The sequence below is a fragment of the Astyanax mexicanus genome, chromosome 2, assembly GCF_023375975.1.
Source record: "Astyanax mexicanus isolate ESR-SI-001 chromosome 2, AstMex3_surface, whole genome shotgun sequence".
NCBI lineage: Eukaryota > Metazoa > Chordata > Actinopteri > Characiformes > Acestrorhamphidae > Astyanax > Astyanax mexicanus.
In genome coordinates this window covers 22,381,407-22,503,302 of record NC_064409.1, presented here as the reverse complement: position 1 = coordinate 22,503,302, position 121,896 = coordinate 22,381,407, and the positions used below count along the sequence as shown (strand labels likewise).

The 121,896-nt window shown below is 38.3% G+C and overlaps 2 protein-coding genes across 26 annotated transcripts in view; both read right to left on the bottom strand.

The window, feature by feature from the left end:
• Positions 1 to 1,961: 1,961 nt before the first annotated feature.
• Positions 1,962 to 84,184, bottom strand: usp6nl (USP6 N-terminal like). Of its 3 annotated transcripts, XM_049473839.1 has the most exons (16): positions 84,039 to 84,166; positions 77,603 to 77,691; positions 77,368 to 77,453; positions 40,678 to 40,751; positions 35,978 to 36,060; positions 32,806 to 32,845; positions 31,424 to 31,504; positions 30,094 to 30,201; positions 23,897 to 24,006; positions 20,237 to 20,285; positions 18,517 to 18,637; positions 18,066 to 18,160; positions 15,888 to 15,953; positions 15,367 to 15,466; positions 14,596 to 14,748; positions 1,962 to 8,568 (listed from the first exon to the last, which is right to left on the bottom strand). In XM_049473839.1, the coding sequence occupies exons 3-16, from the start codon at positions 77,369 to 77,371 to the stop codon at positions 7,001 to 7,003; spliced, it is 2,652 nt and encodes an 883-aa protein (XP_049329796.1). In that variant the 5' UTR covers positions 77,372 to 77,453; positions 77,603 to 77,691; positions 84,039 to 84,166; the 3' UTR covers positions 1,962 to 7,000. The 3 variants fall into 3 exon arrangements, with proteins under 3 accessions (XP_049329796.1, XP_049329795.1, XP_049329794.1); XM_049473838.1 differs by lacking the exon at positions 77,603 to 77,691 and having other exon boundaries at positions 84,039 to 84,184; XM_049473837.1 differs by lacking the exons at positions 77,368 to 77,453; positions 77,603 to 77,691; positions 84,039 to 84,166 and adding an exon at positions 55,550 to 56,183.
• A 13,426-nt stretch (positions 84,185 to 97,610) lies between these two features.
• celf2 (cugbp, Elav-like family member 2) overlaps positions 97,611 to 121,896 on the bottom strand; it is a 198,404-nt gene continuing 174,118 nt past the window's right edge. For 3 of the 23 annotated variants that reach the window (XM_049473836.1, XM_007234989.4, XM_049473824.1), the window contains 5 exons: positions 115,939 to 116,073; positions 113,685 to 113,813; positions 108,350 to 108,547; positions 106,623 to 106,766; positions 97,611 to 105,608 (listed from right to left, as the gene is read on the bottom strand). In XM_049473836.1, the coding sequence (XP_049329793.1) occupies positions 105,481 to 105,608; positions 106,623 to 106,766; positions 108,350 to 108,547; positions 113,685 to 113,813; positions 115,939 to 116,073 (734 nt within the window). In that variant the 3' untranslated portion in view covers positions 97,611 to 105,480. The remainder of the gene's footprint in view (positions 105,609 to 106,622; positions 106,767 to 108,349; positions 108,548 to 113,684; positions 113,814 to 115,938; positions 116,074 to 121,896) is intronic. The other 20 variants (XM_022671581.2, XM_049473818.1, XM_049473819.1 and 17 more) reach the window with 12 other exon arrangements.

The following is a 121,896-nucleotide window of genomic DNA, read 5'->3' as shown; positions in this document are numbered from 1 at the left end:
AGGGGGTTTGGACGACTGAGGGAGGGGGTTGGACGACTGGTCCTTCTCCCAAACTTTTGTTATTACATAACATCATATATAAAATTGATATTGTGTTCAATGTAAATAAAAATAAAGATTTTATGTCAAGTCATTTTTAAGTATTTTTATTGGTCTGTTTATCATCAAATACAGACAGATATGATGTCTAGCCTGCTTAGAGAACATGGAAAGATATGACTAATAATAATAACCCTAATCTGGTTTAGTTCACTGGTCTGTCACTGGTTTGTTTGTAGTGGTAAATCTATAGTGGTAAATTTATATTTTTATATAAATTAATTCAAATAAATAAAATAAACTATATGTGTGTGTCTGATAGGGTTAAGATAGGGTTGTATATTAAATATAGGTGTAATATTTTAATAGAGACTCACAGAAGAAAAAGACGAAGAGTCATCAGACGACTGGTCTGGAACAACATGCTCCGCCTGCACAACAAATACTTCCTGTAATTAATGCAGATCCATCTCTGGTTTTAATTCGGAGTATTATCGATCGGGAATTTGGTATAAAATGTGAGATCAAATTCTTTTTTTTTTTTTTATAGCCTTTAAGTGTAAAATAAGCATTTAGTTTAGCAGAGGAAAAAAAGCCTTCCTGTGCGGTGCTGCAAATGGATGTAGTTACCTCTTTTCTTTTGAAGTCTTATCAGCTGCTATTTGTTACTTGGTAAGAACTCGAAGGACCAGAGAAATAGGCTCTGCTTTATTTCACAGTTCTTTTACTTATTTATTAACAGAAAGTGTTATTTGTTTTACAGTTGTACCTCGTACTGGGCAGCATGGTGGCGCAGTGGTTAGCTACCTCACAGCAAGATGGGCTGGCGTGTGGAGTTTGCATGGTCTTCCCGTGTCTGCATGGGTTTCCTTCGGGTGCTCCGGTCTCTATTCACAGTCCATAGGTGTGACTGAATGTTTTTATCCTAATACTTTGTAATACCTAAACCGTGAGGTATGTCAGTTTAAGCAGACTGTGTTGGTTATCACCATGTTATCTGGAGTTTGTACCTTACACTTACGTAGACAGTTTACTGACATTACTGTTTTTAAAGTTGACTTGTAAATATTATGTTTTTTATAAGTTTATGTGGGAAAAAGTCTGAACTAAGAAATAACAACACTACTAGTGTTGTACTCATTCTTGTTATTCAGCCTTTATGTTTGGTTTAGGTTAAAATTGTTCTTGCTTTAATTTAAAGTTTTAAATTGCATCAACATTTTTGTCATAATGTGCATTCTGGGTAATTTTATTTTACGTATGAATAAATTACAGAAAACAAATAGACTTAATACTGTAGATCACTGTTCTTGAAGCTCAGTAATGACATTTAAAAATATTATTTATATATTTTTTATAAATGTTTTTAATTTTTATAATTGTTTACATTAAGAAACATAATTAATTTATAATTGTGTAAAATTCTTGAGCTGTGTACACCTCATTATAAGTAATTATTAAAATGCTTGAGTTAATAAGTTAATTATAGAGATGCACCAATGTGCAAATTCTTGGTTGAATTTAATATTACACATGCATGTACCTGTTGATACCGATATAGACATTTAGAAAATGACAGAGACAACACAACATGGTATTACTTTTGTAACAAATTCAACAAACTCTATCCGAGCAATAAAATGAAAGACTTCTCTTAAGAATTTTTTTTTTAGCATACATTAAATACATCAGTAAATATTGGTTAGAAATATCGGCCAAATCTAAGCAATTCTGATATCATTCCGATATCATTGTGTATCAATATAAATTGTAGGATGATTATGATGCATTTAAGGAGTTTATAATCTTGACTGTACAGCATTATTAACAAGTTGTGATGGCTCATAAATACAGGCTCCATAGAAAGAGTAACAGAAAAAAACTGACACAGACACACAAAAACAACACAATAAATAATAATATTCATTCATCACCACCCAGGGTTTCATTTTTATTAGAGAAAGTCATTTTTGATCGTCAAGTTGCATTTAGTAGTGTAACCAAAATTTAAAGAACAAAAAATTACCCTCCTGTCAGAATAACCACAACTGAAACTCTGTATCAAAATGCTCTAATCCTTATCAATATATACACATACAGGTACAGGTACAGGCCTCACCACGCAGCAGATAACATACGCAGGGTGATAATAAACACAGAGTGTGTGTGTGTGTACTTCTGAGAGTGCACATCAGGAGTGCACTGGAAATTAGAGAGATTACAGAGTTTCTGTAACACTTCATATTAATGTCATATAATGTCTATAAGACGCAATGAGCACATTCATCACACAATATACTAATAATTGAATGCATTGTGTGCAGAACACTATTCAATATTATAAACACTTCTATTCATAATGCTTTTGCTTCATAAGCTGAATTTAGTTTAGTTTATTATAATGTACACAATCATAATCATTTAGATTAGTCATAATCTATAATGCATCATAAACCTGACTGTGCAGGGCTTTTTTTAAATACATATTTATAGACAATGTTAATTATGCTTAATGCATGCATTACAATATAATGTGCTATGGATGTGCTTATAGGGCATTATAGATATGACATTCATAAGTGGACAGAGAGTGTAACTCTATAGTCTTGTGTTTTAATGTAAGTGGAGCTCTAGGTTTAAGTACATTTGTGTGGAGTATTAATCAAGAAATGTCATTTTCATAGATGTGAAATGTGATATAATATGTTATATAACATAAGAAAAATAAAATAAAATATTATATTAGTAGTCTTATGTTATGAATTACAGTTCTGTAATACTGTACATGGGAGTGCACAATGGATATGATCAGTTAACCAACAAACAAAACCAATTCATACAAACAGAAAACAGACACTGAGGAACAGTGGATGGAGAAACAGCACCAGCATGGGCCTCGTTCCAATCCAACACAAATTACACCCTATTTAAACTCTGCTGCATCTCAGCCAAGCCTGCTTCTAATTAACAGGCTTGAGTCCATCTACTAGTATATGTAGCGTAGTGCATTAAAAGAATTATACAGGCGTTCTAAAGGAGCAGCGGTTGGTCAGCAGGTCCAGACTGTAGGAATACAGTCTATTAATAACTCACCACTTGGAATGTCGAGCTGGAATGAATATGTATGTTTCAGTTTTGATCCACAGCACAAAATGTAAGTATGAGTAAAAAATAAATAACTATGCTAAAAACGCTTGTGTTTAAGGCTGGTCCATGAATCTACAGTTATATAAATACTGCATATACAGTACTGTTCAAAAAGTTTAGACATCTCAAACAAAGCCTAGCATTAATTAATATAATTGTAATTGTAATCATCTGGTATACATCTGGGTTTATGCAATCACTTTAATTACATTAATACAACTAAATGAAATACCTTTAAAGTAAATCAGGTGCAGCTGATTGCATTAAATAGTCTGTATGACGACTGGGGGAAATCTGTAACCAAACCAATATTTTCTAGCTAATTTATTTGTTTACATTAAACATCAATAGAACATATTATTATTTTTTTTAAATAAAAAATGCTATGTACAGTGCTTTTACAAGCACAAACCTAAACTCTGTGGCCAGCTTAATAGCTGCTCAGGTGTCTAAGACATTTGCACAGTACTATACAATAGCACTCAACATTTTGAATACCCCCTTCTAATTTAAGTTAGTTTTTTCTTCATTTTTATTATTTTCTACATTTTAGATTAAGTTTAAAGACATTAAAACTATAAAGAAATGCATATCGGATAATGCAGTAGAAAAAAAAAACGTGCTAAATAAGCCAAAATATTTTTATACTTTAGATTCTTATTTCGCTGATCCTTCTCTGGCATTATTGTTTTAGTTGGCTTCATGAGCTAGAACCTAGAACTGTCCTAAAGGAGTTCTAGAGGTGCTGAGCTCTTGTCAGCTGCCTCACTCTGTGCTCAAACTCATCCCAAACCGCCTGGGTTCGGGTTTTATTTCAGGTGGTTTTTTTTTTGTCTACTACCTAACTGCATCCGTGTTCCTTCAAAGTTTTAAATTATTTACTATTAATCTACAATGTAGTAAATAATACAAATAAAAAAACAACAACTATTAATTAGAGCATGTCCAAACTTTTGACTGGTACTGTATACTGTATATACACACACAATATTTGTACATCAACTTCAACTATGCGTGGCCACAACACTAATTGTGAAAACAATGTAATAGTGCCCTTTGACAGTTAATGTGCCCTAATACTGCATAATGTGCAGGTGACTCCAGCGTAGTGAATGATGTTTGAAGCATCTTTAACAGTAGTGTTATGACTCTTATAAACAGCTTCTTTATGAAATCAGCTTTCATTACATAAAAAACAAGGTGTAGCCTCCTGAGCAGACTAACCAATCAGAAGGCCTGGACAAGCTTCTGGAGAGGTGTTTGGACTGAAGTAAAAGGAGAATGCCACCGATTGGTCAGAATACCTTGCATAATTTAATGGTTAAGATAAAAACAAAGTTGTTTCTTCCTCTTGCTCTGAGAGTTTTTTTTTTCATATTGTCGCCTTTGGCTTCTTTATGATAAAAAGTGCTGAATACATTAATTAAATTAAATTAAATTTAATTTAATTAAAAAAATGCATCACATTCATGGTGGAGGGATACATGCATGTCCTGTAAGGTAAAATAGTCTTCAATTGTTACCTTTTTTTTTTTCGTAATCATCCCCATTACATCTAAAACTGGAAAACATGGTGTTGGTAGGTTCACTTGTAATTTTAGATATTTTGATAGATAGCAAATAAAATAGGGATTCATCATATGTTCAAATGTTTGTGGACACCCCTTCTAATAAATGCATTCATCTACTTTAAGTTGCATTAAGTTGCAAATGCACATACATTGATGCATTTTCAGAAATCACACACGTGGCTTAATGCCATAAAATTCTCACAGCATTGCTCCAGATTGTGATATAAAGTTTCCTTGAACAGTAGTGACAATTACTCCTACATACATAGGCTAAACTCTTTTAATACCCTTGATTTCAGAACAAACAATGAATAATGAGCAGGTGTCCCAATACTTTTGTCCATATAGTGTGTGTATAATTTGTGATGTAGTCCTAGTGTCTTCTGGATTCATTTAAGACCAGTGGAAAGACAACTAAGTGCTAAACTAATTTTAAATGGCTTTGTTTATGTCTATACCACTAAATTACGCTTAAATAAAATTGGTGGAATTCCCCTTTTACATCAAGAATTAATCCTGCAACCTGCTCCCAGAGCAGCGATGAACAGAACAAGTAAACAAACTCACCTGCTGAACAGATTTCTTACTCTTTACTGCATTTGCCCTGGAATTTCCTTTCTATTGAAGGGAAAACAAATATATATATATATATAATTTGGTGGTGCAGTCTTACTGAAATGCTTTCGACAGGGATGTTTCCCCACTGTCATCATTCTTGATCATAGTTTGACATACCTTTTGACAATCCTTACTGAAAAATATGATATTCACAAGCATATTGAATAAACTGAACTCTAAATTTTGTATACATTATATACAGATATAGTGTATCTGGCGTATAGAAAACTAAATTATATTAAAAAAAAAAAGATGTAAAATTAATCAGACACTTCTCCCCACCCCCCACAGTCATGCTGTTGATAAGGACGTTTAAATAAAACAAACAAAAAAAAACTCTATACATTTTCTCAAACAATAGTTGTTACGATTTTAAGGATTTAAAAATTAATCAAAAACCAAAATATTAGGTCTGAGAAGGTAAACTAGGACAAGTTGGTGGGATATTGAGGGCAGGTGGTCTGCAAAAACAAACAAACAAACAAACAAAAAAACACAACAAACAAACAAACGCAAACCAAACAAAGCAGGATTTTTCAGTTAGCCAGATAACCTGAGCCCAAAGTCAAGATCTGACAAACCTTCTGACGGATTTTTTTTACTTCTGGCTCAACTTATCAAAAAAAAAAACACCTAGACACTCTGTTCTAGATAAGGAACCCTTTAACAGAACCTTCAGATACACACTGTACTGTATTACAAGCCTCACCTGCTGTCCGTCTCTCTCTCACATTCTATATATCTCTCTCTGTAGATCTCAAACACTCTTGCTGTGTCCCAATTCTATACTAAACACAAATTATACACAAAGTGTACACTATACAGAAAGCCTATGTTCACAAATATTAGATATTTAACATTCAGATTTGTTCTTTTTCTCATAATATTTGGTGTTTTATTAACAACTGCTATTCCACAATGGGACGATTAGAAATAAAAAGGACGAAGCTACCCACAATTCTAATATTGGATGCAATTTACAAATGGGTTTCACTATAACAGAATGTCCTGCGGTCAGATTTAAATAAATAATAATAATAATAATAATAATAATAACAATAATAATAATAAAAAAAACACAAAAAGGCCAGTTTGTAGGGGATTACACGTCAGCGTAATAAATAAATCTACAATAAGTAAACCTACTGTTTGATAACAGTAAGAAACAAAACATTGCTTTTTTTATGTGCTTCAGCTTGGCATTATATTTAGGTCTGTTTTGGCCGTTACTCTGTTTCTTGTGTAATCTGACATCAAACTTTTCAAGGAGAAAAAATATGTGGTAGATTCAATGTAGTTCATAGGATCAAAGTTTGCATAACAAATCCATATCATCCCTTGTTTTAATTAACATTATAGCAACAGTACATAATAGTGTAAATAACACAATTTTATAGGATCTCCTAAACCTCCTTATATTCTAAATCTGGGTTAACAGTTTTCTGCCCTTATTCCCACTTGATTTTCCTTGTGAAACACATTTCAGTGTGAAATTTTCATATATATTTTTAATTTAATTAGATTAAGCAATGTATAGGTCTGGTATAGGTATAGATCTGGCTTCCTGACTGCCTCGTTGTTAGTGTAGAATTGGGACACAGCACCTGCGTCTGTCTTACTGTCTCTCAGAGCAGCATGGTTTCCTGTAGGGCAAAGGCTTCCTGAGCCTGTCTGTAGTGAGATCCTCCAAACAGAGTGGGCCGCGGGACACCCACAGGCGGGAAGGTGAACTCTTGGACCGGGTGGACGGGAGACATCTGGGCTTTCTGGAAGCTGGGCGAGCGGGGTAACCCACCTGGAGAATGCAGAGGCCCCACCATCACTCCCTCCGCCATCTCTCCATACCAGCCTTCACCTCGCCGCTGCCTTTCGAATCGCTGCTCGGCTGGCGTGAAAGCAGGGGACCCTAAAAGCCGCGTTGGCTGTCTCGGGTGGTGTCCGATTTCGCTGGTGCTGTCCATCCTTGCTCCGGTGTTTTCCATTCGGAGTCTCATATTATCCATTCGGGGTCCAATGTTGTCCATACGGCCTCCAACATTTTCTATTCTGGCTCCAAAATTGTCCATACGAGGTCCAATATTGTCAATGCGGGGTCCAACATGGTCCATTCGGCCTCCAAAATTGTCCATCCTGGCTCCAACGTTGTCCATTCGAGCTCCAAAGTCAGCAGGAGCCACGTGGAGTGGGGTAACATCTCTAGCTTGATGTCGGTAGGTAGCATAGCTGTTGTTCATCGGCCCTTTTTCTGGCGAGCGATTTATTTTCTCAGGCGAAATTCGGGACGTGGTACTGTATGCCCTTTCGCCGTACGTCATCCCGTACCCTCTGTCCTCTGGGGGGCGCACTTTGGATGTATAAGGGGAGTAGACAGGGGTCATGCCAGGAGTGTAGTGTATTGGTGGGCGGATGTCGGAGGTGGGTGGGATTGGAGTGTGTTTTGGGACTCGGAACGACGGGGCGGAGATTCCCATTCCACCACTAGGGGGCCTTGTTGGGCTTCCCTGTTTAGAGCCATACGGACGAGAAGGTGGCCGGTCTGGTTCCACCTCTGGAACATCAGTGAAATCTCCGTTGGGTCCTGGGACGTTGTCGTATTGAGAGGCGTTGGAGGCACGGTTGGAGCCAGGGGTGAAACCTCTAGACCTGGGTTGTCGCTGCTGTTGCTGCTGCTGCTGTTGTTCGTCAGGGACCTTGATGGTGGGTGACGGAGGAACGACAGTGGTCAGGCTCTGCTGGCTCTCTCTCAAGGCAGCAGCTTTGGCCTGCTCCAGCTTGCTCTCCGAAGGTTTGACCCAGCGGGGTGTGATGACGTCTTTGCGCCCGCTTGAGCCGGCGTTTGAGTTGTGATTGGCTCCAGCATGGTTGGGCCCGTGTTTCTCAGGTGTTAGGCCTGTTCCCAGGGTTGCCGGCATCACCGAAGCTCCTTTCCGCCCCTCTCGTTTATCGCCTTTCCCCGTTCGGCTTATTTTGTCCGCAGAGTCTCTGTCTTTCCCAGCGCGGCTGGCCGGCCGACTGTCTCTGTGGGGATCTGGTGAGCCATTCGCAGTTTCGCCCGTTTCTATGCCTAAAACAGACGGCCCGTCTGCCACCGTCTGCCTGGCTGGCATCTGCCCGTTAGCAACGTGATTGGCAGCTTCTGCCGGATCCAGGGGTAGCTGACCCAATGGCTTCTTCGGAAACTCATCATCTTTACCTGTAAAGGAAAGAGCAGGGCAACCAATAAGAGTACAGAACAGAAATGATGCATATTCTGATTGAGTTATTCATGCTCAGTCCATAAATGCTTTCTTTTGTAGCTTTTTTGGAACTAAAGTTTGGTCAAACTTTATAGAATAGATTATAGTTCCTGTTTCTTGGGTTAGATTGTAAAACGGTACTCATACTTTCAATACAGTCCATTTTTCTTTCTTTAATCAAGTCAAATTGTGTTTCAGAACCCATGATTTCACTACAGGATGATACTTGGGCTTTTTAAATTGAGTTAGATCATAAAGTACCCATACTTTACATCGTACAGTTTCTACTCTTTTAACTAGATTGTCCTACAATACCCATACTTTCCATACAGTGCAGTTACTGCCATTTTAATTGAGTTAGAGTTTGACGAAGTACCCGTATTTTCACAATAGTACAGTTTCTTTTCTTTTATTGACTTTTGGTTGTAACATACGACTCATCAGTCACTGTATTACAGTTTGTGATCTATTTTTGGCCTATTTTTATAGGCTATGATTTTATATATGCATGTCTATATTTTTAAAACTCAGTTTAGAATTGTATAGTCTAGAGTCTTATATTTCTTACTTTGCTCTCTTATTACACTACCCCCATTGTCTTGTGTAACTGCTACTGGCTGCTAAATCTATCTATTTGTCTGTCTGTCTGTCTGTCTGTCTGTCAGTACCTGTAATTTTAGTATGGTACAGTTTCTACTCTTGTATAGTACAATTTTAGATATTTAGATATTTGTCCAACTTAACAATAGTTACTATGAAAGAAGGCAGCAAGTAGAGCATGGACACGTCAGTCATGTGCACAGAAACATCATAAAACACCAAGGAGAGAACAAAATATCCACGTGTAAGCGATCATGCTGCTGGATATCCTTCAGAGAGATGAAATTAAAACACATACTCTTCACACTCAATGTGGATAACAAATAAAAGTCAAACCACGGCCGGTGCCAAACAAAACATAAGGTGGAATATTCAATAAACACAGCACTAGCAGGTCACGCCCACTTAAACACAGAACGCAGTGTTAATAACGTGCTCCTGCAGCACCGGTGGGACGTGGGACAGATACGGGGTACAGTGTTGCACAGTGGAGGGACAGGACATCAAAAGGAGGATGGTGAGTGTTTGCACACAAAAACACATATATTAGGACAGTTGTGTTAACACACACGTGACATATACAGACACAAATACACAAAACACAATTACGATACATGATAAGCAACTTTAATTTATTAATTTTTTTTTTTAAATCTGCACAGCTGTCTGATACCAAACTGCACGCATGTACACTATTACTTCTGCACTCCCTAGATTTTATAACATCTATCTCTTTTTTTTTTATATTTTGTATATATATATATATTTTTTTTTTCATTTATGTATTACTATATACTTCACAACCCTGTATATTTATATTTTGATCTGCTTTTCTATCCATCTTGCCTTTGATCTTGTTTACAGTTGCCAAATAATTTCACTGCTGTGTGACAAATAAACATTAATTAAACCTAAATTTTTCATTTCACAAAAAGAAATCCCTTTTATATGGACATTAAAAGAATAGTTTTGTAAATAATGGATAATAGATTGTAGGAATGCTAAAAGACATTAAACAAAGAGTTTTTTTTTTTACTTGTGAACTTTCTTCAATTTTTCTTAACTCCACCGTGGATACCTAATAAATATAATAAAATATCATTAAAAATAAATCAGCAGACATGAACAACTGTTTGAATGTTATCAGTTATGTTAGAGTGTGCTTTACATTTCTTTTCTTGCAGCTGTTTTTGGGAAGTTGGCTGGCTCTAATTGATGCACTTTGTCATTTTGTCACACAACCCTCATTTTAGATTTAACAGTATCTCACTGTGTTGAGGGATGAGTACACCCCACACATTCATCGTAAAACACTTTGATATAACATATAAAAACAGTGCACATTTGCTGTGCCCTCAAAATAACTCAATACACAGCTATTACCAAACCTCCAGTGTTGGTTGATGCTGCAGTTGGTCAGCAGGTCTAGGTTCAGCAGCAGTATGTGCTGAAAGAATGAGGTCAGCTGACTACCTAAATATACTGAATATAGACCAGGTTATTCCATCAATGGATTTTTTTTTCCCTGATGGTACGAGCATATTCCAAGATAACAATGCCAGGATTCATGGTGCTGGAATTGTGAAAGAGTGATTCAGGGAGCATGAGAACATATATATTTTTTTGGCAGTGCATGTCTCCACACCTAAACCCTATTGATCATCTGTGGACCATCTTGTGTTTTTTTGCACATAGACTATAAGCTTAATTTAATTAATTTTTTTTAATTAGTTTCCATTCTTAAATCATGTTAAATTATATTAGATTAGACGAAAGTCATTCTGACATCTTTCTTGTAGCCTAGTTTAGCGATGTTTAGGCCTGTGATCACCAGTATATTTTCTAGATATACAGAACAGCATGATCATTATTTTCTATATTTATAGAATGTTTTATGTATTCAACCAAGCTCTTCATTTAAACCACTGATTCTAATGTTCAAGTATAAAAATATATAATTTAATCATTTCAGGATTTCTGCTAAAATCTGAGTGTTTTATTTTTGTGACTATGAATAGATTTTATTTTTAGAACCGCAAAGACTAAGCGAGTCCCTACAGAGCAGCAGACCATTATACTGTCAGACCAAGAATATAGAGCAACACACACACACACACACACACACACACACACACACACACACTAATTATCTGCCTGTCCTCACCTAGTTGTGCTGATATAATTATAATTGCTATGAGAATTTCTGATTTATAATTAGCACACTGAGCCCACCCACCATTACTCCGCCCCCTGCCGGCAAACGTTCTCCCAACACACAGATAACGTTCAGGAAACATGTCCAGGATGTTTATCAGGTAGACACAGAAATGTCAAAAATGGAACAGAACACAATATATTGCACACCACAGGCCAGGCGCAGTGACACACAGCACACACCATCAATAACGGCAACACCTGCATGTGTGTGAGTGTGAGTGTGTGTGTCAGAAAGTGTGTATAAAATGACCAGGGTACCTAAAGTTTTTCATGGCTCATGGCAAATATATTACTATTAATTTGTAAATATATACATTTAAAAATACACCAATTAAGCATAACATTACAATCACCACGTCATGTTTCTGCACCCATTATCCATTTTTATTTCAGCTCCACAGATCATTTAAAATTTTTTGTAGTTCTATAATTACAGACTGTAGTCCTGTATCTGTTTTCTTTGCAAACTTTATTATCCTCCTCCTTCTTTCACCCTCTTCTTCAATAATCAATGCACAGTGACACTGATTAACATGGCAGTGGTGTATGAGGTGCTGATGGTAAGAGTGGACCAGACACAGCTGTGCTGCTGGAGTTTTTAAACACGGTGTCTATATGTTCAAGCTCTACACACACTAACACCTCATACACCACCACCATGATAATCAGTGCTAATCAGTGCTAACCATCAGTGCTAATCACTGCAGTGCTAAGAATAATGACCCACCACCCAAATATTATATATACTAATAATAGCTGCTCTATGGTAGTCTTTTATGTGGGGTCCTGATTATTGAAGAACAGTGTGAAAGAAGAATGAGAAGAGTAATAAAGTATACAGAGAAACAGATACAGGACTACAGTCTGTAATTATTAAAGTACAAAGTGCCAATATGATCAATGTAACTGAACATATGATAATGGATGTAGAAAAAAACAAGGTCGTTATAATGTTATGCTTGATAAGTGCATAGTTGAAAAATCTTCTTATAGATTTCAGAGATTTATTGATTAAAGAAATAAATTGTTATAAGTGCAGTCCTTATGTCTGTGCGTGTGTGCACATGTGTGTGTGTTTCAGGGTGATGGGGAGGGTGTGTGGGGCAGACGAACAGATGATGGACAGATAGATAGACGTGTGGTAGTCAGTTGTTGTTGCCCACCGGTTGTGTTTGAAGGAGGGGGGGTGGTCCCCTTTAAGTCCTCCACTAGAGGAGGCTGGAGCCCAGATCAGCCGAGAGGGAGAGAACGCACAGTCAGCACAATATTACACACAACACAGCAGCAGCGTCAGCACTCTCAGAACGGTGTGTGTGTGTGTGTGTGTGTGTTTGTGGTGTTTTCGGTGGGTGTGTGCAGACCTATGAGAATGTCTGAAACCCTTTAAAGCTTGAACCATCAAATAACTTCTGACTAATTATGAATAAAAACAAAAAAATAAACACGTTAAATAAACTACTGTATTTTGGATGGAATTTAGAATTTTTAATTGTACTTGAGACATATTATATTTATTAAAATGGAAATAAAACTGCCTAACCACAAAAAAAATCACCAGCTGGATTTAACTAAGCAAAATGGTAAGACCCATTGGATAATTACTGCATGGGTGACTATGTTTAAGCTGGCAACAAGGTATTCATAACCCTAACTGATGCAGTGAGTAGCTTCTCATTTGTAAAACATCCATGTGGGAAGACTCATCCCTGTCGTCGTTAAATTGATATTAATCTGTTTCAAAAGGGTCAGATAATAAGCATGCATCAAGCAGAGAAAACAAAAACTGATAAAACTGAGTTAAGAACTATCCATCGCATTATTAAAAAGTGAATGGACAGTTGGGAAAAAAAAGGCTTTGTGATACGAGATCAATATTTGGTGAAATATAATCTTATGAATAATAAATAAAAAAACAGTAGAACTCAGCGCTATGTTTAATAGTGAAAGTATGAGCCTTTCTACACGCACATTGTGAAGGGAACTTAAGGGAGCGATGTCACAGTGAATGCGTATCAAAATTATAGCTAAAGCCAGTCAAATCAAATATTAGTGCGTGTGACCTTTTTTTAGACAGGTAGTGTGTATCTTTATATCACTCTAAAATTGCAAAAGTCTTAAAATCTCAATTATGTATTAAAAATATGATACATTCAGCTTTAAGGTAATAAAATAGAGTTTATAATGCACATAAAGTGTGTATTGTTCCTTTAAGTATGTGTGTGTACAGCAGGGGGTCTTCAGCTCCAGGTCTGTTGAGCTTATAAACATTATAATTAAAGGCTCTTACTGTAAAGTGTGCAACACATTAGTATTTATTAATGAGCTCTATGCAAGAATATTAACATAAAATACTGCTTAGGAGAACCTACAGTAGCATCTGAGATTTAACAGTGTGGAGTAATGAGGGTCACTGTACAATATATGGAGAAACCTACTGGGAGACTTGCTCATTTACTGTTTCTTCTGAAATTGAATGTATTATTGAGGTCAGGATGTTGGATCACCACCACATCTTATCTCCAACTCCCCAACTCATCCCATCCTAAAAAGTATTGGATGGAGCTCCATCATTCCAGAAAACACAGTTCCACTGCTTCACAGCACAATACTAGGGATTTATACCCATCTATAGCACCTACACCTGGCAACAGGCATGTGCCAATATGCTCAGAGAATCTTTTTCTTTTGCCACTAGTGCACAGTGTGTGTGTGTGTGTGTGCACGTTACATAAGCTGTGTTACATTCATTACAAGTGTAGTCCAAGATAAAACCCATGTTTTGCAGATAACAATTGCACACACACAGCTTGCTTAGTTTCTGTAGAGAAGTTCTGCCAACAGAATAGAAATAGGACCATACATGAACCTATTGGTGCCATGCCTAATGCCAGGTGTGGGTTACAGAGGCATAAAGCCCCCAGTATTTATCTGTAGAAATGTGGAATTATGGCGCTCCATCCAGTGAGGATGGACCCGGGGTGTTGATCATCCAACATCCTGACAGCTACTCGCAACAAAAGCAGGATAAACTATTTTTTCAATAGCATTAATTTCAGAAAAAAACTCTAAATACAATGAATGAGAAGGTGTCCCAATACTTTTGTCCATATAAAGTATCTATATACGAACACAATATAAGTATTTATGTATATGTTCTGTATATGTACCTGCTGGAGGAAGCTCGAGTTTGGAGCGTCTGAGTTCAGTCATGTTGTTCTGGAGCTGCTCGACTACAAAATCATCTTCAAAGAAGAATTCCTTCGACAGAGTCACCTGCAGGAACTCCACCAGATCCTCCATAGACAGCTTCAACAGCGTTTCTAACATGCACACAAACACACACACACACACACACACATATATAATATTATACTTTAATTCATATGGTTCTATCACAGAACATCATTTAATATTCTCTTAATATTAATATCTTTAATTTTTTTTACATTAAAACCAGCAAAGCTAAATACTGATAAGATCCCCTTAAACAAAAGTGCCACCAAACAGCTCTGACCCATCAAGCCATACAGTCCACAAGACCACTGAAGGTGTTCTGTAATATCTTTACCAAGAATAACATTACAGCACATCCTTTAAGTCCTTTCATTTATGAGGTGGGCGAGGCCTCCATCAGCATCAAAGAATTTTGGGTACCCTTGACCCTGTGTTCAGTGTTTACTTAATGCCTAATATACAATATTCTACCTTGACAGAAGCCTTCGGCACCAGATAATTCATACTACTGTATTCACATCACCTGTTAGTGGTTTTAATGTTATGCATGGCCACTGCATCATAAAGGTCATAGTTAGTGTAAATATGAATATGAACAAATTCTGTCTCATGTATTAGTTGTATCAAATTCTGCATTAAGTAATCAGTAATTAACAAAGATTAATTCTCTACATCTATATGTGTTATATGTATAGTGCCATTACTTTTGTGCAGTTTGAGGATGGTGTAGGACATGGCAGGCAGAACTCGCTCCCCCTCCAGGATGTAAATGTCCCATATCCTAAGGGTTAATGTGAATGGGGTCTGCCAAAAAGAACACACAAACATATGAATGCACGTGCACACACACAAACACACACACAATAACTCATACTGAATGTTCAAGTTGGACGGGATGATGTTAATACCACATAACGCAGTTTTAAGAATTTTTAACAGGTGTTTACAAATGATAACAGTATTTCCTCATTATGGAATGTCTGACTTGCCAAATTTCTGCCCTAGTGTCTAGTTAATACAGGCCAAAATATATCCTTTTTCATGTGCCTTTAGGATGGCCACAGGATTGAGGTGCTTTCAGAATTTAAGTGACTCTCTGAAATGGGTAGGGATGAACACAGGTCCACCAAAACTACAAAAGGATCACACTTACTCCACAATTACAAATCTATACTGGATTAAAATAACTTTGTATTACAGTATAGTGTATGTGGGGGTTTCTTACACGGTCCAGAAAGCACTGAAAGAACCACTTCATGGTGTACAGGCTGGTGAAAACCTCCTGACTGTCCTGCAGGGGGCAGCAAACACACAATACAAAATATCAGGCTGCATATAGAACATGCAAAACAGATTCATACTGGATTAAATTTACTCCACACGATCAATGGTCAAATTGTAAAAAAATATATATAAACTAATATTTGTCTGTCTGACAGATTAAAACAGTGATTCATACTGGATTAAATCTACTCTTTAATAATTCCAGAGTGATCTAAATTTCATTATCATTCCACAGTTATTATTTAATACAATGAAAACACTTAATATATTTTTCTGTGAAACCACACTGGATAAAAATCTCCTAGTGAATGATTTAAATAATAGAATGTATCCAGGTAAAACTAATCCAGCTCAGTTAGAGTTTATACACTCCTCTGCTCTAGCAAACTTTATAATTACATCAGCTGCAGGATTTAAATCCACTAAAATAAAACACATGTGAGTTAATAACAGAGGCCCCCTGCGCTGTGCTTTAATCCACCCACATGAAAGGCAAACACACACACACACACACCCTGTGAGAGTGCTGATCCCAAATTTATTTATTAATGTGCCCTTTTATCAAATAATCTGAGGATTAATTAAGCATCAATGGAGAGGAGAGGAAACACTGAAAACAGTCAGAACAGAAAAAAGAAATGGCAGCTAGAGCAAAGCGACTGGTAGCATATTAGGGAACATACTGTACAATTACTGTATACTGCATCATATTGGGTTGTGAACAGTGTGTCATGCATACTCTAACAAGAATCCACAAACTGTAAGTACAACAGTAGAAACGAGAGGTTGCAGTCACAGAGGATAACCTATCCGAAGTTTGGAAGAAAAGGATAAAAAAAAAAGGGAAAAAGTTCAAAAGAAAGAAATAAAGTTCAGATTGAAGAAATGGCTGTATGGAATGAATAAAACTTGTTCTTTTAGAGAATCAGAACAAGGAAGGAAGAAAGGAACTTTAGTTTCTTCTACCTTTCAGTAAGTAGAAGAGTATAAAAGTAAAAAGGGAAGACGTTTGTGAGGAAAGAAGTTCAGAAGGAATAAAGAATGTCTGAAAAGAAAACAGCAGGGGGTTCTTTAACCATAGACTGTATACTAGTGCATCTAAAAAAAAAAAATAGAATATAAAAAAAAAATACTTTATTTCAGTAACTTGGTTTAATATGTGAAACTCATATATAATATAGATGTATTACACACACAGAGTGATCTATTTTAAGCGTTTATTTCTTTAATTTTTGATCATTTATGGCTCACAACCAAAGAACACTCAAAAATCTGTGTCTCAGAAAATTTGAATATTATATAAGACCAATCAGTACTTTTGGCAGTGTGGGCAGTGTGCCAAGTCCTGCTGGAAAATGAAATCTACATCTCCATAAAAGTTTTTCAGCAGAGGGAAGCATGAAGTGCTGTATGATCAAGGTCAATGATGAGTGGATGAGTGAGTGAATATTTTTGGTAATGTACTGAATTGGTATATACAGTATAATCTGTACAGTCACGGGGGGGTTGGGGACTATATGGGAACTATATATTTTTTTTATAAGGGTATTGATTACGCTATGGAAATAATGTCACTGATTTATTAAAAGTAATAAAAACTTAGTTATAGCTATAATAGCTATAGCAATAATGAATAATTGATATATGAGCAAATAAAAATACAATAAATCACAGTGAAACGTTTTAATTATCTGATATCTATACACCATTTAGATTATTTAGATTCTTGATGCTCTATTTTCTATGTTCTGTAAACAATATATTTCAATATTATTTCACTAAAATACTGTAAAACAGATTTACGTCTTAAAAAAACAGCAGTGATATATCCCTCCAGGGTTTACAACAGAAAAACCCAGTCTCAGAGGACCCACAGTACAATAAAATATCCAGTGGCTGCTTATGAACAGTCCTACTTTCAGCTTCTCTCTGATTATGAATAATTCATGTATTATATAGTTTAATATTAACACAACTGCAGACACCAGATATAACACTGAGCATTAACACAGGGAAAAGCATACTCTATCGGCTAGACTTAACATCATGGAGACTTCTCGATGACTTTGAGTGTGTGTGTGTGTGTGTGTGTGTGTGTGTGTGTGTGTTCGTTTCTTACTAGATGCTGCTTCAGCTTGGGCATCATCTTCTTCAGGATGCGGTCGTGGTGCTCCTGGAAGCGTAAGAGCTTTGGAAAACCATCCACAAAAAATCCTAAAAAAACAAACACTAGTTCAGATTCTGATATCTGTCTAGCTTTGTACTGTTGTATGACCAGTGCTGGTGATATAAATTCTACTCAATATTACTTACAGACTGAACAGTATGAACTAAGCTGCATTAATTGTGTTACATCATGGATAAGACAGCAATAATGCAATTGACTTCAATAGATCATTTATAATGACTAATTCATGCGTAATATAACAAATATTAATATCCTAATATTTATTATGCATTCCTTAAAATAGTTACCCACAGTTGCTTATAAAAGAGTTACAAACAATGTAGACTAAAAAAAAAACATGGGAAAGACACTACTTTTCAGCCAATCAGACTGCATGCTTTACCGTGCATGGCGTGCCTGTGTCCAGACAGTAGTTTGACCAGAGCCCAAAACGCATCCTCTTCATTCATATAGATCAGGAGGAGAGCTGTGATCTGACTCATTCCCTGACAGTATCCCACTTCCTACACACACAGACACACGAATAAAACAGATTTTTATAAGACATTTTGGAGCATTTTTGTTTGTCTACTCTTCATTTGCAAGGTACACATTGCGACGAAAAGAACAAAGAACAAAGTAAAAAAAAATAAATCTTTGATTAAAAAAAAAAATAATCTGATTTTATTTTGGATTGATCGATTTTTTCCCCTACTAAAAATCTAATTAAAGATGATAAAGAAATCGTTTAAAACTAGTTTTCATTTATTTAGTTTTTACTTAAATGTCCCCTTTGTGGTTAAAGTGCAACCAGAAACAAGCAAAAACAAATTTATTGTAAACAGTGAGAACATCTAGTAACTTTTAGAAAGCTAAACATAGTTTAGATACTGACTCAATGCACCCTCAAACTTATTAAATAAATAAATAAATAAAAGCAAACCCACCCTCAAAAAACAAATAGAAAGAAATAAAATTGTGCCCTTTTTGATAAAACTTAAAAAATAGAAAACAAGTCCAATTTAATATGATATTAAGTAAAGACTTTTCCCCGTTGGGCTTCAATTGCAAAACAAAGCTTTTAAATAAGTGCCAGTGTTCTATAAAATGAATATGAAAAAAATCATAAACTGTAGTGCATACAGAACCTGGTACACGGTTGGAAGATGTAACAGTTGCTTGTTTTACTGTGGATGGTGAACTAGTGCTGCTGCTGCGTTCATTCCTTTGGGAGCAGCACTTCTCCCACTCCGCTTCTGTTTAAAGTATAGAGATAAATTTGCCGCGATGCTTCGTTTAGAAGCAATCGGTTTAAACGCACCTTACAGCAAGGATCTACGTCCGACGTTGCAAAACCGAAACACAAGCTCAGCCGTCATGTTGTGTGTGTGTGTGTGGGGGGGGGGTGCGCGCGGGAGGGAGGGAGAGAGAGGCGGGGGAGCGCGCGGGAGAGAGGGGCGGGGCTAAGCTCAGTCTGAAGTACGGGGGCCCACAGGGGAGGGTCGGTGGTGAAAATTAAAACTCAGAGAAAATCGATTTTTATAAAAGCACATCGTCCTTAACTGTAAATTCGGATTAATTGATAAAATCGATTAATCGCCCAGCTCTACTCCAAGCAACTCCATAACAACCACCAAAGATATACCACCATAGCAACAGCTTTCAACAGTATAACTCTAAAGCAACTGAAATGGAATCACCTGGGATGCTATAACAACTACTGGAACTACCTAGAAACTGCCTATACTGTGCAACACGTATTCTGTGAAATCATCCTTTGAGTTTTTCAACAACTGTGGAATTTCCATCAGGAACCATTAGCTTTAATTAAGAAGCCCTAAGGAATCCTATTTAAAAATAGCGCATCATTAACTTTTAATGTACAAATAATTCTTGGCTTGATATTATATTTCCATGAAACAAATACATCGAATTTTTAACTAGAAAAAACATGCTTTTTACCAATCTGAAGACAAACTGATTGTTTGAATAGTCACAGCAGAATGTTCACAAAATGGCAAGTGAAGTAAGAACACTTTCTGCTTGAAAGCTTTGCTAAATTACAATCAATCCTTTTCCATTGTTTCTTCAATCAGACTTCAGCAGGTAAAGCATTTACTCACCCTGTTATACATGGAGTACGCCGTGAGGACGTGGAACAGGTCCTGCTGCCTGAAAACACACACACACACACACACACACACACACACCTCATTGATCATCTGTATACAGCCTTAATTTGAACAAATCACCGCTGTCATTAAAAAGCTTCTATTCATCTGTATACATTATTAATAGCTGTTCTTTCTACTCTATGAACTTTAATGATAAATGGTCTGAAATGCATTCAGCTACATTAAGTTGCACCAATTGCTGACACACACACAGCTTGTGCCTGTAGTCCCTGTGCAATATAGCACCAAAAGAATAGGACTCTCTGAGGGAACAGATAAACATTTCCATTTCCATTTATGGTATTTAGCAGACGCCCTTATCCAGAGCGACTTACAACAGTGCTTCGATGTTTCTTCAAATATTCAAAGCTAGTTTGTAGACTAGGATCAAGAGATACGCAGAGCTTGATCATGTTTAGAACCCTAGGAACCTTTTTTTTTTTTTTTTTTGGATTAGTTTAGGAACTCTTTGAAAAGATGCGTCTTCAGTCGACGTTTGAAGACCGCAAGTGCTGTTCTGACAACCAATGAAAGTTCATTCCACCACCTTGGTGCCAGCACAGAGAAGAGTCGGGATGTCTGTTTTCTGTGTGTTTTGAGGGATGGAGGTTCGGGCCGAGCCGTACTGGAAGCTCTAAGAGAGATCTGGCTTTGACCATTGCCATCAAGTATGAAGGAGCTGGTCCGTTTTTTGCCTTGTAGGCCAGAGTTAGGGTTTTGAATCGGATGCGGGCGGCAACAGGGAGCCAGTGGAGGGAACGCATTGAAGACTGATTGAAGATTGAATACGAGTCGTGCTGTCGCATACTGAATTTATTGTAGTGGTTTGGTGGCTCGCAGTGGAAGCCCAGCTAGCAGAGAGTTGCAGTAGTCAAGTCTTGAGATGACAAGAGACTGCATGAACCTAATATATTGGTACCATGTCTAATAACAGATGTTGGCTCTAGGGGTTTTAAGGTCCTAGCACTAAGCTATGGATAAGTGGAACTGTGTATAAGTTGGAGAGTTGGGGATGAGTTGAGCGGTGTGATCATTCAACCTCCAGACCTCATTAATGCTGCATTTGTCACCAAATGCAATCAAATCCACACAGCAATGCTCCAAAATCCTTTCCTGGACAGTTACTCCAAGATTTTTCCTATATATATACGTATATAAAATATAATATGACATATTTTGTCACTGTTGTGTACGTATCACACACTGGAACTGTCAGGCTACAGTAGCCTATAGTGTTCAGCCCGTTGTGCTCATCTTTAAAGCAGTGAAATGATGAAAGCATCCTGTAATGAACATCAGTCAGTAACAGATGTTACAATTCTCATAACCCTGGACGTTGTTTTATAGTTTGCTGTAGTCACACATACCAGATGCTTATTTCAGAAGATCTTTTATACAGTTATTGAAATGTTTTCCATTATCGATAAATATTGATATGTAATTCTTGTCCAGTATTTAAATAATCTACATATACAGAATATGCATTGTAGATAAACCTGTATAGATACTCTGATCTCTGTGATGTGCTGATTAGGGTTGGGCGATGTCTCCTTAATTGGCAGATGACAATATTTACAGTGAAACATCGCGATGGACGATGATATCATTGGCGGGGGAGGGGGGTGGGAGGGTGGGGTTTTGTGCGTGCGGTTGGGGGGGTTTGAGCAATAAAATACAAAAAATATTTAAAAAAAAATAAATAAAATAAAACAAAAACTTATTTAAAACACAATCAAAGGCAATCTTAGCCTCGCGCTGAATTCAGGGAGAGAGAGTGAAAGAAAGAAAGAGAGAGAGAGAGCGCAGCACGGCACTTTTTGCCTGATTTCTTTTGATTATCAATAATAAATATCAATAAATATGTGAATTTAATACCTTTTAATACCATATATTTTACTTCACTTGATAGGATCTTATTTATTAAAACGTTTTTTTTTTTTTTTTACTCGCAATGCCGCGCGCGCTTTCCTTATTACTGGCGCTAAACTGTTTGATCCAGCTGTTATACTATATTATATTATGTTATATTAAAACCATTTTAACATTTTTTGTTTCTATGTTTTAAAATTTGTTAGTTTATATTTTTGTCAACATTTTGAGTTTATTTTCGTTTGTTATTTTTCTAATCATAATAGAAATTACATATTTTTTTTCTTTTGTACATTTTTTAAGGGACGAGAAACAAAAGTATGTGCATGTTTCTGGAAAAACAAAAAGGTGGGCGTGTCATCGCGATGGTTACCATCCATCACGATGTTGGGTCATAAATGGCGATGTATGATGATATCGTCCATCGGCACAACCCTAGTGCTGATCTCTAGATCCAGAGAGGACACATGAAATTGTGTTCTTTTAGTCTGTGGGTGAAAATCTTGTTCTCCTGCTTCAGTGCTGTAATGTTCCTCATTCTAATCCCGGGTCAGGTCTGCTCGCTCTGTGCTCCACCTGAAGGACACTGAGATCTCTGTGCTCTGTCTGAGTGATTCATTTGACATTTAGTAAAAGCAGAAGTGGAAAAGTCTGTCTGTGCTCTGAAAGAGTGTGTGTGTGTGGGTAGGGTTGGCATAAGTAGAAAGCAAGGTTGAGAGATGGTGTAGTGTAGGGAGGCAGGGCTAGGTGCAGATTTGGCCTTATTTGGGTTTTTAATGTAGAGAGATGAATGGAAAATGCATTGTAAATAAAAAATAATTATGAAAATTGCATACATTTTGTAAAAATCTGCTGTGGTTCCTATTTTAGTTTTACATATTTGTAATAACCATGTAATTAAACCTTAACAATCAATCTTAGGGACTGTCATAGAAACTGATACCTCGGTACCAAGTTGTCAGAGAAGCAAGACATTGGATTTTCAGTAAAATAATTAATGTGTTTTTTGTCCTGGTGCTAAAATTGATATTAAAAAAGTGTTTGAACGGACTTCCAAACAACCAAAAAAAGTTATCTTGGATTCTGAACTCTGGTGAAACTAGAGCGCAAGATTACAATTCTATTCCATCTCAGGTACGACATGTGATGCGAATGATGATAAAGTCTTCTTGAGTTCTTGAATCCTAGTGAGGTTCTTCAGAGTTTCTGAGCAGGACATAAAATTTTGGGGCATTCTAGTAAAAAAAATCCTACTTGAAACTAGTTAAAACGAAATGCAGCATTGATACAATTTGGCGGAAAGTATCGCACATGGACACATGCCCATTCATTGTTTTTTGGAGGGTATTTAAAAAAAATTTAACCTGCTTTTGTTGGAGTAACTGTCTCTACTGTCCAGGGAAGACTTTCCTCTAGATTTTGGAGCATTGCTGTGATGATTTAGTGGCGTTCAGTGATGAGAACCTGATCTACTCAGCTCATCAAACAAGTACTGATCCATCATTGCAGAGAGAACAGTTCCACTGCTCCACAGCTCAGTACTGAGGGCTTTATATCCCTGTAGCCCACATCTGGAATTAGGCATGGCGCCAATAGATTTATCTTTAAGTGTTCCAGCGTCCTATTCTATTGGCTGTACATCTCCTACAGAGAATACAGAGGATGTGTGTAAGTGTGAAGTAGCTTAATACATTGATTAGTAGGGGTGTCCACAAACATTTGGAGCTATAAGCCACCTACTTTACGTCATAGCGGTGCATGAACATGATGTGGTCTCTGTAGGTCCGGTTCACATCCAGATCAATCTGACGGATATCAGGAGACAGTAACCTCGCTCTCGCCTTCAGCTTCTGCAGAGGGACAGAGGGATGGAGAGAGAGTGAGTGAGAAAGTGAGTGAGAGAGAGAGAGAGAGAGCTTTCAATAATAATTAACTTTAGCAGGAATAAATCAACACAGCAGCCCATAAATCTTTCAGCCAAGCATCTGATTTACTACAGCAACACACACAGACAAGTACTTGTACTATGCTAACACTAACCGGAACACACACACACACATACAACAGAACCCCTCTACAGGGATTCAAAGATTCTGCTCTATGTTGACATGATTGCATCACAACTTTTTTTTCCTTATTTTTCAGCCACTTCTTGCTGTGAATCAAACATATTGTACCTCATACCACAAATATGCTCTACTGGACTTCAGATCAGATCAGATTCAGTGACTGACAATCTCGCTTCACTAAAGAACCCCAAACTTGTTGTCATGTTTATTAAACCATGCTTTGTGACATGGTGCATCATCGTGCTGGATGGAAGAAGCCATTGGTATACTGTGATCATGAAGGGATGCACAGGGTCAGCAATAATACTTAAGAATAGTAATATTTTTATGATTTCCAGCAATGACTGATATAGTATTAATATGTCCAAAATGTGACAAGACCTCCTTCCCCACAACAACGCAACTAGGGGTGTGCCATATTGTATTGTACACGATAATATCGTTAAAATTTCGTGAAAGATTGTGAAAAGATATTATACCCTAAAATATTGTGCCATATCACCCAACCCATTTCCCATTATATGTACTAGAGACAGTTTATATCTGTCCAGTAGAATTTATTTTACTTAAATCCTGTATATATGGAGATATCTGGAGTGCATCATTAGTATCATGACATTTTTGACCATTGACTTCTGTTACAAATCTAATAAAATTCTTGTATTTTTTTCATATTTTAGTTAGGGGTGTGCAATATCATATCGTATGTAATAATAAAATTTAATTTTTATTTTGTTGCAGTAGTGTATTCTTAAAAAAAAAGTGTTTTGTTATATCGCCAAGAGTATTCATTATCGCGAAAATACCATGAAATATTGTGATGATATTTTTAGGGCCATATCACCCACCTCTAAACGCAACTAACAATCTTTGGTAAGTAGAACAATTTCTGAAAGCTACAGTTAATGTTTGTAGAACTGTCAATTTTTCTTGATGTTTTGAGAACTTTTTTAAATTTAATGTCACATGCAAAGTCACTTCCAGTCCCCTTTAAAAGTTTCGGAACAGCAAGGTCAATCCAAGTATTTCTACTCTAGACTGGAAAAAAATGGGTTTAATATTAAAAGACGAATATGAATACATTTCAGCTTATATTTCCACATATTTACATCTGGATCTGATACACATTACAGAAGATAGCACCTCCTGTCTGAACCAAGGGTACTAGGGTACATCTCAAAGTTGTAACCACAAAGTTAAAACTAAGTGGTTATCTGAAGTACAACAAATTTGAAGTACTGTAGTCTTTCTGTTAGCTCCAACCAGTCTGACCATTTTCTGTTGATCATATTTAACATCCTTGGAGAGTTTATGATGAATATGAGTCATGTCTAAAGTACATGAATACAGCGCCTCCTATTGGTGTACTGTATATGTAGCTGTAAAGAACAGGCTATATATTCATACTGAGTGATATATTCACGTGTGGTTATGTCTCCAACACACACACAGACACAGAAAAGCACACATTTGTACTGCGCAATGAATGGCTGGAAGGCAGGATGGTGAAGTGAAATGTTGGCAGCGATTCATAACCGACTGCACTGTGCAGCTTTTAGAGGAGCTGATTGCAGAGCCGAGAGTCAGAGTTCTCCCTGTGGCTGCGCTAAACCACATAACTACTGCTCGCTAAACCACAGGAGGACAGAGTGAGGAGAGCTATTCCTGAACACCATATTTATGCACTGTGTGTTTTACTGTGTGTATATATGTTGTACATACATGATCTATTTATTTATATACTGTATATATCACTGCTGTCAAGCAAAACCCTGACAGTTCTTCTTTACATCGAGTCAAATATTCATGATGAATGGACCAAATGAGAATGCCCACATGTGTATAGGCTGTGGAGTGTTATGTTGAGAGTGAGTTAGGTTGGAGGTTAAATACTAGTCAGCGTGCTCATTTTGGTGGTGAGTTGGAGTGAGGTCTGATAGTGAGGTCTGGATTGAGGTCTGATAGTGGGTGCAGGTGAAATATGGTAGTTGGAGTGAGGTCTGATAGTGGAAGCAGGTGAATTATGGGAGTTGGAGTGAGGTCTGATAGTGGGTGCAGGTGAATTATGGGAGTTGGAGTGAGGTCTGATAGTGGGTGCAGGTGAATTATGGAAGTTGGAGTACAGAGGTCTGATAGTGGGTGCAGGTGAATTATGGGAGTTGGAGTACAGAGGTCTGATAGTGGGTGCAGGTGAATTATGGGAGTTGGAGTGAGGTCTGATGGTGGGTACAGGTGAATTATGGGAGTTGGAGTGAGGTCTGATGGTGGGTACAGGTGAATTATGGGAGTTGGAGTGAGGTCTGATGGTGGGTACAGGTGAATTATGGGAGTTGGAGTGAGGTCTGATGGTGGGTACAGGTGAATTATGGGAGTTGGAGTGAGGTCTGATGGTGGGTACAGGTGAATTATGGGAGTTGGAGTGAGGTCTGATGGTGGGTACAGGTGAATTATGGGAGTTGGAGTGAGGTCTGATGGTGGGTACAGGTGAATTATGGGAGTTGGAGTGAGGTCTGATGGTGGGTACAGGTGAATTATGGGAGTTGGAGTGAGGTCTGATGGTGGGTGCAGGTGAATTATGGGAGTTGGAGTGAGGTCTGATAGTGGGTGCAGGTGAATTATGGGAGTTGGAGTGAGGTCTAATAGTGGGTGCAGGTGAATTATGGGAGTTGGAGTGAGGTCTGATAGTGGGTGCAGGTGAATTATGGGAGTTGGAGTGAGGTCTGATAGTGGGAGCAGGTGAATTATGGGAGTTGGAGTGAGGTCTGATAGTGGGAGCAGGTGAATTATGGGAGTTGGAGTGAGGTCTGATAGTGGGTGCAGGTGAATTATGGGAGTTGGAGTGAGGTCTGATAGTGGGTGCAGGTGAATTATGGGAGTTGGAGTGAGGTCTGATAGTGGGTGCAGGTGAATTATGGGAGTTGGAGTGAGGTCTGATAGTGGGAGCAGGTGAATTAGGGGAGTTGGAGTGAGGTCTGATAGTGGGAGCAGGTGAATTATGGGAGTTGGAGTGAGGTCTGATAGTGGGTGCAGGTGAATTATGGGAGTTGTAGTGAGGTATGCTAGTGGGTGCAGGTGAATTATGGAAGTTGTAGTGAGGTCTGATAGTGGGTGCAGGTGAATTATGGAAGTTGGAGTACAGAGGTCTGATAGTGGGTGCAGGTGAATTATGGGAGTTGGAGTGAGGTCTGATAGTGGGAGCAGGTGAATTATGGGAGTTGGAGTGAAGTCTGATAGTGGGTGCAGGTGAATTATGGTAGTTGGAGTGAGGTCTGATAGTGGAAGCAGGTGAATTATGGGAGTTGGAGTGAGGTCTGATAGTGGGTGCAGGTGAATTATGGGAGTTGGAGTGAGGTCTGATAGTGGGTGAAGGTGAATTATGGGAGTTGGAGTGAGGTCTGATGGTGGGTACAGGTGAATTATGGGAGTTGGAGTGAGGTCTGATGGTGGGTACAGGTAAATTATGGGAGTTGGAGTGAGGTCTAATAGTGGGTGCAGGTGAATTATGGGAGTTGGAGTGAGGTCTGATAGTGGGTGCAGGTGAATTATGGGAGTTGGAGTGAGGTCTGATAGTGGGAGCAGGTGAATTATGGGAGTTGGAGTGAGGTCTGATAGTGGGTGCAGGTGAATTATGGGAGTTGGAGTGAGGTCTGATAGTGGGTGCAGGTGAATTATGGGAGTTGGAGTGAGGTCTGATAGTGGGTGCAGGTGAATTATGGGAGTTGGAGTGAGGTCTGATGGTGGGTACAGGTGAATTATGGGAGTTGGAGTGAGGTCTGATGGTGGGTAAAGGTGAATTATGGGAGTTGGAGTGAGGTCTGATGGTGGGTACAGGTAAATTATGGGAGTTGGAGTGAGGTCTAATAGTGGGTGCAGGTGAATTATGGGAGTTGGAGTGAGGTCTGATAGTGGGTGCAGGTGAATTATGGGAGTTGGAGTGAGGTCTGATAGTGGGAGCAGGTGAATTATGGGAGTTGGAGTGAGGTCTGATAGTGGGTGCAGGTGAATTATGGGAGTTGGAGTGAGGTCTGATAGTGGGTGCAGGTGAATTATGGGAGTTGGAGTGAGGTCTGATAGTGGGTGCAGGTGAATTATGGGAGTTGGAGTGAGGTCTGATAGTGGGTGCAGGTGAATTATGGAAGTTGGAGTACAGAGGTCTGATAGTGGGTGCAGGTGAATTATGGGAGTTGGAGTGAGGTCTGATAGTGGGTGCAGGTGAATTATGGGAGTTGGAGTGAGGTCTGATAGTAGTGGGAGCAGGTGAATTATGGGAGTTGGAGTGAGGTCTGATAGTGGGAGCAGGTGAATTATGGGAGTTGGAGTGAGGTCTGATAGTGGGTGCAGGTGAATTATGGGAGTTGGAGTGAGGTCTGATAGTGGGTGCAGGTGAATTATGGGAGTTGGAGTGAGGTCTGATAGTGGGTGCAGGTGAATTATGGGAGTTGGAGTGAGGTCTGATAGTGGGTGCAGGTGAATTATGGAAGTTGGAGTACAGAGGTCTGATAGTGGGTGCAGGTGAATTATGGGAGTTGGAGTGAGGTCTGATAGTGGGTACAGGTGAATTATGGGAGTTGGAGTGAGGTCTGATGGTGGGTAAAGGTGAATTATGGGAGTTGGAGTGAGGTCTGATGGTGGGTACAGGTAAATTATGGGAGTTGGAGTGAGGTCTAATAGTGGGTGCAGGTGAATTATGGGAGTTGGAGTGAGGTCTGATAGTGGGTGCAGGTGAATTATGGGAGTTGGAGTGAGGTCTGATAGTGGGTGCAGGTGAATTATGGGAGTTGGAGTGAGGTCTGATGGTGGGTACAGGTGAATTATGGGAGTTGGAGTGAGGTCTGATGGTGGGTAAAGGTGAATTATGGGAGTTGGAGTGAGGTCTGATGGTGGGTACAGGTAAATTATGGGAGTTGGAGTGAGGTCTAATAGTGGGTGCAGGTGAATTATGGGAGTTGGAGTGAGGTCTGATAGTGGGTGCAGGTGAATTATGGGAGTTGGAGTGAGGTCTGATAGTGGGAGCAGGAGAATTATGGGAGTTGGAGTGAGGTCTGATGGTGGGTAAAGGTGAATTATGGGAGTTGGAGTGAGGTCTGATGGTGGGTACAGGTAAATTATGGGAGTTGGAGTGAGGTCTAATAGTGGGTGCAGGTGAATTATGGGAGTTGGAGTGAGGTCTGATAGTGGGTGCAGGTGAATTATGGGAGTTGGAGTGAGGTCTGATAGTGGGTGCAGGTGAATTATGGGAGTTGGAGTGAGGTCTGATAGTGGGTGCAGGTGAATTATGGGAGTTGGAGTGAGGTCTGATAGTAGTGGGAGCAGGTGAATTATGGGAGTTGGAGTGAGGTCTGATAGTGGGTGCAGGTGAATTATGGAAGTTGGAGTACAGAGGTCTGATAGTGGGTGCAGGTGAATTATGGGAGTTGGAGTGAGGTCTGATAGTGGGTGCAGGTGAATTATGGGAGTTGGAGTGAGGTCTGATAGTAGTGGGAGCAGGTGAATTATGGGAGTTGGAGTGAGGTCTGATAGTGGGTGCAGGTGAATTATGGAAGTTGGAGTACAGAGGTCTGATAGTGGGTGCAGGTGAATTATGGGAGTTGGAGTGAGGTCTGATGGTGGGTACAGGTGAATTATGGGAGTTGGAGTGAGGTCTAATAGTGGGTGCAGGTGAAAAGGCGGTGTCTGGCTGGAATTGTCCATGTGAACAGACTGAAAGTGACTCTACATTAAGTGCAGCATACTTTAGCTTACATGAGAGATGTCAAAAGTCATGGAACACCATACTAGTTCCTGATGAAGGTTAGCTAGGGACAGCCCAGAGTCCCTAACAAGTCTGCATGAAAGCATTAATTAGTTCTCTAAAGTATGTGTGTGTACCTCATAGAAGTCCTTCTTCTCCTCCCTGATTTTGGGAACGTCGAGGAGCAAACACCACACCTGGCCCCGGAGCTGCAGCGGAATTCCCTTATAGATCCTCCTTACCATCTGTGGTATATACACACACAGCCACACACACACACAGCCACACACACACACAGCTTCAGTTAGACTAAGTCATTTCCTTTTAATCAAGATTACACTGTAACAAAAAAACAAACAATAAATACATGCAAATCATCAAACTAATTATCCTTCTTATGAAGAATTAAAATATATATTTTCTAGATTATACCATTATACTATTTTTTTAAAGAAATTATATATTTTTTGTTTCTCTTAGTTTGACTTATCACCCTGTGATGCTAATTTGTTTGTCTAGGAAATGACATTATTAAAGGAATCATTGGAGCAGTCAGGAACAAAAAGAAATTGTATATAGATATTATTTATGATCATTTTTTACACTACTAATACAAAGAAAATTAGATTTCAAATTTACTTTACATTTACCACCCTGTCATGTTTTATTATGAACATGGCCTCCATGGCCTTTTTTGTAGGATAAACGTATCTTTTATGTTGTGGATTTTAATAATTGAGATTAGAATTGGATGTTAAATAGCTGCAGTAAATTCTCTCTGCTGTGTCGTTAAACTCAGCAGTCTGGAACGAGGGATGACAGAAAGAGAGAGAGAAATGTAGAGAAATGATGGAAAGAGGGGCAAATACTCCTCCTCATAACATCCTCATTCATCTATATTACCCGCACTAAGTGATTTCCTCCCTGTCTTTCCCCAAGGGCAGGTGTGTGTGTGTGTATGTGTGTGTGTGTGTGTTATTGATGGCTGCAGATGTGCTCATTCCTCAGGTTGATAGTAATGATGATGACACTTATGATGCTGACAGAATCTTTCAGATAAATCACCAAGCTGAGAATTATCATACTGGCTATGTATTATAATCCACATGAAGATAGAGTGTGCCAGTGCCTACAGATTTCACCTACATAAGCTTTTATTACATCCCATTCTAAACCTATTGGCATTAGTGTGGAGTCGGTTCCCCTTTGCAGCTACACTATATGGGCAAAAGTATGGATTTGATCCCGTTCACAGACATACAATAAGAAAAAAAGGTATTGGGATGCCTACACATTACTCCTACAAGAGATGTTATGATCTGATTCCAGTCTAAACCCATAGGCATTCATGTAGAATTTATTTAATTATAAGATGAAAAAAGGCTTCAAATACTGAAAAACACAGAAAAAGATAATGCAAAATAAAAAAATAAAATAAATAGAGGAAAACATGTTACGAACACGCACCTTGTCGCTGTTCTTGTACTTGTCCCAGCTTTTCAGCATCTTCACCCACTTTTCTGTCCTTTCCAGTTCAACATGCTTTTGCTGAACACACACACAAACAAACAAAAACAAACAGCGACATTGCAAACATGAGATACATCGTAACTTATCACAACAGTAACACAAAGTGAATAGGACATTCAACTAAATAGATATTTTTTTTTGCATTTACAACTATGATAATGAAGAGTTTCTCATGTTCCCCTCCCGTTTTTGCATCTCTCTGGTCTGTCCCTGTGTTTATTTACCCTCCTCTGCATCACCTGTTTGTTTGTAGCTCCGCCCCCTTGTTACCTGGTCCCAAGGGTTTCCTGTTTCCTGTACCCTTCTGTGTATAAATAGTCCTCTTTGTCCCTCTGTTTCTTGACCGTGGTTGTACGTCTTACATCAGTCAGGTTACGCGTTTTCATGCTATCATGTTACCCATGTTTCTTTTTGTTTCAGTTTTTAGTTCTTTGTTTGTTTATTCCTGTTTTTCAATAAATACTCACAATTGTGTCTGCTCTCCACGTCTCCTTCCTGCTCCCTACCCGACATAGCTACTGTAGAAAATCATGTCTTTTGAGTTATTTTAGGATAAAGTCTGGCTTTAAAAAAACAAAATTAGATCTTTCTAAGATGTCTTAAAAAATGTTCCTTTTTGTAAAATTACAAGTACACCGAATTACAGCCGATGAGGCTTTTTTTTGACTCTTTGAATTTTAGTCAAATTCTCATCATTATTAACCATAACTACGATCAATAACAGTCTATTAACCTTTATCTCTTTACTCTTAACTTACAAATCAGGACATTTTAGTCATACTACAAATCACTGTAAACATTTCTGTGCTTGTTTTTATAGTTAAATATAAGGCTGAAAAATCAGACATTATTTTATTGTTCTGTGATTAAAAAAAAAGGACATTTCCCTGATTTTCTCCAGATGTCAATTATCCAACATATCATGACATTATACGATAATGCACTCTGTGCATGGAGTATTACAAATTACACTAGGCAATGTTATCTGATATTATATTATCAGTTTCTGGTTCAAATGTAACAAGTCATTCCATATTATGTGATGATGATGCTGCTTTTATTGTGTAGCCCTACTTAAATATCTGGCTTCAGGAAAGCAATGACCTCACTTTTAAAAGTTAAAAGAATCAGCATTTTTGACCACCAGGTAATTATAATAATTAAGTAACTAATAATCAAGAATCAGTAAGTATTAAATACTTTAGGATTATCTTTAGTATAATTAGCTTTTAGTGGAAAAGTCTTTCTGAAAATATAGCTTCAAACTTATAGATAACAGCTCATGTATACATGGTATTATGAGATATTTTTTTGCTTACCCTTTCCTCCAAGGAGTTATAGGCTGGAAGTTCATCCTGACTGTAAAGGAAAAGAGAACACACACACACACAAACGTAATTTAGATGTAAATTCAGTGAAATTGCAGCATCTCAGTGTCTGATTGTTTCATCACTTCGCCAACAGGAAAAAAAATCTCCTGTAAATAGCATTTTTTTAGTTTTTCGGTTTGGTCTTCTCACAGATATCTCGTAAAGTTTCCAAAACCACAGCTATCTGCGCACATCACAGAAAACATCTTTTTTTCTTTTTGTAATGGTTATGTAACTGATGAGAACAGAGATCTGGTACTGGAATGGAAGCTGCAGAGGAACCAGAGAAAACCCATCAGCTCTGAAGCCTGAGAGCCGCTCCCCCCGGCACTGCCCCACTGAAAAAAGGGGATTTATCTCTTCCAGGAAGAGGACGCTCTAGATAAATAAACAGCGCTATGGCAACCGGCCCGTGACGCCACCCCTGCTGACGGGGTTAAACCGAGGAATCATCGCCACTGACACAAACAGGAAACGCTTCAGCTCACAGAGGAGGACCTTTAGCCTCGGACATGAAGGTGGACGCTACTGTACACACACACACGCGACCACACACTCACACAACGGTGCTGTGTGGAGCAGAACTGCAATATTTCATCAACAAGGTCAATAGTCATACCTTAAGCAATTACAGGGACAAATTACAATATAAACTGTATAATTAAGTACAAAAACATTAAATAACACTTTACATACACACACGCACAAACACACATCGATAAGATCAATACAAACTAAAATATACAAAAATCTCATTAAAATCAAAATAAGGTTAAAAGCTGTTACAACGACCTAACAGTGTTTTTAGACTACAGCACATCGACAAAAAACACAAAGAAAGAAGCAAGCAACACCTTGCCGCTCACTTAGCAACCCCTTAGCATCACCCCACAACCACCATGGCAACACCTGAGTAATCACTTAGTTATACCTAAGCCAGCCAGACGGATACAATAGCAACAACATAGAGACTGCCAATGAACATCAAAGCAACCATCTAGCAACCAATACCTATACTATAGTAACACTTTTTACCACATATAAATACCATAGCAACCAAATCCTATATCACAGCAATTCCTTAGCAATCACCTAGCACCACCACAACAACTGCCTAGCAACATTTTAGCAACCAACACCTACACCATAACAACTCCTTGGGAACTGCCTAGCAACACCATCAAAACCAAGTCCTATACCATAGCAAAAACCTACCAACACCTTAGCGACTGCCTATCAACACCATAGCAACTGACACCAATATCAGAGCAACTCTGTACAAATCACTTAAAACTCTAACAACCAAGCCAAAACCTAGCAACATCTTAGCAACCACCCAGCAACACCATATCAACTTTCTAGCAACATCTTATCCATCACCTAGCAACCAGCACCAACACCATAGCAACTCCTTGCCAACTGCCTAGCAACACCACAGAAACCAACTCATATAGCCTAGTAACACATTAGCAACCACATACCAACACCTTAGCAACTGCCTATCAACACCATAGCAACTGACACCTATATCACAACATTAACAACATAGCATCCCTTCCCAGAATCCTCTGCATCTACACTTTTCTCAATCAAGACTCCTCCCACATCCTTTCTAACCCTGTTATAATAATCTGCAGCTGATTTTCATTTTACACACTTTAACTAGAAATAAATGTGGGTGTGTCCTAAGTTTTCTTCAAAGGAAAATTTCTCTTAATTAAGTTCTATTAATTTATTAAATAACATTTAATTAGTTTAACTTTTTTTTCAATTTAAAATATCAAACATGGTCGGTGCTCTGTCTCTCTCTGCCTCTCCCTCACACGCACATACACACACCCTATGATTGTGGCTTTCCTACCCTGCCAGCCACATGTGGCACCATATAAATATCCCAGAATGCACTGCTGTTTAAGAGGCCTGGGAAAACCACAGACCTCCTGCCAGGAGAATGTCAGGATGGAGGGAGAGAGAGAGAGAGGGAGAGAGAGAGAGAGAGAGAGAGAGAGAGAGAGAGAGAGAGAGAGAGAAAGAGAGAGAGAAAGAGAGAGAGAGAGAGAGAGAGAGAGAGAGAGAGAGAGAGAGAGAGAGAGAGAGAGAGAGAGAGAAAGGATGTGGAGGATTATGGAATAATATAAATGTGGCCTGTGCAAAAGTTTGGTCACCTTACATTGGAGACAAAGTCTACATTCACACAGCAGGTGGAAGCAGCTCTAGATCTTTCACCTATCTGAACAGTTCACTGTCCTAATCTGATGTTTACGTGTAAAGGTCAGCACTTCATGTTACAGTTTCATCTTCTCCAGCATCACAGGAGCCATCAAGCAGTTCCAGTGTCTGCAGCTGGGCCTATCACAGAAAATGCATTCCAGCTCAATGTAAAAAGGATGTGTTATTTGACCACGCATATTTTTTATTGGTTTGCTTTTTACTGGTTTTGTTTTAATAATTTTATTTCTATTTTTTCCCCCACTTTCAATTTACAAGGCCAATTACCCAAACCACTCATTAGGACACTCTGAGAAAAAGTGCAGCAACTATGTTTCTATATATCAGCTCACAGACGCCTTGTGCTGATCGACATCACCCTTTGGAGAGAGCGCCATCTACCCACCCTACTGGCTCTCAGGGACTCTTAGCATTGTACATTGTATTGTTTTTTAATAATTTATTATTAGATGATAACTAATCGAGTCTCCATTAAATATTTTTAGTTTTCTGCAACTGAACATCTTAAATATGGCATAATATGGCAGCATCTGAAAAGTGAAGGCAGATTATTTTTACTATGATTTGTTTTTATTGGGGTGTGGTTTAGTCTTATATATTGTATTTTTCACACGCATTTAAAATCCTTTAATATTCCCAAAAATCATCAGTGCAACTTTTAATCCAGTGCTCCAGTCTTATGTAGGAATTTTAGTTTTCCAGCACCGGGGCTGGAGTAGCATTAGCATTACCTGCTAACTGCGATAGTTATTCCCCCGTTCAGGGGGAGTATTATCGGCCTGTAGCCTGCTCCTAACCCCGGCTAGTACTGCTGGAGCAGTTAGCCGCTAATGCTAATGCTCCAGTCCAAACTGACCCTGTCCTTAATTATACAGCGGTGTGCGTATCTTACTGTAGGAAGCCGAACCGGTCCACCACTTTATACAGGTCATAGTTTGCCTCCTCCCACGACTCCACCGCCGCACCTTCCTTACCCTGAAAAACACAAACACACACAGAGAACAATACACATCAGTGTCTATTTAAATAATCCAAACACACTATGCGGACAAGAGTATTGGGACACCAGTTAATTCATTGTTTCTTTTGAAATTACGGGTATTAAAAATAGTTTATTCTGCTTTTGTTGAAGTAACTGTCTCTTCTCTTTCCAGGACCTAGAGCATGCTGTCAGGATTTGATTGCACTTGTTGAAATTTACATTACGCCTACAATAGAAATGAAAACATGAGTAAATGTAAATGTAATTATTTTTTTTTTATAAATAATCAGATCATTATGAGGTTAAATTGAATTTTGGTGGTGTTCTCTAAAGCCTTACCAGCAACCAGTTGATATGAAAAGACAGAACTGTGGGAGGAGCTCAGACAGAACAACTACTAACTGAAGTCTGATGATCCATCAAATCTTATTAAACACTTAAATAGATATAAAACATCTCTGCAGAGAAATGAAAAAAATGCAGGGAGAGAGAAAGAGAGAGAGAGAGAGAAAGGGGGGGGGGTAATTTTAAAGGACAAATTAGAGAGCAGGAAAACACATCAATAGTAAGAGAGATAGAGATAGAGATAGAGAGAGAGAGAGAGAGAGAGAGAGGGGACAGAGAAAACTCAAAGAAGAAGAGAGCGCAATGAAAGAGCAAGAAAGCAAAAGAGAGCGAGAGCAAAGACAGAACAAGAGAGAGGTAAAGAAAAAAGGAGAGCAAATAGAGAGCAAGAATGAAAAAGATAGAGAGAGATCGGAGGTAAAGAGAAAATACAAAGAGTTTGAGAGAGATGATAGAGGGATAAGAGAGTAAAAGAGAGAAAAAGAGAGACCAAGGGAGAGAGAGAGAAAAAAGGAAGGGACAGAATGTGTATAGAGTCCCAGAGAGAGCAAAAGAGAAGAAGACAGAGAAAGAAATAGGCAGCAAGAGAGAGAGAGAAAGAGAGAAAGAGAAAGAAAGCAAAGAGAGAGAGAGAGACAGAAAACAAAGTACTCTTAATATGCCTCATATCTCTCATTCACACAAACACAGTAGATTCTATGTGTAAAAGTGAGAGGAGTGAAGTAGGAATCAGATGATACATGATAAATAATATGATCTGAGTTTATTATCTGTGCTGACATTGGGCAGTGTGTTCAGTGGGCCGTTAGTTTAACGGTGTTTATTGTGTGTGTGTTAGGAGCTGAAGTTAGGAGCTGTTAATAGTGTGGGCAGAAACACTGTGCGTGTGTGTGTGTGTGTGTGGGCGTGTGCTTTGTTAGTGCTGATACACTAAACCCACCACTGGCTTCCTTTTTATTATTTATTATAAACACTGAGATCTATAATACTCTGCTACCAGCCCGAAACTTTACCCCCAGCAGCCCACACACACACACACACACCCACACACACACAGCCTGAACATCAAAGAGCTGCCAATTTATGTAAGATACACTGCAACATGATCAATAACCTACATTATCACACCCGAGTTATTTACTGATTTTTTTAAAGGTTTAAACCAATTATGTAGCACTGCCTATAAATAATAATTAATTTGGGTATATGGATATCTGTACAGATATAGATAAGGATCTATTTGAACAGATAAGTGGACTAATGGATGTCTACCTCAGTGTATGTATAGGGAGATTGACACTGCATTTAAGTGTGTGGATGGATGCATGAACAGATAGATTCATCTAAGTAGATAAGTAGATATCTGGATGGATAAAGATGATAGACAGACAGCTATTTATATGGATGAATAGAAGGATGAATATCTGTTCAGAAGGACAGCTAGATAGATGTCTATCTAGGTGGATGTACAGGTGGATGGAATACTGTATCTATCTGGAGATATAGAGCTCTGGAAAAAAAAAATAAGAGACCACTTAAAAATGATGAGTTTCTATGATTTTACCAAACTGAAAACCTCTGGAATATAATCAAGATGAAGATGTATGATCTTAAGCCATCAAACCAAGCTGAACTGCTTAAATTTTTACACCAGGAGTGGCATAAAGTTAAACAAAAGCAGTGTGTAAGACTGGTGGAGGAGAACATGCTAAGATGCATGAAAACTCTGATTTAAAAAACAGGAATATTCCACCAAATACTGATTTAAAGTTAATTTAAACTTTATATGAACTTGTTTTCTTTGCATTATTTGAGGTCTTAAAGCTCTGCATCTTATTTGTTATTTCAGCCATTTCTCATTTTCCGCACATTAATGCTCTAAATTACAATATTTTTATTTGGAATTTGGGAGGAATGTAGTTTATAGAATAAAACAACCATGTTAATTTTACTCAAACATATATCTATAAATAACAAAATCAGAGAAACTGATTCAGAAACTAAAGTTGTCTCTAATATTTTCCAGAGCTGTATAGATGACTGTACAGATGAATAAACTATATCGCTGGGTATAACTGGATGGGTGTATAGATACACATCAGTATGGCCACATTGATGGGTGGATGAAAAGATAAATGGGTAAATGTTTGAAGAAACTGACGATGGATGGATAAGAGGATCTTTGTATGGACAAATACACTAAAGAATAGATAGACAAATAGACAGATGGATGGATAAATGTTTGTATAGATGATTTCATTGTCCATTTAATAATCCAACAGTAAACATGTGTTTTTTCAGTTCAGTGCTCCTGGTATCTGTGTTGACTGAGTGAATGCAGCTTTGTGTGTGTGTGTGCTATGTTACAGAGACCCAGTTTAAAAAATGCATGGTTTGGTAAGAAATGCCAACATGGCCGATAATGAATGGGTGTCGCCTTGACCACGAGCACGTCCACCACTCAGCCCATTCACTGACAGCTATAGCAGAGATTCAGCCAAGCTAACTCTTGATTATGTTCAAGTGTGTGTGTGTGTGTGTGTGTGTGTGTGTAGGACAGCAGTGTGAGTATTAGGCCCTAATTAAGCAACACAGTCACACACTCCGCTCCTCTCACACACTGCCATGACTACACTCAATTACACTGGCCAATGTCCAAACTGGACACTAGTGAGAGAGAAGGATAATTAAACACACACACACTCACACACACTCACACACACTCACACACACTCACACACACTCACACACACTCACACACACACACTCACACACACTCACACACACTCACACACACTCACACACACAGCTAAGAAGGCGCTGAGGGCAGAGTTGTATTACCAGAGGAAGCTCGGTCTTCCGCTGCTGTATAAGAGTGAGTGTGTGTGTGTGCGCTTGTGTTTGTGTGTCTGTGCTGAATTCAGCGAAAGAGGAGGCAGTGATACTGTAATAACCAACACACACACACATACACGCACACACACACACACACACACACACACACACACACACACACACACACGCACACACGCACACACGCACACACGCACACACACACACACACACACACACACACACACACACACACACACACACACACACCTCCCTACTGGAATAAGCTGAACTGAGAGCTGCACTGATGGAGGCTGATGTAGGCGTAGACGGAGCAAGATCAAAGAGTTTACTACCAAATATGGTCACATGGCAACATTTGCAAATGTAGCTTAGATGGATGCACTGATAGATATCTGTACAGACAGATGCCTTTGTATGGATGGATGGACTGGTAGACTGATGGAAGTCTGTATGCAGAGAAAGATGGATGATAGTGTGTATGTATAGATGGTAGGGGTGGGCGATATGCCCCTAAAATATTATTATTTCATGGTCTTTTGACAATAATGATACTCTTGGCAATATGAAAAAACACAAAAAAAAATGTCAAGGATATACTACTGCAACAAAATGCATACCCCTAACTGAGATACTACAAAGTACAAGAATTTGATCAGATTTGTAATAGAAGTCAATGATCCAGAATGTCATGATACTAATAATGCACTGCAAATATCTCTATATATTCAGAATTAAAGTAAAATAAATAATAATAGACAGATATAATCTGTCTCTTAAAGATATATCATGGGAAATAAGAACAGTGTGATTTTTTTTCTTTTGCTAAAAACAGCAAAAGAAGTACTACCCTGATGTGATAATTATAAAATCGGTTTAAAATAGTTCACGATATTCAAAAATGTTGGCGATATTATTGCGTACTATACAACACACCACTAATGAATAGATGTATACAGATACATTTTTTGTTTATAAATATTTAACTTCTCTGACCTAGGTTGTATTCTTGTTACTTTTTCCTTAGAATAAATGATTGTTGAAAATGCTATGCACATTTTGACATGAAATTGGCACTTTATTATATTACATTACATAATAATAATAATAATATGTTGTAACTTTAAGCAAGTCTACTTTGGCCTCAAAGACAGACAATTCATGATGTAAATTCCAACCACATAGCTCACTAACAGGTCTACTGAAAAGAAAGACAGATTAGTGAGATACTGTGAGATACCAGAATGTGAACACTGCAAACCTATTTAAACTGGGATGAACTCTCACATCTGGATGAGGTGAAACATCTGTATGTTCTGGCCTTTATCTGGAATGTGAGCAATGTGGGTGAGGAGTGAGCGGTGAGGAGTGTGGAGTGTGTTTTGACTGGTTCCATATTTCTCCACTCTCACCTTGTCATATCTGGCTACGATCTCAGCCCGCTCCTGATCCAGCTTCACTGCAGCATCCTGCTCCGCATCAGACGCTGAAGAAACACACACACAAAGTAACAGAGTTAGTGGTGCTGTTCAATATGTTCAGATTTAAGACGCACAAACACACTTTGATCCAATTACTGCTACCACAGCTTGTACTCAGGAAACCTCCCACCTAACAAGTCATTCTCTAATGGACACATATAACAGCTGGCTGAGTGTGTCTGTGTGTGTGTGTGTATTTTGATTTGATTCTGCTGGCTAAGCAGTGGTAGCTTCATAAGAGAAAGAGAAAGAGAGAAAGAGAGAGAGTGAGTTCTCTTGCCCGTGTGTTCATTCTGAATTCTCACCACCTGCACCCAGTCTGGAAGTGCTGATAAAACAGTCGAGGGATGGAGGAATGGAGCCAAAACAAAACAGCAGGTGTTTAAGGTGCTGCAACACGGTCTAGACAAAAGGACCAACATTTTTTCGAACTAAAAGAATTGGTGTTGGTCTGGATCAAATGAACTATGGTTTGGTTCATCTGCAGTGTGAAATCACTTTTCTAGACGTGTTCGACGTATAGACAAATTACAGAAAGTTAAGACATGCTATCATCACCAAGAAAAGAAGAGAAAAGGAAAAAGAAATAATGCTGTGCCGAAATCTGACTCCCTTTCACATCATACAGCAGTATGTTGCAGCTTAACTCCTATTTATAAAAAGAAATAAAAGGAATAAAACAAATCTGCTGTGGGACGCACTTGCACTTGAAGGGATTTAAACTCTGGAACCTGTAAAGGCAACTTGCCAAACTGACATTATAACATTCTACAAACCAATCAGTGACCAAGCACAGGGAGACTCCCAATTGTGTAATGATCACAGGACGAAGGAAAGTTTTTTGCTCCATAAACTGCACTATAAACCCAAATTAACCAGACTAAATGTACAGAATAAAATAAAAAATACAACAACATCAACTTCTGTGCAGGCCCTCGTCCAGACTTTCAGGTGTGAGAAATCCCTAAAATTTGGTGGTGGTCTTGGTCCAAATCAACTAATCCATGTTTCACATTTGTCTGTGGTACAAAATACTTTTCTAGATGGTTGACTTTCTGACTTTATCAAAAAAGCTGAGGCAGGTTTTCATCACCTATTAAACAATAGATGGATTAAAAAAATTATAATAATCTAACTCTTTTGGTATGCTGGTGTGCAATAAAGCAAAATGAGTGCTAGATTATGGTGGTGCTCCCTTTATCTACTGTAACTGTAGATTAATCATTATTTATAAACTGAAATAAAAGAAATCTGAGGGGAATCGTTCCACTCATTCTACAGTGGGACACACCTGCACTCAAAGGGAGTCAGATTCTGGCATGGAGGCAAAATTCGGCACAAAGCCTGCAAAGGCAACATGCCAAACTGACATTATAGCATTCTACAAACCAATTATAGCATTCTACAAACCAATCAGTGTGAAGCATGAGGAGACTCTGCCCACAAAGGTGATGTTGACAGTAGGCAGTAAACTTTTCTGTACTCAGTCACTATACTGCAGTATGACACCAAGAGAAGAGAAGAGAAGAGAAGAGAAGAGAAGAGAAGAGAAGAGAAGAGAAGAGATCTCCATGGTGAAGGCTGGAGTTGGTGTGGAAGTTGGTGATGGGGTGTTAATGGTCTGCACCAAGTATTCACTCAACACTCTTAACACCTTCTCTCTCAACCCAACAGCCTGTTTCACATTGTGTGTGTGTGTGTGTGTATGTGTGTGTGTGTGTGAGAGAGAGAGGCTCCTGTGATTGGGACTGAGACAGTAATTGTTCATTAATATTCTTTGCTGGATCTACTGAACCATATCTTGACATTATGAGAGAAGGAGTACAGCATGTCTCTGAACGCTGGAATAAACCAGCAGCTGTCCCTGCTCTATAATACAGTCTACTGCTGTATAATGTGCTTTTACTGCATTCATTGTAATACATGAATAAATATGAATAAAAAATAATAAAACATGACTTAATTAACAATATTTCAAATCATTTTTTGTTTATTAAGAACATACTGATACTATTTTCTCATAGGATGTAAAGTAATCATGAACTGTTACATCAGGGGATAGCTTGGGAACACAAATACACACCTGTACAAGTTGTGAGGTGCTATCTTGTGACGGAGGTTGAAGACCTCAGTGTGGTCATGGCAAGGCAAAGTTAGGAAGGTATTTAACATTCTTTCATCCACAGTGTCACCTGTACTAGGATTACATTATAGAAGGCTAATATTACCACCCACAGTGGACAGTGCAGTGCAGTGGGGGTAATTACTGTGACCAGCGGCATCACAGTAGAATTGTCTGTGTGAACATACAAGCAAATCTATCTGAAATAACAGATGTTACCTGAGAGAGCATCAGAATGCACTAGTGATGATTAAAAAAAGACAAAATAATGTTTAAAATTCTATTTGGACTCAGTCCAGACCAGAAAATAAACTAACACTATCTCACAAATGGATAACTACTACTAATTAACTAGATCACATTGGTAATTTTATGCTAACAGACTTACCAAAGACTACAAAACCTCAAAGGACTTTATCCAAAGGGTACAAAGTAACTATTTATGCAATTGTTAAACCTAATTTCTTACCCAAAAGCTCGTCTTCAACTCAGCTGCTCCAAGTAATAAACAGAAAGGCTCTCTTCCAGCCAGTCTGTCAATCACTTCATCCCTAAAAGTAGCCCCGCCTTCTTACACAAATATAGCAGAATAAGGTTTATTGTCTGATTTGTTTGGGGGAAAAAATGTGGTAATATTATTTTATTATGCAGATGCGCTAGACCTGTAGTGGCTCCACTTTTGAGAGCTGTTGCACTATCCATTTGGTTCTACAGTCACTGATATAAAAGAAAGGGTTTTCTTAGACTCGCTGTAGACCCCCTGTAGACCACTACCAGACCTCTGCTGCATATAATGATCTGATGAAATCTCTTACTGTTCATTATACAGAAGTTAATACAGAAGTTTATGAAGCTTTGGTATCAGCACATCCACATCCACCCACACACAACTCTCTCACACACAAACACACACACACACACACCCTTACTGCGTGGGAGATACAGTATATGCAAAAGGTTTAAAGATGACGATCACCTCTAGCTGTGTGTGTGTGTGTGTGTTGTTGCATGTGTGTGTCTTGGCCAAAGCTCTGGTCTCCAGGGCAGTGGTGCTCTAAACACTGCGGCTGCTTTAATGACTGTACACCCCGCACCACGAGTTCATAACACAGCGCACACACACACACACACAAACTATATGTGAATACAAGAGCATTAAGAGGTTCTTCAGGACAGTAGTTCTAAATACACTTTATGTCCACATGTTTGTGGACACCCCTTCTAATAAGGCATTCAGCTACTTTAAATCATACTCATTGCTGATACAAATGTGTAAAAGCACACACAGCTTGCCTAAATCCCCTGTAGAAATCAACTATAGCCAATAGATGGAGCCCCCTGGAGCAGGTATAAAAAAAAAAAAAAAACATGAGCACCATACGTAATGCCAGGCATGGATTAGAGGGGTATAAATCCCCAAGAACTGAGCTGTTGAGCAGTGGAACTGTGTTCTCTGGAATTATGGAGCTCCATCCAATACTTTCGGATGGGATGAGCTGGGAAGCTAGGGATGAGGTGAGGTCATTAAAGTTCAGTGACAATAATATTAGTCATTGATGAAATGCAACCAAATCCCCACAGCAGTACTCCAAAATCTTCTAGAAAGTCTTTTTCAGACAGTAGAGACAGGTTTTCCAATAAAAGCAAGGTATTCCAGCTCTTTTTAATAGCCTTGAAAGTGTCCTAACATCCTTGAAGCTGTGTGTGTGTGTGTGTGTGTGTGTGTGTGTGTGTGTGTAGGGCTGAATATCGAAATTCGATATCAAAAAGGCACTATCGGAAATGTCTCTGTACTGCCAAGTACCGAAAGGTTGCAGTAAAAACAACTGCGGCGGCACCCTGACGCACACAAGCTGAGAGCTTGCACAGAAACGCGGATCATTCAAATTGTTCACACACAGCCGTTGTGCTGAAATCTCTCAGCCGCTCACACCGTCTTCCCACTCTCTCTACTCTGAGATATTTTAATACAGTAAAAAAAAATACAGTAGTCTGCCAGACCTATACCACACTACACTATTATTACACTACACTATTTAGTCTCTCTCACAATAATACAGGGAAATACCAGCATTAAAACAAACAAAAAAAAACATGATTTCAATTCATTGTGACTGTTTATCGACACCCCTAATATAGATATAATTTGATTTTGCAAATCTAATGCTGATATTCCATATAAATGAGAATGAGATTACTCATGTTGGCTGTTAAATAAATCCATTGTAAGATAATAATTTTCCCTTTTTTATAGCAATTTAGAAAAAGATACAGATAAAATACCATTTGGGTATCAGTACTGAATTCAAGGTACCATAGCGGTATCGGAATAGAACGGAATAGATTTTTAAATGATACCCAGCCCTATGTGTGTGTCTCAAATTAGATGTATCGTCACATCTGAATTTAATGATTAAGATATTGTGAGAATGGCTGAGTGTCTGAGTGATGTTTGAAACTGTATGGGTCTTTTGTTAGCTGGAGTCAGACAGTGTCAGCCTGTGTGTGTGTGTGTGTGTGTGTGTGTGTGTGTGTGTGTGTGTGTGTCAGAACAGATTTTGAGGTTCTGGAGTGTCAGTCTGAGGAGAGGAACAGAAGAAGCTCAGTATTGTCCTGTTATCCATGTCTGTGTGGTTCATTCTGACTGATTGATGGAAAATCAGGCAGTCTGGAACACTTTTAATGATAAAACTCTACTTTTCACACAAGTAACCTTCTAAAGTCAGCATAAGAGTATTTGTATGTATAACTTTTCATATGAGCACACAGTCTTATGCACTGTCCTCCTAAAGTATTGGAACTGTGAGAACAAACACATTATTTTGCTGTAGATATAATATATATTTTGACATCAAAAGATGAAAATGAGCTTTTATTTTAAGGCATTGATACACAATTTATAGGATAACACCTTTGTCTAAACACACCAATTTCCAGTGTAAGCAAAGACATTGAAACAGGATAAAACTAATTTATTTATTAATATATGACTAAAATAGATAAAGTAAATAAAACTTCATATTTAGTAGTAAATCGTTTGCTTGTGACTATTGACAACAAAAAACATTTGCATTCTTTTTTTTGTGATGCTTTTCCAGGCAGCCTCTTTCAGTTTTGGGGGGTTACTCCCTTCAGTCACCTCTTCAGCAGGTAAAGTTCTCTAAAACGTCTACACAGACAAAACCCAAATTTGCAACTGAGCGTAGACATTCAGGACTATTTGTTGTTTGAATAATCAATATAACAGGACATGCCTGGGCAACAAAACACAACTGAAATTCACACGTTACAATACTTTTGCTCAAAAGAAAATGGGTGGGTTCATAAAAAAAAAAAATCATCTGCTACCATCTAAACTGTGCATCAGATCCAGATGTAAATACCTGGAAATAAAAACTGAACTCTTGATCTTTTGTCTCATATCTTTTAATGTCAAAACCAAATGTTTTTTAGTCTACAGCAGAGATAAAGGGAGCGGCTTTGCTATTCCAATACTTTTGAAAGGGAGTATTCAAGTCCCAAAAACGATTTGATTCTTTTTTTTATGCTGTTCTTGTGTTTTAAAGTGGAGCTTTTTATTTTTTTCTTTAATCAGAGAACTGATGAGACATAGGAGAATTATGACATTCATATTTAAGTGTTTTTGTTGGGATTTGCTAGTTCACTGTCACTGCAACTTGAGTAAGAATCAGAGTATTTATAGAAAATCATTAAAGCAGCATTAAAATTAATTTGTTTTTTTGCTGCTCTGCATCTCTAAAGGAAATGCATTATACATGCATTTGTTGAAATCATATCAAATGGAGCTCTGAATGAAGTGGTTAAACAAAAACTCAGATTGAGTCTAAATTGATTGAGAATAAATAGCTGATACACAAGCTATTAAAATATAAATCACTGAATCAAATCGGATGTCATCTAGCACTGGTAAAAGCTGATGTTAAAAAAAAAATGTAAGGAAACATGGACCTGAATGCAAAATATCACCCATAATTCATCTACCACCCCTTCAATTTCCAATGTCAACGCCGTATCGTGGACCTATGCCACGTTGAAAGACATAATATTCTGGTGAGTCACTGAAAATCATGCCAGACTGCAGAGTAGCAGAGTGATCTAGTTCTGTAATTTGCAGCTCAGGGGTCGTCGGAGAGAGTCTTTACAGTCTGAGATTCATTTATCCGGATAATTCCGAGGCTGTGTGGAAGCGGCGGTGTAATGGTCTCTGAGGGAATGGTGAAAGAGCGTTTTTCTCTTGATCCTGTCAGACGATCATTTCCAGCCAGCAGCCTGATGAGACGTAGCGGGAGAAATATCGAGCACATTTCTGCTGTTGACAGACTGTAATTCAGTCCTGAGGGAGTTTGATAGTGATTGGGGTGTGAGAACTGATGCGGCAGAGATGCACACTCACAAATAAATGCAGACATTCACACACACACACAAACTGAGGTCTTAAGAAATATGAGAAAATCATCTGTAAGGATGTTTATCTGGACAGTTACCTTTAACCTGTATGGAAAAACTAATAACTATAAACATAAACTATCCACTGTATTTGTTGGCTTGCATTTTATTGTGTTACACTAACTATTCTCAGCATCCTCTTGGAGAAAAGGTGTCCCATGACTTTTGTCACATCTATTGGAAGCTAAAGAACGCTGCACTGACCTGTAAGATATGTGGGCACATGTCAATGTACATGTAATTTCGGTTTCTATCCATCCACTGTGGATGGCAATACCTTGCATGAGTCCAAGAAATGGTTCAATGAACTTTATATACCGGCACAACTTCGGAAACAGAACGTCAGACCTCACTCTAACTCCATAATTCACATCACCTTACCATGAACACTCTGGCCAGTGTTCAGCCTTACTCACAAGATTACACCTCACAAGCTATACAGGTGAAGTACCACTTCATTATTACTATACATATCAGTGTAGAAGGCTTATATTACAACACAATGTGGAAGGTGCAGTGCAGTGGTTGGAAATGATGGTGACCAGCGGCGTCTGGCTAGAGTTGTCCATGTGAACTGACTAAAAGTGGCTCTAGCAGAAAGAACATCCACTCCAATGCAGGAGACCCCACTAACATGTCCCACAGTTCAGTAGACCATCCTTTAGCTTAAATGGGACATGGTGAAAAACATGGGATATGAAACTAGAGACTAGTTCCTGTCCCATCATTTTTGAATGTCCTTGTATGTAGCAATACACACAGCTCTACACTCCAGTCTGCGAGTCTGAATGGCATTAACATTAAACCTGATTGGACGATTGGACACCCTCGTTTGTTTTCCGCTCACGTTCCCTCTTTCATTTCACACATGTTGAAAGAGAAGAGCGATGGAGTGATATAAAAAAAAGAGTGGCAGACAGCTCAAGGCCAAACGGCCGGCCTAACACCTCTATTCTATTAAACATGTGTCTATAAATCTACAGCACACAAACACACACACACACAGTATGAACACACAACAAACAAACCCTATACATACACCCACAAATACATTTTTCTATGGGTATACTGGTATGCTACACTATACTATAATATACTACACTATGTCCAAATGTTTGTGGACACCCCTTCTAATGAATGATTTCAGTTACTTTGTGTTGCACCCACTGCTCACACAGCTGGTCCAGCCCTGAAGAAAAGTACTGCCAATTAGAGCTGGGCAATGCCAAAGTATCCTATTGTATTGTGCTATACAAACTACATTGTGGACTTCATTAGTGATTGTATTATAAAGCACACTGACGATTTTTGGGAAAATAAATGGATTTTAAGTGTGAAAAATACGGTAAATAGTATTAATTTCACTTTCTGTAGTTAAATGTACAGTTGTCAGTCTTTTGAGCGCCTTATGTATGAATATTACCAGTCAGGTTGTAAGAAGCAGTAAAGACACTCAACTGAAGTGCAGCATTATATAGGATGTTTCAGTTTAGTTCTTCAGTGCTGAGGCTGGAGCAGTATTAGCATTAGCATTAGCTCATAACCCACTATGTGCTTGCTATTTTGCCGTTCAGAGGTTTTATTATTGGCCTGTAGTCTGCTGCTAACCCCGGCTAGCACTGCTGGAGCATTATCATTACCCGCTAACTGCACTAAGTGCTAGTTAGCTCTTTCACCATTCAGAGGTGAGTAAATCAGACTGTAGCCTGCGTGTTTACTGTATTAAAACAAGCTATGTGGGACGAACAAATAGCTAATATCGCCCTGACTTATTGGATATATTGCGGGTATATTAGTGAGTGTGGAGCCTGGCTAGCCTTAGTGGAAATCTGGAAATCTAAGCTTACTGTAGATAAACGGAAGCACTTTAATCACCCAAATGATCCATTTTCAGGAAAGAAATCTGTGTAAATTAACATCCAGCACTCGTTTAACTTTAAAAATAATGTGCATTATAATCTTGTGCGTCTTGTGTATGAAAACAGATCAGAAGATACACGTTTACTGATAATGTGCCTTATAATCCGGTGTGCCTTATAGTCAGAAAAATCACTTTATTTGAAGAACTAGTATTTAATTTTTTATTTATTTATTTATTTATTTTTTTTACGAATTTGACAAACATGGTGATTAATACAATTACAAATATCGTGCAAAGTGAACATTTCTGTAAATATCGTAATGCAATATTCTGACCATATCACCTAGCTCTACTGCCAGTAGCAGTTGAAAAGTTAAGAATAAGGTGGGGTGGTAAACATCTAACATTCTGAATTTACTAACACTTATCTTGTCACTAAATGCAATCAAATTCTCACTGCAATGTTCCAAAATCTAATAAAATCTGTTTCCAGAACAGTACAGACTATTACTCCATCTAAAGCAGGACAGACTGTTAAAATGTTTTAATACCATTGATTTCTGAAGAAACAGCAAGTAAGAAACTGTCCTAATACTGTCCATATAATATATCAGGACATCTGATCTTTTATAAGATAGTAATCTGGTCTATAATAACTAGATCAATATACACCAAGATTGTGAATAACAATTAAATCACAGAGATTGAATGTTCTCAAAGTAGAACAAAAGGACAAAGTCTACCACTGGATAAAGCCCACCACTGCTCAGTAAAGAAGCTGAAATGAACGATGACATCATCATCTCTTACCTCTGCTGTCACACACTTGCGGTCCATCTTCAGTAAGATTTAGCGCTTCAGTCTGCATGAGTGCCAACACACTCAACACACTTGTGCCAGTCAACGTGTCATAATGCTCATCGTAAACACAGTGGTTTCATAAACATCACACACAGCTTTCAGCCAAATAACCCAGATTTACAAACTCTCCAGAGTAATGGTTGATATATTAAACAATTGTGAGAGAGAGATAAAGACAAAGAGAGAGAGGGACAGAAAGAGAGAGAGAGAGAGAGAGAGAAAGAGAGAGAGAGACAGTATGATCTCTTTTCTTCTCTCTCTCTCCAACAATACTGCTGTTTGTTGACTTCAGAGAGACGTCAGCGTACATACCCACACACTACATACCAGCTTGCTGAACACACACACACACACACACACAATAAATACCTCTCTCTCTCTCTCTCTCTCTCTCGCTCACTCACTCACTCAGAAATTTCACTGGCCACCAATCATAGGGGTCAACAGAATAGTTGTTTTACATATACATTTATAAACAAAGAAATAGTTACATCCAGAGGGTCATCTTCAGTGACAAATCCTGCTTTTGTCTGAAAGGAGATGATCAACGAATATGTGTGTGGAGGCACAGTGTTCACACGACCCAGAAGGCCTGGTGTCAAGGTGTGAGGATCGAATCAATTTCATATGATGTCAGATCAGGTACTTTGACAGCCCAACGTTACATTAATGAGGTTCTATGTAAATAAAAGCACACTTTTTAAACAGGACAATGCTCATCCTCATACTGCTGCTGTCTCAAGAGCCTGCCATTAAACACAGATGCCAGATCTTTCCCTTTTTTTTAAGTTTGTGGGATACTATTGGATGCACTCAAAACAGTTACTAACAACAGGAACTGTGGATAAAAATAAGAATTATAGAGCTGTATGGAATAGGTTTTCGCAGGGCACTCTCTGGCAGGTTGCATAATACATGCATTACACAGTATTTCTCAATAAATATTAATTATATTAACACATTTTTTATCATTCCTCATAACTTTTATCATTCATCTGTGTAGAAAATAACAAAACTAACCGAAAAACATTTATTGAGAAAGGTGTTTCCAAACTTTTGATACTGTAATTCTGATGCTACTGACCTTCACACAGTGGAGCGCTGTACGTGTTTTGTTGCATAGAATTAAATTAATAATCTCATTTTTCATTCACCAGAGACTGTCTGCAATCTCGGCCAAAGAAAAACGGAAGAAAATTCAATGAGAAAAGGAGCAGCAGATGACCAGACACAGCAAAGACACACACACACACACACACTTCACATCGACTCGGAGCAGTACGGAAATGTCAGACCACGCTCTGTTAATAAAAAGCTCTGCAGCAAACATATTAGCCTCTCTTTGTGTGTGTATGTGTGTGTGTTATCCTGAGGGTCTCTTTCAAACTGTATTGATCTCCAATAGCGGAGAGCTTTTAAGGAAGCCGAAAATGACAAGGCAGATGGATCAATACAGATTAAAATCAGCTTTAAATTTGGAATCAGCTCCAATAGAGCTGATCTTTCTTTTAGCCGTTTTAAACTCAGGACAGCAGATGTACAAAAGTATTGGGACAGCTGCCAAGTTATTGTTTCTTCTGAAATCAAGGGTATTTAAACAGCTTATCCTACATTTTTGTTGGAGTAACTGTCTCTACTGTCCAGAGAAGACTTTATAGTAGATTTTTTTTAAATGCTGTGAGAAACGGATTGGATTCAGCAACAAGAGGATATTAGTGAGGTCAGAATGTTGACTTCATGATCACCACCTTATTTCATCCTAACTCATCTCATGCAAAAGTATTGTATGGAGCTGCATCATTCCATAGAAGGCAGTTCTTTCCACTGCTCCACAGCTCAATATGGGGGGGGGGGGGGGGGGGTTATACCCTGCTCCATATCTCCTCCGTAAAGACCTATTCTATTTTCAATAACTCTCTACAGGGACTATAGAACAACATACCCTGCCACACTGCCATAATATGACAAAGAGTTGCTGACTTGGCCTCCAAATTCCTCACATATAAATCTGATCAAGCAGGATAAATTCAGCATAACACCAGCAAGCCCACTGAGCAGTGAGTGACGATGTAAGCATGCTTGGGCACGGATTGTTTAAATGCAGTGTGAGTACACCTTAAAGCTACTGCTTCAATACTCTACATGGTGGTGCTAGGGGTGGGCGATATGGCCCTAAAATAATATCATGATATTTCACAGTATTTTCGCGATAACGATACTCTTGGCGATATAAATTAATGATTTTTTTTTCAAGAATACACTACTGCAACAATGAAAATTTTATTTTGTTATTGCATACGATTTATGTCACACCTCTACCAGAGATATTAAAAACTACAAGAATTTCATCAGATTTAGAATAGAAGTCAATGATCCTGAATGTCATGATACTTTTAATGCACTTCTCCAAATATCTTCATGTATCCAGGATTAAAGTAAAATAAATGACACTGGACATATATAATTTATCTCTAGTAGAGATATAATGGTAAAGGAGAACAGTGTGAATTTTTCTTTTGCTAAAAACAGTATAAAAAAAAAAAAGTAATACCCTGATGTGATAAGAGGTGGAAGAAATGGCACTATAGTGTATAATATCGTTCACGATATTCAAAAATGTTGGCGATATTATCGCGTAAAATACGATATGGTACACCCCAAGGTGGTGCTGATCAAAGGAATATTGGTTGTTAAATTCTGTGAAACTGACGACAATAATCCATAATTCCTGGTATTTCATTATTTAGGAGTACTTTATCCTCTTCAGTAACACACATGCCACAAAATATTGTATTGTCTTGCGATATCATGAGACTGTGATTCTGCGATACCCAATATACCATCGTTATTGTCTGCAACGTACCATGATAATATCGTAATATGAGATTCCATGTGTTTTACACTCCTATCAAAGACCAGCATATACCAGCTGAAACCAGCTACCAGATTAATCTGGTCTTGAGATGGATTTTACAGCAGGGAGGACACCTTCAGGGGTCTCAGAAGGACTAGAGGAGGGTCTACACAATATTAATATTACATGTGTACAGCTGTGTAAATCTATGTATTGCTTAGCATGTAAAATTTCCAAATGTCTTTCTTTTATTTGCTGTTTCGCGCTCTCTCTTTCTTGAACACACACACACACACACGCAGAGAGAGGTATGAAGTCTGGAGTGCCTGTACCCGTAGGGTGTTAACAAGTGTGAAATCAGTGGAATAACTGAACAGCTTGTCGCCGCGCTGAAACTAACTGAGCTTCTGAGGTAAAACAGTTCAGCTAAAGCTTGATCTCTCCTGCACACTCTCTCACTTCAGTGCTTTCCTTATAAACGAGGCTAACAAGACGCTCACACACCTACACACACCCACATCCCGCGCCGCAAAACCGCTATAATTACCTAAATCAGGCACTTTACCAATAGTTATTGTTGTATTTCAAATAAAGAAGTATTTAGCTCACAAATGCATTTACTGCGAACAACTGTTGCTTAGTTGGACAAACTCTACAGCATAAAATTCTCATTCGTATAAATGAGAAATTAGACAGAACATAGCATTGATCAGTTATATGCTATATGGACAAAAGTATTGGAACCTCTATACATAACTACACCAACAGGAAGGTGCATCCAATTAATCTAAATCCATTGCCATAATATTTGCAGCTCTAACAATGTTAATGTGAGTGGTGATAGCTGTATAACTAAGCTTAGGTAACTGTAGCAGGTTAGCATCTGGGTGGGATTCAATATACCTTCAGGGTCAAGACATACACCAGACCTGTGATTGCACAGGTTTACTGGAATATATGGGGGATGATCAAGGGGGGGGGGGGGGGGGTTGTCAACTGGTTAGCTCAAGCTGGTTAATTAGCAAAGCTATTGACCAGCAAAGGGTATATGAGTTTTTTTTTTTTTTAATGACGATTTAGCTGGTCTACCCACATGACCAACGTGACCAAGCATTTAAACCAGCATGACAACAATGGGTATAATGATCATGACTATGCTGGTTGACCATAATGGACCAGCATTACACCAAGATTATAGACCAGCATGACCAATAGGTGTTGGGAAACACAGGGCATCTCATGATACTGTATTCTCATGATATATTGCCCACATTAGCAATGATATCACAACACTGTGCTTCTGCAATACTCGAAATATAAATATATCTCAATACCATTTTCTACAATACTTCACAGCATTTGTGTTACTAAAGACAATAAAATACTCCTAAATATTTACCATATTCTTGCCCTATATGGCACACTTAAAATCCTTTAATTTCCCCCAAAAAACACCAGTGTGCCTTTTAATTCAGTGCGCATTGTGTATGAATTTTACCAGTCAGATTATAAGGAGTAGTTAGTTCTCCAGCACTGAGGCTGGAGCAGCATTAGCATTAGCCGCTAACCACTATTTCCCCATTCAGCTGTAAGTATTATCAGCCTGTAGCCTGCTGCTAACCCCGGCTATCACCGCTGGAGCAGCATTAGCATTGCCTGCTAACCTTGCTAAGCGCTAGCTCTTTCGCTGTTCACAGGCTTTTAGTAGGAAAATACGGTAAATTCCAGGAATTATTATTGATTTATTGGTTTAACAACCACTATTCTTCACTGCAGGTCTACCCTATTCACTTGATTCCCACCGCCATGTGGAGTAATGAAGCAGTAGGGAAGTAATGAAGTCAAACTGTCAACTTAGAGCACCAACATTTCTATAAAAATATTCATATTTGATGCCATGCATTGATAATGTCCTGCAAGTTACAATCATTTGATATTTATCGCAATTTCAGAATTTTGTCTCACTCTTAAGAACCAAGGGGGGGGGGGACCAGAATAGCCAACCTGACAAGAATAGCCAGCCAAAAGTTGGTTGACCAGCATGGCCAACATGACCAGCCTGACCACACTGGTCCACCAGAATCAGCTTTATCAAACTAGCCAACTACTATGACCAGCACTCTCAAGTTGCTCATACTGTATAGAGAAAAAAAAAACACAATGTGATCCAAGCTAATCAACCAGTTTAACCAGATGGCTTGCCACATATGGTGTGTTTTCTACTAGATGACCAGCTTCTCACTCAGATAACAATTTTTATTTAGTTAAACCTTTTTTGAAAATTACAGGTAACATTCGTAGAACAATCAATCTGTTAAGTTTTCTTAACAAATTTATTAAACGCTTTAAAATGTTATTTTAACGTTGCTGTGACGTCACTTTTTTTTTTTTAAATGTTACTTTTAAGTTAGAATTCTTCTAGCAGGAAACATTATGTGAGAAACATTCTAATGTTGTGATGCAAACCATTATTATGTAACATGTTACATGCTAAACTTCCTAGACCCTTTTCAAAATCTTCCTTGATCATCAAAGACCATCTCAAAAGCTTCCAAACTGTTTGAGAGTGAGGGAAATGGAAAAATGAAAAATCCTTAATCTGTCCTAAACATCCAAACATATATACACACAAACACACCTGCAAACCTGGAGCTGGCTCTTCGGCGTGAGGGAGACACCAGCTCTTTCACGATCTGAAGAACCTGCATGGTCAACTGAAGGCAGCGCTGTAGGCAGGGCTGTGGGTGGGGTTAGGGGTGGAGCCAAGGGTCCCCCACAATGCCCCAGGTACTTCCTCATGTCTACCACACATACAGCAAAACATCACACCACACCTAGACACATTCAGAGGTCTCAGCAGTCCAGTCACGGGGTCAGACGTTTTCCAAGAAAAGTCCAGAAAAACAAAAATGTGCACCCCGTCTTCAGGTGGAACCTTGGACCAGAGGCAACTCTAAGCAGCAGCGGTGGTTCCCAAAGGCTGCCATCATCTCTCCAGCGCAAAACAACAAACGATAACGAAGAAATTACTTCCGAAACACGCTGCCGACTGCAGTTCCAATTAGCTGGCGTTAATAATGAACGAGTTCCTCCATTAAATCCCACTGCAGCCTCAATAATTCAGAACAGAGAAGCTCCACAGCTCACCCTTTCCCTCACACACAGACTGATCCACCATTCGTTCACTCCTTTACCACTCCATCCCTCCATCCTCTCGTCCTCTCCGTCCAGCTGTCTCTGCTGCTCCTGCCTCACCCGCTGCTTACGGCACACTGCTGCTCTGAGGAGAGACCGGATCCTTCTCTCTCTCTCTCTCTCTCTCTCTCTCTCTCGCCCTCCCTCTCTCTCTTTCTCTTGCTCTCCCCCAATCCCTTTCTCTCTCCTATACATTTTCTGGATCCCTCACTCCTCATGCTCTCTTCCTCTATCAATATCTATAACTTCTTTATTTCTCTCTTTCAAACACCGTTGCTTGCACGCTCTCTCTCTTTTCATTTACATACTCTATTATTCTCACTTCTCTCTCTTGTCTCTTACTGTATATCTCTCTTCATCCCTCTCTCCCTGTCGTATATACACTTGATTTCTCTTCTTCTTCTCATTCATACTCCACCACTCTCACTTCTCTCGACCTCTTGCTTCTCTCTCCTCAGCTCTCTATCTCTTGGTTCAATATCGCTCCCTCATGCTCTCGCGGCTTTTACACTGTCTCATTACTGTCTCGTTACTCCCCTTCTCTTACTTCTCTCCCGGTCCTCACCTCTCTCCCATATACATGCTCTATCTCTCTATCTTTTCCCACACATGCTCTCTCTATCACTTCTCTCTTTCTCCCTCACCTCCCTTTGTCGATTTTATCGTCTTCACTTATCTCTCCCTCATGCTCTCTCTATCTTTCATTCATTTTGGCTTTCTCCACCTCCTCACATGTCTTACCGTTCCCTTCATCATAGCCCATTCTCTCTCTCTCAATCTCTCACTCCCTCTAATCTGTCATTCACATGCTCCATCTCCCTCACCTCTCTCTTTTTCTCTTCTCTCCCTGTCCCCATTTCTCTCGCTCCTCTACACATGCTCCTTCTATTTCTTTCTTTCTTTCACACACACACACACTCTCATCAGTTTGATCTTCTTCACTCTCTTTCTGTCTTTTTTCATGCTGACTATCACCTACCCTTTCTCACTTTTTCTCTCTTTACCTCACATCATCTCACCCAAGTCTCTCTCACTTTCACACCCATGCTATCCTTATAACTCGCTCTCTTTGTCAGTTCTATATGTCTCACACACACTCTTTCTCTCCCCCTCGTGTTTGCTCATTTATTTGCGCACTCTCTCTCCAGTTCATATTTAGGTGTGTTAAGCAGCTGTAGGTTTATTGCTTTAGTGACACACACACACACACACACACCATGATGTGCTACATGGTTTTATGAGCATGAAGGTCTCTCTCTGCTTCTTATTCTCATCACACACCCATACACAAACATGCACACCCATACAAGCAGTAGATTTGCTGTGAAAGAGGAGTTAGAATAGAGAGCAGGAAGCTTCTTTCTATCTTCTAAGGCTGTTTTCACACCTGAAAGACTAAATCAAGGTTGTTGTATTTGTTACATTGTATTCTTTAATCTTTACTTTGTATTCTTTATGGTTAGTTTTAATACAGTTTCACTCTTAGCACACTTAAGAAACCTACACTGCCTGGCCAAAAAGAAGTAAATTATCTGGGGTTGCTGCAGTTGGTCACGTCTAGGTTCAGCAACAGTATGTGCTGAAAGAATGAGGTAGCTGACTACCCGAATATACTGAATATAGACCAGGTTATTCCATCAATGGATTTTTTCTTCCCTGATGACACGAGCAGATTCCAAGATGACAATGCCAGTATTTATGAGGCTGGAAATGTGAAAGAGTGATTCAGGAAGCATGAGATCATCATTTTCACACATGGATTGTTCACCACTGAGTCCAACCTTAACCTTATTGGGAATCTTTGGGATGTGCTGGATGGAGAGGCTTTGTGCAGTGGTCAGACTCTACCATCATTAATGCTGCAAGATCTTGGTGAAATATAAATGCCATACTCGATTAAAATAAATCTTGTGACATTGCAGAAGCTCATCGAAACAATGCCACAGACTGTTTATAGCTGGACAGAGCATCGTCTCTCTAAAGTTAAGCCACCACAGGTCGGGCGCCCCCTGCTGTTCGGTTGCAGAGAGCTGTGTAACCCCACCCATCCCCATAGGTTTCAGTGGCAAAACAGACAACTTTCAATCACGTTTTTTTCCAATATACTGTAATTCTACCTCCATTATTTAAATGCAACAGCTAGTGTAACCTCTGCTTATATTGTCACATTTTTATATCCTCACAGAATTCTTTTTTAAAAACGTTATTCAGCTCTATTCAAAAAAGGTGTGGTTATTGTAAAAGGGCTGGTTATGGGCGGGACCAATAACAGACCGTCAGCTCTGCTCCACCCTCAGGGGCGGGGTTATTTAAATGAGTAGGCTGTCTCTCCACAGTCTTTTTCCCTCCTCTGGTCTCTACTGCGCAGACTCGGGTTTCAGGGAAGATTCTGGCTTCATTTTCATTGAATGAATGGGAACGGCGTCCATCTTTTTTTACAGTCTCTGGCCACAGCGAATGAGTGCCACAATAAAAGCTAAAGGCGGTCCATTGAAATATTAGTAGTGTACATGGGCAGAGTCTGCTTACAGTTTATATTGGTTTTCCCCCTGCCAGATTCGGACTTCCTTTGAGAGCAATTGCGTCCTGCAGCAGAATCAGTGTAACAGATTCTCCTTAAATTTCTTTTATGTCTGTTTATAACCTTTGTTAATCTACAGCTACAGTAGATACAGAAATCACCAGTGTACTCTGCTGTACCCATACTGCTGCATGACGCAACTGTACGCCAAGGGGAGTCACATTACATCACAGCACTGATTCATTTTCTTCTGCCTCAGCCGAGCCCACTGTTTTCCTCAGACCAAATTATAGTGCTTTGGTCCAGATGGTGGTTCACAGCAACTTTCACACCTGCTATTTTGGTTCTGACCCCGGTGAAGGCCAAACAAGGTAGACTTTCACTCTCTATCCTTTTTTTCCTCTTATATTCTTCCCTCCTGTCTTCTGTGCTTTTATTTCCTTTTCTAATCTCATCTCTTCACTTGTCATCATATTCAGCCTGAGAAAGAGAGAGAGAGAGCGAGAGAGAGAGAGAGAGATGCGTAGTCTTAATGATGTTTCCCACTGAGATCAATCCTGCATTGCAGAGCACTAACTGAATGCATAACACTGTGTGTGTGTGTGTGTGTGTGTGTGTGTGGTTACTTTGAGCATTCACTGTGGACCTCTACCACACTCCAACTCACCCTACCGCACTCTAGGCTGTGGTATGTCACTCTACCTCGAGTTACTTGACGAGTTACTTGACCTCACTCAACCACTCTCTTACCTCACTGTATCTCACCCTACCATGTGCCACCACTCTACGTTGAGGTGCGTAAATCTACATCACTCTACCTAACGCTACCTTACTTTGCCTCACTCTACAACCCTCTTATCTCCCTTTACCTTATCCTACCTTGTGCTACCTCGCTCTACCTCCAGCCTCGCTCTATCCTGTGAGAACAGTTCACAGCATGAAGAGCACCTCTGTTGTTTAACTTAGGTCAGGAGTGTCCAAAGTACGGCCCGCGGGCATTTTAAAAATAGAATGAAAGTTGGCCTGCTGTTAAGCAGGTTTTTATAATGTGAGAGTCAAAGTTTGAACGCTAGGTGTCAGAAACGGGCCAAAGAGTCTAAAAGCGGAAAGGGTGCGCATTTCAAGCGCAGAAAAACGGTGCAATAGAGTCTAAAAGCAGAGAAAGTGCGCATTTCAAGCGCAGAAAAACGGGGCAATAGAGTCTAAAAGCAGAGAAAGTGCGCATTTCAAGCGCAGAAAAACGGGGCAATAGAGTCTAAAAGCGGAGAGAGTGCACATTTCTAGCGCAGAAAAACGGGCCAAAGAGTCGGAAAGTGGAGAGGGTGCGCATTTCTAGCGCAGAGAAACGGGCCAAAGAGTCTAAAAGTTGCCGTAATTAAGGAGTTTAATATTAAGAGACATCATGAAATTAAACATCAATTTGAAAAATCTTAGTTTACACAACACTGTCAAAGATAAAGATAGTAAGTCAAGTAAAATGTGTGTGTGTAAATTAAATAATCAGGAAAAAAGTATTATTTAAAGTGGTATATTTCATTATTTGTTTTATTACAGAATGTGGCCCGTGACTTCAAATATATTTCTCCTTCTGGCCCCTAACAAAAAAAGTTTGGACACCCCTGACTTAGGTAATGCAGTTCGGGTTTGCACTTATTCACAACGTTATCTCAACAATTTTGATGCTTTTTAATAACATAACACTAAAAATATGATTGATCTTACTCCTTCAAGAGCTCTAAAACATTAAAACATCTATCACTCTTACTGTTTCACTATTTTACTATTAAACTCTCTTTCACTTAGTATTAAAGACCTGATTAAGCCACATCACTAAAATCAATCTAATCGGCCATAACCTTTGACTAACAACCTCACCTCCCTCTCTCACACACACGCACACACACAGCCATATACAGCATGCTTTATGTGCAATATCTTTACCTTTCCCTGTAGCCAGTATCTCAAGGACATTGTGTTCTCAAGGCACAGCACCACTGCCCTGTGTGTGCGTGCGTGTGTGTGTGTGTGTGTGTGTGTGTGTATGTGTGTAGGAATCCATGTGCTATAATCAATCTCACTGTAATGGCCTTTATTCTCAGCCTGACTCAGGCTGCTATGCACCACCTGCAGACACACATACACCTACATGGACAAAATTGCAGTCTGACTTATTGCTATAACGGTAATAATAATATTAGTATTAATAACAGTAAGAAAAATTATATTAATAATTAAAAAAGAAAACTTACAGCAACACAAACAATAAAATATTAATATTATTTTTTTCTTCTTTTTGCAAGTACTCTCCCCACGTGTTCATGTTCTGCTCACGGAATAGACCTGACCATTGCACTGGCCTTTGAGATACATAGGTGGGATCTCCTGCCATGAATGTGGAGAGTCGCTACCAGAGTCGCTTTAGTGTCTGTTCACAAGAACAATTCTAGCCAGAATTTGCCGTTCACCATCATTGCCCCCCCCCCCCCCCCCGCACTGCACCGTCCACTGTCGGTGGTAATATAAGCCTTCTATGGTGTATTCACGCTTATACACATGAATTATTTTTTGCAATTTATATTCTGCTGTCCCATGACTTTTGGCATGTCACTGTTCTATTAAGTGTGTAACCACGTGACTCCACCCAATACAATCTGTCACTTAAGCAGCTTATATCAATTTTAAAAAATTAATTTTCATCTTAATTTAGGTAAAATTTTAATAATTAATCATGGTATTGATTTGAGATCATATCGCATCCCAGCACTAATTTAACGCTAACTGTGATTTCATAGATACTAAGCTCCTACACTAAAAATCTATGATTTAATTGCATAAAATCAATCTATCCGCACACTCAGATTATTTACCACTTTACCCAGCACAGCTGGGTAACCCCAGTACAGCTGCACCCACCTGCCCTGCTGTGTGTCCACTGCTGCAGTGCTGCTGCTCTGCTGGAGTCCGGTTTAGTCTTCCTCACTGTAACTTAGAGCTGCAACACTCCTGCGGCTGCTTTACTGCAACCATAAAACCACACACGTCCTGGAGGGCTGCAGCACCGCATACATTACACTACATACACTGGGTTGGGGACTGGGAACCAGCAGGAAAGAACTGGTCTGCTGTCCTCAGTGACCAGAGGAGGTCTCTAAGACTCTTATTGAAGACCTGACTAAAGGGTTGATGAAATATAAGGTTTGTTGTGTTTTTCATCCTATTTATATAGCTGTGATATACACTGATCTCTATGAACGAAAAAGTGCAACACATAACATAAAGCCTTCTTAGATGTTTTCTTGTTTTTTAATTGTTATTTAATTGTCCCACCCATGCAGCTATTACTCAGCTGTATATCCCCAATCACAGGTGATGCCACAACATAATGAGGGTGAAGACTAGCACATGCCTCCTCCGACACGTGAAGTCAGCTACCGCCTCTTTTTGAACCGCTGCTGATGTAGCTTTGTCGAGTAGCATCACAGAGCACTCGGACGAAAGCGTGGCGACTCAGTTCTGATACATCAGCTCACAGATGCCTTGCACTGACTGACATCATCACCCTTTGGAGTGATGAGGGAAAAGAGCACCATCTACCCACCCAGTGAGAGAAAGGCCAATTGTGCTTTCTCAGGGCTCCGGCAGCTGATGGCAAGCTGTATGACCAGGATTCAAACCAGCAATCTGTGGCAGCCGATCATAATTGCAGTGCTTCAGACCAATGAACCACTCTGAGCCAAGCCTTCCTAGATTAGGTTTCTTTAGCAATGAGAAAAACACTGATTACTGATCATGAGGTAAGCCACCAACCAGAACAATAAAGGTTTAATTTCCAGGACTGACTGGGCACTCTGGGTTGTGCCCTTTGGTAAGGCTATTAGTGCTCGACTGTCCTAGGTCACCACACTACACTTCTGGCCATGCTGAGCTACTCTGAAAGTGGCCAAGGCTAAACAGCAAAAAGAGCAGATTCCCCAGCAACTCAATAAATCAGGACCCTCAGTCTGGAGAAACACTGCATGAGCAGATGTTTACTAATGTTTGGACATGATGAGAGTTTCTTTAGAGCAGGGTTCTTAACCTTGAAAGTGTTTTCTGCTTCAATGCACCTCATAATTAACTGCGAATGATTTCCTGCAGCAGAGAAACACTAAACTGTTGAATCAAGAGCTGAAGAAGCTGGTAACACTTTAAAAATAAAAGTGAAGACACTTGTAGATGCATAAATAAACCATTTGTTCAATAAAAAGTTTTACACCCAACTTGATTTTTCACATTTATCTAAAAATATAACTGATAAACAATACACTGATCTCACATACCTATATATTTCTTTGTATATCAGTGTGGTGAAAAATAGAAGAAAAACTGATGGAGTAGAAGTGAAGAGAAAATCAAGACGACCCAGTCAATGATAGTTCATTTGAACAAGTGCAGGCGTAAACAAGCTTAACTGCAGCAACGATTTCCGCTACTCATGATGAGCCACGACCCTACGGTCACACCAGTCAAATGAAGACCGGAACAGATCAATGAGTGTCTGTCTGCTGGATCTTTCTCATCAGAATACGTTACAAACTCCTCATTACAGCATTACAGTTACAGCAAGAATGACTGGATCACCCTAAACCGGGTCAACAGGTTGATCCAGAATCTTTAAAGAAGCTGTACAACTGAAATAGAAATTACCTTGAGGGTTATGAAAAGAAAAGAAAAAGATAAGGAAGCACAGATTCAGATACATGTACAAGGCTTCCATTTTAACTGGTAGCAGTAGCACCAGTATTGCAATGTTCTAGACCACTAGGTCAGAAAATCTTTAAAACATCAGGCAAGTCTTGTGGGGTGTTCCTCTCCATAAAAGGCTCTGGTAATGCAGGGGCTGTGTTTTGGACCTGTGGTTCTCTTTTTCTCTGTAATTCCACTGGCAGTATGTAGCCGCTGCTCCTGACTCCCAGTCGCCAACTGGGCCAGATATCTAGCACGCCAAATATTTGCCAGACGTCTGCGACTTGTCCACGATTACTCAGCGAGCGTCTTTCAGTAGTTTACACTACGATGCAAGCACAGAGAAATCTTCAAATTGACTCCGAGCAGAGTTTTTAATGGCGATCAACGAAAAACTGTTGGCGACTAAAAATCGTGTAATGTGAACCTGCCATAACAGTTCTTAAAGGTTCTGCTGTAACATCTAAAAGGTATCCAGGTACCACAGAACAACCTTTAGTGCAAGTCTTTTTTTTTTATTTATTTCCTACACTATACTGTCATGCCATGTGTCATGGGACAGGAACTAGTACATGGTCCCATGACTTTTGCCATATCCCTTGGAAGCTACAGAATACAGCACTGACTTGTGGGATATGTTGGCAGGGTCTACTGAATTTAATATGAATGTATTTCTACCAAAGTCGCTTTCAGTCTGTTCACAAGGACAATTCTTGCCAGACACCACTGGTCACCATCATTAGCCCCCACTTTACCCACACTGTCCACTTCGGGTGGTAATATTAACCTTCTATTATGCATTCCCTGTACACCTGAGACAATGTGGATGGAGGAACGTTAAATACACACCACACAACCTCATAAATGAAACGTCCCATCCGTCTGCACCCACTCAATCAGACCTCATTCCAACTCCCATAATTCACCTTGCCTACTTACCTTGCCTAGCATACTGGCCAGTGTTCAACCTCACTCACAAGATAACACCTCATAACTTGCATTGTTGTTCCCAAGCTGTGCCATCGTTTTATGATCCATTAACGTACAGCAGCCCCATTCTTATGTAACATCTTAGTACATAACCATAGTTGAAAGTATGGAGTAGTAAGAGCAAGGTCTTTATGGACAAAAGTATTGAGACAACTGCTCAGTTATGGTTTCTTATAAAATCAAGGCTATTAAAATGAGTTTATGCTGCTTTTGTTGGACTAACTGTCTCTACTGTCCAGAGATAAGTTTTTTTTTAAAGATTCTGCAGCACTGATATGAGGATTTGGTAGCATTCTGCAACAAGAGGTGAGTTAGTCACATCAGAATGCTGGATGAGGACCACTCATCCCATCTCATCCCATCCCAAAGTACAAGCAACTTCATCCCAGGGAACACAGTTCCACTGCTCCCTTTATACCCCCTTCTAGCCCACACCTGACCTAATATATTAGGCATGGTGCCAATAGTGTGCCTGTGTGTGCATTTGCACATCGGTGTCAGCAGTGGGAAGAACTTTAAGTAGCTGACTGCATTCGATGGAAGGTGTGTCCACAAATATTTGGACACACAGGGGCGGTTTCCCCAGACAAGGATTAAGCCTAGTCATAGACAATACTTTCCTTTCAATGGAAAATCCCCATTTAAAATAGTGTGCAGTTCAAGACTAGACGTAATACCTGTCTGGAAAACTAACCAAACTAACCCACTGTGTAATTAAGGTAAGAGTGGATTTAAATTGTGTATTAGATTTTGTTTTTTGCATGCTGTTTTAAGAGATGATGGGAAGAAGGACACATTGGCAGAAATAACAGGATCCTTCAATCCAGCTGTACAGAAGACTCCCATTTAGCAGCGCATGGCGCCGAGGCTAATTTTAGCCAAAACTGCATGAATACAGGCCTTTGAGTCTTCATTTTCTCAGCAAGGACCGTCTCTCACTCACTCTCCCTCGCTCCGAGACACTCTCTCTCCGTCTATTCCTGACTGTCACTCACCGTTCCTTCCTTCTTTTGTTGCTGTCCTTCTTTCCTTCTATACAGCTGTCACTCTGAGACCTGGAGCTGCAGAACAGCAGGGAATTTCTGTACATTCATAAGCAGTGAACTGACCTGTCCATGCCTGTCCATTGTGCAAGCCTGACATTTACCTTGGGGCAGTGGTGGCTTCAATGATTAAAGCTCTAAGTTATTGATCAAAGGTTTGTGGGTTCAATACCCAGGTCCACTAAGCTGCCACTGTCGGGTCCTTGAGCTCGGCCTTTAACCCTCTCTGCTCCAGGGGAGCAGCAGCATGGCTGACCTTCTGCACAGACCCTGGTTTCCAAATTGGCTTAAGTTAAGAGAAGAGCGGTTCTCATTCACCAACCATTCTTAAGAAGAAATTTATTTTTCCCAAAAGCCACTTTCCATTTACCATTTTCACATAAAGGTTCATGTGTTTGTTACATTGTATTCTGTACAATTATTTCAGTTAGTTTTGGTCATCATCACCTATGTTGGTGTGCGTTGAATGGAAAATTTAATTAAGTTGGCTATTTGACTCCCTTGCAGTGCAGGCATGACCCACAGCAGAATGTAACAGTGTAACAGATTCCTCTTCAGATTCCTTTTTATTTCTATTTATAAAAAGGGGTTGATATACAGTTACAGTAGATACAGGAATCACCAGTGTAATCTATTCCAACATTCATGATCTAGATCAATATAGGTATAGATACTTTTGCTCCTGGTCCCATACTACAGCTATCTAATTCACTTTTACACTACTGCCATAAATACAAAGTGCACATTCAGAGTCCTTTCAAGGACAGCTGTACAGAAGAATTGACCTAATGGTAGCACAGTCTTCAAAGTCCTAAAAAGTTACAGCAATCACGCTTAACATTAAATTGATGAATGAAAAGAACAAAACTGATCTGGTTCCAAAATCACATATCAAGGGTGTGAATACATTAGGCAGCAAGTCAACAGCTTGTTCTTGAAGTTAAATTGATGTGTTGAAGCAGGAAAAAATGGACAAGCGCAAGAATTGGAGACTGAAATTTAACAAGAATCAAACTGTGATGCTCTAGACATTGATGGTGTCAAAAGATGTCCAGAACATCAGGCAAGTCCTGTGGGGTTTTGCCAATATGCAGTGGTCAGGACCTACCAAAAGGGCTCCAAGGAATAAAAAAGGAGGGTCATGAACAGGGTAATGATCCCCTTTGGCACACTGATGTGATCCAGAAAAGTCATATGGGTGCTCATTTAACTGGTTTAATTGGTAAAGCTTGTCTAATCTTATAGGAGTAGATACAGAAGATCGCACTGTGGGAGGAGCTTAGAGGTCAGTTTGCTGGGAGTGTAGTGGACGGATGATCTCAGATTCAGCTGAGCAGCGGATCGGCTATAATAAAGCGCAGTGTGAGTATTAATGAAGTGAGGGTGATAAATGTATTACAGCTCGGCCACGGCATCCGGGTATAGCGCTCGCTCTCGTTAATAATGCACGACGCAGTGTGTGCTGTGTTCACATTCAGCAGCAGTGCAGGAGCAGCGCGGCCTGCTGAGTTATAGAAAGAGAGAGAGAGAGAGAGAGAGACACCACAAGAAATACAAAAAAGGGTACACTTTATGGGCAAAAGCATTGGGGCATTTATTGTTTTATCCAAAATCAAGGGTATTAAAACGAGTTTTTCCTGCTTTTGTTGGAGTAAATGTCTCTACTGTCCAGAGAAAACGTCCTACCAGATTTTAAAGCATTAGAGGATTTGATTACATTCAGCCACAAGAGCCCTTCTTTACCCAACTCCTCAACTCTTCCAAAAAGTATCGGACGAAGCTCCATCGTTCCAGTTCCACTGCTACGCAGCTCAATACTGGAGACTTTTTACCCATCTAGATGACACCTGACATTCACTTTAGCATGGTGCCAATATGTTTAGGTCATATTTGCTTCAGAGAGTTCTATTCTATTGGCAATTAGAGCTGCGTACTGGCAAAAACCTCAGTATACAGTATGCATTTTTCATTTTAAATGTTAGCACTAATATAAAAACATAATATAAAAACTAACCATTACATGAAATCTGAGCTTATACAAATCAGAACATTAGAAACAACATGGACTACTATGTGACGTTAATCTTTACATGTAAACCAATAAAAAAATCAATCGATACTTCCAAATATCAATATAAATAAAAATCTTTTTTATATTTTGAGTCATGGGAGTTGTTAAATCATAAAAACAACCTATTGGCCCCATCTAACACACTGCGCAAGGCATGTCACAATGCTAATTGCTTTCCTACTGTCTATTTTTATGTCTTACACCTGCGTTGTTTAAATGGCAACATGTAAGTATATCTACACAGATACAATTTCTGGCATATTGCTATCTTGGCAGTGGAAAACACAGGTGTGCCACTGAGACTAAAAACAACCTTGACACACACAGCCAGTCAGATGTTCATTGCAATCTTGGTAGGGAACTGTCACAGGCAGATCCTTTGCTTCCCTTATCTGTATGCTTTAAGTGTTTTGAGCCTCGCAAGGCATACTTTTCCTGTCATTACGATAGCAAAGATACACAGAGGCCCTAGCTAAAAGGTTGACGGCTACCCTAAAGATTGATAAAATAGGGCCCAATATGGGGGTTTTAATAACTGATACAGTCTTGCGAAACATAATATTGCGATACTCTGGTATACTTATACTTTTTATCGTCAATACTTCTCTACTAGGACTACATAAGCTGTGTGTTCATTTGCACACGTTTCAGCTGTGGGTGCAAAAATGCGACAAAGATTTGGACATACAGTATATGAAAATAGATAAGTACAGTAAAACCCTAATAACTCTGACTTATTAGTCAGGGTGATGGTTATGTTGGGTGGTATGGGGGGGGTTGACACATATGAATATGTCCAATGAAAGTCCTTGGACACACTGGGTTCACTCCTCATCTGGGTACGACCATAAAACATGTCACTTTCTGTAATGAACTGCGGGACATTTATAGACTCGGGGGCACAGGGGAAATTTATGGAAGCATTTGCACTCCTGTCCCGGGGTTCCCAAACCCACAGTATGTGTGTGTGTGTGTACTGGTCCCAGTGTGGGAATGTAATGTTCCCAGGGTTAGAACTGGAAAAAGATCTAATAAATAAAGATGTGTCAACACATACATATGTGCCAAAAGTCATGGGACAACACTATGAAGACTGATCATGAAGTATTACCTCAGCAAACACAGTTGTGAGGAGTTATCTTAATAGTGGGGTTGAACACTGGCCACTGGCTCTTGGTAAGAGCATGTGAATTATGGGACTTGGAGTGAGGTTTGACAGTGGGTGCAGATGAATGGGGGGTTCCATTTCTGAAGTTGTGCTGGTATTAATTTCTTGAATGATGCTCCATGGATGAGTTTGGAAATTGGGGATTAGGAGGGTTCGTGATTATCCAATATTCTAACCTCAGAAAAAAGCATCTCAATTAATCCATTCCCATCCATGGGGTTAAGCAGGGAACACCACAGTCAGCTGGATCATGCAGATAAAGGCTGTAATGAAGGAACCTAATATAGGCATGATATCTAACCTGCCACACGTACACAAACTCGTAGCCTGTTAACACGTATCTGGATATTTACTATCACCCCATACAGAACTAGCATGCTAACAAAAGCATTTTGGTCTCTGGGTGAATGGAGATATTTTTTAACAGGAAATTTACCTCAATTTTTGATAATAATTCTATGAAAAACACTTGTGTGAGACATTAACACACCACAAAGAAGAAAGAAAACTAAGCAGTGAAATATACAAGAAAGTATATGGATTCTAAATCTAAATATAAATGTTATATTTAATAGACTATTTGCATTAATTCATATGTGTAAATTAGAAATCTACTGCTATCTGTGTGCAGACACTGTAGCAAAGGTGGGCAATAATGATATTTAATCGTACTGTGATAGATTTAATTAGCATTTTGACAGTATGTTTGACACTTTGACACTTTTTTTTAACATATTGTGGGTCTCATCACTGCTTAAAGGACACTGACCCAACTGCACATTTAATTAAAGAGAGAGTAATGAGTGCTGATTAATTTGATGATGTGCAGCAAAAAAATGATTAAAAGCAAGAGAGAGTATTTGAATGGCACTGCTGATACATTTTGTCTGCGAGACAAAACCTTTCAATAAAGTTTTATGATATTATCTCAATAAGTTGCCCACTATAACAATATCATAATACTGATTCTATGAAAATCTATCTTTCACAAGATTATTTTGGTGGATACTTCACAGTATCTGTGTTACTGAAAAGGATAAAATACTCATAAATAAGAAAATACAAGGAATTATGGATTTATTGGTGTCAGCTTCACAAAATTTGAACACCAATATTCTTGACTGCAGTTTGACCCTATTCATTTGATTCAAGCCGCCATGTGAAGTAATAAAAAAGTAACTTTAGTAAGTCAAACTGGGTGGCAAGTCTTAAAAATACCAATCTTTTGGCAAACCCCTAACTGGAATACAATATTTTTATCATATATCACCCAGCCATAGACTGCAGTACTGTAGTTCAGTATAAAGAAAGTTTCAAATAGCTCAACGTTCAGTGACCAACAATAGGGTTGCAACAAATTATTATTTTGGTAGTCGGCTAATCTGATAATTCATTTTTAGATTAGTCAATTAGTCAACAATTATTTCTGCCATGTGCTCCAGGTCTAAAAATGAAAACAGCTGAACTTGAGATTTAAAAGGGATTAAATACCTAGATGTTGTTTAAACGTTAAGAGTACTGATATTTAGTGAGTAAATACGTAATCTGTTGTTTTTGGGCACTTTTGGAGACACAGACTAAATTGAGTGTAAACTGTATGAGTGAGCCATTTACTCATCTCACATTGTGTTTTTGTCCCCAGCACTTTGCATAAAGTGGTACTGTTGCGAATTAACCATTAGCCGACAAATTTAAATAATCGACACTGTCACTTATATCGACTAATCGTTGCAGCCCTAACCAAAAACATGATTTTTGTGTGGATGGAGGCTAAACCAGACAAAATATCCGGATCTGTTTGGACAGGGTCTTGTAGAGAGCAAGGAAAGAGAGCACAGATTTGAAAGCCTGATAAAACAGTTCTCTATTCAGAGTTATTAACACCATCTGTACCCACTGTACCAACCCTGAGAGAGTGAGAGTGAGAGAGAGGGCGAGAGCGAGAGCGAGAGCGAGAGAGAGAGAGAGAGAGAGAGAGAGAGAGAGAGAGAGAGAGAGAGAGAGAGAGAGAGCAAGAGCGAGAGAGATCACATTACAAAGCTGCAACTGATGTCCAGTCTTCGCAACTTTAGCAAGTGTGAGAATTGGGACAGTCTGTGTGTGTGTGTCTTTCTCTCTCTCTCTCTCTCTCTCTGTGTTTGTGTGTGTGTGTGTCTTTCTCTCTCTCTCTCTCTGTGTGTGTGTGTGTGTGTGTGTGTGTGTACGGACAGGGCACTGGAGCCATTTCCTCTTGTTCCACTGTTTACTGTGAAATGCAATCATATTCCACAGTGACTTCCTTCCTCCATGCATCCATCTATCCATCCATCTCTCTCTCTAGTCTCTCTCTCTCTTTTTTTTCTTTTTCTGTCTCTCTTTCACTCTCTCTCATCCTCATGCTGTGCATCTCAGTAGTCAAAGAAACTGCATGTTTGACAGCTCAGCTCAGAACTGGACATAATTCATTACAAACTTCATAAAATGGGATGTGTGTGTGTGTGTGTGTGTGTGTGTGTGTGTGTGTGTGTGTGTGAATGACAGCTAGACAAAACAGAGAGCAGTGGAAAGGAACATAGGGCATAGAAAGGGCAGTCAGTGTGTGGGGGATATTATATACATATTGTGTGTGTGTGTGTGTGTGTGTTCCTCTTCTGTCTGCCAAGAACAGAAAGGAACAAGTTACAGGAAACCTTACCTTACAGGAAAGTTAGATAGTTGCTTGTTTAAAAGTTATTTTGAAGCATTTTAATTGGTCTATTTATAATGAAATTCTGATACAACAAAAACACGATTTAACCCATCCATGCAGAGAATACACACTAATGAACACACGCATTCAGTGAGACTTGAGGAACACCGAGGGTTGGGGTCTTTTGATTAAGGACAAACTGATAGCAATTTGCCAACCATGGGAATTGAACCAACAACCTTGTCATAAGAAGACCATAGGTGTAGACATGTAGCCCAAAGAAGCACTCTCTTCAAAACAAAAATATATAATTTCTCATCATCCAAAATACTGCATTTCATAGTGAAAAAGGGTATTGTAGTGCACAAACAGGTGAAGATATATAGTCCAAAAATTTGTTCATTTTCTAATTCAACTTTGTGCACTACATAAAAACAGAGCACAGTTCTGTGAACAGGCAATCTCATACATTGTAAAGTAGTGTGCACTTTTCGAATAGGATGAATAGGGTATAGCATCAGATACATTCTGAAATAGTGTTGTCCATCTAGCTTAGTTGTTGCTATGCCATCACCAGAGCGGCCAGAAATTGACCAATTCATGATGCCTGCTTAGAAGTGTTTAAGACATGGTGTAAAATAGAGCACTATGTAGTGAATAGGGCACAGTTTCAGACACTCATCCCTAATACCTCTGTGAAAAAGGCCGGAAATCTGTCCATCAGGAGCGCAGGATGAGTCATCACAGGGTAATTAGTGCACACTCGTTATCCTCCGCTCAGAGCAGGGGGTAATTACCGTAATTAACTACACACACACACACACTCACATACACACAGCCTCAAAACAACAACACACACAGGTACTGAGCTATTCAAGCAAACACACACACACACACACACTTCACAAGCTGTGTTAGCCACAAGCTGAGTTAGGGGAGGTATTTTGGGTTGAGCTGCTGTTGTTTTTGGTGTGTGTGTTTGGCTATTTCTGTGCTACTTGATGTTCAAGATCAAAGAAGCAAGACCTTTTCTGAGAATTGCTATTTAAAAAAGAGAGCACGAGACTCTGCTGGGAACACACACACACACACAACCACAGTCACTAAAGGGGTTCTAACTAACGCTAGCCTGATTTGGTTAGCACAGAGCTGCGGACATTGCTCTAAATCAAACCCAAAAACGTCTCATCTTCACCCTTTGTGTTGGTACTGATTGTTCATTATACACACACACACACGGACAAAATTGTTGCTACCCCTCGGTAAATGAAGAGGAAAAAAACAAAATGGCCACATTAAATAAATTGAATCCGACAAAAGGAATAGTAAATAAAAATGCTATGAAAATGATCAAATGAAAATCTAACATTATTTAAAAAAATAAACACATGAAACAGGCCCGGACAAAACTGGTGGTACCCCTGAAAATATTGTAAACAAAGAGATATGTTGAATCAAGTCCACTAATTAGCATCACAGGTGTCTACAATCTTGTAATCAGTCAGTGGGCCTATATTTATAAGGCTACAGGTAGTCACACCATGCTTTGGTAACATTGGGTGTGTACCACACACCACAGGAAGTGAAGGAAAGAGTTGTCTCAGGAGAATATATATATATATATATATATATATATATATATATATATATATATATATATATATATAAATAAAAACAAGCATGTTAAAGATAAAGGTTATAAGACCATCTCCAAGCAGCTTGATGTTCCTGTGACTACAGCTGCACATATGATTCAGAAATTTAAGATCCACGGATGAGGCTGCAGAACGAATGGTAACAAAAGAGTCCAGAAAAAACTTCTTAAGAAAAACTTCTTCTTAACTTCTTAAACTTCCAGCTCATAGAACATCAGTGTCAGATTGCACCATCCATCATTGTTTGAGCCAAAGTGGACCAAGGAGGACACCATGGTTAAAAACAAAACATAAAAAAGCCAGACTGGAATTTGCCAAACTACATGTTCACAAGCCACAAGGCTTCTGGGAGCATGTCTGATGGACAGATGAGACAAAAATGGATCTTTTTGCCAAGGCACATCAGCTCTATGTTTACCGATAAAAAAAGAAGCCTATCAAGAAAAAAAACAAAAAAACACTGTCCCTATTGTGTGAAACATGGAAGAGGCTCTGTAATGTTCTGCAGATTTTTGCTGCATCTGGCACAGGGTGTCTTGAATCTGTGCAGGGTATAATGAAATATCAAGACTATCAAGAGATTCTAGAGAGAAATGTGCTGCCCAGTGTCAGAAAGCTTAATGTCAGTTGCAGGTCATTGGTCTTGCAACAGGATAATGACCCCAAACACACAACTAAAAACACCCAATAACGGCTAATGGGAAAACATTGGACTATTCTGAAGTGGCCTTCAATGAGCCCTGACCTAAATCCTATTGAGCATCTTTGGAAGGTGCTGAAACATGCTGTCTTCAAGCCTGAGACCACTGGAGCAGTTTGCTGAGTGCTGAGAGGTTTCATTGACTGTGACTGCCTCAAAAGGTTGTGCAAAAAAAATATTAAGTTAAGCTTACCATAATTTCTGTCCAGGTCTGTTTCATGAGTTTATTTATTTTTTATTAATTCTGTTGAAACATGGTTGAAAAGCAATGTCTGACTTTCATTCAAGTTTTTTTTATGACCACTGTGTTTTTTTCTTTCAGTAACCGAGGGGTACCAACACTTTTATCCATATGTATACATATAAAACAAATGCACTATATAGTGAATAGGGCAGATGCAACAGTCCTAGAGACTTTTAATATGTAGCCTAAAATGGCAGATTAGCCACAATGAATAACTTGTGATTCGAACTGTTTTACAAACTGAATTTACTTTTGATAATAGATGAATGCCACTGTGTTGGTTTAATAAGCCGGTTCTGTTAGAAACTGACCAGAATGCAGCTAGTGGCCCAATGCTAGCTAACAGTTGAACACAGCAGTAAGGATTGGAGGGTGTTAGATTGGATTCTAACTGTTTTTCTATTTGAATTAATGGCTGATTGTGGATGCTGTTTAGATAATAGTAAATTCTACTGTTTGATATGATGTGCATGATGTCTGTACATTACTGTGGTCTTCAGTAACAATTTACTATTTAAGTACTATTAAGACAGACACTGGATAAATGCAGCGCGCACACACACGCACGCACGCACGCACACACGCACGCACACGCACACGCACTACATTCACAACTCAGCAACACTGCCATTACTTGGCTGTTTTTTTCCTGCCCCTGTGTGTGTATGACTGTGTGTGACTTGGCTTGAAGGTAAATAGTGTAATCCCCTTAAATCTCTCGGCTCAGCCTGAACACATCAGCCGACCAATCCCATTGCCCCATACTAAACGCTTCACAGTTGCTGTAGAGACCATGCATGTGCGTGCGCATGCACACACACACACACACACACACACACACACACACACACAAAATCGCACAGACACAGAGACACAGAGACCCACACACACACATACACTCACACAGATCAAGGTGAATGAGGAACAGACTGTTCTCCTAAGAGGAACTAGTCCACTTCCTCCCACAGTACAGTTCACTAATACAGTTCAGTGGGTTGACTGTACAGTAGGTGTGTAAGGATGGAGTGTTTGGATTGTGTCACAATTTATTTTCGTTTTTTTTTTGTATTGTTTCTACAGAAATAAACCTCTTTACTTATGAACATTAAATTGGCTCAGCCAAATAAAGCTCAAAATGACTACAAAACTACAAACATGCCTTATAGCCGAAGAAAACACAGAATGGCCGTGTAGCTCATGTAGATTCACCTTCCAAGGAGTTGCTAGGCTATTGCTCCTTGGTCACTAGGGTGGCTATATGGTTGCTGTTGTGAAACACATGGTTCCCATGGGGTTGCTAGGTAGTTGCTGGGTGACTGCAATAGTTTCCTAGGTGCTTGCTATGGTGTCGCTGAGGGGTGCTCTGTTTTTTTTTTGTTTTTTTTTTATCCTGCTTTTGTTGGAGTAACTGTCTCTACTGTCTAAGTGAGACTTTCTACTAGGTTTTGGAACATTGCTGTGAGGATCGTATTGTGTTAAGCATCAATAAGACCGCTAGTGGGTGCAGAATAATAATAATGGATAATAACCATCCACATTATTCTCAACTGCCCAACTCATGCCCAACTCATCCCATCCACAAGCATTATCTCAGAAAACACAGTTCCACTGCTCCATGGTGGAAAACATCTGAACATGTACATTAAAAGGGGTTTCCACAAACATTTTGACATGGAGTAGAGTAAACAAGGTCCCAGATTAATTAGTCAATATTCTGAGTGTAGAATTAAACTTTACCAGATAAGAAAAAATATCTGGGAGGTGGAGCTAATAGAACAGTAACAAATCTTTCTAAAACAGCTTAATAACACCTTAATGCTGAACTGAACTAAACTAAACTAAACTAAACATACTGACTGTGTCTGATCAGCGGACATCCGGACTGACTGAATAACTCACTCACACTACACACAGGAACATCCTGGCATTTCCCATGATGACTCATTCCATTTTTATATTTCTAATCATTGTCTTGCCACGCCCGAAAAATACCCACTGCCTGAACTCACACCTCAGTAATCACACCTCATAAACCCTGCCTGAGCAGCGATTCAGAAACACTGAGGAAGTACAGAGATCTGGAAAATAATTTTCTCCTAATACTAGTATAAATGTGGTCCACTATAAATGTGGTATTTTAAATTATTTATGATAGAAATTAATGACTTTAAAAATTACATAAAAAATAATTCATACTTAATACTTCTTAGCTGCATTAGCTTCATCCTATGCAAATATAGAGATAGCCATGGGAGGACACACTGTTAGTGTCCCTCGTATCACTACTAGGAGTGAACGACTGCTGTATGCAATTGCTTACCAGATAATCACACCAGCAGTTACTACAACCTGGATTCATTCCTAAAGATGATACAATTCCTGTCCATAGCAACACAGGTTTCTTGTTCATAATACCATCAGATATCCTATATAGCAGGCAATTCGCCAAAACAACCATTCTGCTTCTCTCAGTCCAATGATGTGCCCCTTTACAAATTCGGCCAGTGCAACATGTCTTCAAAAGCATTATCTAAGAGTCCACACCAATCAAAGACGTACACTACACAAAGGGAGCACTCGAGAGGCTTTTTATAGCGCAGAGGAAGCAATTTTTTTTGCCACACCTGTAACCATTTACATATCTGCCTGAGACTATTTACTATAAACTATTTGCAGAGAATTGGGGTGCATTCTTTTTTTGTCAATAAGTCTGTGTATTTATTACAGCTGCACAACAATGAAAAAAACAAAACAAAAAAAAAAAACCTGACATTGATTTTTTCCAGATGTCAGTGAATCAACATCAAAATCAAGATATTATTTAAAATACTTAATGTTTGAAGGTTTAGAGTTAAGAAATATAATCTGCCTTTGGTAGATTGGTCATGAAAAACGAAAATGTTGCTAAATTACCTTTTATATTTAGCCATTTGTGACATAATATGTATGGTTTGGTTTTCTTTATTTGACCTAGTTATGCCCTATAAAATCAGTTCTATTTTTTCCAAATTTAGATTTCTTTATTCACTTAAAAAAAAAAAATCCTTATATATCTGAAATACATTTAAAGCCATTCACCACAATGCAAAAATCATAGGGCAGGACATTGCATGTTATGCAATGTGACTGTTGAGCATGTGCACACTGTGATAATGATACGCAAACAGTATATTGTGCAGTCCTAGTATATAAAATCATCAGCATGTGCTAGTCAAACCTACTATTTCAGGTGTTGCAAATAGCAAATAGTTGTCAATTTCTCTTTCTGTCTCTCTCTCACACTTACAAACACACACACACACTCGTGTGTGTGTACGTTCACAAAGCCTTACACACTGCCCAGGGATATCCATTTAAAATTACCGACCACTTTCTTTTGTGCCATATGGCCAAGCCAGCAGGAGGCCTAACACAGACTCGACTTCAGCCGCTTAACGCCTGTATATGTGTGTATGTGTGTGTATGTGAGTACTCACTCATACTGCGCTGCTAGCTTTTGGTAGACAGCTGAGGTCCAGGTGAGGCTGTTCTCCACAGGCGTTCTCCTCAAGGCACTCATGACCTGCAGAGAACAGAGCAAGATACTGAGATGAGAGCGACCTGATCCACATATACACATATATATATATATATATATATATATATATATATATATATATATATATATATATATATATATATATATATATATATATATATATATATATGTACCTTCACGGTACAGGGTCATGGTTCAGTACACGTAAATGCATGCAGTCTATTGGAACCAAATCGTTTCTGTACTGTTACACCCCTACAACCTACAGACAGACAGACAGACAGACAGAAAGATGCAAATACACCCACACCAACAATAAAAATCAGCAATAAAATCAAAATCACTGCCATGTAAACTGCCCATATTGGCAGAAAGTCAGTTGTGTTGAAACACAACTGACAAGAATCTGAGACATTTTAACAAACTGTGATGTTCTAAAAAATGATTTGGTCAGAACATCTCCAGAGCATTCAATGATTCAATTGATTCAATGGAACAGGTCTTGTGGCGTGTTTTCGGTGTGTAGTGGTTAATACCTGCCAAAAGTACAAAAGAGAAAGGATAACCAGTAAACTGGAGACAGAACCATGGATACTCTAGACTTATTGATGCTCATGGAGGCTCCACCCACTTCACAACTTAAATGACTTAAAGAGTCAGAATGTTGTCACAGGACTTTTGACAGTATGAGCGGAGGACCTACACAATACTAAGCAGGTGGTTTTGCTATTATGGCTGATTGAATAGTCATTGTGATGAACTGTATTGGATCAGTAGAATGGCATTGAGCCAATAGTAGGGTTCTGAATGGGTAATAAATAACAGAGTGACTCTGAGATAGACGTAAAGAATGAGTAAAACTGAATAAACTTAATAAAATGAACAGTATGGAGTTACTGACGAGAAAACCAACAAAGCAACACTGATTTATTACTGAGAGAAAACAACACAGCAGCATAATAATAAGGATAACACAAAAAGAATGTTGAAACAGCGAAACAGTTGAATTCCACACATAGCAAATGAGTGAATCAGCTCAGATAGAGAACAGAGTCTAACGAAGGATCATCATGAACACAGCGTAAACTGAAAAAATGTCACAGCACCCATTTGTTCTAAAAAAAAGATCTGGAATACTGATTCATCTGACCACAATACACTGTGTTTTTACTGTGTGACGGTTCATTATCCCAGTGGACAGTGCTTCTAGACATTGTGAACATTAGGCTTGTGTTCTGTACAGTAAAGTTGTGAGTGGTATTAGTGAATATAGTAACTCTGTATTGTAGAGCTTGTGTTCTGTACAGTAAAGTTGTGAGTGGTATTAGTGAATATAGTAACTCTGTATTGTAGAGCTTGTGTTCTGTACAGTAAAGTTGTGAGTGGTATTAGTGAATATAGTAACTCTGTATTGTAGAGCTTGTGTTCTGTACAGTAAAGTTGTGAGTGGTATTAGTGAATATAGTAACTCTGTATTGTAGAGCTTGTTGTTGATAAAGGCATGAAAAAGGAAGTATAATAATACGCATATATGTGGGATAAATGCAATCTTTTTTCTGTTTGTTTGTTGTCTGATAATCCCTCTTATACTATTGACATATTCTAACATATTTTCTCTTTTTCACACTCACCCACAGATGCACAGTTATCATTACAGTATCATGATGAGCACTGTGTGTGTGTGTGTGTGTGTGTGTGTGTGTGTGAGAATAAGTGTAATCAGAACAGGGTGTCAGAGTGGGGTACAGTGGTTGTATAGAGGGTAATAACAGTAATGACTGTAACACAGCTGGTACTGAATGGGTTAACAGGAAATGATAAACATACACTCAGCTCATCTCTCTCCCCAGTCTCTCGGTTATTCTTTTTCCTTTATTTCTTTCCCTTCCTCCACTCGTACTTTCTGTGAGTCTACCAGAACTAACAGCAACAATATTATGTTTAAACGTTTGAAGATGTTTCTTATGAAATCAGTATTAAAAAAAGAATAATCTTTCCAGAGAACATAGTTCCACTGCTCAACATCTTAATACTGGGGGCTTTATTCCCTTCTAGCCCTCACCTACCTGCCATGTTTATTAATCTGCTCCAGGGAGTCCTATTCTATTGGCAGTACTTATCTACAGGACTAGACAAGCTGTGTGGGTATGCTTTTGTACATCATGTCAGTTAAAGTAGCAAAATGAAACAGGTTGGGATGATTGAAGTAAAGGGGAAGAAAAAAGAAAGTGAGCGAAAGAGACACAAAGAGGAAAAGAGAGAGAGAGAGAGAGAGAGAGAGAGAGAGAGAGAGACTTAAGGTGGGGACAATAACACCATGTGGTAACCTTTGCTGATGGGGTCACCTTTACCTACCAAACCACAATAGGGAAAGTAGAGTGTGTGTGTGTGTGTGTGTGTGGACTGCTGGAGTCAACACAAACTGGTCTAAACTGCACATTCCATTCTGTGGAACTGTGTGTGTGTGTGTGTGTGTGTGTGTGTGTGTGGTCTTTATGTTCTACCAATGGGCTTTAAAACCAAGGCATCTGGGCATTCCTTTAAATATATTTAAAAAAAGAGAGTTAAAACCTCAGCTGTGTGTGTGTATGCATTCATGTTTGAAATGTAATATTTGGAATGTGATATTTGGATTTTGTAACTTTCTTAATAAATATAAATATCTTATTCATTATTTTGTTCAATTTTGCTATATTTATATAACCATTTAATCATTATTTATAATATTGAAAAACACAAACACCCAATATGTTTCTTTGTGCAAATGCACACACAAAGCTTGTCTAGTCCCTATAGAGAAGTATTTCCAATAAAATAGAAATCTCAGGATCAGATAAATATATAACTAATAGCACTCAGTACAAAGCACCCAGTATTTAGCTGTGAAGCAGTGGAACTGTGTTCTCTGGAATAAGACCTCCAACCAATTTTTTTGGAATAAGTTGTGTTGAGTTACGGCTAAGCTGGGGTGATTATCTTACCCTGACCTCACTACGCTCATTTTGTCGCTAAATGCAATCAAAATCCTCACAATAATGTTTCAAATAATCTAGTAGAAAGTTTGTCTGGACAGTAGAGAGGGTTACTTAAAAAAAAAAAAGCAGGATAAACTTTTAATACTATTAATTTCAGGAGAAACAATAAATGAGCAGATGTCCCAATACTTTTGTCCATGTAGTGTCTTAATTCAACTTGATTCAAACAGACCATTCTAGAGACCTAAATTACGGGTTTACTTATGTTTTGTAGGCATGAATTTACATAGGCTATAAGTTAAATAAGTGACAGCCTAGTCCAAAGCTGGTTAGCATCGTAGCATTGTTAGCCTAGCATCTACCAATTGACATCAGACCCTAAACATGTCTTAATTAATTTGACTGTAATCTGGGGTCAGTAATCAATCATGTTGATCTAAATATATTTACCAAACTACTCATTTAAACTACACACAAACACAGCTACCCCCACAAACACACACACACACACACACACAAAAAAAACTGGTTTGTGTGTGTGTGTGTGTGTTACTGGGTCAGGTATAGCTAACAGCATTCTACACCAGTGCCCACTACAGAATCATTAACGTGCCAGCTGCTCTTCCTGCTCTGTTGCTATGGTACAAAGACACACACACACACACACACACACACACTCGCTCTCACACACACACACACATCCTTCCCCCCTGCCTCCCTCTTTCCTCATTCCACTACACTGCTGACACCAACCATACATTGAATCAGTCCATCATGTTTGTGTGGAAAGGCTACGCAAGCCTGTTTACACTCATACACACACTCACACACACACCCTCTCACAACAACAAACCACCAGCGCCACTTACGACGTGTGTGTGTGTGTGTGTGTGTGTGTGTGTGTGTGTGTGTGTGTGTGTGTGTGTGTGTGTGTGTGTGTGTCAGCCCTGATTCACTCAGGCCTGTATTTTACTCGAGGGTCAGTAGATTACTATTCACTTTCCCACACGTTAGAAAGCTGTTTTGCTCAGGTAGGAAAACACCCAGGAGACCACCAGACACACACACCCTACCAAAACACACACACACACACACACACTTCCCAGAATCACTTCCCTGCCAGATGTTATCAAAAAAGTGGTCCTACTGTAAACATGCCAAATCTCCAAGGCCGCTTAGCTGAAGAGTCAAACTGATACATTATGTGTACACATTCAGGAGTAGACAACTTATTCAATAACTTATTGTTACTTTCCACTGTTTGTTTTTAAATAAATTAGATTGTGATACAGTAGCCATATGTTCACTACAGTTCACTACAGATTCTCTTACATTTTAATTGAGTTACATTGTGATACAATACTCATACTTTCAATATAGAGCAGTTTCTTCCTTTTTAAATGAGCTACATTGTAGTACAGTCTCCGTATATTCACGTATATAGTACAGTTTCTACACTTATAATTTAGTTAGATTTTAATAGTGTATCCATACCCTTATTATGGTAGTTCCTGTCCCCTTTAATTTCAATGTAGACGGTGTTAAAAGTACCACAATTTCACTGTACTGGTTTTCCTGCCCTTTTATTGACTTAAACGGTGAAATAGTATTCATACAGTTTCTGCTCTTTCAATTTTGGTACATACACATACTTTCTCAATAGTACACTTCATTCTCTTGTAGTTGAGTTTGGTGGTGATACGGTACCTATATGCCTGGTCTTTTAATTCGAGTTTGGTTATGAAACAGTACCCATACATTTGCTGTAATGCACTTTCCACTTGTTTGAGTAAACTGTAATACGGTACTCATACTTTTACTATAGTACACTTTCTGCTCTTGTAAGTTACCATTTCACATGGTTTAGAAATCAGAAATGATACATGGGATTCATTTACTGGATTGTTTCACAAAACTCTCCATAGTAAGGCAGCCAATAGTGAGGGAAGACTAAGAACATGAGTAAGAACCACTGGGAGAAACCAAGACTCAAAAAGGATCTATTTTTTCTAAATAGGAAATGAGAGCAATTGTTATGAGAACAACAAGTGAGGAAATGACTAATGAATAAACAATAATGAATAAAGAAATATAAAAGAGCAAAACGGAAGTACGGAAGATTAACCTATGAAAAACTAATGACTCATGCAAAATCCTTATTGGGAAAAAGCAGTTGTGTTTTCACAACTACTTCTTATTTATATTTGCCAAAAGGTTACAATGAATGGACCAATAGAAATGACTACCATTGACAGTTAAGAGGTTTTTCCATCTAGTATAAAGTTTTGTTAATATAAGGTTTTGTTTAACAGCTGCAATATTAGTATAAATAAGCACAGACACCTGGTCTAAAAGGGGTTCCTCAAATGTTCTTTAGTAATAGCAATGGTTTAACATTTAGAGACGTGAAAATTGGGTGTTGAAATGGCGCTTTACCTGGTTACGGTATAGGGAAAAAACTCTACTGCATATGGCTCAAAATGTCCTGCTACTGTGTTTTTACAACAAGACCCTTTCCCTTTACTACCAGATGTTCTATATCATAATTATGGACTATGATGGATTAAGATGATCTGTCACAATGCTTATATTATAAAGTATGTCATTTTTCAATAGCGACATACTTTCTTGTAATACCAAGGTATGTAATATATGCAGATATTTCGAGTGCATATTTAGTATCATCACATGCAATATCTTATCGTATGCAATAATACAATTAAATTTTCAATTAGTTGCAACGGTGTATTTTTTTATTTTTAATCAATGTTTTTTTAAATCAGTGGTTGTCATATCGCTAAGAGTATTGTTACCGCAAAATTAACATGAAATATCGTGATATTAGTTTAGGGCAATATCATCCACCCCTAATTAACATATATATGTTGCTTTTACAATATGTTTTTACTCACAATATCACACTCATATGGTCAAGACACTTTCTTGAATTACCAAATATGTCATAGAAATTACATATTGATTTAGTCAATACTTTTAAAAAATACTTTCAAATAATTATGAAATGCTCTGTCATATATAGCACATCTTATTATAACATAGTAGCTCGTTATATTATTCTTTTAGAATTACAACACTGCACTCTGTGCAGGCAATACTGATAACGACAAATAATCAATTAAACTGGATAAAATTTCTTCATCCAGCGTATCGATCCATTACTTTCCCACTGCAACAGAAAACCATTCACTTTAAGTAAACGGGCAAAAACTCACAGCCCACGATTGAAAACAGGCCTGACCAATGGACGCCCGCCGCTAACCCGGCCGGCCAATAGGAGCGCGCTGTGGGTGTTTACTTCCCGCCCCGTTAGCAGCGACTGCCGACTGTGCTAAGCTAAGGCCTCGAAGAACAGAAAGAAGCAGAAAGTTTCACAGACAATTCAAAGTGTTTCCCCGCCGCGCCGACAAACAAACAAACACACAAACAAGTAAATCAGTAAACAGGCGCCCACAGCCCCGCTGTTTCAGAGCTAACACACAGCTCAGGCCAGCGGAGCGGCGCCGCTGCTAGCCTGACTGTTTACAGAGCGGAGAGTGCAGCAGAAAGTGTGTGTTCTGTAAGTTAATAAATGCTGTGTATCCAGAGCAGGTGAGGCGGTAAGGGCCGGCTTTACCTGCTTCTGCTCCACCGCTCACAGCTCACCCTGTCCGGCTCTCTGCTCTCCGTCAGCCCGCCGCTCGGGAACCGCCATCGCGCTGCAGCGGGCAGGCAGGAAGTGCTCTGAGCCGGAGAGAGAGAGAGAGTGGAGGAGCGGACAGGTACTCTCACACACACACACTCACACAAACACCCATACATACACACTCTCTCATACACACAAACACACACACACTGACTAACACACACTACACTCTGACTAACACAAACAAATGTACACTTACACACTACACACACACATGGACTAACAAACAAACAAATACACACACTAACACAAACATATATACACACTGACTAACACACAAACATATACACACACACTGATTTAACACAAACATAGAGACACACTACACACACCCACTGACTAGCACACAAACATATACACACACACTGATTAACACAAACATAGACACACTAACACACAACACTCTGACTAACACACAAACATATGTACACACACTGACTAACACAAACATACAGACACACACTAAACACAAAAAATATACACATTGACTAAAACACACACATACATACACACACACACAGTGACTAACACAGTTATATACACACTTCACACTGACTTACACACAATACACACACTACACACTGACTTACACAAACATATACACTCACTACACACACAACACACACTGGCTAACACAAACATACATACATACACACTCTTGCTCACACACACAAAACACAGTAAAGGAGCGGACAGGTACACAGATAGAGTGTACAAGTGGACAGGTAGATATAAACATAAGCATATTGTAGAGGAGCAGACAGGTACACAAACACACACACAAGAAGTAGTGAAGCAGACAGGTACTAACTAACCCATACACACAAGAAGTAGTGAAGCAGACAGTTACTAACTAACCCACACACACAGAAGCGGTTTCCTTTCCCTGTCCTGGAAACTGCCCCACGAAATATAAGGGCAGACAGACAGACAGACACACACACACACACACACACACACACACACACACACACATAAATATTGGACATGTGAGAAATCAGATGTGTAGGATCTTCCCAAAAGGAAAACTGTAATATTTTAAGCAGGTTTTTGCTCATAGAAACATGTGACACAAGAACACACAGTTTTATTATTTAGAAATGAAAGAAGCTCTTTATACACAGAACATTCTGACTAGCTTTTATATTTAAGTACACAACATACACACTCACAAAAAAGAAGTACACAGGTACACACACACACAGAGTAAAGGAGCAGGCTGTTAAACACAGTATACAAGTGGACATGTAGGTACTAATAGACAGATACACACTAACATAATGGCAAGTACAGACAGTATACAGGTACATAGTGGACAGCTAGATACTAACACAATCAAAGTTGGTGTGTAGACTGGAAAACAGTGGAGGGGCAGACAGGTACACACTAACAGATTGGGAGAGTACTAACAGACAGGTACACACACAAAGAGTGAAGAAGTAAACTGGTACACACTCACAGAGACAAAGAGTTGACCAGTACACAAACTAACAGAGTGGGAAAGGAGGCAAGTACACACAATATACAGAGGGATAGGTAGGTTCTAACATACACTCATTGTGTATGAGTAGACAAATACACACATATTTACAAAGAGTGGAGAAGCAGACAGGTACACACACACATGGAGACATTATGGTGATGTTTTAATACCTACCTTTGCTGTTATTCTTTCAGCAGGATAATGCTCGTCCACACACAGCAAGGTGTTCATTCCAATAATGTCTCCAGCAGATTACAACATATCCTATAGGTTTTAGTTGTACTGTTTTCCTAATAAACGTATGCTTTATACTTGTTCTGCATTTTTTTTAAACACCAGTGTTCTTACTCGGAGCGCTTATAGGGTCAGGCCATAGTGATCCATGAACATTCAAAATAAAATTATAGAATTATCTGAGGTTTAAATGAGACAGACTCCTCTCACATTCTTCCTAACCATATTCTAATCATCTGCAGATGATGTACTGCATCTCATTCTCATTGTATCCTTCTTAGGTAGTAACATATGTGGGGTATGCATATGTCCCAATGGCTTTGTACATTTGAAATTTCTCTGAATTTTAATTTTATAAATGATGTGTATATACACATTATAGTTATATGTGTTTAGATATACACCACCTGGCCAAAAAAAAAAGTCGCCACAAAAAAAAGATCACACTATTATTTTGTTGGACCACCTTTAGCTTTGACCGTGGCATGCATTCGCTGTGGCATTGTTTAGATGAGCTTCTGCAATGTCACAAGATTTATTTCAATCCAGTATTGCATTAATATTTCACCAATATATTGCATTGATGATGGTAGAGTCTGACCACTGCGCAAAGTCTTCTCCAGCACATCCCAAAAATTATCAATGGGTTTAAGGGCTGCATTCTGTGTAATAATAATTAATGCGTGAAAATGATGATTTCGTGCTCCCTGAACCACCCTTTCACAATTCCAGCCCCATGAATCCTGGCCTAAATAACCTGGTCTATATTCAGTATATTCAGGTAGTCAGCTGACCTCATTCTTTCAGGCACATACTGTTGCTGAACCTAGACCTGACCAACTGCAGCAACCCCAGATCATTTGCCTCCTTAAATTCACTTGGGGACTTCTGTTTTGGAAAGGCAGTGTTTAACCTCAGTCCCCCAGTATTGATCATGATATTGATATTTCTCAAAAATATGGTTACTAGTTTATTCCTTATGAACACTTAATGAAATACTGTAACTGCTCTGCATGCTCAGGAATGTCATATGACTGTGTCATGTTTGTCAAAGCGGGACAGTCACTCAGACTGAAGGACAGAGAAGTCACTGAAGCTGAGAGACAAAACAACCTCAGGAACTGTAAAAAGGACAGTGGGCCTAAAGTGACCTGTGACTAGCACTGTTATATCTAAATATTATAAGCATATACTGTAGGGGAAATAAGTATTTGTTACACTACCTACAAAGTCTGTAATTTTATTGTAGGTACACTTCAACTGTGAAATACAGCTGAAGTATGTATATATTAAAGTATGTATAATTGTATGTTTTTAAAAATTTTAATATAACATGCCTTTGTAACCTGGATGGTTGCCATGGTGTCTCAGGTTGTTGTAAAGTGGCTGTTGTAATACCCATGTGGTTTGTTGGGGTATTATGTATTAAGTATATTTCCATTATTGTGACATGAGAAGGGTGCCCAAAACTATTCATCCCAATAATTTCAGTAAGGTTCCTGTGAAAAGGTGTTCAGAAATCTTTATTAAAACTACACTTTACTGAAGAAGCATTGAACAAACTTATTTTGTAAGGATTTACATTTTGAATTTAAATTATAATATTGTGCAAATTATTGTTTTGCTCTATGTAAGAAAATAAAGATAGATATTGAAACACTAATCTAAAAGCTTTACATGTACAGTTCTTATTTGCTCTAGTTGTATTGGTATCACCTCATGTGTTTGTCAAACCGTCAAACTACAGACCTCGGCTGTAAAAGGAGGAAAGCTTGTGTATGATGACGTATGTTTGCTAATGAAGTGCATGCGGTACACTGTATTTGAATTGTTTTCTGAATCTGAGGGAAGTAGGTCGTAACAAATCTCACCCTGGCTGTGAAATACTTTACCAGGGTCTAAAGGTTAAAGTATGGGTTATTGTGAGTGTTATAATTTGGATTTGTCACTATAGGGCTGTGTATTGGCAAGACGTGATACAATATGTATCACAATACAGGGATTACCATTTAAATATTGCAATATAAATATAGAGATAGATAGATAGAGATAGAGACACTGTAAGCAAGGTGATGTATCATGATTGTTTAAAGCAGAATATCAGCATTTATCTAACCAAAACAGTGGCGTGGTTTAAACACAACACTAAATGAACCACTTCTGACACCAATCTTTATATGTAAATGTATAATTACAAAATCAGTACTGTGTTTTTTTTAATTCTTTGGTGTTTTTAGCTGAGTTTTGGGTCAGTACACTGTTGCAAGACACATGACCTGCGATTAAGACCAAGCTTTCTGATACTGGGCAGCACATTTGTCTTTAGAATCCCATGATAGTCTTGAGATTTCATTGTGTCCTGCACAAAGGCCAGACACCCTGTGCTAGACGTAGCAAAGCAGCCCAAGAACATAACAGAGCCTCTTCCAAGGTTTACAGTAGAGACAGCGTTGTCTTGATATGCTTCATTATTCCGTCTTGTCTTGGTAAAAAAAATCAGTTTTTCTCTCATCTGTTCATAGGACATTTCCCCTGAAGCCTTGTGGCTTGTGAAAATGTAGTTTGGCAAATTACAGTCTGGCTTTTTTATGTTTTGTTTTAATCTGTGGTGTACTCCTTGGTCGTCTTCCATTAAGTCCACTTCGGCCAAAACAGCGATGGATGGTGCAATCTTGCACTGATGGTCCTTGAGCATGAAGTTCACCTTCAATCTCTTTAGAAGTTTTTCTGAACTCTTTTGTAACCATTTGTATTATCCGTCTCTTTGATTTGTCATCAATTTTCCTCCTGCGGCCACGTCCAGTGAGATTGACTACAGTCCCATGGATCTTAAATTTCTGAAGAATTTGTGCAACTGTAGTCACAGAAACATCAAGCTGCTTGGAGATGGTGTTATAACCTCTACCTTTAACATGCTTGGCTAAAACTTTATTTCTAATCTCCTGAGACAACTATTTGCTTCACTTCCTCTGGTCCATGTTGAGGTGTGGTACAAACCATTTCACCAAACAGCACAGTGACTACCTGTAACCCTATAAATATAGGCCCATTGTGGGTTTTTCTTTTATATATATATATATATACGTATATATATATATATATATATATATATATATATATATATATATATATATATATATATATATACGTATATATATATATATATATATATATATATATATATATAGAGAGAGAGAGAGAGAGAGAGAGAGACAGACAGATATTAGTTCCTACTATTGGATCCATGCATCCCTGCTAACAACCAATTAAACTAATGACGTGGTTGAGCGATTTGAGCCAGCTCTGTCCAGTTAAATATTAATGCTCAAGCTCCACCTTGTGTCCAAAAATCAGTAGCGCAGTGATGCATGTATTTCAATATTTTTTTTACTACTTTAAAATACGTGATATAATCATTATAATCTATATTGTAATTCTGATTATTTAAAGTAATTTACGTATTTTAATTAATAATGCACTAATTAAATTTTTAATGAATGCACTCATTAGGTGCATTACGTTGCAAGAGAGAATGAGATTTTAATTTAATGATATAAAACTCATGGTGGTCAGAATGACTTGGTTAGGCTTTGTACATTTAGTACAGTAAACTTTATAACGTTACATACAGACAGACAGACAGACAGACATCAGACTGATCTAGGGGGAAATTTAGTTAATACCTAAAATCACACAGTAAATTTAACACTATCAATGTTGATTTAAGACTAGTAATTGTACTGTGTAGAATTTATAGTAGAGATGTGTAAAATAAAATTAAAATAAATAATAATAATAAAAAATGTGGCTACCGCGGCTTTAGCCAATCAGAAGCTGCTTTCTCTGTTTCTGCAGCACGAGACGCTTTTTGAATTTTAACGGTCTTAACTCTGTCAGTGAAGCTTAGTAAATTTACCTCAGGAGCTGAAAAGAAAAGGTCAAAATAATTTACAAAACCGCAATTAAACTCGTATTAACTGTGAAAAAGGTTAATAACTAAGGTATTTTGACGCTTTTGAGGAAAAAAAAATGTTTAACAAAACGTTTGGTAGATGATGTGTTTGACGGCGTTAACCTAGGCAGGTTAAGGTAGGCTCAGGTAGGCTTGTTTAACTAGGTAACGTTAGCTATCTTGATTAGCAATCAAAATTACTCGCTAACAAAGCTGTATATGGACTATTCCACCTTATGGGTGCCATTTGCTTGTTGTAACTCTTCCCAATTAAACTTAAGTTTGTATATTTTTCTAGTCTGAATCCAACAACATATGTATTTAACTACTCAAAACATGTAACGTTACTGGTTAAACTTTACTTGACGTTATGTTTAAATAATTTATATTTATTATAAAATAATCACTATAAATGCATGCACTTTATATTTTATCTTTTAAAAATGACCAAAAATTTTCAAAAATTTATCAAATTGATTAAATCTATTAGTTATTTATTAAACAAATGGATAAAAAATAGGAAAAAGTGAATTAACCTATTTTTGTTTTTTTTCTAGAAAAAACTGGGTGACAGGAATGAACACTCGGTAAGAGATATGTATGCGCTTGTGTTTCTCTGGCTTTTTAAAAAATAACTTTACTCATTTTAACGTAAACTTAAAGGCGAATTGTATTACATTGACAAAAAAAAAAAAAACAATAATAAATAATTAAACCAGAGGACTCTACTCAGTAATGGCACTCTGTCCTGTTTCATATGAGTAACAGGACTAAAAGTAACAGGACAGGAGTTTTTAGCCTAGAATTAGCAAAAACATTAAAAATGGTTAAATGGCAGATATGAATATAGCATGAGGACACAGGATATTCTAGTGATTTCCTCAAAATTTGTTTTTAAAATAAACAAATAAGATCTAAGAATTAAGTGTTGAGATTAAGCTCCTCAGTCATAGTTGCAATAAGATCAAATATACAGAAAACAAATGCGGGAACCTAATTTTGGTTTTTCCATGATCTTCAGAAGAACAAACTCCTGTTGTAGATGCGACTTTTAGAATGTTCCAGATTGTTTAGATGGAGTAATGTGTTATGGTAACAGAACTGAATGGTGACCCAGGGACACAACTCAAATGTGTATTTTAACTAAAATATATAATATAATTATCAAAATCCTTCAGAGATGTATTTTTTTGCATTGTTTTGTGACTCCAAATCCCACCTATGCTTTAAAAAATATATATTTTTGTATAATAAATCCATAATATTTAAGTTAAAATACATGTTTTAGGTGTGTCCCTGGGTTATCATTCAGTATAACATATATAATATATATATAGTAAAATATATATTTCATGGTAAGGTTGTTAGAGAGTAGGGGCAGGTAACAAATGCTATTTTTTCACTAGTAGTTTTTATTAATAATTTAATTATATAACTTACTTTTGCAATTAGGTCATTGCAGAATATGCTATGCTTAATAATAAAATGTATTTTACAGTTATTTTTTGGAGCACATTTATACATAAAATTTCCTGGGGACACAAATGACACCAATTCAGTGGAATATGCCATATAATACATGATGCGTCAGTTTCCCTGACATGAATTAAGTGTAGTCATAGACTTTAGTTTCCTATCAGTGGAAAAAAAGAACATTATTGGGAAAAATGTTTATTATTTTTAGGCCTGTCTTATTGCAATATCGATTTATCTTACAATAAATGAACATGACCTAAAAAATTTGGATAATTGTGATTTCGTCTATTGTGTTTGTTTGTTAAAATATATAACAATGAACAGTATTTTAGCAAGTTATGCTTCATTAACTGTGGCTCCATACACACAGTGTGGACTAAAGTAGGTGAAGAAATAAGTATGTAATTCCCAAATAATTATAATAAATGATTAATTAAAAAAAATTCTGTCTTTAAAAAGTGTATAATTGCTTTATGATATTCTGTTATCGTTTTGTCAGTGGCATTTAATAATCTTAAAATTCCCAAAATATTGTGTATCGCAATAATTTCTGGGACATTATATCTTCCTTTTTAAAAATCTTGTCACGACAGGCCTATTATTTGTTGCTTCTGAAGTCAGAGTTATTGAAAAAAATATATATATATATTCTGCCTTTCTTTGAGTAATTGTGTGTACTGTCCAGGGAACACATTCTGCAAGGTATTTTTTGCCCATGTCTTGCATTGATCCAGAAAGTCCTCAGGTTCCAATCACTTCCATGGTCACACACAAAATGAAATGTGAAATCCAGCATGGTACCGTCATGTGCAATACGTCTAGTCATTATAGTGTGTGTACAGTAGTGTGGCTGTTTACCTTGCCTGTTTAACCCCATTTTCTTGGTCCTGTTAATAAATTGAGGATTCACTCTTATAAATGATGCTTTGTTACATGTAGTTTTATGAAATGACAATAAATCTCTTCACATATCGTGAAGGTGGGACTGGCTTACTACCACAAGCAGAAGAAATACTTAACCCCTCTATTCAGTCTCATTTAAATCATTATATTGCTAATGGCATTTAGCAAATTCGCAAATTTTCATTTAACTTTTCACTCAAATCTAAAATATTTTGCTTCATGGCCACTAGATGGCAGCAGACAAAAATATTTTGTCTCTGTTAGGCCTTTCACAATCACTACATTATCAAATTATTGTACAACGTATAAACATTACCTTAATATTTTTCTGACCTCAAAATTGCATGTTCTGTTTATTTCAGACATTTAAAGTTAAGTTTTTGGGTAGAATGTGTAACTGCACTGGGCATGCTAAAAAAATACTTTTAAAATGTGCACTGAGGTGCCAACCTCTTTTCAGAGCAGCTGAATCTGTTGATTTTAGCGAGGACTCTGGTGCCAGCTCTCTTCAGTTCTGTTTCTGCCTTTTTTTGGTTTAACACGGTGTGAATGAGTAGATGAAGACTGAATTTACATTTCTGATATATCCATGTTCACATTACATACAGTGCCTTTAGCACTGGGGTTAGTGCTGGGGTTGCTCAGGTAATTAGAAAAATCTGTTATAGCCAGAGAAAAGGTCCCAGAAATCTCCAGGCATCTTGTTTTTGAATGAATATATGTGGCTTTCAGGAGTAAAAGCAGAAGCACATTGTCGTTTATTATAATAATTTGTCTCCTACCTTCTCAGTTATATTACTGGTTTCAATAAGAAAAAATGTGTTAAGGACTTTTGCTGTAAACATTTGTTCATAAAACTTTAAAATTATAACCTATTGTTATTAAATGTTTGTTGCTTTTTAAAATCATGTAACAGCATTGCTGTGCTAATGTTTATCACAATCATTTCTGGGACAAAATATCGTCCAAACAATAAAGTTATTGTGACAAATTGGAAAGGCACACAGCTTTATGTCTGTTCTGTTGTACTGTTTCAAACAGAATGTAAAAAGGTCGTTTTTATTTGTGATATAAATTATGCATTTGTTACAGCGTGCTTTGTCTTTTAAACTTAAAGCAGAAGTGTACAGATGTGCTTATGTGCAACAAAATGTTAAATGTGATGCTGGAAGTTGTAAAGTTCATTTCTGAAGAAATTATTTTAAATACCTAAATGTTAAAAATTAATCAAATTAACAATCAATTTATATTTCATAACAGATAATTTACTTTAAGTTTAACTTAGTTTAAGTTTAACTTACTTTAAGTTTAACTAAAGGTTAATTGTAAATATTTAGTACTAGACAAAAGGCTGATTAATATTATTCAACTAATTAGTGTTGTACTGTATAATGTGATGCATTACTAATACATACTAATGTGCTGAATTGCTAAATACTTTATAATTAATTACTATGATCATGTACCATATGATTAACAATGAAATTCTGTGTGATACATGATTTATTCTGGGTTTGAACTCACCTTTGTTTTCCTCCACAGGTGTGATATCCAAGTGTAAATGATGTATATACCCGGTCTGTGGTCCTGCTTCCCTCATCTCCCTCTGCTGGCAGCTTTGTTGAAGAATCCAGTTGCACAAATGTTTGGGTAGGTTTTCTTTTGTGTTTTTTATTATATGCTTTATAAATTGCAACATCCTCACTGATTTTCATTGCCTGCCACAGAAACACCATGCATATGTATTGTATTTTCCTTTTTTATTTTTTTATTTCACCCAAAGTGTCTGTTTATGCTCATTATGTGTGTTTAGAGTTAGAAAAGGCAAACATGTCTGTAGAAATATAAATATGCAATACTTAAGATTGTAAACATCTCAATAACATAATAACACCCAGTAATGTCTTATATAGTATCTGTTCACTTCACTTTGTCAGAAGTAAGCCAACCTAGTCATGCAGAAACTGCATAATAATTGAATAATGTAATACAAGTTGAATATTGAATTTTACTCAGATTTGTGACTGAGATAAGTGGTACTGGGAAGTTATTTTAACATTAAGTGCTACATGCACTCCCCAGGGATGGGATTGAGAACTGCTGCACTATGTACAGTACCAGAACCTTTTCTCACAAATACATACACTTAAAGTTAAAAATCTTTTGCTGCTTTATTTGATTCTTATCTTGCAATACAATGCTTGCTAGGAAGGGAGTTTGATTCTTTATGATATCTTTAAGACAACTGTGCTGTTACTTCATTCAGACTGACTATAGTTTCCCCAGTAGTGTGACAGCAGCTTCTGAATTTCCTACAGATGTAAAGTAGTGTCAGAGTAAAACCTTAACTCTGTGTGCATTTTTGTTTGCCTTACATTTTTAATTCTTAATTTAATTACTGAACCTTAGATTAATGGTACTTATTTGATCACGTATAGCAGATACTAAATAATTCATAGCAGATTCTAAACAATCAATAGTAAATACTACATAATTCTTATCAAATATAGAATTATTTATAGTAACTGAGGATGACTGCATAAACATATCCAGGACACTGCCTACTACTTCTAGCTCAAGTCTTTGGAGGAAAGTTACTTGGAATGATTCAAGTAACAGCCCTGCAGCTGGAGCGCTGGAGAATGTGTTTTATAATGTCTGCTGGTTCTTTATATAAATTTTGGGACTGCCCAAACATGTTTTACTTACTGTGTTGATGTGGTAAAGGAGATCAGATCAATAACTTGATTTCAATTTTAGTGTCATTTACCTGGGAAATTTGCCAGCTAAATTGAGGAAGCAGAATACATATTTCCTACAAATACTATAAGCAGATAAAGAAGTGGTTGAGTAAAGAACCCCAACTCTCTCTGAATGGGTTAAAATAGTTCAGGAGATTTTTTATCATGGAGAATATTACTTTTTTATTGAGACATGCGGCTAAAAGATTAGAAAAATACTGGAGAAACTGGATATCTTACTTGGCTCTGAGCTGATTTACTTACTCATTTATTACGATTTGTATTTTAAACCTTCATGTGTTTGTGTCTTCACATGATTTTTCTTTCTTCCTTTTTACTTATTCTTATATATATATACATTTACAGCATTTAAATGTTCCTTTGAAGAGTCCTGTCAACCGCCCAATCTGCCGTTCTGTTGTTTGGTTTGTTTGTTTGTTTTGTGTTTTAAAACTCAATACAAAATAAAGTTAAAACATATGTATTAATAGTAGACTCTAAGTAGTTCGTAGTAGTCTAGTTAATAGACTAAATAATGTAAAGTGTATATTGAATATTTCTCATCAGACATTGAATTATTCATAGTAAGCTGTAAATATTAATAATATATATATATATTTTTTGGTCTTGTTTTTTTGTTATTCATTGTAGACTCTATAAAAGTCATAGTAGATACATATATTTTAGGGTAAGTATATTGAGTTATTAAATATTTTATAGCAGCTGCTAAATTTAAGATGAATAACAAAATAATATACTTGCAGTTAAGTGAGTTTCAAAGTTCAGAAGTGGAAAAGCCATTATCGATGAACCGTTATTTCCCGATTTTTAGATAATGATACAGCCCCCTATGCATAATTCGCTCTTTTGGGTTTAACCATCATAATGTGTTATATTTAATAACACAGTTGGACTCTCTTTTCCTGTAATTTTATTAAGACTAGAGTGTTGAGCAGAGGTCTCACAGAGATGCCCTTTATGAAATGCTTGAAATCCTGAACTGAATTCCAACTCTCTTGTGTCTTTTTAATATGCCAGAATGAATATGAACTCTGCTATCCTTTCTGAAGTATTGCAGTGGAATTAATTTCTGGTATCCTTCATAAAATATAACACACGTTTGAACTCTATAAACTTTGTATCCTTTGTAAAATGCTTGAGTGAATTTCGACTATCCAGTGTGAAACTTTTAAGTGAATCACTTTGTAAAACCCTTGAGTGAATTAAATCCCAGAATCCTTTGTAAAACACTTATGTAAACCCTTTGTTCAGTACTGAAAGAAATCTGAACTCTCTGGTATACTTTGTAGGACTCTTCTGTAGAAGTCTTGGGCGGATTTGAACTTACATTTTCTGAATGAATAAAGTGAATTAAATCAAGATGTACAGTGGTGTGCAGAGGTTTTAGCCCCCTAACCCCATTATTATATATTTTTATATATGCTATATAATTTCTTTCAGCAAGAAGAGTTTTTTGTGTAAATCTCCAGATGCCATTAGAATAGATACAGTTAAACATGCGATCAGTAAAACGAAACATTCATTTTATTCTGAACAAAGTAATTTGAAAGTTAGAAATACCTTGTGAGCTAGTATGAATAACAAAAACCCACTTCCAGATTTCTCCTGGACCCCTGCATCCAGCTCCCCAGTGGATGTATTCAATTCCATTAGCAGCTCACCAGATCTGCCATCATATAGCTCTGATTTGCCCTAACAAATTGTGATATGATGAGAGCTATAAATGATACTAAACTTTATTAGGAGAGATCTGAATGTTTTAATAAATTCTGTGTTGTAAAAACACCACTGATTTTTGTATGTATGTGTTTTATTTATTCTAATATTTTAGTGTTCTAATTTAAATTTTCACAGGTGTCTAAAACTTATGAACAATACTGTACATCTTTATTTATTTTTTTTTACACTGTAAAATATATTGGAATTAATTTGGTCTTTTTTTTAATGCTGAAGTGAATTTGGACTCTGGTATCTCTGTAGGGATGCAGTAGAGACAAGCACAGAACAGAGTGGAGAAGGACAAGGACAGAAAGACAAGGGGAGCCACGCCCAGAGGAGCCGACAGTACAGAACAGCGTGGGGCCACGGCCAGAAATCTCAGTCCACTCACACTGATGACTTTCAGCTCAACGATTGGTGCAAGGTAGGTTAGAACACAGGAAGTTAACATAACACCATTAAAGCAAAAGAAAAAGTTAAAACCTTCTTCCTTTCTAATGTATGATTTAGCAGGTGAATTTTGAGACTTACTAGCCATATTAGATTACATAGATAAATAGATGGTGAAAAATGTATTTAATCTCTGGCATCTAGTCTGATTTTGTTATTTATAATAGGAGGCTAGGGCTTTGAGTGATTTTGAGTTTGAGGAGTAACACTAGAATTGACACTGGCTGTCCATCTACTGTCACAGCAAATTGGGCTGCACAGAAATATACATATAAAACATCTTTATGTATATTTACCATGTTGGTGATGGGACTTTGGTGACGACTAGATGAAATAGACTGCACTAATGCGTCAAACAAACAGAAAACAACGTCAAACGATAAAAAAACGAAGAGAGAAAAGACAGAGGAGAGGGAGAGAAAAAGAGAGAAAGAAAGAGAGGTGGAACACTGGAGGGTTGTGTGAACGTTGTTACAACATTGGACAGATACTGGAACACCACAGCACAGAGAGAGAGACGAGTATTAGGAAAAATGATTTAATATCGGAGACAGAAGCAAAAAACTGCATCACACAAGAACGTACATTTACAAAAATAAGTCCGACTGCTTCAGCTACACAGTTAGGTTAACAGCGAAGGACAGAGAAACCAGAAAAATCTAAACAGCTAAAAGCAAAAAGTCCTCAAATTACTGTTTTATCTCTTTGTCAAACTAATACATTTATCCACTGAAGGTGACTAAATACTTCTAAATCTTCTAATCGTCTTATCATGGAGACTGCACAATACTGAACGAAATGAAACTTACCGCTGTCGTAAAGACTGTTTGAAAAGACAAACTGCTTTTAAGTATATTTATAAGCCAAAAGGAAAACTCCCGACCCTCTTTCCAAAAAAGCAGAACAAAACAAGAGAAAGGAAATTAAAAAACGCTGCAGTGAAGAAGAAGAAGAACAAGAAGAAGAAGAGGTCCAAGGTCAAAGATACCAAGCCAAAGTTCTCCTAGAAAATCTTTATATTAAAACTTAACCGTTCCAGATGCCAACTAGAAATCAAACTCGGGAACCAGCCGCTGGCTGACCCCTGGTTTGGGCCAGACAGACTCTCAAATAAGTTTTTTTTTTCTTTTTTTCTTTAATTGCCAGTATAAAAAGTTGCACTGGTACAAAAGGCATAAGTACAATCAGTTTTAGAAATAGGAAAGCCTGCTTTTTTGTACTTTTTAAATCCCATCCAATGACAGATTCCAAAGTGTTGTCAAACAAACATGTACCACGCTTACAGAATCCACTGAAATGCATTGACTTTGGCTTTTCTCAAGACAATACTTAAAACTATTTAAATCCTTTTAGAATCAAACAAAATGATATTAATCTACAGACAACAAGCTTTTTTATACGGCACATCAGATCAACACACATACATTTGTTTTTTTCTCCAAAAAACTTGACATAATAAGCCAAAATGCAAAGAAACTACACTTTTTTCAGTTAAAATACACTGTTGTTAAATAGCACTTAAGAGAAAGAAAGAAAAAAAATTATAAAACAGAAAGAACAAACAGATTTAAGAGAAGATGTGTGTGGTGAAGAAAACCCCTGAGTAAAGAGCCTCAGCAAGCACTTCTGCAAAGACCCCTGTGAATTTGTGCTTTACTAAACATCTGACAGATGTGTGTATGAATGTGTGTGTGTGTGTGGTTGTGTGTGTGTGTTTAAGAGTGTGGTAATGGAATCTTACCCTGTTTGTTTTGATACTGGCGAAGCAGACTAGTAGACAAAGTATCATTAAAAACAACATGCATGCACACACACAAACACACTCCTACACACACACTGCAACACTTACGCAAACAGTAGCCCATTTGAACACTGAGGCAGTGAGCACATTTGGGGGTTAAACCCATGTGTTTGCTCCAACAGCGCAATATTCCTAATACTGTCTGTTCATGAACATCTATCTGTTATCAAAATGATCATTTCGTTGACATCTTATCTTATGGGTTGGAAGAGCTGTCAATAGTCTGAGTTTGGTGTAATACTGCATACTATAATTGTGCTAATACCATGTGTATGCATGTGTCTGTGTGTGCGTTTGTGTGTGTGTGTTTGTCTGTATGTGCTTTCATACTTGTGCAAGTAATCTAACCCAGCGGTCCCCAACACACTCTGATTTAACCCATACATGTAATACAGGTAATACACTGATCAGCCATAACATTAAAATCACAGACAGGTTAAGTGAATAACGCTGATGATCTGGTTCCTGTGGTGCCCTGTCAAGATCTGGGGTATATTAGACAGCAAGTAAACAGTCCTTGAAGTTGATGTGTTGTAGAAGTGCAAGAATACGAAACAAGAACCAAATTCATTTTGCTGTCTAGATGGCTGGGTTAGAACAGCAGGCACATCTTGTGGGTGTTCCGGGTATGCTTTAAAATGACAGACAGTACAGTCAGAGTTTATTTTCAATTGATCCCTTAATTGTAAGACCAAATGATTACAAAGGATAGAGATGTTTACTTGTTGTTTGGCTATGCGCTGACATAGATGTCCGGCTGCACGTATTTTTTCTCATACTTGTCTCAGTGAAAAGCGTGTTACTGGAGGCTTTCACTAGAGGGCAGCTGATGTGTCTGATAACTGTTGGATTAGTTTCCATTTTAATTTACACGTTTCCACATCGACTTTTTAAATGATGCTGATCTCTCACCAGCTGTTCTGAATTGCTGAGCAGCAGAAAAGACACATCATACAGCTGCTCCTTAAAACTTTCCATCAGTTTGATGAAAACTGATTAACTTGCAACATGTTAATTTCTGAAGATGCACACATTTAATGTAACCAAACACATGTAACCAAACACATAATTAACAGCAAGTATATCTCTCCATTGGGCTGTTATGGTGTATTTTTATCACTTTCTGTCATGCCAAATCCGGACCAGAAAGGTTATAGTAAATCCTAATAAATATGTTGGATGCATCTCATACTAATAGCTAGTAGGTGAGCATAGGATGGTTAGCTATCTGTGCTACGAAATCCGTGTTCCATGCCAGGCTGAGCTTAGAGCTGTTCAACAAAGAATCAGCTTTAAAATAAGCCTTGGTACCAGACACCACAGAACACCTTCAGAGGTCTTGTAAAAGTATACAATTTTTTTCTTTAATCTGTCAGAGCTGTTTCGACAGCACAAAAGATATTAATGTTACGGCTGTTCGGTTATATACAGTATATTTCATGTTTATTGGGGAGAATTTGGCAGATGAAGATAAAGCCATACAATCTGAACCTCACTACTTGAACTCGGGCTGTCCTCTTATTGCGTTCCTAACATTTCAGAGCATTTAGGTTTGGTGTCAAGGTAATAACCATTTATTTGAACAAGTATTGGGTCAAAACATGCATTCACAACACACACACATACACTCACACACACATAACCTTGGCACTCTTTGTATACAGGCAGCAGCCTATTCCACCCCACTAATACTGAGCGTCTGTGTTAAGGCAACGGCAGATTTTGGGTAGAAAATAGTGCTTCAGAGTGAAGTAAACAGGGTTTTTAGGGGGGCTGGCTGTAAACTACACTTGTAAACAAGCTTCATACGGGTCATTTACAACACGTGTAAACGTTTCGACAAAGTGCTGTTGGAAATATTACTATGGACAGTCCTGTTCTCCTTTGGCGTCAGGGTGTTTTTCTTTTTCCTAAGACCTTGGAATAGTTTGTCCTGAAGAAGCAGAGAGGCAGCGAAAAGCAGAGAAAAGGAACTGAGGCGATTTTTTTTTCATTTTAAGACCAACGACAAACACGTTTTACCACATACCTTGAGCTCAGTGTGTGTGTATGTTTATGTGTGTATGATATAAAGAAAGCTAATATTGCGGATGATATCAAAATAGTATGTTTAGTGAGTGTAATGATTTTTTTACATGTACAATATTTCAGTCAGCCAAACTGAATCTGTCAGTCAATCAATCAGCCAACTAATCCTCAAGTCTTTAACCAATCATCTTCATTTAATCTATAAATCTGTTACTCAGCTTGAGTTGCCTGTGGGTGATATTCAGTATGATGGCAGTTCAGATGTGTGCAGATAATATTGGGGCACTGCAGCTTTTTTATGTAATTGTGCTTTGACATTAATCTGAGTGTGTGTTTGTGTTTGTGTGTGTGTGAGTGAGTGTATGTGAGTGAAGAACGTGCACTGCTGAGACTCGTACCCAGGGGCTCACATACACACACCGTCAAAGAAAAGAGGGCTGCGAGGTCAACCTTTAGCACAGGTGTGTGTATGCGTGCATGTGGGTGTGGATGTGCTCGTGCATGTGGTCGTTTTGTATGTGTGTGTTTGTGTGCGAGTGTATGTGTGAAAGAGAATGTTGTGTGTGTGTGCTTGTCTAAGAGAGAGATAGATATAGAAAGTTAGAGAGAGAGAGAGAGAGAGCATGACACATGGGCACTTTTTACATCATTACAAAAAAAGCAAAAAACATGAACAGTTCAGGCAACAAGACCACAGAAGAGCAAGTTAACAACCTTTTTTAAATCTATATCTTTAAATATGAGGGATCCATACAAAACACTTACGTAATAAAATACCCATGTTATCAAATAATTTCACAAGTAATACACTGAAGCTGTAGGCAGGATGTACCGTCAGAATTTGGCACTAAATTCCACTCATCTTGTTTTTTTTCTTTATAAGAAAAAAAAAATCACATTTTGCCGAACAACATAACACATCTAAATATTGTTTCCCACAATAGAAATAAAAATAATAATAATAATAATGACATTGATGCTTCACAAGCTGACATTTTAACTCGTTAAATGTTTATATAGCTAATTACCCAACAAGAAATTTTAGCGAATAGGGACTCTTAAAAAAGAAACAAAAAACATAAAAGAAAAGAAAAGAAAAAAGAAAAACAATTATACTGTAATAGCAATAGTACTATGATAGGCTTTGTCTATGTTCAAGTAAACTGATTTTAGTCTTCTCTTTAAAAACATGAGACAAATAAGACTATTAGACTTGTGATGAAACCACGACTTAATCCACGAAAAGCACCGACGGAAACGCGGGTCACACAAACTCTTTTTTTTCCTCTATACATTTAAACAGTATAAAATATAGGTCATTTCATGTGCATTTATACCACGGATTGTCTAACTGTAGGTCAGTTCAGCAAAAGGTGTGACATGTAGGTAGCATTTCCCCCAAACAGGGCACTCTTTTTTATTGTTTTTTTTATACCTTTACTACTCTAGAAAAAAGTGGTTTTATATAGACTTTAATGAGAAACCAAGCCACTTAAAATGGCCTTATCAAAAAACTTTACACTGCCTGAAAAATGTAAAAACCACAAGCGAGCTCTGAGAGACTCTAATATCAATCGGACAGTTTTTTATTAAAACTGCGTGGAAGTAGTCTATTTCTCATAGAAACCGGCATGATGCTCTTACTGTTGGCCTCATATTTTTGCGAGATGCGCCAACAGTAAGTCCCAAAGCCAATCCCTGTATTGTACTTTCAAGTTTATTTTAAATGAATAAAAGAAAGAAAGAAAAAAATAAAGTCTAAAAATAAGAGGACAAAAATATTGAGCTAACAAACAGAAACGAAAATAATTTTCATTTTGCCACAGGTTTTTTAAATGTATTTATTTATTATTATTTTTTTATTTCTTAAAACAATGCTTCTGGTTATGGTATTAAATATACTCTACCTATTTGTGTGAGTGAATGCAGCTTTTTCACATTTTTCCTTCTTTTTCCCCCATCCCTCCCCCACCCGTTATTCCAAGAACAAAAAAAGGAAAAAAAAAAGAAAAAATAAAACAACAAAAACAAACCAAATATAAGCTCAAAATGAGGTCACATGCAGAAACAAACAAACAAAAAATCCCAAAAAAAGAGATCAAGCTAAGATCAAAAGTTGAGAGATCAGTAGGAGGAGACCAGGTTATGATCAGGAGAACTCAGAAAGACATCGGAAACAATGACGAGACGATGAGACTTTTTTTTTTTTTTTTTGAACGCCACGTAGACATGCTAGGCAAACGATGAGCAAAGAGTCATGGAGATGAGTTCTAGGGAAGAAAACGGGAGAGGAGAGTTACACACACAGCTCTGGCACACAACTACAGCATTAAACCCATGAGAACAACAAACGAACAAACAACAATAACGTCAATGACAACAACAAAAACGACGACAACAACAACAGCGCTACTGACCAGCTGTGCACCAACAGAACCATTCTAAATAGAGGATTTTTTTTTATTATTATTTTTCACTTTTTAAATAAATGTTTTAACACATATTTCAAATGAGTAAACATATACAGAAATGAAACAGTCTCTCACTCACACACACACACACACACACATACACACACACACACACACACACACACACACACGCACATAGCACCCAAAAGTATCCATCAGTTTCTCGTCCCTTGTTTGAGACAGCTAGATGGATTGTGACTTTGGGGGGTGGGGAATAAATATCCGAATTTTTTGGAACGCACAAAAAACGAAACGAAACAAAACAAAACACCAGACGAAGCTAAATGAAACATAAGGAGACGGAGCAAGAAAGAGATCGCACATATGAAGTGCCACTACTCATGAGGAGGGACAGAGTGAAGGAGTAAAGGAAGGAATAAGAGAGAAAAAGAAAGAGAGATAAAAGAAGAAAGGTAAGATGTAGGGCTCCACAATTCTCAATTTTGGACTCTGCAATTGGTTGAATATAAAAAGGCAGTGGTGTTTATGCTGTATTTTCAGTTAGATTAGTCAGTATTCTTTAGTGCACTACCACCACCATGTTTAACCACTGTGCACTTTACCATCACACCAGGTTCCAGCTGTTCTTATTAAGGACTAACGACAGAAGTTCAGCCCACCTAACGGACAGTAAGGCATTTCTGTAGGCTGTGATGAGACTACACGTTTACAAACAAGTCATTTTTAATTCTGTGATTAATAACCAGAAAAAACACTGTCACTTTTTTACTGTCATGCAGCCCTATAAGACAGAAATGTAACGTGACAGATGGAAGAAAGGAGTTGTGAGGGGGAGAGAGAGATAAAGAGTGAGAGAGAGATAGATAGATAAAGAAAAGGTAAGGAAATGGTAAGAGAGATGAGGAAAAAGGGGAAGAGGGGGTGATTCTGTGTTCTCTTCACACAACAGGTTGTGTGGGTTCAGAAGACTGAACAAGGCTCCAAATAGTGAGAGCACGTCTTTAGGAACCCAATAACTTAACCATAATAAATAAAGTCTTTTACTTCAGAGGCAGTAGAAATTCTGTATAAAAATAGAACTGCTTTTTTTACAAATAAAATTTACAGGCCTGTGGCTTTCTGTACTTTAATTTTTTTTTTCTTTCAATAAACATCAAGTATTTTCAGTTTTAACCCCACCCACCCCGAAACTTAGAACGCTTTGTTAGTTTCTTTTTTTTTAAGCCTTCAACAGATCAAAATCTTTTTTTAAATGCTCTACACAAAAAATGCTCTGTGTGACAAAAACCGCAACGCTCGGACCCATAAAAGTTTAAACTAAGGTACTAATTTTTGCTAAATTAAAAGTCCCGTCTGACAAAAATAATAATAATAAAAAAAAAACCTAAAAGAAAGGAGTTATAATGTTTAATGGCAGGTGTTGGTGGAGAGTCTGTTTTGGCAGTTTGTTGCCGTTCGACTACAGAGAGGCCACAGCGGGTTTAACCCTTTTGTCTCTGGTGCCGGTGGGCCGAGGGGTCAAAGAAGCAGCGGAGCCCGCAGCCGACACCAGAGGTCAAAGGGCAAAAAAAAAAGGTTTAACGTGCATATTGGTGCTTTTGCTCAGGTCTGACCCATTCCTACGCGTTCTCACAAGCCTCAAGTTCACAAAGAGAAACTAATCGTAGTTTAGAGATCTTTCCTTTCTGCTGTTGTTGTCGTCATCATGAAACGAAATAGGCATCATATAAATATTTACTTTAAAAAAACAAAACAAAACAAATTAAATAATTTACACAACTCAAAAGAATAATAATAGTAATAATAATAATAATAAAACAAAAACTAGCAATAGTAGCAATTCATTCATCGCAAGTCATACAAAATAATGGCAAAAATGGAAGCGTTCATGTGAAAAATAGAAACGAAATAATAATAATAATAATAATAATAATAATAATAATAATAATAATACTGTCATCAAAAAAGCTTTAAAAAGAACGTTTAGGGAAAGCAGCTCCCTCTAGTGGTATAAGGGTGAAACTCCCCTCGTGATCCCCCCTTCCCTCCCGGGGTCCCAGTGTGGTACCGTGGCAGCGGTGGGGACTTACCCTAGCAGTGTAAAGAGAGAGAGGACTGGCCCTAGAGCTAAGATCAGTAGGGCTTGCTGTCGTTCTTGGAGCGCTTCAATTGCACCTTCAGGCGCTTCATTCCAATCTGAAAACCGTTCATCGCCTGGATGGCGGCCTGCGCGGACACAGGATTGTCATAACTGACGAAACCTGAGAGGCAGAGGGAAAATATGGTTGTGATTACTACGTGTATACTATTTTCACACTTACGACAGGGAGTTACATTCCATCAAATTAAACAGGACTAATTAAACAGTAATATCCACTGCATGCTTATAAAAGCATATTGTGTATTGTGGTAAAAACATTAGCATGAGTGTGATAAGATACTGCCATATGTCCCAGAAAGAAGAATATCCTATTAAAATTCCAGTGTCCATTTCAAACTTAGAAAAATAAGTATAATTTTTTTTTTGTGTTATAAATTATTACTGTATATGTGTGCTGGTGTTTTAATGTATACAAATATTCTCATCATGGAGCCATAGCACACTATAAAAATGTTTTTCAATCAGTGTTGCATGGTATACTGATACTAGAAAAGAATCTCAGTACTTCTTTATTAAAGTGGTACATTACCCCATTTATAGCTAGTACTGGCATTGATTGCTATAGATGTGTACTGAGTGTTATTAAAACCAGTGAGATCTGGTTGCAAATGCAAACTTAACCATCAAAGAAATTACATAAACGTATTATATTCTTACTTAATTTTTTTATTTTTGTTTTTTGCTATTATGTAGTTTTAGTATCGGTATTGAGATATTTAGGCAGGTATTGTATTGAAAGTCATATCGTGACAGCACTATTTCCAATATAGGCTTTACTCATGATATAACCAGCTACCATATAAACCAGCTATAAATTAACTACTATTAAGAGGGAGAAAACAAATTATAAACGTACAAGAAGAAAGAAAAAAACAGGGCTGAGTCGAAAAAAAAAAAAAAAAAAAACAATTAAAAGAAGCAGAGCTTTTATTATTATTGTGCTCTTGCAGGGCTTGTCACTTTACTCTAAACTGCTAAGAGCTTTAATATTTGTTCTTACTGGTATGTTCTGTGTGTGTTTGTGTGTTTAAAAGATATGCGTTTGCAGTAAAGGCCTAATATAAATGGAATTGCAATGCTAATGAGTGTGTGTGTGCACATGGGTCCTCCATACCGAAGCACTTGCTCAGATTGGTCTGTTTGTCGATAAAGACTTTGGCGGACACTACGTTTCCAAAAGGCATGAACATCTGCAGAATGTCCTGGTCCCCGAACTCCTGCGGCAGGTGGTAGATGAATAGGTTGGCCCCTTCTGGTCCTGTGCAGACACACACACACATTAATTTTAAACCTTTGGAAATACTTATTCCATTGTACCTTTGTGATTATGGACAATTACACTTTATGGACAAGTATATTAGGGGGATTTTGGAGTATTGGGACACCTGTTCATTCTTTGTTTCTCTGAAATGTAGAGTATTAAAAAGAGATAAGAGCATTTACTATTTATTATATGTCCACACACATTTGGATATAATTTACACCTTTGTCGCTATGTGACAAAACAAACTAGGTTCTCCAACTTAATGTTTTGAGAACGTACAGACCAAAAAGCTGAAATATTTAATGTACAATACAATGGTTACTATTCAGTATTTCACACAATATTGCGATACTTTAAGCAAGGTGATAATATTGTGATTGTTAAAATAAAATGTTAGAAAAACTGTCAATTAAAGAAAATAAAAATAACAGACAGGTTATAAAAGTCCTATCTATTGGGCTGAGTTTAAACACAACACTAAATGAACCACTGTGTGCAACCAAACTTTACATGGACTGTATTTTTCGCACTATAAGGTGGACCAGATTATAAGGCACTCTATCAATAAATGTCTATTTTCTGGTCTATTTTGATACATAAGGCCCACCAGATTATAAGGCACATTATGCAACACTAGTAAGGCACAAGGATGTCGGCAAGTTTTTCTTCTAATTCAGCAGGTCTTGCTGATGGGTGGCTAGACCTGTAAAGCTAAGCTAAGTTAAGCAAACAAAAATGTAATTCTTAAAAAAAGAAAAACATTAACTTTTAAAGTCAAACAAGATCTGGATGTTAATCTACACAGATGTCTTTCTTGAAAACTGTTTATTTGGGTGAGTAAAGCGTTTATTTAGTTTATTTACAGTAAGCTTAGATTTCCACTAAGGCTGGGTGCAGCAACATTAGCATTAGTGTCTAACTGCTAGTGCTAGCCTGACAGCACCACACTAAGGAACCCTGAGTTTTCTGGTAACCCAGGACAATATTAGCTTGCGGTTTCTCTCATGTAGCTTGTTTTAACACGGTAAACACAATGGCTACAGTTCGATAATACTTACCTCTGAACGGCAAAAGAGTTACCGGGTAATGCTTATGCTGCTCCAGCAATCCTAGCTGGGGTAGCAGCAGTCTACAGGCTAATATACTCACCAATGAACGGCAAAAGAGCTAGCGCTTTGTGTGGTTAGCGAGTAATGCTAATACTGCTGGAGAACTAAACTGATACTCCTGTATAATGGTGTACTTCAGAGTATGTATATCATACATAAGGTGCACTGGATTATAAGACGCACTAACAATTTTTGGGTAAATACATTTTTGTGTGCCTTATAGTTTGAAAAATACGTTACACTCTTTATTAAAAATCAATGCTGTGTTTTAGAAAAATCGGAATACAGAATTGCAAAACATTCTTGATACAGGTACTTTGATATATCAATATTCTTTTACAATACTAGTGGCCACCAGGTGTAAGACCATTAAGTGGTTACTAAACCTCAAATAGAAACTCAATTAAAGATCTAGTATTGAAGACCTCTAGTCTGGTGTACATCTGTGCCTGCATTTTGCAGCCTTACCCTCTTTCTGGCTGCCGGCGGCACTCTGCTGCTGCAGTAGAGACTGGCTGTATAGGGTTGGCAGGGCTGCTGCTGCATACTGCTGGATCCCTGAGTAAGCCTGGGTGAGAGCGTCCATGGGCCCAGCCGAGCCGTTACTGAGCGCAGTGCTGCCCAAACCTCCGTTCAGGGCAGCCATACCTGAGAGCATGTGAGCAACTTTACATAAAACCCAACAATAAAGAAAAAAGAAGTGCACTTACTCGTTAGCGCTTGGGACTGGGGGAGTGTGTTTTTTCACAGCACGACACTCAGAAACATGAAAATACAGACTGACACAATATACACGCACGAAACATAACAGATCCACAAACAGAAACAGATACAGCACGCAACAAAACGTAAAGACCACATAAACACAATGTTCTTACGTCAAACACACACGCACACACACACGGACAGAAGATAAATACCACTTATTGCACATAACAGTGTAAGCGAGTGGAAAGCGTGGCCAACACATGCAAAAACTATATCACAGTAGCAGCAGCAGCAGGACATCACGCTCACACCAATGACAAGCCCAAACAACACACCCTACTTTTCTATTAGGAACTCTGAATAATCATCCTTAAACAAGCTGTCCAAAGTGTCACAGTTCTCGCTGTACAACCATAAACATACGCAATGCAAGTGCCCTAATGCAACTGACAGTTCCCGGACCAGTTCTTTTATACTAACTCTGTGGGCTGAAAACTTTAACACGTGAACAAACTGTCAGTAAATTACAAGTAAAAATGGATCTTCCTGATTAAAATATAAAATCCAATCCAAACCACACCCATTTATTACAAATGATCCTTTAAGGAAGCTATTTTACTGAGAATGCAAAGTCTCAAAATCTCTGTAAAAACACAAAGGAAACAACTATTCTGATGCACAAATCAACATATAATTGAAAGCAATCTTCCATTTAATAATGGTCCAGTAATAAAGAAGCAAAACACAGACAGCATCTGCACAGTTGCAGGAATAGAGTGGGATCTGTTGGACGTAATCCTCAGTCCCAGCTAATAAATCTGTATTATCTGTAAAGATGCTAAAGGTCTCTCTGAAATGTTAACAGAGCCTTACATTTTTATACTGAATTTATCAGTAGTGAAATAACAGTTAATGTTACAGAATTTCACACCGGTTAAGTACAAAAATATGCTTTAAAAATAGGTCAAAGACGATAGGCCGAACTAGAGACACATAGTAAGGAAAAACAAAGTTTATCCAGATACAACTAATTTCTCTGTTTTCATACATTTTTATACTTTTAACAATGAATAAAACAAATAGCCAAAATTATTTTTTGTTTTGCTTTGCACTGAACATTGTTAAATAACTTGCCAAATATTCTCTGCACTTTATAAAACCAGTCTTTTATTATTGCCGTAATAGCAGGAAATTTACAAATATGTTAATATGTTTATCTAATGATTTGAAACAATGCAAAGGCATTCTCATCAAATGACAATTATAATAAAATATATTCTTGTACTTGAATGAACTGTAATAAAAAAAAAAAATATATATATATATATACATATATTGGTTAGGGAGGTTCTATGCATGCTCTCATACTCATACTAGTCTGTGTGCAAACTAAAGCACCTGCGTTCAGAAAAGCAGCAGATGAGCATTGTAGGAGCACTAGTGAAACCCAAACAACTAAAAACAAATAATTTATATTTTAACCCAAGTCTATTTAGATCCAGTATGTAAAGCTATTTGTTCTTTTTACTAAGTACAAGATCTAAGCATGCTCTAATTGTGTGTGTGTGTGTGTGTGTGTGTTTGAGTGTGTGACTGATTCATACATATTTACTGGCTGGCCTTTTGCCTAGACGGCCTACAAACAATAAATGATGAGCGGGACGCTTTGACTGCGGCTTCCTCATTTATTCTGCAATAATTACGATACTGACCTTTAGTATTCAATTAAACTATACAGCCTCTTAAATGAGCAGTGTGTGTGTGAGTGTGTGTGAGAAAGTCATTTGAATGAATGTAAAATGGATGATGTTCTGTTTGAGGGAGCTTGATTTATAAAACCAGATACCTGGCCAAAAGGTCATTTCGGAACGATGGAGACATCAGGATCAGGTCATTCACATACAAATGTATGCGCACACACACTCACACACATATGCACATAAGCAATGTAAATGAGTGTCACACTAGCTACACTCTTTCCCATATATGGCAATGGTTAATTGAATGCCAGATTACACACACACACACCTTAGTCGACCAACAGAGCCAAAGGCCTTTCTCTCATCAGCAGCATAATCTATTTATCTGAAGGACAGCTGCAGACACTCAGTCAGGGCTACAGATATCTGCTCGCTCACTCTGGAGTTTTCTACAGTGTCATACAGTGGCTTTCAAAAGATTCATACCCACTTTTTCACATTTTGTCACCTTACAACCACAAACTTAAATGGATTTTTTTGAGTAAGTAACACAAAGTAGCACATAATTGAAAAGAGTAGGAAAAATTATACATGGTTTTCAACATTTTAATCAAATACAAAACTGAAAAGTGTAACATGCAAAAGTATTCATGCATTGACTCTGAAACCTCTAAATAAAATCGAGTTCAATCAGTTGAGTTATGCAGAACAACTATAAGTCCTGCACTCTACAAACCCTGCCTTTATGGAAGAGTGACAAGAAGAAAACCATCTTAAAAAAATACCACAAGAAGTGCCTTTTGCAATTTGCCAAGCCATGTAGGGGACACAGCAAATATATGGAATGTTTTACTTTTTGGCCTAAATGCGAAGTGTGGCGTAAAAGTAACGCGACTCATCACCATAAACACACCATCCCCACTGTGGGGATGCTTTTCTTCAGCAAGCGCAGGGAGGCTGTTTAGTTGAGAAGGTAGACAGAGCTAAATATAGGGCAATCCTGGAGGAAACCAAGGGGTAAAATTCAAGGGGTATACGTACTTTTGCAAGCCACTGTATGTGTAGGATTAACAGCCACGTGGTGGAAAAATAATTAAGATTTATCCTTACTAACTAGATAATACCAGAGTGCATCTTTCAGCTCATACAGTGAATAGCAGAGCTAACAAACACCACTAACCATACAAACTAGCAAACACAGCATATCACATTTAACCTCCACCGAAACTACAGCAGCAGCAGAAGTCAGAAAGCTAAAAGATTCACATTCATTATATTTTTAGTGCTAGATAAGCAACAGTTTTCAGTTGTGTTTTCGCTTTGAGCTCCACAGTGCAGTTCAGTATAGGAAGCAAATCAAGAACCAGACCTAGAACCTAATAGGACCTGTAGGACATGCAAGCACTGCAGCAAAATATTTTAAATTAGTTCCCTCACACACAAATATATAAAAACTGTCTCACAACAGCGATACAATCAGCGCTACACACAAGTGTACAGAAAGACAGAGCGATGGATTAGCACCAGGTGCGTGAATGTGTGTGTGGAGACGAGGCGAGGAGGAGTTTGCTGCACGTTCACACAAAAATCTCAGATCAAGGAACAAATGCAAATCCACTTCATGAGACCCATTCAGCAGACGGATTCATGAATTGAGAATTGATTCATTTCCTGAAATTGACAAACCAGTGTAAACCAGAAAATACAAAGCACACACGCACACACATCTTGGACAATGAAACTGAAACACCTGGTTTTAGACCACTTTTTAAATGTATTGTTCCGATGGGCAGTTGTGGTGGAAACAGGAGAGTTAAGGTGCACATTGAATTCTGCCGTGATTTTGTGTTTTTTGGATACAATCCGGGGTAGCACCCGAACATCCCTTTCAGACAGCTTCCTCTTGGATGTGGTTCGTTCTTCTTAGTGGTATGCTAACAATATCCTGGATACCGTGGCTCTTGATACATCACAAAGACTTGCTGTCTTGGTCACAGATGCGTCAGCAAGACGTGCACCAACAATTTGTCCTCTTTTGAACTCTGGTATGTCACACATAATGTTGTGTGGATTGTAGAATTTGGAGCAAAACTGTGCTCTTACCCTGCTAATAGAACCTTTACACTCTGCTCTTACTGGTACAATGTGCAATTAATGAAGAGTGGCCACCAGGCTGCTCCAATTTAGCCTTGCAACCTCCCACACTAAAATGACAGGTGTTTCAGTTTCATTGTCCGACCCCTGTATGTATATATATATATATATATATATATATATATATATATATATATATATCTTTTTTTTTTCACAAGAGTGAAAGGTTGTGTTTATAATTTAGAATATTAACAATCTACTGTGATGCCAATTTGTTAGCTAGAATATCTAATGTGTGGGGCAAGGTAAGATTACGATCGTACCTAGTGAAAATGTATAGTATGAAATAATTTAAGCAGTTACTGAATTATTTATAGCAATTAATGTATAATTAATAGTAGTAACTGAATAATAAGACACTACGGAATTATTCATAGTAGTGAATAGTTCATACAAATTAATACATAATGAATAGCAGCTACTAAATATTTCACAGCACTTTTACACAATTTTAGTAGCTGTTACTGAAGGTCTTTAAACTTAAAAATTAGTCCAGGGTTCAAGACTCCTGCAGACACACACACACACAAAACACGCACACACACACACACACACACACACACACACACACACACACACACACACACACACAGCAAACTCCCATCAGACCCAGAGAGATGCCCTTTTTAACTCTAATAATTTGTTAAGCTTAGCTATTATTATTATTATTATTATTTTTTTTTTGCTGCCTTTAGGTGCTCTCAGAATTGTAAGCATGACCTTTGATCTACAAGTTACAAATAAACATCACTTTAAAATGTTGTATAAATACAATTTGGACACATCTGTAGACATCTGTTAAGGTTTGTGAAGACATACGTTAAGGTTGGTGTAGTATAGTGTGTAATCTCTGTGACAAGCACACAATTCTCTAGAAGGATGAGCAAGATGTCTAACTTCCTCCTCCTGGATAAAAACATCAGATAAATGCTGTAAAAGATATGTATCATATTTTACAATTCTAAAGTTTGACACTATGCACTAAACTGAATTCATTACTAAGTAAGATAATTAAATATCTAACATCAAACTAGGTCATCTAGGTCAGGTTATTTGCTTTGTGTATATTGAAAAAAAAAAATATGTTAAAAATAGGTCAGTTACGATTTCGCAAGTGGGAAATATCTGATGTGCAGCTAAAGGCAGCATGAGTGAGTGTCTCTCTGGGTGTCACACAGTGGGCATATGTAGGCAGGCGTACTGGAGTGGAATGGGTGAGGCGGATGCAGGGCTATACTCACTGTTGACGCTACCTGCTAGTGCATTAATGTTGTTGAGCCCGACAGTGGCCCCAGCCAGCCCCTGCAGAGTTCCCAAAGAACCCAGAGAACTCATAGCTCCTGCACTGGAGTTTGCAGTGGAACCTGCTGCTGGGAGAAAGAGGGAAGAAAAGAGAGAGAGAGAGAGAAAGAGATGCAGAGTAAAAGGGACAGAGAGAGTGTGATAGAAGGGAATAGGGGACAGAGAAAAAAACATGAGAGATGGGAATAGTGTATTATAATGCACAGAAAAAATAAACGGTTCACATCTTTAATATCTCAAATACATGTAGTGCTCTCTCTCTCTCTCTCTCTCTCTCTCTTTCGCTCTCTTTCTCTCTTTCACACACACACACACACTCTTGTACAAACACACAAATGCAGGGCTACAGTGCAGGGTGAGGAGGGAAAAGATGATAAAAGACAGTCAGCACCTGGCAAGTGTTTACAGTACAAACTTAAAGGCCAAAAGTGTGGAAGCAGACAGAACTTTTGTTTATTTGTATTTATTTATATGTTAACCAATTAAAATTACATTTATATGTCCGAATCTATTCTAATGATTGCATTCACCTACTTTAGGTTGCATTCATTGCTGACACAGTTGTGCAAATGCAAAACACGCACACACACAAACAGCTTGTCTAGTCCCTGTAGAGAAGTACTGTTAATAAAGTAGAACCTTCTGTAACAGATAAATGTGAAACCATTAGCACAGTGCCTGATGCTGGTGTGGGCTAGAGGGATATAAAGCCCCCCACATTGAGATGAGGAGCAGTGGAACTGTGTTCTCTGGAAAAATGGTGCTCCATCCAGTACTTCTGGGATAAGTTGGGAAGTTAAGGACAAGGTGGGTGGTGATCATCCAACATCTGGAGCTCACCAATGCACACTTTTGCTAAATGCAAACTGTTGCAGAATGTTCCAAGGCTTTGCAGTACTGTTCTCCTCCTCTAGCAAATTCTATGAAAGAAGCCATTCTCCTGCTCTGTTTTGATATCAGTTAATCAAGCCTTCTGGACCCTCTGAATAGGGAATCATGTGGATTCAGTTAGAGCTGCAATAAAAGCTCTGCAGGAGCTAAACTCATTAACAATCACTTACGGCACATGCTGTTACTGCAACTAATCTGTTTCTTCTATGTTTTGTGGGCTACATCTGCTGTAAACATCTACTCGCCTCTAACACTGATCCTGCAGTGATCTTGAGAGTGGGATTTCCTGGATTAAAAACACCAAAGGAAACCCTGTTTCTGATTATGTATCATTAAGGTAGGAGGGACTATGTGTTTTGGGGATTTTTTTTTTAGTTTTATTTTCAAAATATAACTGTACTAACTGTACTTATGTTGATTTTTCTTACAGCCCTATAAATAGTCATATATTTTTACAATATATAATATGTTTTTTTTTTAAGTATAGAATGTCCCTAGCTTAGGGATTTAGGTTTAGAGTGCACAAGGTCAGCAATGCAAGAAAGAGGTAAATTCCTTCTTAAAGTGCCCAATAGTGGCAGCCTACTGGACCCAGTTATTGTACCCACAAACCTATGATCAGTAATCCATTATGCTGGTAGTGCTGCTTCCAACTTTTAACCTGTAGAAGTCATGCTTCATCCCATTTCTTACTTACTGACAGGGGGGAGGGAGAGTAAAGCAAAGAATGAGTGATAAAATGATACAGATGGACAGAGAGAGGTGTGAGAGTATTAGCGATACGGTGCTGCACCCAGTGTATGACCTTCCAACCTGGAAACAGAATTCCTTAACAAAAAGTTCCACTCTTTTTCAATGGATGACGACTGCCATTGGAACATCGCAATAGCTGCAAAATCTAAACCATCAAACACCTAATAGCACACAGTCCATAGCATGAGGATGGCCATCAACTCGGAGGTGCTACAATGGACCCCAGAACAAACACACACACACACACATATACACACACACACACATACATAGATAGCCAAGACTCTATGATATAAGCTTATAAATAAAGCTTTGATAGAAGACTAGACACGGACAAGGAGAATGACCACTGAATGGAGGGAAAACACAATGTCTCGGTGGCTGCCATGATGATGATTTTGGTGTTGATTAGCATTCTAATTCTAGTGTTCTATGAGTATTCTAGTAGTACATTTTTATGTGAGCACTAAAGGGTATGGTGATGGAGGTGGTGGAGGTGAGGTTGATGTTAATGGCAATGAAGGCTCTGGCTGGGCGGCCGCTGGTTACCTGGGCTGGCCAGGGCTCCCAGGGACCCTGTGCTGGAGGTCAGGGCGCTAGCGGTGGAAGGGCTGGCAGAGCTTTGCGCTGCAGCTGCAGCTGCTGCTAGAGTGGCCAGATTCTGTAACTGCAGAGCATTCATACCTGAAGAAAGAGAGAGGGTCAGTGTGTGTGTGTGTGTGTGTGTGTGTGAGAAATTCGGCCATGAATGCAAATGAACACTAAAAAAACATAGCCGTAGGTGTAGGGAGTGTACAAGAAGTGTGTACAACTGCAAGTGTTTATATGTTTTTTTTTATTAATGTGTCTGATTGTTTGTGTGTTTGATTGTGTGTGAGTTCCACGCACACCCTGCTCTACTGCACTCTCAAAGGGAAGAGAAAGTGTGAGGGATCAAACAGGAGAATGCACAGAATGTGTCGTATATACACTCTCAATGTATATACTTTCAACTATGAGTTAACACACGATTAACACACACACACACACACACACACACACAAGCACACAGTAGACACACACAAAACTGTACTAGATGTGCAATTTCTGAGTTGTTAGTCACATAACCGCTGCAATTTCCAAATGATAGCATCACCTCCAGTCAAAAGCAATGGGATAGGCTTTAAATTAGAGCTGGTGGTTTTCCTTGAGGCAGTAATCAAAGGTGCTGTATTTATGCAGCGCAGTGGCTGTAGAAAAGATGGACGCCATGGTTTTATTTCTTTTCATTTTACAGAAAGGAAGACAGAATTGTCCACCATGTTGGCAAATTTACAACCACAGTCTGCACTGTAAAAATCAGAGGCATAAACAGACTCTCCTATTAATGGTAGACTGCCCCACTTCTCCATACCAAACATGTCTCAGACTGCCTTCATTGAGTTTACATTGAGCACAGCCTAGAGGGCCACTGGGATGCCACAGGGATTTCACTGGGATGCCCAATTTGTCCAGTAGATGTAATATCCTAACAGTAAAAATACAGTTATTAACTCAGCTTCTCCATGAATTGAATCACTTAATTCGTTTCTGTAGCCCCGCCTTCGATATAGCAAATAAAGAGATTAAAATCTTTGATAATATTAGCAAAAAAAAAGAACTGCGTACTCCAACCAGTCAGAAGAGGCACTTAACCCCTTGGTTTCATCACTTAAAAGCTGTCCATGTTGTTTTGTCCATGTTTTCTACAGTCACCGATGCTGTCAATCAGGCTTGCCTCAGTTTGACAGTGAAATGCAGATGCATTCAGGCGCCTGTTTTCGAACTGTTTGTGGTTGGGACTTGTTGAGGGTGACCGCACATTTCAAAGCTCAGGGCCTGCCAAAAAGAATCTGGACTAATACCAAAGACAGGGACACAAAAATGACCTGCATTCGTCCTTGACAGCGGGAGAGCTTTTTCCTTTTTCTAACAGCTCAAACATTCATGCCAACATAGGAAAGGATAGACTGACTTTGCTGTAACAAACATCCAAGGATTGTAACACATCATTATGCATAAGGTTTTATTTATCTTATTCAAATAATTTATGCCAAATAGAGCTGCTGATAGTCGTCACTGTGTGTGGTTATCCACTATAGCAGTGAGGATATGTGTATAAACTACACCAATACTGCTTTACTCACACACTATGTCTGTTTCACTGCAGTATGGAAAATGGACCCAGTGATATCTAGAAAACATTGGGGATGTGGATAAAAACTGACCAGTTATAATGAGGAAGAGTTGCCTGCATAAACTGTGCTTCTGATTCAGGCAGATGTGCAAATGTGCTTGTCTAGTCCCTGTGAATAAACATAAATGTATGCCATGTGTAGGCTAGATGGGTTAAAGCCACGTTGAGCTGTGGAGCAGTGGAACTGTGTTCTCTGGAACAATGGAACTCTATCTAGGGAAGGATGTGGGGAGTTAGGGATGAGGAAGAAGTGGGCACTGTCCCAAAGCTTGACCCCACTAATGCACTCTTGTTACTAAGTGCAATCTAATTCTCACAAAAATACTTCAAAATCTAGAAGAACGTCTTCCCTTTACATCAGAGCCAGTTACTCCAACCAAAGCAGGACAAACTATTTTTCATACCCTTGATTTCAGAAGAATAGACAATGGATAAGCCAGTGTCTCAAAAGTTTTGTAAGTAACATCTGAAAAACATTGTCCCTGTGGATAGACACAGTACAGTGATGAATGGGGTAGAGGGTGGCATACTGCTGCAGTGGCTGGGCAACAATCTGTAACTGCACCTACTGTACACCCACTGTTCAAAGTGGACTAAACATTTAATCATAGGATATTTATAAAATATTTATTCTTCAGAATTAAGTGAACTATAGGCAAACAACACATTTATTTAAAGTTAACTGAGCCAAACGGAGTGAAGAACACGTGGTGTGAGATGGTGCTCTTTCAGAAACTGAAGGAATAAGAGTTTCCAAAAAGAGAGAGAAGCAGCAGGAAAACAGGGGACTATGGAGCACTGTCTAAATGCTTTTGTGCTTCTGAGCAGAAGAGGAATCTAAGCCAGAAGAGGGTGTTTGCTGTGTGTGTGTGTGTGTGTGTGTGTGTGTGTGTGTGTTTAAAAATGCCTGCTGATTAGCTGGCACACAGCTAGATCTCTGGTCAAGGAGTGCACTTGCGCAAGTGCTGGACTGGATTGTGTGTTTGTTACAGAAAGAAAAAGAGAAAAGCAAAGAAAAAGAAGGTGGACGAGTGAGGATATGTGCGAGTATGAGAGAGAGAGAGCAAGGAAAAGGGAGCAGACAGTAAGAGTGAGCGAGTGTGAAAAATAAAAAAAAGAGCTGGAGAAAAAGAGAGAGTGAATGTGAGAAGGAGAGCGAGAGTGGGCGAGAGAGAAGAAGAGCGAGAAAGTGAGAAAACGAGAGTGTTTGTCAGAGGGGGTCAATGGAGAAAGTGACTGGCTCTTAACGCAGTGCTCAGTGTGTGTTATTGAAACTCCTTATGGCTTATAACGTTCAGTGTGTGTTACTGAAGCTCCTTATGGCTCGTAGCTCCGCCCACAACAGATGTCAGCTGCACACAGCACCTGCCAATCAAGGCTCGTTGCCAGGCGACAGATGGAAGGGCCCAAAGATTTTCACAATTCGACTGAGAGAAAGAGCTGAAATCTCAGTGAGCTCGCAGACTCCCGCCGGTTTACAATTCATCATGAGGGAAGATACACACACACACACACACACACTCCCACACATATACACACACACACATAGGTACACGCAGATACACACTCACACTGTTTTTATAATCATACCCATTTGGGCTGAAAAGAACATCCACTAAAAATGATGATTATGCCTAATTATTATGTTTATAGGAACAAGACTGGTTTTCATGAGGTGTCTGACTGGAGTTTGTGTGTGTGTATGTTTATAATAATAGTCAAATAAAACCATGAAGTTAAAAAAAAAAAGTAACAAAGCACTGGCAAAAATGAACTAGTGAAACTTTTTTCATTTATAATGCAGGCAAACATTGTAGATACATTGTATGCTTGAATGTTCTGGACATTCCTTGCAATAAATGCATTAAGCTACATTAAAGGAGAACTGCGATGTGAAATTGACTTGTTGGATGTTTTAAAACATGATAAAGAGTATTATAATCTTTGTTAAGTAGCCCACTTTCATTCTACCACAGCATTCTGAGATCCAGCAATTTTGTGAAGTTTCTCCAAACAGGCTAGAATGGGTTTTAACGGGGCACATTTTGCCCCTGCAGATAAATAGCATTATATCGTTATCCAGGCTCAAAATAGCTTCACAACTCCTTGGCAGAATCCGGAGAACCCCGACATTTAAAACGCGGCATTAAGAAGTTGCCAGCTGAAGCTACAGTCCGAGTACAACGATTATATACAGAGAAGCAACATGACGAAACACAATAATAGTAAACGGCTTTTCTAGAATGATTAAAATTGTAGAAATTAAAAAAGTTAAGCACTTAAATAGGTGACTGAATGTCAGATTTGGATAGTGTAAGTCTTCAATACATCACTTCTGGGTTTCAGACGTTGTTTTTGGGCTACAGCTCCATTTTCAGGACAAATTCCTCCATTTAAAGTGGTTTCACACGAGGCTGTTGTTTTAGAAGAAAAAAAAAAACAGCAAAAAAAGCACAAACTGGATTTGACAGTTATGGTAATCTCACCAAATTAGAGGCGAATCTCTTTCATCCTGCAATGTGGCAGCTGGTGCTGCTGTTGGCTTACTGTGTACCTCTGTCATGAGAGTGTGTGTGTGTGTGTTTCAGAAACACACTGGTGAACTTAGGCAGGAGCTTTGAGAACTCCTTAATGGTAAACAAAACCAGCGGCACGCTCCTCGTACCCAGCACAGTTGCTAATTAAAGAGGAGAGACGGAATCTTCTCCTCCGTTCGAGGGGGGAAAGCATCTTGGAGGTGAAAAAAAAATCATCCCACGCTATAAGCGCGGTTTTCCGTTATTATCCCCCTTTTTCTTCCTTTCATCCGCAGCAGTGACAATGATAATTGAGCAGCTGCTCCGAATATTCGCTGTGTAAAGCCCAGACAGCTCGATAAACAGACCACAATTAAGTCCTGCCAAACATCACACACACACACACACTCACACACACACAAGAAAGAGTGTGAGAAAAGGAGAGAGTGTGAGAGAAATGAGAGAGACGTAGAAATATAAACATAGAAACACAGTGATTGAGAGGGAGGGAGTGAGAGAGGAGAGAGAGAGGTAAAGGTTGTTGAAGGAGAAAAGGAAAGTAAGGCAACCAAACTTTCTGTGGAAACACAACATGAAGGAATACACTCTCAAACGTCTGACACACACACACACACACACGTGCAATCTCTCACACCTGTCAGTCTGCTTGTATAACAGAAAGATCAACACTGTCTGAACATCAGCGACACATGCAGCACTTTGTTCCTCCTCCATTCTCTCTGTCCTTCACTGACTGGTGAGACTTCACACACGCTTCAGAAAAAGCCTTGGCTGGACCACCAAACCGCCACCAAGAGCTTTGGGAGAAGATAACAGCGCTAACAGGGTAGCAGCGCTAACTGTAAAGTCTCCACGGGGGCATTGGCACATCCACAGCTATCGCGCATCCTTTTAAATATCCCCTGGACAGATGGCGCATGGGGGAAGTGTGTTAGAAGCACAAAAACACTTGATTTCATCAAGTAAAACTAATAATTGTAGAGGCGTGTCTAGGTGGGATTGGCTGTGGTCTGCAAAGGTTGGACACATTCATATCAAGCACACAATATACTGAGAAAATTCCCACAAAGTCTCCTCAGGGGTGGGTTTTAGGTGTATATCTGCGTACATTGGTGCTTTTTCATGGCGTGCTACCTTTACTACTCAACTCTACTCTACTCAGTTGTACAAATGTTTTGGCATCTGGTTTGTTCTCCTCTACCCTAGCTCCTCCCTGAAATATATCTTAAACATTCACAAAATATTATTTTATATAATCTTCACTGCTGCTAAAGGCGTTGTGTTCTAGATTCTTGAATTGTGGCTCTGGCCAGTCAGCAAGCTTGAACCTGCCATTTTTTAGTCCTTGCTCAGTTCGCTTAAGCAAATACTGAAATGGCACCAGTTCCAAGGTTCCAATTTGCCTAATTTAAAAGCAGAAAAGCTTTTAAGTAGTTAAGGCACCATATAATCACAGTCACACCAGAACCCTTTACACTGCTCATTCATAGTTTAAGAGTATAAAAATATTGGTTCATGTATTGGTTCCTGCTTTTGTTGGAGCATCTGTCTCCAGTGTCCAAAGAAGACTTTTTTACTAGACTTTTCTGAACATTTCTGTGAGGATCTGATTGCATTCTGTGACAACAGCATTGTAAGTGAGGTTGGGATGTTGGATAATCACCACTCCGCCTCATCCCTAACTAATCTCAACTCATCCCATCTAGTAATCAAGTATTAGATGGAGCTCCATTATACCAAATAACACAGTTTCAC

What these genes read in the sequence shown, in the direction of transcription:
- usp6nl (XM_049473837.1), bottom strand. Translation starts at nt 55,619, where the DNA reads ATGCAGGTTCTTCAGATCGTGAAAGAGCTGGTGTCTCCCTCACGCCGA. An exon ending in GACCGGTTCGGCTTCCTACA is followed by an intron (nt 32,846 to 35,977) that starts GTAAGATACGCA and finishes TTTCCTTTACAG; the next exon opens with TCAGGATGAACTTCCAGCCT. An exon ending in AGTACAAGAACAGCGACAAG is followed by an intron (nt 30,202 to 31,423) that starts GTGCGTGTTCGT and finishes TATATACCACAG; the next exon opens with ATGGTAAGGAGGATCTATAA.